Source organism: Hetaerina americana, unplaced genomic scaffold (genome assembly GCF_022747635.1).
Source record: "Hetaerina americana unplaced genomic scaffold, ioHetAmer1.1.p SCAF_5, whole genome shotgun sequence".
Lineage (NCBI taxonomy): Eukaryota > Metazoa > Arthropoda > Insecta > Odonata > Calopterygidae > Hetaerina > Hetaerina americana.
This window is the reverse complement of record NW_027287095.1, coordinates 36739930-36884108: the sequence shown is the minus strand read 5'-3', so window position 1 is coordinate 36884108 and position 144179 is coordinate 36739930. Positions and strand designations below refer to the sequence as shown.

The window sequence follows — 144179 nt, the reverse complement described above, 5'->3', positions numbered from 1 at the left end:
TTTGGTTTTCCTGTGCTTGGGGGGCGGGGGAAGCGGAAGGCTGGGAGACGAGCAGAAAGCGAAATCGCGCATGAAATGAAGGCCGCGAATGCAACCTGGACTCATTACAATAAGAGAGCGCTCAAGCGGGAGATTCTTCAGGGAAAAGGCGTTAAGGTCGCTAGGATAATGAACGAGAGTCCGCGAAACGGCGTTTTTCAGTGATGTGAAGCGTGTTTCTTGGAATGATGCCCAATGTCGCGCCGATCCAAGCTCTTAGGAGAGCATTACCTCATTGTTTAGTATTTTATATTCCTGTAATGCTAGTCGTAATGTGCAGCATTCGGCATACGCAGAATGTGCAGAGCGATTATGTCAAAGCATAGAAAATATTTAAGTCTAGCTTTAAAACTGGGATGTAGAGCGCACTGGTGAAATTATTAAAATCTTAATTCAGTTACCATTATGATATCAATATAACATACAAAGTAATTTTATCACACATATTTTCCACTGATTCTATATATTATTCACTAAGATGAAGCATCATTTATGTAGCAAGAAATAATGAGCTCCACGGCCTCTCAGTTAAATAAGAATGGGGAACAAACCCCAATGGCTGTAATAATTAGTCGCAACTCTCTCGTCAGACCAATGGTTGTGTTGGTTTAACGGGAACCACGTCAGAGACCAACCACAACCTCTCTACCAGAATACTCTCTGTGGTGGTTTACGGGAAATTCATCCGCATCAGGGACCACACACAGCCACATGCACACTATCCTGACTGAAATCCTTCACGAGGCTTTGAGACCCTGTTAAAGAATTTCAGATGGAGATGGAATCCTTCACGAGGCTGTAGAGTAGACCCCGTTAAAGATTCCAGGATATTCTCAAGCACACACTTCGTGACTGGCACAGATCAATCACACATGCAAGCACTCAAGAAACATACTCAAAAGGTCCCAACTTCTGGGAGAATCTGAACACAGGTAAAGAGCTTAACCGAGGATATGCGTCGAACACGCGTGTTTCGGCGACAAAGTGGCCCTCTTCAGCGAACCGAAGGGAAAACACCTCCAACACAAGGTTGAAAGGCTGTGTGTGGTCCCTGACGCGGATGAATTTCCCGTAAACAACCACAGAGGGTATTTTGGTAGAGAGGTTTTGGCTGGTCCCTGACGTGGTTCCCGTTAAACCAACACTACAATTGGTCTGACGAGAGAGTTGTGACTAATTAATACGGCCATTGGGGTTTTTTCCCCATTCTTATTCATCATTTATGTATCGAGAGCTGTCAGAGAGACTCTAAGGAGAGTATATAATCATCATTAGTCAGGTTAGTTATCATTAGTAAGTTCATCTCATTAGTTAGGTCACTCACTCTGTGAATGATGCTCTACTGTTTGGTCACCTTACTACAAACTCCATATTCATACAGTCGAATGTGTTCAAAGGAAATTCGAGCTCAATATTGCATTCAAATTCAATCTTCAAAAAGATCTTTATAGTTATCATCAAATGTTACCTCTACTAAATCTTCCCTCCTAGCAAAAACGTAGAAAAATTAAAAACATAACTTTTCTTTATAAATTACTGCATAACAAGATTTATTCTTTAGAACTCCTCATGGATCTTTCCGAGTACCTTCACATAACACAAGGTATGAGGTCCTCTTTGAAATTAGATATCATGCACAAAATTACACTTACTACTCGCCTATAAGCCAAATTATGAGAAATGCCAGCAGTTGTGAATATATTGACCTACTTTCTATCTCACCAGGATCCCTTAAAAAATCTTATTAAAAATATCTGAAGAATATTAGAATGTTAATTGTTGCTGTGTGGATATTTGCACATGTCAATAATTTTTTCCTAATGCCCATTAGGAAAATTTTCTTAATCGATGCCACAAGATATAGTTAATAACTACTACTAACATTTTTCATTTTGTACCATCATTTGGCCTGTAACAAATACTATATTTATAATATCCTGTTTCCATTTTTTTAAATTTGGAATATTATTTAATATTGATATTTTTTCTACATTAATTAACCTAACTAGGTATGTATGCGTACCTGTATACCATCTGAAAATGTCTTTCATGCAGTGCAAATCAAATTTCTTCTTTAATTCTAAATTATGAGTATGTTACTTTATGTAATTTGTACCATTTGTAAATGTTTTTTATAATTGCGGAACTAATATATGTCTTTGTCTTTCTTTGGGTAACAGGGTCACTCCCGTAAATAAATAGATATCATAAATTACGAACCACAGCAAAGCACTGAAGTTTGCTAAGCATCAATACGAGGAGCACTTAAATAGCAAGGACCGATTGGAAACTCATTATGGATACTTGAAAAAAATAAACATTTATTAGTTTTTCAAATACGTATATAATAATTTTACTTTTCTATGATATTAATTCATTCCTCACACTTCTGATATCGCGAAACAAGCTTCTTTCGGTTTGAAACCCTCCATATAAAATTCTGCCGCTTGAGATTTCACCCAGTTGTGAACTGAGGTTTTCAACTCTTCCGTTTCCACGAATCATTGAGACGGAAGCCAGTTCTTGAGGTACATTGATATAAGATATCCACGTATCGTCACCAGTGATTAAATGGGAAAAATATTTGCCTCCATCGCAGTTAAAATGGTGCATTAAAAAACGGTACAAAATTAGCTCACGGACTAAATTTCAATTTAGAGAGTTCATTTCGTTGAATGTGAAAAGTTCTTTAATGATTTTTAATGCCCTTAAGTCCTGAAAATAACTTTTATTGTGATGAAAATGGTTTAACAGCCAAGTATTTAACACCTGTAGGTAATCTAATATGTTGATGATAATCGCTCAAAAATAATTTACACGTACTACATGAATGTTTTCTAAATTACGAACAAAATATAATTTTCATTGAAAAATAATCCCTCGGCATTAGTTGGCATAACAAGTTTCCCACACCGAGTTCTCGGGTCCCTCTCGTTGAGATTCTTCAATCGCCTATTGGTCTTTTCCTAAGTTTCGTACAAGGAATACTTGAAAAGTACGTCATGCGACATCGGGATTCTCTTCACGCTTTCTTCTGTAGTCCTTTAAATGTGATTAGCGCGTATTATGACCTGCACCCTTACGTTTCCCACAAGGACTACTAATACCCGAGTGTACTGCGTGAAAATCACTAAACGTTGAAGAGAAATCGATCAATAAAAGACTCCTAGCGAACATTGTTCCTCTTTAAAATTTCGGTAAATATTTGGCGTTTTATGGTATTTCATGATAAAAAATGTTTTCACGAAATTTTTAACAATCTCTTCAGTTACTCCACGCCATAAAACTGCCAATTTATGCATCTTATTAGTTCATCTTGATGTGAGGTCATCCGCAAATGTATGCCAATACACTACCATGGAACTCAGATCAATTGTATTTTAAAGAGATAATAGTGTTTGTTGTGTTCTATATATACAATATATGTATAGTATGGTGTATATATATTGCCTCTTTCGCAGATGAAGTTACCTATTCATTCTATCTCTTTGCTCAAATAAGTTGTTCCGGAAATGTAGCTGTTGTTTTCTGACTCTTCATAAAGTATCTCGCGAAGCCCTTAAAACATTACGCCGATACACGCAATTGTGAGAAACCATGCTGATGATACTTCTTCCTTCTTCCAGGCGACCCGGCCATCAATGCATACATGTTTCACCATCCCAAGGCGAGTCATTCTTCAGTACGTCCTGCAAGCAAGTGCGAAACATTCATAGGCTCTTGGCTTGGGATGAGAGCAGAGGAATACATGTGGATTCTTTCGAGGCAAGTACATTGTCTACTTAGAAAAGTCGTTCCGGAAGCAAGGGGAGAAATTTTCCCGTTTCTTTTCACCGATTTCTCTCACTTTTTTACGCGTTTCCTGTAGCACCTTTGATCTCCGATTTGATACATCCTATGGGCTTTATATGAGAGGAGAGTCAATCATTAAATATATTTCTTGACATTTTCAGTGAACGCCTGAACACCTGGGTGACTACACTGGATCAATGAATTATTCCCCTAATTTCCAAGCGTAGGGCAGAGAAAGTACTGCATTTATATTCCCTATTCAAAGCCACCAATTTAATTCATGCACTCGACGAGCAGTCGAGTGCATGAATTATATATGCTGCATGCTTTATAAAATAGTTAATGATGGCGTAGGTCATAAAATAGGATAGAAAAATTACAATTTAGCCTCTAGGGAAGGAATTTATATTGTTAATGTATTCAAATCCGAGTATTATTTAAGGAAAATAATTGGGAAGAACTAACCAAGGACTTGGTCAAGGTTTTTTCTTTAAATTTAAATTCGACCTGACGCATGAATCATGTCTTAAAGGATTACTTTAAATACTGATCATGAAACGTACATACCTGCGTCGAGCAATGTTGCTATGTCCCGTGTTTGTGAGCGCGCGTATTTCGGAAAGAGCATCTCTATTTAGTTAACAGCGAAAGTATATGTAATTTTTCTGAAGTATTTTCTGTCTTTTTTCTGGCATTATAAAATCTCCAATTTTCTTTCTTACTCTCTTGCGTAGGGAGATAACTATTAGGAGTATTATTCTTTTTTTAATTGAAAACCGCCTTACCCTCAGTCTTCGTCCTCTATACGAGAAAAACTCACGTCAACGGCAATTCAATACCGTAGGAAACACTACGGCAATATATTAATGGAAAATTTCACTCGGTCAGTCATTAGCATTCCCCGAAAGTTAGGAATACTCCTATATAAACGTCAAACAGAAGCATTTAAGTCATGAAGATGAACTATTTACGAGATAACTTTCACTAGCGACGGAAGAGGATGCGATAAGTGCCCCCGACTCCCAATCAAAGGAGCGCTGGATTTTGGAAACGTGATGGAATCCCTGGAAGAGGGGGGGAGTACTAATGGAGAAAGTATGATTATTTATTCATGATAGGCTTCGTTCTCTCAACGTCAGCAGCTTAAATTGAACTCTCAGTTCATGTTTCTTTGATTATCCCCCGGGGTACGGGTCAGGTGTTCTAAGAAACATTTTGAAAATTTAAGTTCGTGATGAATCACACCTATGATTTACAAGTATATTAGTTTACCAAATGCGCCTAGCTAAAATGTGATTATTTCAGAGGATAAAGAATCACAATATTTTGGTAAAATATTATTAGAAAATATACATGCGCTTCATTAAATCAGACACCATTTCTTATCAATAACATGTGCAATATGAGAAAGTGACATCATATGAATATGCACAGTGTTTGAGGACCATTCTGCAATATCAAGAAGCGAAGCATTTATTTTAAAAATTCCCTTTAATGAGAAACGTCCATCAATATAAGAAAAAGCATTGGGCAGCATGACAGATTTTAAACGAATGGAACAGTAAGGCAAATAAAGAAAATGAAATATAGAAGATAAGTGATTTCAAATACTGAATCCATTTAATCTCAAAAAATGGCACATTAGCAGTTGATAGGTATATATACTCTCCTGGTACAAAGTCTCGATATTTTAAAAATAAAATCCCTATTTTTCTTTTCTTATTCTAATTTTCATTCATAATGCAAGGTATTTTTGTAATCCTCCCTCCTATTTGGACGAAGAAGTAAAACAAACATACGATATGTTGAGTTGACAAATATAAATTATATTAACTAACTACTGTATTACTATTATAACTAGCTTCATTCTTTTCCTACGACCACCCAAGCATACTTGTCTCTTCCTTCCATTATTGTCGCTTTATTAAAAACCTCTGCATAAGGTGAATAACTTGGCTCGGGGGCTAAAATTATCTTTTGCTTGGAGCATTCGTCTATGGATCATATTCTTCGTATGTTCGCTTCCTATTTCACTTAACTAAATGCAATTGTTAGTTCGGTAAAAAATACAAAGTGTGTTTTTCTTATACAATCATGCTCTCAACACGAGTACGTACATAGAGAACTCCTAACTACACTGTCTCGTAAAAACACATCAGTAAAAAACGTCAAATTTGTGGTTTAGTAAATCCACTTTTCGTAATCAGTAGACCAGTGTATCCGAAACGTGAAAGGATTTCCATTACATAAACGAATGATGGAGAAAGGTACCTGGTCGTGGAGGAACATTCACGTAAATCTTTCGTTTTGTTTACTGTATCACCTATCTTGAGAATTACCTTCGCATACTCTGGCAGAGCAATTGCTTTTTGACTAAATTCCAAAACCATTTAAACTGGGGTATAAACTGTAAAGTCATTTCCTCCAGAGTTTAACCAGTGAACCCAAAATGAACACAGTAAAACGGTGGCAAAGCGAGGTGCATGGGTTTACGTCGGTAATTAAGGAAACATGTCTCCTGCATTACACTCTCCTTCTCACCAAACTCATTAGGTCAACCACCACAGAGAAGAAGAAAAGCTGAAGAAATTGTAACTTTTGAATTGCTTCAATAAATATAAAAATTATTCGTAAATGAGGAGCGCTTGAATGCGATCGACAACAACAAAACTAAATATTAAACGTAACACATAAAGTATGGCGAATTCTTTAAGATTATTTCTATTGCTTTTTGATTAATCTATTTGATTTTTTATAAACTAGAAAACTTTTCAAAGGCGAGTGTTGGCAATAATGGACTTGGTATCACCTCTTTTTTCGCTTGGTAAAGAAAGAACTTGCATCAAGACTTCAAATGCATCAGTTGAAATGCTCAAATCCGATTTCAATCCTTTAAAAGAGCGAATGTGATAAATTATCTCCGAATATAACTACGATCGCACGATTTTGAGAGGGAATACCAAGACAATAGTCCTTGCTTGTGGTTATAATTTCCACAATTAACACCTTATTTCTCATCGCATCAACTAAAACCCACAATATGCCCCAGTGAAAGCGGTTGGCACCCAGAAAGATAAAATCCATTATACAGCACAAATCTAATATCTACTCGGAGTCCGATTTCTTGACTTTCACTATCATTCCCGCTCAACAAACACAAATCTCTAATTCCTCCAAGCTGGCTACCTTTTTTTTCCATGCCCCTCACCTCCAAAACCTGACTGCCCACCATTGTCGTCTGAATTTATTATGGCTGCTCGCGAGCCGGAAGGCTCAGGGAAAGGCGCGCGGAAGGAAGAAGGCGGCGGTTGAGAGATTTGACCGCAAGAAACAATAAAGAGGTACGGTTTAAAAGTCCAAGAGAAAAGGCATGGGGCAGGGAGGGAGTTACTCTTCGGATGGGAGAGGCCGCGAGGGGAGGGGGTAAAGGTTGGGGTGGGGAGGGGAGGCGCGGACAATCGAAGCATCGAGGTTTGTGTGTCACCGTCTGTGCGCCATCTCTCGATGGGGGCGTGGAAATCGACACGCGTGCCGTGGCGGAAAGAGAAAACAACAGTTGGTGCCCGATCCGACGGTGCCAGTCACCTCTCATTACGGCTAGTGGAAGGTGGCCCTCCCCGCCGACTCACGCCGACCCTCCCTCCCTCCTCCGACCACCCGCTGGTCCAATACGCGGGGCTGACCGGCGGCGGGAGTGGGAGGAAGGAAGTTGGTTGACCGAGGCGCGGTGTCGTTGGTTAGGGATCCGAGACGTCGAAAAACGACTCGGTTGTGGATCAGGAGGGAGGGGTGGACAAAGAGAGAGTGAATGAAAAGAAGGCGAGGCCCAGGCGGGGGGGTGAGATTCTTTGAAACGGCGTTTTTTGGACAATCCAAACCCCTCGCTTGAAGTTGGTTCGTGTGAGCTGAATTCTGATACTAACTCCGGATTCTTGGTAGTTATTTCAAGACGCTATTGATCACATCAGCGCACATACATGACCGAAAAATAGTCGACTCAACGATCGGAGTAGTGCTCAGCATGGTTGAGGTCAAGGGTTTTCGATTCTATTCCGATTACTTATTGAATGTCATAAGTCGAATCTCAGCTTTTTTATTGATTATATTAATCGAAACCTAACTATAAAATTATCTTAACTCCCAACAACATGCATTTTAACCACTTCTTAGGAATGCCAACAATTCGCTACCAATAGGCGTAGGCCGACTTTGGGTTTCTCTCCATCCTTCCTTTTCTCCCTTACCTAACCCAAATGTAATCCCATCTCCTTCATGAAAAAAGGTCCACGACAATCAGACGGATGGGCACTTCAACAACTCGGAAATTTTACCATTTCTAATTGATCGTATTTTTGTTTAGAATTCAATCGCTAACTATAGATCTCCATCAATGAGTTACACTTTTCAGACACCTTTCAGTTTTAACTTCTAAAACCAAAATCAATAAGACTGCATTAAATAAAGTAAATACCGACCATTATCTGTCTATATGAATTCACCAATTAATATGGCTCAAAATGCTATCATTTTATAGAGATTACTCAGCTTCCACGAGTCATTTCTTAGGTCAGAAGTTGAGTTTTTTTCGTCGTAACGAAACTTCGGGGATGCCATAGATGGCAAAGCAGTCGAAAGTGAATGAATCGGAAAGAGATTTGTACCTCATATACAACACACTTTTCATGCATGTAAATCAAATGATATTACATTGTTCAAATATTTCGTAAATGCGGGTTGACATTGGGTATTACTCGAGGATTGACCACTGGAACTACTGGAACTGAAAATACTGGAACTTCGCCTAGCAATGCGTAAATTGAATGCCATGCGATAAAATTTAACAACGCGATTAAATTTTTCATCACATCATTCTACGGATTAATGTTGGCTTCAAAGAACGCGGAATCACTTTGTTTCAGTGTTCAAGGATAATATTATCAACTTATGAATTAAAATAGACTCATTTTAATGTAAATTAATCCGGTACATCTGTAAATAGAATGATAATATATTTCTCCTTTCCTGGAGTACCTTTATTGCTTTCTTTTCTGTACTTCTCCCAGACATAAAGACAATCTCCCAAGGCAGTGTTTGCTAACGTTTATGGGCATTTCAACCGGCGAATTTAGAAATTTCTCGCTTCAACAAAAAACACCATGGCATTTTATGCTCTAACTAGAAATTCACTCAATTAATTGTGGCGCACAGTATTGCCGCAGTTAGACAGTGTCGCCCCGATCCATAGATACCGCAGGGTCTGCATAGTTTTCGTTCTATTGACTACGAAAATTATGAACAAGATATTTTCGCGAGTTTTCCATACACCAGTGACTCTAAATGAAATCTTAAATCATCTTATGATATCTTCTACAAGTTTTCACTTTTGACAGTCTCGTCTTTGTATTTTTCCTCGTTATAAATTTCCAAAATCGACAAAACAGAGCCAAACAACATTTGCGTTTTCTTTTGGTGCTTCCAATTTCTAATTTTCCTAACGGCATAATGCTGATGTACCTCATTATTTTATTTACATGTACCACAAATCAACACTGATGAATTTAGGCTGGAAGGGCAAGGCAAGGAACAGGAAGGGCAAGGAACAGCAAGATAGATTGTCAGACCTATTGATGCTTATTATTAAACATTATACGGATAATTATACGCATTTATATGCGCATACACACAGTAATAACATTTCAATGAAGTGACAAGCTAAAGCCATGATTTTGGAAGCCAACTCAATACCGATATCGTAGGCTTCCCCTGAATTGCGTACCTCCGGAAAACTGAGACCGAAGGACCAATGGAGTAATACACTAATAAACAAACAAGGAATTTACAAAGTCTGCAGTTTTTCTTTTTCTGGCAAATGATTTTTAAAAAGCTCTGCTGGTTTTTAGTACACTGATACAGAACCTCAATGCCATACAAAAACATAAATAAGCATAATAGTCGATATTTCTCCACTTTTTTTAACTGCTTTCACGCTGTCGCAATAACATGCTCGAACATTTCCATAAAAATATTTATTTCAGTAGCGTGAATATTATTCAAACAAGTATTTCATATTAATTGAATAAGATGATAGTGAAAATATAACTTTTACCTTGTGTGTTTAAATCGGCGCCTTCAAATAAGGCCTGAGCACCCACTTTTGGGATCACTGATGTGGGAAAGGGGATGACTTTCCATAGTCAATGGAGAAAAGGTGAGATGAAGGGAGAAAGCAAAATGAAACATGACGGAACAATAATCGTCTTTCCCATCACAAGATCCCAATAGTGTGGCAAATTAATACAGCAGACAGTGCGAGAGGTCATCGAACTTTCTTTCCATCCAATAGATCAGTTTGCGGTCGGCAAGGACTTCACTACTGAAACTCGATATCCGACGAAGCACTCAGGCGTTTCTTACTTCCCTTCCCTCAATTTCTTTGGAACGCGGACATATTTTTGGCTGGAAACAAATTTCATGGATTACAGCATAAGAATTACTTTTGTTTCATTTTCCTTAGTCTCGCTTTTCAACAAGTCCTCGCTGATAGCATAATTCTAAATCGAAACTAAAATAGAAGATTTTCATTCAACAGATCTGCAGCTGGGTCTGAAAACAGCGAGTGCATTTACTTGATCGATCAAATGTTCATGTATCACGTTCTTTGAAGCAAATCAATTTAAATGAATAAAAGTAAGTACTTTGGGTTGAAATTACAATTTCGGAATGTATGTTAACAATAACATTAAAATTAGTGCATTACATAAAGTTGCAAGCCATGTTTTAAGGTGACAAAGTAGTCACTCTGGTGAATCTTTGTATATGTTAATATTGAGCATTAACGTTGAATCTTACAAAATATAGCACGAAGACTTGCGACTGATACTAAAATTCTTGCACTAATTGTATTCTAATTTTTAATTTAAATTTAGACAGTTAAATTTTGTTTTATATTGAACATAGTTATCGAAATGTTAAATGTTTATATGTGGAATCATAACTGGAATTGGTTACACTCGTTTAAAACAAACTTATCAGATTAGTTAATTAATGCCACCGAGCAAAGTTAACCATTGTACATTTTGGTATTTCTAAGAGCTATGATCTTGGTTAAATAAATAATTCTAAGTTTTCTCCCTAGCCAATACATAATCTTGATGATCTTTCCTCAAATTTTCAAAACGAAGCATTTTCCGTACACATAATGGTAAAAAAACGAAACAACGGCTCCCAATTTACATGGAGAGAAAACTTTTAGTCTTTAATAGCAAAAGGTCGCGTTTCTTGAATTTACAATTATTGATCACATCCTCCGATGGTACATAAATCACTAGTTCGTAACATTTAATTGGTTCCTTATTTAAAAAATTATTTGACCATTGAACCTCGAAAAAAAGAGCAACCATTAAAGATATTACGGAAAAGTAATCATCAGAAAAGTTGTGTGTCATATTAGGGCTAATTTGGGAAGTGATCCGGGAATAATGAATGATTAAAAATTTTCCCGGTGAAATTAATATGTTTTAACATTTTGAGGAGAACTGGATTGTGACGTTTTATGGAACATTAACCACTGGATCAGCGCTATGCACTGATAATTTCGTTCATCGGCTATATCATTGTGCTCAATACCTGACTCAGCTGTTCTGAATTCATTCACTGTTCACAATCAATCTCATAATACACAAAATCATAAATACCATTTGGGATTTTCTCACATTGGCTTTGAGTCGGACACGGTGTGGGGCCACTATAAGAACAAAAGAGAAATATGCTCCTTTTGAATGCATAAATACATTGAGGACGTTTGGTATTACCAATCCAATGAAGGAATGATATACGTATTGCTCTGCATTTAACATTCAGTAGTATAAATAACTACTAAACGTTTTACTCAGCGTGAACATAGTTAGACACATTGATGTCTTTAACGTAATAAAAATACTATTGATTGCCTAATTCATGTTTAACACTAAATATAAAAGTCTCCATTGCCAGTAAGTAACACATGACATACATGGAAACAAAGGTTTTGTTTTATTTATCTAATTTTAATTAATTTTTTCAAAGATTTACACAAAATATAATCATTATCTGTCTAGGACGATCCTGGAGCATTCTTTAATGATGCTAATAACTAAAAAGTAGGCACAGGCCACGAGTGAGTTCATTTGGACCTATGAACCAATACTTTGAAGTAGCAAATACGTATAAAATTATATACACATATACATACGCACACGGTCTATGCCATATATATTTTTATCACGTTGAAACACCCGATGTATGGTATTTCATCTCTCTTCCCCCTACAGCAGGCATAATCTTCGTGAGTGAATCGTTAGCATTTTCATGCACAATTTTAAAGTTATAACTGAACAGGAAATAGCACATATAAGATGCATAAAAGTTAAAATACAAATCATCTGTAACTAATTATAAAATTTAAGAACATATTTTTTTGTAACAATTTTATTTGGCATAATAATGTTATGCAAAAATAAAGTATATTATTCCAAAAGTCAATAGAGCGACACTGAATCTGAAGCATACAGGTAAAATGAATGCTTATTTTATAACGCTGAGTTAAATATCGTATGACGAACCCCTTTCAACTGTTGATTGGGAAGTATTGCTCAAATTGCTAAAATTATGCTCACACAGTTAACACTATTTTTTGCTGATCACATTCAAGACAAGTTAAACCAAAGACTTGACCTACGGATTCGTAGATGCCTCTAGCCACCAATGAACTTATTCTGGCTCAACTCATTCTTTTAGATACTTCTCGATCTATTGACAAGTGGGATCATTTATTAGATGGCGTAAATGTAATGGTCAGTAATTAATTATTGACTGATACTTAATTTATCAATAAACATACTAATCAACTAATAATTTGCCATTAAATTCTCTCCGCATAATTCAGTACCTCCTCACTCCATTTAATTTTATAATAAACCATTAAAACAGACCAATTTAAGTCACTATAAACACATTGGCCAGCCACTCAGGAGAGGGCTGGCGGTGTCTTCAGAAATTAAAGTTAATTATAGGTGCATACTTCTTCTTCGATCATTTGTAATTACATATGGGCATGTGCTTCCAATTAACTGAACCCCTCGCATGCTGACAACCGGAAGTTCTCATTTAGCTAGCGTGTTTCATAATAAACTTAAAAAAGGGGATGGCTTCTATAAAAAATCAGGCTTACTTACATCTATTTTATGCCAGAAGCATAGTGATGCCATTACGGAGGTGAAAGCGCGGATATTTACATAAGGGATGATGCAAATAAAAAGTCTTCGTTATTGGACCATTAAATTGCCTTAATTCTTATGAAACATAGTCAATATCAAGCTTGTTACTTCCGACATTGAGCAAAGACAAGAACCGTGGTGGTAACTTTTCGTAAAAAGAAGAATTTCATTAACTTTTCTTTGCAGAGGGAATTTTTTTCAACGAAATCCGTATGAAATCACACACGCTGTCAGTATTTGCTCCGATATAGCCATTTTTCGAGAGGGATGTGTTGACAACGTTTCTTTCTACAATATATCAAGATTCCTACTTCCTATTCATTATAAAATATGGTGTTTCATTCTCTTATGAGGTCGATTTTAGATGGAGTGGTAGTCTAGTGCGTAGTGTGCTCAGCTCTTAGTCAAAGATTCGGAAGAAGTCTCTGAGCATTTCCTGATAAACCATACGTAGCGGTGAATTTTCTGGGTGCAAGAACGTGTTAGGGAAACAGTACGCGATACTGTGACACGATAAAGCCCCTATTCCATGAATGTATAAATCTCATTTGAGCTTAGTGCTTTAGGGCTCGGTACCTTTCTTGAACAAACCTATCAAATGTCCAGTCGATGCACTTTTCCAGGTATCTAAACTTCGAAATAAGCAACAGGAAGCTCAGGAAAATGATATACTCCAATCTCCTGCTCTGAATGTAAAAATTTCGTAACTAAGAGGACTTAGCCCGTGAAGACCGAGATTTGTAGGTAGAGAGTGACGCGCAATTTTCAACAATATCTGTAAAATACGGAGCCTTAAAAATGAAAGAGAGCCCAGAGAGTTTTTTTGGGAAATAGCGATGAAATTATTGACAATCCGCTTTTCGATTACCGATCTTGCGCTCTAGTGAGCTGCATTTCCACCTATCAAAATCAACATTTGTTTTAATTACTGTAGAGACTGGACTTAGTTCCAGGAGCGCTCCGCGCTAACTTAGGGTACCCAAAACTCATCTTTAGGGTGAAAATATATGGTGATGGTTTAATTTTTCAAAGTTCGAATCATTCAATATAGTGGACAACTTTTATGCTTATTTTATATTCACATATTTTTTGAAAAAGAGGTTTTAGCTCTTCGCCTTCCTTTTTACGTCACCACCTTACGGTCATCTTGCACTTTACTGTAAAGCGAGCTTGTTTATTTTATTTTGAAAACGGGCTTCATGGTTTTCATAAAATGGGTTACCATTCACGTGTGCGAGGAAGAGTCAGCTAGGCCCAGACTTAAAGAACACCCATTGAATGAATATTCATTCAAAGAATATTAACCTTTCATTTTTGTCGAAAATAACGATAATTAACAAAGAAATAACTTTTAACATACTTTTTGGTTCCAAGTGTTTTGATGATTAAATTTATTAAAATAAAGAATGAGAATAGAATTTTATTTCGAAGTCATTAGCCAAATACAGACCAAACTGTGGATTCTAAATTTATCTCTGAATTGTCTAACGCTTTAAATCTAGAATTTAACTCGTTATTACGCTTAGGAAATAACTTATCAAAATATAAAATGTTTCCTTGGAGAATTAACACAGAGTCCCTTCATATCGAACAAAACTCCGTCTTCCAGGCACTTATATTATAAATAAGTCACGCTGTTTGGTTTCAGGATTTCTTCTCCCGCAAATAAATAAACTGTTTCCAATCTCCCTGACAGATTCCCACCTGCTGTTCCTGCCACATAACCTCCGGGTCAAAACCTCAATCCCCTTTCTCGATGTCCACCTCGTACACGGCATCCACCTCCACCCGGCCCTCTCTTCACCTCCACCCGCCTCCTTCCTCTTCCTCATCCTCCGCCGGCCCCAACAGGAAGAGGCCATACGTCCACGGTGGTACCTCCCCTGCCCCTGTCTACGAGGAGGAAGAGGAGGAAGCTGTGGCGGCCGAGTCCAGCCCGCCCAAGAGGGGCATTGGCTTCAGCCTCCAACCGAACCGCGAGGGGTTCAAACCCTACCGGACGACGACCGCCGCTCCGTCCCTTGGGCCCCCGCTGCCCACCACGCCTCTCCTGCCTCGACCCCTCTCCCCTGTAGCCGTGCAGGAGACGTGGCCGTCGAAGCCGCCGCCGCACGAATCTGCGAGGTAAGTATACCACTGCGCAAGGACGCAGGAGTCGTGGACCCTAGATAAAGGAAGATGTCACGTCGCAAACTCGCAGAACGGGCGAAATCGAGAATCGATTGCGGGAACGAGAGAATTTGAAATTTAAATTAACATAACCAGTTAGCATTTGCATTGCTGTAGGATGAGTGTCGAGGGTGTCACTTTGTGAATTCGATTTCCATTGTAGTAAAAAGAATACGTGAGTTAATTTTCAAACTTAAATTAATAATCTAACCATGGTTTCAGCCTGATATATCATTTTCAAGGCAAATATTCAAGCATGACGACTAATATTTGTATTAAATAAGAATGGGGAAGGTAGGTGAAGAAGGAGGCGTTTGCTACTCGTGGACGATGGAAATGGAAGAGAGAGAAGTCCAATCCCACTGTCCATACGCTGCATCATCAGCTTCCTACCTTTCCCAATCTTGTTTATAATATACATATGACATTGACATGTTTAAATACTTCCCTAGATAATGGAAATCAGGGTAGATATCTTGCTTTATTATCCATGAATTATACTTATAATTGGTGATTGTTGTTGGGAAAGGTTACATGCAATTTTACGCTTTGGCACAGATTGCGATATAATAAGAGCGATCACGTTAGGAACACAATTATAAACCACCAAATACGGGAATGGAAACCTTGGCCCAGAACTCGGCACATGCCTGACACCCTAGTCTCATTAAACATCAGCCCAAACTAAGTTAATAATGAACGCTGTTGCATTAAAAATAAAAATTAAAAAAATAAAAGACAAAGAATATATTAAATCTTTTAATTCCCTTAGAAATAGGAAACGAACAGAGTTTCGACGAAAGACATCACCTGATGTCTTTCGTCTAAATGGTCATGAATTTAAAATATTTGAGGAATAACTTAATGTTTATTTCTCAGTGTAGTAATATGAATAAATGCCAAAAGGTTTACGAATGAAACTGCGGAATTCCTTAGGAATTGATAGTGGAAGAGGATCCCAATCTATTCAACAAATTTCAAAGAAATTGGTAGGCTGGTACCATCCCGTAAGGCCATCAAATTTATGTTTAAGACCCTTAGAAACAACGTGCCATTAATTCTCTCCGCATAAATTCCAGAACATATCGGCGATTTAATAATGTTATGTGATTAAGCAAAAAGCCCATAACCCAATTCCATTTTGCTTCGTTACTAAAATAAATTAATTATAAAAGTTCAATTTAGAATTAATTAAGTAGCTGATTCGATTTTACTCTCCCGATGCAAATTATTACTATCATCATCCCTCTAAACCACATGCAATAGTAAGCTACAGAGGACCAAGAATGAAAAATGTTGGTGAAAAAAATATTTCAATTAAATATACAAAGGAAAAATTATTTGATCAAATTTCATCTCAAAGAACAATACGCACTCGTAATGCGTCCTAAAAACGGGATCGTTCCGTACCCCGGACTGGGGCAGATCAGGGCCCACCACAGACCCAAAGGAGTGGAATGCGGCCAGTTTGAGAAAGCGAGGGATGAGATCAGCATAGGTGCAAACCGTAACTTTTTTAATGGATTCCGATTTTTTCACGCGGGCACACTATATCGTAGCGAAACTTTCACAGAATTGTTCGGGTGAGAGTGTTTGGCGCAGAGAAGGCCCGCACTTTTTCAAGCACCCTTCCATTGATTCCAATATATTACCAATCGTGACCAAGCATGGGATATATTTTTACTTTCGAATTGATGGAGTATTTATCTATGGTAGTCCCAAAATTTCAGCCGTTGAATGATTTTACTATCATATTTTTTTTCGTTTTTGACTATTGTCTTTAAAATAAGATGGTATGGGTACATATTGTTCATTGTACACTAAAATGACCCTACATTTATTCTATCCGGCTTGTCATTCAGTAAAACGACTAACCACAGCGTTCAACCCGAAGGTCAGTTGGATAGGTGAGGTAGGTAATCCAAACGGCGAATGAAATTCACACAACAGGGTAATGAACCCTGTTCCTTTCCCTGTGCCACCTATAATTTCCCAATAAGATCTGGAACCCGAAAACTCACACTTTGTATGAAGATGAGGGTGCCCGGAGGCGTGCATGAGGATTGAACACTGACCCTTCCGTTAGTAGTCCAACGCTCGACCCCATAGACTACCACGTCCCTATTCAGAACAAGTAACACCTAAAACTAATGTCAAAATTAGTCATGTTTCTCACTACCATCGTACAGAAGATATATCTAAGAAAAAATAAGCATTACATCCCGGGACTAATTTTAATTGATCGATTCTCAAACTCATTAGGAACTCGGAACCATATAATTCACTGGGGAATATTTAGTGATTGATGTAAGCGGACTATGACAGCATGCAATAAAATTTCATTTTAATTAATTTTGTTCACAGATGATAGGCGTATTTTTACATCAAGGAGAACATAGGAAATGCGAAATTACACAACAGAATCTGATAAGGTAGAAAAATACCTGATTAACACAGTAATACGTTTCCTATTATGCACATACATACGCCCGTTAAATTACCTCAATGCCGAATATTAGCCTTTAGCATTAAAAATTAAAATTAGTCACCTTGAAATCTATTTTCCATGCAACTTAAACATTTGTTATGCTTATGGTATTTCATTATTTTATTTGAACTCAAACGACGTGATGCAGGCCAAATGAATCTCGCTAGAGATCTACTTGAGTCTAACTTAGAACTCTTGGAACCCTTACATTTTTTCGGAAGGATAAACAAATCCATTCTTCTTTCAATTCTTCTTTCCTTCTGAAAGCAATTTCTCAGCTCCTCGGGCTGATACCGAAGAAAGCTTTTAAAAAAATACCTTTCTAAAGTACATAAGAAATGAACGTTTCCGACTCCATTATTTTGATCTTCGATCCAAGGGAAAACTTCTTATGCAAAAAGCCAAATGACGATGGTAGGAGACGTATACATCTAGAGGTAGAAGAGATACTATAAATGGTGTTTTTTTATTAATTATATTGACAGGAGTCAATGCCCAGACGAGCAACGAGGTCTACGCAGTTAGGAATCCTATGAGGTTTCAGCATGCGTAGCAAAATACAAAAAAACCAAAGCTTTTTCAAACTTTTTACCCTCACCTTTTCTCCTTTGATAGTAATTGCCATGTCTTCACTGGATGAACAGAAAATAATACCTTAACTTTGAAGCATATATAGATTCAGTACAAAAATAAAAAAATATGGTGCTTTTTTGTTCGCAATCAGAAGGATATGATGCATTTAATCGTGAAAGAGGAATGATTAAATATTATTAAGAACCTATGAAATAAAAACTATTGAGCCAAAAGAATGAAAGTATCTTTTCGCGCGTAGAAGTTTTAGCGAAATTTACGGAATTTTTGGTAACAGTCCAACTGCATGGAGACATCAGATTACTACATTGAAGGGATAATTAAACTCAGCTATAATCAACCTCGGTTCCCTCAATACTATAGATTACCGGTTTTCGCCATGATACTTATTAAACTTCATAAAATATGAGTATTGCTCCATTCCATCGAGAGAATACAAGTTATATTCAAGAGTTTCGGGGATTGGTTTGAGGTGGTTAGTTTCCTCTATAAATAACCCGTAAGCCCTGGGTCGAATCCTTGAGGCAGGAGAATATTTTAGAGGCATCCCGATCCCTACTACTTAACTACCATGTGGAGGGAAAGAGAGAGAGGGGGCACTTCAAGTGGAGTACGCCGTCCGTCAAATGGGGCGTTAAATTGTGTGACCCCTTGGCACATTTCGTTATTAGAGTAGGCTAATGCCGACACCCTGGATTCCTCTCCACACTTCCTCTCCCATTCCCTGATACTTTTGGCCACCAACAAGTTACCCACCTATCCCTAATGGTGCAAATGATCTCAGCTGTTGATCGTCTACCAGAGTAGCTAAGTAACCGTACGATCTACTGCTACAAGAACCGCCCATCATTTCAACAAAGAGTTTTCTTCCGTTTAAGTGCTATTTTTACAAACAATTAGCTTGGGGAAGGCGGGTAGAAGTGATTACGTAAATACTGCTTATTACATGCATTCTATTTTTCATTCCTTACACCCCCACCAGTTATTTTACTCCTCCATCCGCTTTCGCCCACACTACTCCTTCCCGATCACAAGTCGCTTACTCCTGCCTCCACCCCATCAACGTCTCGTTTCCCTCATCCCCCGCTCTCTCACTCACGCTCCCCCCTCACTTCCTCACACGTTAACTTTCCAACAGAGGAATGAATGCCGGTACCAATTCGTGTCCATCCCCATTTTTTAGAAGCATTCTGAATCGATCTGAGATCTTTAAAAAAATAAAGATAATTGTCAGGTTTCCGGAGAATTAGAAATCATCGTTGGAGAACATAGGCGATTCTACCGCGCTCAGAAAGGCAGTAAATGAGCAAATTATCTTCTTCCGCAGCTTTAAAATTTACGTCAAAACATTATTCTACGTAGTTCCACTGTAAACTGACATTAGCAGGTGGAACATTTGTGGTGAATTCTCTGAAAAATGAGGGAAAACATGCATTTCGTTCCACTTATAACATTAAAAGAGAAGTAGTATCGAGGAAATGACGTATTATTAAATCATGCTCCATTTTGTCTCAAATGCACTCTTGGGTTTCTGTCGATGACATAATATTTGAGTTATCACTTGACTTAGCAACACTGTTTACCCTGCAAAATACCGAGTCGCAGAGTTTTAGGCCCTTAGCGTCCCTTTCACATCCTATACTGATATATAAATCTTCCGGCCTTTTCATAGAAGCTTATTAGTCATTATTCATATTGAAAATCAAGCAATTTAGCAAAACAATATCTTTACAAAATTAATCAAATATTGAGTTAACATTACGTTTCAATATTTTTAAATGATAACAAACGAAAATATTACGTAACCCAGGAGGGTTGGATTCACACGATATCTATTGAATCTATAATCCCGGATTCCAGTGCATGGTTTTGATTTTCAGGGAAGCTAGATTTTTTCAATGGCATTCCTTTTTGCATGGGTGAGTCTTAAGGTAAACATACGAGGGATCTTACTTCTTGTTAATATTAATATATGTTGGCCAGTGATAATGTTTTTATAGTCATATTAACTTCCTGAGATAAACGATTATTTTTATTTTCTGATATTTTCCCCCCTCAGTCGCAATCGCGTTTTTGTAGAATCTAGATTTAGGATAAAGATAAGAATGACGTACATTTTTGAAAAGATAATCACTCATTTATTATTAGACGAAAAATACTGATATCCCTTACGACGCTTGATCCGTCATATTAAATATTGATCCACGAGAGGCAGTTTAATGAGAACATGCTTATTTCTATGACCGCCTTCTCTCAACTCTTCATCCTCTCCCGAATTCACAAATGTGGTCCTAATTACTAATCTATTTTACATGACTGAAATTTTCTCTGAAGTCAAGGGCATCTCGCGATTGAAAGTTGCAATAGTAAGTAAGAGAAAAAATCAGAAGGAAAATTTTAGAGGTTAACGGGTGCGGAAAATTAACTTCCTTTTTTGAGAGCGGTTTGCGTTTGACAAAAGGAAGTTATATTGCCGCACCCTGTATAATGTATTACTTGTTTATAGTTACGGTGATTCGATTTAGCATCATTTCAATTAATTTAGAATGTCGCTTGATTTTAGGATTTTGCTTGATATTTTAATATCACTCACTTGTAAGGAGATGTCCTCACTAATGAAGATTAGATATTCTAAACGCCGCTTTTAAGCATGATGCGATTTCGTTTCTGTTATTAATGAACTATTCCTATGGTGGTAAAATATATTATTATCTTTTCTACCTTTAAAATTGATATTTTAAGTTTATTTTAAGGAATGAGGTAGCTACATAAGAACAAAAATTGTCCAGTACTAAATTAAGAAATTTTGTTTCATCTCATGTAAAGGCCGCCGCCAGAGGCCCATCGACCTCATCGTCCCCCAACCCCGGAACGCTATCATCCCACCTCAACCGCACCACAATCAGGGAGCACAAGTGACCTCTTATCCCCGCAACGCATTAACTACAGCTACCATCCCATTTTCGACTTCTTCCGAGCGGGGAGACTGAAGGAAGTCGATCCAGACGTTGAGGACGGAGCGAGAGATGGGGCGAAGACGACGGAAGCGATCGCAGCCGAGAGATCCGACAACTTCGGAGTTCAAGGTCACCATGATCGTCCCAATTTCGGGGATGGCTGGAGCCCCATAATCCCCGCGTCGTAGAGAACCGGGCCACGAAGCTGTTAAGGTCTGTCGTACGCTCAACCAGCGCCACGAGAACCTCGTCAAAGCGCTCATAAAAACGTGGGCGAGTGCCAAGAAAGCCGCGCTTCGCGTCGAAGCTCCTTTCTTTTCTAAATTTTTTACTTCCCGCCCCCCCCCCTCTTTCCCCACCCTGCGGATCTGATCCGAGAGACATTGCAGTTCCAGCGGTCCTTTCCCTTTTCTGGTTTTCGTTTTAGAGTCTCCCCGCCCCAACTCTCCTCAAGGAGGCTTTAGTCATTACGGGTGCTTGAATTCATTCTATCCCTTTAAGAAAGGTATGCGATTGAAATTTAAGTGCGCCACGTTTTGAAACTGAGCTCTAAGGACTGGGATGGGGAGAACTCTGACCCTACTAAAGACTGGTGCGATGGGTGAAAGAGAGGGGACAATGGATTGGCGATAGGAAGAGGGTGCCCGTTTGTAAGATCGGCAAGATGTCTTTGAGTATCGTGAGCGATGGCAAGGGAGTGTAAAACCAATGGGTCCTCGGTCTCCTGATTGCCCCCGCAAAGAAATTATGGCAAATCCCCGGAAAGGCCAAAAGAAACATTTTGGACAAACGCGGTCCCCCATGATCCAATGTCCCTCCCCCTCGCCACAGTCGGGATCCAGACCTCCGGTGTGAAGATAATGTGTGAGGGTCAAAAATATGTATTCTACAAATGCCAACAGGTCTCTTGAAAAATGTTTTGGTGTAAAATCTTATTTAAAAATGTAATTTTCATTGATGAACAATGGAGGGAAAGAAAATTGTAAGTTTATAAATTTGTTGTTGTCGTCTTGTACCCTTTGTTAGTGCAAGCAATGTTAAGCTATGACATATTTTGTACACCACAGTGACGTCACAGAAGATCAATGTTCCCACGAAGTTATCCGACGACCAAATGCAACGCTATTAAGCGCGGAGTTTATTTAATTTTTATATAGTAAGTAAATTAGTAAATTATTTTGAAACTGTTGAATTCATGTTGTTGTCTAAGTATATGATTCTCAAATTGGGGATGTTGAAAAAGTCATTAGTTAATATTTTTACAAAAAGATATTATTTTGGCTGATAAATGCACTTACGGTATACAAATTAATGAATTATTTTAATGATCGGGTTTTAACTATTGTTAAAAATGTCTTCATTTCTATATTTGTGCAAAGTCTTCTTTGTTTAATGGCAGTGTAATAAAATGGCATTACATTAAACCTTACTCCCTTGCTATAATAAATTTTACCAATCTTTAATAAAATAGGAGTTGTTTAATTACATTAAGTCAATCAGTCTCCTGTGGCATTTAATGTCAGTTCATTTATAGCATTTATGTAAAAGCACCATTAAAAAGTCAACGTGACCATCACGTTCCTCAAATACATTCAAGCGCCATCATAAGTAATTACAGACAAAAGACATGAAGTTTCAATGCCACAAAAAACAATTTTTCACTAGAATTTCACACATTTTCTATGTGTTGGAAGCCCCAGGAAGAAGCTTCAATCATTCAAATCAGTTATAAATTTCAATAGCTATAAGAATGTTCCTTCCGAATGGACTACAATCTTGATGTAGGGGATGGGCGTATGTGTTCTGACGGCCAATAGTGCTGGAGGAGGACGGGAAAAGTAAAATGGTCGGTAAGGGCAACAAACGAAGAGGTAGTAGACATGGTGGGGGAGGAGGGTGGGTGGCCAAGGGAAATCAAAGAAAGCAGAAAAGGAGGCTGGAAAGCATTTTGGAAGGCGGTGATAAGTTGAAGACTGATAGAGAAAGGACGTCAGGTAACCAAATCAGGGGGAGGAAAAGAATAGGCATGATGAACGGAAAAAGGAGAGGAAGAATCTACGCGAAATTTAGGAAGGGTTTATTGCATTGTTAGCTAGGGTTGTATCTTGGGCGCGGCTAAGAAATCTAGGGGTGTCAAGTTAGTATCCATACGAAAGCCTACCTTAAACGATATATTACCATATAATATTCCTAATTTTAATGCTGTCTTTCATAATATATATTTTGGGGCGTTAAAGTCTCTCCAAGGCGTTTCATAAGAATTTTTATTTGCGTCATTTGAAAAATTGATACTCAAACGTGGTAAATGAATGCAAGCGACGCAGCGATAAACTTTTCCAGATTCTCCTTTACTCTTACTTTAGACTATCAAAATCTGAACTTTGCCAAACTCAAGGAACAGCGGCAATATTCTGCGACAGTAATTTTAACCGAGTCATCCCCCAATACGAATGAAAATGCACCATTATAAAAATCATTCGCCTTTACCGGGATTCAAAACCGGCCGAGTGCTTTAGCCAGTTAAGCTAACGAGATGCGATCTTTATGCAATATTGCGATCTTAGCTCTCCCTTTTGTTCAAAATTTTTGAAAGCTGGTTTCTGTATTAAGGTCTGTAAAATATTGTATAGTTTTAAGGTCGGTTATACAAGAGAGGGGGCTAGAAAGACGTATATAACTACACAGTTTCGAGTACATCGTCACCAGAGGACGGCTACAAGTTGCAATCGAGACTCCTGGAAAGTGTTCAAAAGCAGCTATAAAACACAGTCGGGGTTATTGAGCGGATTTTAAGAAAGGGAGTGGATTCGCATAACAAATCTCCTCTCTCAAACGACTGATAAGACATAGGCCCTTAACGATCAAGAAGTAGTATCTCCCATGGAATCCATACGCATCCCAGAAAGCATACGATTCTATAGACAGACGGCCGCCAATGAGGGGTCTGAATAATAGAGTTTTAGACGGCACCTCACGAGGACTCAATACTGAAATTCTGACAGACAAAGAGATAGAGATGATTTCCTTGGGAGCTCTATCGTAGGAGTTTAACATCAAGAAAGGTGGTCAAACAGATAGATGGACTGCCGTCGATGTTATTCATGACGGAGATACCCTTGGTCCTACAGAGATCGTAACTGAAGAAGGTCGGTTTTTTGAAAATAAGAATGATACGTAATAAATTTTCCAGCATACGCCATCAAAAATTAGTAAACAGAGAGTGATACGACAGAGAATAAACAAACAAACGTCTTTTGTAAGGTACCTGATGGTTAATGATAAAGGATGGTTTACAGATATATTCTACGGTGGCATTCCCGATCAACGTCACCAGAGTAGCTGAGAGGCAGGATCTTTTCAGTGGATTACATTTGGTATTCATAAATATATTCAACTCCGAGACAATTAATGAACTTAGGGATAACGTATATATTGCACGCCTTCCGTATGTGTTGATTACTGAACAAACTTCCAATCAATTATAACTATTAACAATTATTAATGTAATCATTAATCGCATGAATCGAATGAATGTCGCATGAATCAATGCGACGATTGTGAGAGAGCTAGTTTGTCTATTAAAATATCTCCCCTAAAATTCGCTAAAAGAAAAATATTTGAAAAAAAGAAAAGTATTCATTCAAAAATATAACAGTCCAAATACATTTATTTATTCACTCATTTAAAACAATTCAAGGCATTAGACAAACATTTTCACTTCCTAAATCGCGTGTCGTCTTCTTAAGTCACAATTCAAACATTAATATTTTTGAGCTCACTCACTGAGGTTTACAGAAAGAATCTCAACTATTTTATTAAACAGTTGGTGTTTTTTTGACAAAAATATTGGGTTCTTCAGATAGATACTCGTAAATATGGAATAGAAAAATTTAATGGTACAGCAAATATTGAGTTTTATGTTCCGCAAACAATTAAATGTAAACAAATTTATTTTATCAACAAAATTTGTTTTCACTGAAGCATAATCGCTCAATACGAGATTACTTGTTCCATTCTGGCTTCCCGAGCAAGTCGGTATTTAATGCGGAACCCCACGCGCTCGAATATCAGAAGAATCCAATGCCTCAGAAATTTCAAACTAAAAAATATACAAAACTATTGATTCATGGCGTTACGATTTATTCCTTCGTTGAATTTTTGGAAGTCAACTGATAATAATCAACATAAGAAAGTTCTTCTAGGATTCTAAAAATATATGCTGCTGGCGTCCGATTCGCTGGAGACAAATAAAACCATTTTGAATTTTCAAAGGGTAGGAAGAATATCGACTGACTGGAGCAATCGATGTCGATATCATCACGAATATAATATAATGCGAATATAATATAATGCTATTATATTATTAATATTTGGTGCTTAAGCGGATAAACTACTAAGTATCCATGGGAATCAATTACAGACAATGCCAGACCCTTTTTCCCCGGAGGTATAAGGAGACGTTAGCCTGATTACCCAAAGAGCGTATGCGTTACCTATTGAATGAACAGGACATCTTTGAATATTAAATCAATACTTCCTATTAATAACATTTCTCGCTAGGTTCATTCCTACCGAGATCTTAGGAGACTGTCGCTATACCTTCCTAGGCACTTTAAGAGATGAAATAATATACTACCTCTCAAGAAACCATGCCCCGATCCCCTAGTTACTCTTCACGAGCTATTGAGTCTCATTGAGCAAGAGTACTCTACCACGCGTTGCCACAAAGCCGTAAGGAGGCAGGGAAAAGAAGGAAATGGGCGAATTCATCTCACTCTGTGTTACGAGTACATGGGTTGCGTAAGTGATACTGGAACGTTTTCCTCGTTAAACTGAGATAGAAAAAATCTGGAAGAGCATAAACACAATACCTCTGGTCTGGTGCTTGTTTGCAGAGCCAAACGTTTTGAGTACCTACTGGCTACCTACGCCCATGACTTCCGCAAGGATCAGATTTAATTGCCTAGAACCGTGTCTGCAACAAATTAGAGGAACTCCCGGTTAGGAAACGACAACTTCTAAATCGATCACTCTCTCCGCTCCATTCGTCGCTCGGGAAGACGTTCAAGCTCTTGCCTGCTCTCGTTGGCTCTCAAAGAGTAAATAAAAAAAATACGCCGCCTTTGTGATTAATTCTCCGGCCCTTTATCTCTGCAGCGTGCTAAATCAAGCCCCTTTCCCTATAATTTCGATTCATTTCAATCAACAGAGAACCGCACTTTTTTTATCTCAAAAAAAAGAAAGCTCCGTCCGAGATGTTTCGGGGGTTTCTACGGTTAGGTTGTCTGTCGGTACGTACCGAAAATTTTCAAATAAAACTATCAACGAATACATAAATGTTGGTCTACAAAAAAGTCGAAAGTTTAAGAATGGTCTCCTCATTTAGATAGGAGTTGCATCCACTATCGGAAAAGAAACAAGAGGGTTTTTTCAATAAAATGTCGTTATTATTTTTTCCGAATTCTTTCAGAGAAATTCACAATTTCTGCGGAACTCTGGATATAATTTTTTTTCCGAAAGAATACTGGACAAGAAATACGAGCTAAAAAGCCATGAAGTTTTTTTTGCTAAAGACCTGCGGTTTACATATTACGTGATTCAGGTATAACTTTTACCTCGTCACCTTTTCCCCAGTTGTACAATCTGAATTGAAAACCAGGGTGCGAAAATAAATATTAGGAAATTATCGAATTCATTCGTACGGAATTTAGGGCAGGCAATTAATTGGGAAAGCTGTTCTTGTGCATTACCAAATTTTTTTATTCCTGTTGCTGTCGGGACATATTCATCAAGAACTAGCTAAAGTGCTCAGCTTCTCTCGATCTATTTACGATTGTCTTGTAATGTTCTGCCCTTTCTCATTCAGGTCACTTAAACCAAATTCCTTCATTAAGCCCGAACTTATTAAATTTAAGTTTTTACAAACTTCAACCGAATAGCTCTCCCTTATACAGCAATATTTTAGTTGGCCTCCTGCATTCATTTCCCAAGTGTTATCCTAACTTACTATACTCCTTTTCCTATCCGATCTAGGATCCCATCCCTTATTTACCTTTTTTCAGTTTATATGTGTGTGTGGGTATATATATATATATAGAATTACCACATCTTCCCTCACACCGACATCACTAACTCATCATTGTAAGCTCAGGCTCCTTACTTAAAATTAAAATTTTTGTGCCGTTTAACGCCACTCAAATTTTTTAACCTATCAAACGTTAATTAATCCTTCCTCTACCTGAGCCCGATGCAGTACTTTACTAATCTCCCCTTTATTTGAAAATTTCTTGATCGCAATATCATGACGAATTCGTGCGCCGATTATTTCCCTATTTCATTTGTTCCGATTCTGCAGTAATTCTTTTTCAATGACTTCTTGCAACTTAAGAATACAATGTATGTCCTGAAGGTTATATTAGTTATTTAATTGTCACGCAACTGTACGTCGGACTGGTTGGAACTGATAGCGGGGAACCCAGCTAGGCAGCGTTCTCTCGTTCAGGAAGCTCCGAGCATCCGGAGAGAGGGAACGGGCCTGTCTGCGAAAGTTGTTTTTTGATCTTGTGCAAATAAAAATGCAGCGCTCGTTAGAATAAAGATTCGCGATCAAGTTTAGCAAGAAACTTGGCAAGACCACTATGGAAACTGTTTCTATGATCAATAGTGCTTACGAAAAAGATGCCCTGTCGGATCGGCAGTGTTTCGGTGACAGAAGGTCTTTTGTGACAATGTGACGCGAGTGAGGCAACTGTTGAACTCAGACCGACGATTAAGTGTTCGTTTAATGGCCGACATGGTAAACATTCCGAAAATTCAAGTCAATGAGATCGTTACGAACCATATTGGCACACAGAAGGTGTGCGCAAAAATGGTTCCAAAAGTCCACACTGACGACTAAAAGCCACCGCACGTGGAAACGTGCCAAGAAAACCTCGACATGTGCAAACGTGATCCCAAAATTTTAGACGCCATTACAGGTGCTGAGACTTGGGTATTTGAATATTACCCAGAAACCAAAAGACAATCATCGGAGTGGCATAAGTCAGCGTCTCCTCGCCCGAAGAAAACCAGAATGAGCAAATCAAAGGTCAAGATCATGCTCATCGTGCTTTCGACATCAACGGACTGGTTCATCACGAGTTTGTAGAACCTGGAACCACTGTGAACTCCAAAATTTTTGTGGAAGTCCTCAAAAGACTAAAACGCAGGGTTAAAAGCATCGGGTCGAACATCGCAGAAAACTGGAAGTTGCATTACCATAATCCACCGACCCACAGCGCCTTCGTCGTCACCGGATACCTGGCCAAAGGAGGGGTGCCAACGATCCCCTAGCCCCCGTACACACCGGACGTGGCTCCCCCCGACTTTTTTTTGTTTCCAAGCCTTAAAGTACCCCTGAAAGGCAAGCATTTCGGGACAATGGACGGGATCAAAGCAGCTTCCACCGCGGCATTAAAGGACATTCCGAAGGAGGCCTATCGCAACGCATTCGAGAGCTGTACGTCCCGCTGGATCCGATATATGGAAGCAAAATGAGCCTATTTTGAAGATTTTTCATACTTGCAACGAAAAATTCAACTCATCCTTTGTAATAAACTTACTGACATTACTTTCATGACAAACCTCGTATATCTACATATTTTTTTCATTTAATTCCTATATTCATCCTCAGATTGGAGTTTGAGAGAGGAAATAGGGCGAGTAAGAGAGATTAATAGAGTTAGGAGAGAATGGAGTATTGCAAAATCAACATAAAAAAGTGATACCGAAGCCATATGGTATGAAAACCGTCATTATTCCTTTTATGTGCTATTGTGTGTTAGAATATCATATTCTTTTCCATCCTTTTAAACAAATATATATATTATTATTGAGATCCAAAATACCACCATTTGAAAAATATTGTGGTATTATGCCAGATGGTCCTAACAAAAAAAAGCCATTTTTGATATTTTGTATTATTATCATTATTGGTAACCTAATGTTTAAGGTAGGTTTGGATGGATCCACACTGAACGTCGCAACATACACTTCACAACGACGTCCATAAAGACACAACATGACACCACAAACTACATTAAACTGTACTTCAACTCCGAACACTTTCTATCTCTCTTCATTGCCCTGATTGTCTATCCTTTTCCTAGCCCTTCCTCGCTTGGTTAACATCTTCCCCTCTATCACGGTCTTGAACATTCCATCGCCTAATAAAATACTACATCTACTTTTCCTGCCTCCTTTTGACCTCTGCCAGCATCTCTCTCTCCTCCCCCACCATGCCTTTTACTTCGCCGGTTTTCCTTTCCATCCATTCTTCCTTTACCATCCTCCTCCCCACCCACATACTAAGAGCCTTCAATATACGTTTTCCGTCTCGCTTTAAAATCCTTGTTTACCCGCCGTACTAAACTGCGCACCAGTTTAAAGTTTTAACGAGTGTTTTCTTAACATTCTCATTCAAATGTCATCAATTCACTTTTCCTTACTCAATCCAAATCCTCTTCGTTCCACCTGGTCTAGCTTTTTCACTCTAATTGAAAATTACTACAACACATGGACAAGTTGAGACGAATGGAAATTCTTTCAGAAGCAGTTCTCAAAACTGAGACATTTTTAAGCTGCATTTTTCTGTTTCATTGTATTGATAAAAAAGTAAAGGTGGTTAAAAATCAACAAACATCAATTGGAAATTAAGGGGAAGAACTTACGAAGTCGAAAGTTAAGGCCATTAATGAATCGTCTTGAGGATGAGTTATTGCATTCATTCATATATGAGTTGGGACATGTAAATACAAGGTGTGATAAAAGAATGACCGGAATAATTTTATTCTGCACAAACCGTTCAACGGATCGAAACGAGATACGGTGCTCCATCTTGCGACACATCTAACGAATAAAACAAGAGGTGCTGCGTTTGTGTACGTTAAGTAGTTACGCAGCAGCAGCGATACCTGTCTTAACCTGCTCGTCGCCGCGTGCATCGGCAGCAATGAAGGAGCTAGAGGAACAGCGTGAGTGCATGAAATTTTGTTTCAAACTTGGAAAATGTGCCACAAAGACATTTGGAATGATTCAGCAAGCCTTTGTTAATGAAGCTATGAGTCGAAGCCAGTGTTTTGAGTGGTACAGTGGTTTTTAAGCGGGCAGAATCTCAACAGACTTCAACCATGTCAATTTGGTGAACGATTTGGTGCGGGCAAATCGCCGTCTAACTGTTAGGGAGATAGCCGAGGAAGTAAACATTAGTTTTGGATCCTGTCAGATAATTTTGACGGACATTTTGGGCATGGCGCGCGTCGCATCATAATTCGTCCCGCGGGTGCTGACTGATGACCAGAGATAAAAACGTGTGGACATTTGTCAGGAACACCTGAATCGAGCTAATGCCCACCCTGAGTTTCTTAAAACCATCGTAACCGGTGACGAAACCTGGGTTTACGGTTATGATGTTGAGACAAAGGTTCATTCGTCTCAGTGGAAAGGTCCTCATTCTCCGCGACCAAAGAAAGCTCGTGTGTCCCGGTCCAATGTGAAGGTCATGCTGGTGTGTTCCTTCAATTGGCAAGGGCTGATTCGTTACGAACACGTCTCTCAAGTTCAAACCGTCAACAAAGATTTCTACTTAAAGGTTATGAAGAGCCTCAGGGTCGCAGGGAGCCTAAAGAGGCCGGACATGTGGAGAAACAATGCATGGCGTTTCCACCACGATAACGCGCCGGCTCACACGGCGCTGATCGTGACAGATTTCTCGCCAGAACCGGAACTTCCATGATCCCGCAGCCACCCTACTCTACAGACGTGGCTCTATCAGACTTCTTTTTTTTTCAAAGTTAAAATACCCCTTGAAAGGGCGCCATTTCGACTCTATTGCGGACGTTAAAACTAATTGTACGGCGGACCTGAAGAGGATCCCTAAGACGGCTTACCAGGCACGGTTCGAGAGCTGGAAGAAACGTTGGCAAAGGTGAGTTGTCAGCCAAGGCATGTACTTTGAGGGCGGCAAGTTCGATTGAGCTGTCTCCGTTGAAATAAACAAGTTATAAAATAAGCGCTGTCTTCTTTTTATCACACCTTGTATCACCAGAAAAACTCCCCAAAAATATCACCTGCGCACCGTTTTTACCTCCTCTTTTTAAGATATTTTTTTCTTTGAGAGAAAAATTCTCCAATCGTATAGAAATGTTTACTGCCTTGCACCATACAACCTATTGCTTTAAATAGTGAGTTAAAATAATGATAATTTCAGCGCCTCATTTAAACGACCTTATTAATAAAAATCTGCGGTTATGAATGCTGATGGAGAACCTCGGGAGACAAAATGAAAGTGTTGCCCCAAATCGCGTACTATAGATTACAAGAAATAATAGAAGGTTTGAACTTGTGATAAACAGTCATTCTCAAACAATAGTTTAATAAATGCGGCCGTTAACAACTGTTTCTATGGAACAGAGTAGCTCTTCATTGAAAATTAAAAAAGAAATACCCTCTGATTGAGTATTAAAGGAGATCAACTGGCTAGCTTAGCTTGCACCATGTCAACTTAGGGATATCACTATTGATACGGAATAAATTTTAAGTGCGATTCATGAAGAGGGAGAAGTACTTCTTTTATATAGCGCCTTAATTAAATAATAATATGAAATCATTATAAATTTAGTGGTTTATAAATACTCGAAAATGTACAACTTATTTCAGCACAAATTAGACGTATATAAAACATTTTCTAAATTGCCTTCAGTTTACGATAGTTGTTCGACATTAATGGAGTGAGCAAATAAAAGGAAAATATTCTCTATTTTTGACGGTATCTTCGTATTTATAATTGAAGATCGTTAAGCCCTAGTGATAACGAAACTTAATGTTTAAAATAGTCATTAAACGCTCATTATATTGAATTATACACCATCTTCCGCGCCCCCCAGAGACTGCGAAAAATTGACTAATAAAGCCATTTAAAATTATCCCATTTTTTGAACGCCTGTTTTTTTTTTGTTCATCATACACCCTATCGAGCAACAACTAGAATTTTACTGATAAAGCCTTTGCAAACTATTCGATTTTGTAAATGACAATTGTTTTTTTGCTTGCGCGGCGTGAAGAGTGAAGCAAATGAATAATTTCATGACAGGCCACCAAGCATGAAAACGCCACTCTCTTCTCGAGTTGCACTAATCTTTAGCTGGAATTTCAAAACATCTTAGTCATTGGAATTACGTTGCGCACTTAGAAATTCTGAGGAAATTTTGACTAATTGCCGTATTGGGCCAGGCAATCATTATGAAGAAATGATTTGTTTCGACGCCAATTAACCGATCACCGTTAACTTCACTTTATTTAAGACCAGGGGATGAAATGGAATGTTGATTTTATTATGTGGAAGTCATTGATCGGTTTGGGTTCGGCAATGTTACTTCAAAACATAGCAATACTGAAAAGACCCCGGGCGTTAGAAAAATTAAAATGACAGCTCTTAGGCAACACAGAAATAATTAAATTATTGTAATCTACAGATGTACCTGAAGGAATTGATAATGCGCATCTACGTGTACTAAGTCGTGTTACTAACTACGAAGTAACTAAGAATAATATAATATTAGGGTAATCAATAACAGATCAAAGAAATCAAGTGCATGTATACCGTGGTGGTACCGAGACTGTACGGCCTGCCCAAAATTCACAAGAAGGATGTACCTCTCCGACCGATTGTGAGCCAGATTGACGCTCCGACTTACCAACTCGCCAAGTACTTGGCGCGGTCTCCGCAGGACCACGTCGGACAGACACCCAGCTTCGTAAAAAACTCGACGCATTTCATTGACGTAATAAGAAACATCACCATCCACGACAACGATCTCATGGTCAGCTTCGATGTTGAATCGCTTTTCACCAGCGTCCCTATTGAGGAATCGCTGAATATCATCAAGGAACTCACCTCCCGCGGAATCCCTAAGGACTTTCCAGGATTGGTGGAGCATTGCCTCCGCAATTCCTTCTTCCTATGGAATGGTGACCATTACGAGCAGATGGAAGGAGCTGCGATGGGCTCACCCCTCTCCCCGGTTGTGGCCAACCTCTACATGGAGAGCTTCGAAAAGAAAGCACTGGAATCCTGCGACAAGCGGCCCTCACTGTGGCTAAGATATGTCGACGAAACTTTTGTCATTTGGTCACACGGAGAGGAAGAATTAAAAAAGTTCCTGAAACATCTGAACTCACAGCATCAAGCCATCCACTTCACTATGGAGGTGGAAAAGGATCATCAACTGCCCTTCTTGGACGTCATGGTGAAGAGAAATACAGGGAATGGGAGGCTTGGACACAGAGTATACAGGAAGCCTACTCACACCGACCGCTACCTTAATGCTGCATCGCACCACCATCCCAGTCAGAAGACCTCACTGGTAGACACACTTGTCAACCGAGCATATAAAATATGTGACTCCGATTCTATTGCCAACGAGAAGAAACACTTGACAAATGCCCTGCAAAGGAATGGATACAGCGCTCATATGATCCAAAAAAGGGCCGAGAAGGAAGAAAAGAAGAGACAAACCACCGCTGTTCCTGACAGGGAGGAAGACTCCAGACCACGTCCGAAGGCTTACGTCACCATCCCCTTCATCGCAGGGACTTCGGAAAGAATCGCGAGGGCTTTAAGGAAACATGATGTGGTGACCAGATTCAACTGCGTCACCAAGATAGCTGACACCCTACCCGGACCCAAGGATGGAATTTCACCGTTAATATCAGAAGGCGTGTACCAAGTGCCATGCTCCTGTGGCAAATGGTACATCGGTGAAACGTGCAGAGCGCTGAAAACACGCATGAGTGAACACCAGAGGGCAACCAAGGCCAAACAGTTTAGAGCATCGGCCATCGCTGAGCACGCCTGGAGTGAACCTGGACACTCTATTCTCTTCGACGACGCTAAAATAATAGCGAAAGAAGGAAAATACTTCCAGAGAATAATCAGAGAGGCCATTGAAATCGTTAAAAGGCCAAAAAATTTTAACAGAGAGGATGGATATCCACTCCACAGTGCGTGGAAACGAATAATTCCGCGCAAATATGAGGACGTTCCCTGATTGGCCAAGAAATTTCCCGGTATTGGCGCCGGATTTTTCCTATATAAGACGGGACAACAAGCTTCTTTTCATCCTTGACCTGAGGACGCCAGCAGGATAGCTGGCGAAACTGTTGTACATTTAAACGACATACGCGGACGCAGCCCGAAAAATGTGGAAATCACCTAGAATATACGTACTTATATGAATGAAAAATTGGACCATAAAAACTTTCATGGATTCAAGGATAGCTCCATTTTAGCTTGGAACGACTATCAATTGCTTCTTGTAATCTTTTGATTCGCGACTAGTGTGAATTTAAGGGTTTTTCAGAGTGCAACTTTTTCGGGGTTTACGGATAGTGAAAGAGAAGAGCCCCATTTGACACAGCCTCGGAGAAATTTCGCCCCCTTTTCATCCGATAATTTCACGCGAGATGGAGCCGACAGACACCCACGCATGACCAGTCGCTCTTTTGAAGATGATCTCTACAAGAAATACTTATTCCAAGCAGAACGCCCTTCACTCTCTTCGGTGAGTTGCCCTGTTTCACTTTTCGAATCACTCCGTAACCTCGTTATTCTTAGAATCCCACCTTAATGTGTGAATAATCAATGCAATTACCACAGCATATTACCGAAAAACTATATTCCCCTCGAGACAATAACTAAATGTATTTATGTACCTCCACGAAACATTGGTCATCAAAAATTACAAACCTCATCGTTGAAGCATTCAATGAATTATCACAATTACGGTTTCCGGGAATAGGAACTAAAACTGATCCCTCAATGTCTTCCGGCCAGATTCCTTCCTCATAGATACTACGAATCAGCCCATATAGCCTCTTCCTCCCACATTTTCCTAAACCTTTCAATAGTTCCGCGGGAATGTTATCCTTCCCACGGCCTTATTTAGTTTCATATTCTTTTTCAATGTCTAACTTTGTTGGTCTAAGTTCTTTACTATACAGTTCTTCTATATATTCCTTCCATTTCTCTTGGATCTTTCCTGTGTCAACTATTATATTACCCGCCTTATCTCTAACTGTTAGCATAGATCTTCCTTTCTTACTTCCCGATAACGATTTAACTTTGCTGTACAGCGCACCAATTTCACCCTTCCTCTACAGACCTTCCATATCCCCGCACTCCGTCTTCCACCATGCTTCTTTTGCTTTATTTGTTGCCCGCCTCGATTTATTGTTTAATTCTTTGTACTTCAGTTTGCCTAACTCTGTATTTAAATTCTTTCATTTTCTCTGCTCATTCATCTTTGTAATCATCTCATCCGTGATCCATGGTTTCCTAGTCCTTTTCGCGTTAACGGTTCCAATAGTGTCGTTTGCGGCTTTCGATAACCTTTTTCCCATTTTCTTCGATGGTACTTTGCTCTTTACCATCCTCCATGATTTCCTCTACCGCCTGTTGGTACTCCTTCCTTTTCAAACCATTTAATGCTTCCACATTCTATTTTCTAACCCGCCGCCCCTACCTTATCTTTTTGAAACGGACGCTACATTTCATAAAAACTAGATTGTGGTCAGAGTCCGCATCCGCTCCCGGGAAGCTGTGCGAATTAATTACACTGTTACTAAACCTGTGTCTAACCAGGATATAATCTAGCTGATACCTTTCTGAGTCACCTGGCATTTTCCATGTATACCTGCGTCTTTTGTGGTGTCTAAACCAAGTGTTGGTGATGACTATCCCCTGCCTCCTGCAGAACTCAACTGCTTTCTCCCCGCGGTCATTCCTCGTGCCTAACCCGTAGTCCCCGACCTCTTCACCATCTCTTCCTTCGCCAACCGTCGCATTCCAATTCCCCATCACTGTCAAATGCTTCCCTGCGGGAACACACGCGATTATGTATATATATATATATATATATATATATATATATATATATATATATATATATATATATATATATATATAACGATTGTACGGAAAAACTCACACGAGCGGCACAATAATGGGCTGACACAATATAACACAAATAGAATAGAATAGCAACATTTAAAAGGACACTCACACGGTAAATTGTTCGAGCTTTCGGCCCTCTCAGAGGCCTTCTTCAAGAGAGACTGAAAATATGCTGTTGCTGTGGAGAGGGGAAAGAGGTATGGGCGGGGAGGGGAGGTGTGGAGGGAATGCTGGGAGGGAAATTAAATATGGCGGTTAAGGGTGGGAATTTTGAAAGAACGGAAAGCTAATATGTAGGCGGATTCACGAGTTCTCACCTCTATATTGGTGGATGAATCAGGTAGGGATGCTAGCTAGGATGCTGAGAGCAAAACACTGGTCGAATGAAAGGTTGTGGGAATTGGCGTGTGAAGGGATAGGAAAAGAAGAGAGTGAGGTAGAATTGCAGGAGTACCGGTGATTATTCATTCGGATGGATAAGGGGGTAATGCATTCGCCTATGTAAAAGGAAGTGCAATGTTTGCATGATAAAAGATAAATAATATTTTTTGAGAGGCAATTAACGTCGGATCGAGGTGAGGGGGCAATGAGGGGATGTAGAGAGAGGGGAGTAGGCATAATAAGAGGACAGTTTTTACATCGGGGGCGGTTGCAAGTTGGGGAAATATTGGGAAATTTGACACAGGGGGGCGCCAAAGGGTTGGTGGATCTCAGAAGGGTTTTGAGATTGGCGGGTCGTCTGTATGCGATAGATGGGCATTGGGGTAGTAAGGATGAGGTCGCGTCATTGTCATGTAAAATTGGAAACAGTTCTTTAAGGAGGGTTTTCAGTCTGTGTGATCCGGGGAAATAGGTGGTGCAAAGGTTGAGTCCTGCGTCAGATGTGGGCTTGTTATTGTGTGGTGTGTGTGGTCGGGTGGAACGGTGGATTTTATTTAGTCTTATCCGCCTTAAATTCATCTTTCACTGTTAAATTCACCTTTTCCATTTCAGACTCCACCATCACCTTTCTTGACACAGACATCTCACTTCAAAACAACAAATTCACTACTTCAGTACACATCAAAGCCACTAACCATCAGCAATACCTACACCACACTAGCTGTCATCCTCGACACACGAAACGCTCGATTCCTAACTCTCTCTCTATCCGCGGACACCGAATTTGCAACACCACAGCCACTCTCAACAAATACCTTGACAATCTACATCTTGCACTCCTCAAACGCGGTTACCCAGAAAAGTTACTACTAAATAAAATCCACCGTAGGGGGAATGATCGGTAATGAGATTTTTGAAGAATCTAATAGAGGGGAGAATGCTAAGCAAACACGGAAAGGGCAGGAACAGGATAGAGATATGTTGGATGGGATGAAGGGAGGAAGGAAGTACATATATATATATATATATATATATATATATATATATACACATATAAATATACATATATATATATATATATATATATATATATATATATATATATTATACATATATCCATATATACATATTGTGGAGATAGCACCTTTTTTGCGTTCACTAATTCTCCATGCACATATATTTAATAATAGTAAAAAAAATAAACCAAAACACATCCAGCCACCTTCATCAGGTTACAAGGAATACTTCGGTTAATATTTTTATTTTTTCTAAAAGTGTGTGTGTGTTTATATACACAATATATGTATATGAATGCAAGTGGGTCGCGGTAGTCCAGTGGGTAGAGCGCTGAACGGGGGGTCCCGGGTTCGATTCCCGGGCAAGGCAATCTGGGCACCTGCAGCTCCACCCAAGCTAAAGTGATTTTTCGGGTACCAGGTCTTCTTGGGAAACCATAACCGGCACAGGGAAAGGAACTAGCCCCCCTACCCTGATGTGTGAATTTTCACACGCCGCATAGGGCTTAGTACTGGGTGAACTCTACCATCACCTACTAAACCGACCTTCGGGTTGATTACTGTGTTTGTATTTTTATATAAATACATATATAAATATATTGTGTATATAAATACACATGCATACAACATATATTTATATATAATTAAATAAAAATAGATTACAATGCAACAATTTCAGAGTGTAAAAATCATTCGCCTTTCTCCCGCAGTTTCTTTGGAATTTGTAAAAATAGATTAGATAAACCTTATTACTAGTTAATTTAGGGAAAACGATCAACATGTTCAAAACAAAAGACGTAAATTTAGTGTTTCTTAATAAATGTGAATACTAAAATATTTCTTTATTTTTTTTAGATTATAACTAATTTCAATAGCATTGCAGGCATTTATTGGGTTTCACATGTTCCATAATTTGATTCGGTCATCTACCATGAATGATGGAATCACCCACTCAAGAAAGAAGTCATTGGATTCGATATAACGAAGGGTGTGAAATTTACCTGGCATCGGTGTTTGAGTTGCGAAAAATATTTCGCAATACATCGATCTCCATGCTTTTGCCTCATACATGTATCACAGGTAAGCGAGCTGTTCACGTTCAAACATTGATTAATAACCTTTAAAATATTAGCCATCCGAGACCAAAACGTAGGACCAGAAATCTACCGGATGCTACCTAACGAAAACATGAGCGAAACACAGAAAAGAATATTTTTGAGCCCGACGGATGCTCTCGGGTTCGTAAAAAAAACAATGGGAAAAAAGACATCCGACAGCACCTGTGCGAGGTAAACAGTCACCCGTCTCGAAGAAGACGCATCTTCCCTTTGTATTTTTCTCCGATTCCTCTCTCTCTCTGTCTATTTCACTCTTCGTCCGTGCGACGGGGCAAGTGGAGCAGGACGATCCAGAAACGGAACAAGATGAAAAAACTTGGGTGGATATAAAAAAACAACACGAGATCAAACAGCGCGAAAACCCCCTCACCACAGTCTCCTCTGCACCGAAACGTTTCCTTTCCCTCGCACAACGCCCGCCTTGTTTCCAATACTATCTCTTCCGTCGAAGAAATCCCCTCTCCCGATTTTTTTTGAATGTGTGTGAAGGAACACGAGGGTGTTTTTTCATGGGGTACGTCTACGCTACCAAAACTCACCAACCCCCCCCCCCCCGGGAGGCTGCGTCATTTCTGCGTTTCCCCGGAGGGAACGAAACTTCTTCCAACCGTAAAAGCCTTTTAAAGCTCACGCCCCGGAGGAATGCCCGGCGGAGAGAGATAGATACCTAGTATAGTGTATCCCCTTTTCCAATTCCTTCACCTTTCTCCGTTTGTCTCGTGGGGAAGGACGCGACCAGTTGAGCAAATCCGTGGCCCACTCCACTCCCACTCCTACCCCAACGGCCAGTCCCTTCCCCAAGCGTGGTACGCCTTTCCCTCTTTCTCTTCTACCCACCGCCCTTTCCCCCTCCCCCACCCACTCACTCTCGTCACCCCCAATAGCAGGATTCTGCCGCGTTCGCTCGGTTCCCCACTGAAACATATCAGCCGCCCATCGCACACCCCTCCCCACGCCCCCGAGGTTTCCAATCCTCTCACCTCATTTCCTCTAACCCCCTGGATATTCTTTGAGGCAACCGTGAGGGGGAAGGGAAGGGTATATATATATATTCGTCTGAGAGAATTCACGTCAAAATCATTTGTCCAGTCGAATCGCGAACGGTATAGTGGTGCGCGGGGCGGCTCACATGATTCTCCGGGGGTCCTTCCGGAGCTGAAGCGGAGTGTGAGGTGTTGTAGTCCAGTTGCTCCCCTAAGTGCAGTTCAAATTAACCGAGGATTATATTATTACGGTGCAGAAGGAAAAAGTGGTGAACATTTTATTGAAAAGAATACTTTGGATTTTCCTCACCCTTGTTGCTTGACACGCATTAGCCAAAGGATCTCCAACGAAAACTTCGTCCTCTCACCAGTGGAAACGGACCGGAAATTTTTGCGGAGACGCTTCCCAGTTGGATAAATTAAATAAAATAAATAATCAAGTGCTCTGAATGCAATGTGGTGAATCTCTCTGCAATGAGAATGCACGAAATGTTACTGCGACGAAAAATGGAGGTCGCGCTCAAACCTTTTGCTTATTCCCTCCTCGTTCTGATCCTCCTGATGCCTCACTCTCCGTACGCCATGTCCATCGGTGGACCGAATTTCCTCAACATCACCACCCTGTCGACGTACTCCTTTACCTCTCCGGAGGGGAACGGGGGTGCGGCATCCCCGCAGGATACGGTTGCTGCTGGCGACGCGACCGGGGTCGATCGACCGACGGTGAGGACGAACGATTCCTCGGCCCAGGCCTCCGATCACGAGGGTCGAAGCTTCCCCGTGGCGCACAAAGGGAGGCATCCCGCTAGTATACTGGGAAAACCCAGCGGCGAAGGACACTGGGCAACTCCGTCACCCCATTCAGCAATTGTCCTGCCGTTCGTGCCGTTAAAATTGTACTCGCAGGTAAGCTGTGTAATCATCATCTAAACCAGTTCATCCTGGTTTGATAATTGATGGAGTTTAATCGGTAATAATTATTAGTCCCGCAGTGTTGGTTTAAACATAATACGGTGAGCCAACTCCTAACCCTGTGTCGCTACAGGTTTCCCAGGATCAGCTTTCGCTTATCATGTTTAGCTGACAAGAGACGTCAACCAGCTTTGAACCAGGGATTTTACTGTTTGAACGGTCGAACGTTTTACCCGCTGGGCTAGTTTGTTACAGGCTTACATGAAACATTTTAATAAAGATTTTTGTTCGTACTATAATCGTTATGCACTTCCATAAATATTCATTTTCGTAGTTCTCCGTTGTACTCGCAGCTAAGCCCTTGGCTCATTCGAAATTTATCACATTTATACATTTCATAAACTGTTTCACGTCGCTCCTCCGCTAATGCTTTTCATCAAATTCCCAAGCATAAGATATTTCGTGCGAATATTTTATATTTTGTTATCTGAGACTTTTTGTTTCATTAAGCTTTCCTCCGGCCTTTAATTACCTACATGACAATTAATTTAGCACAAAAATCATTTTAGAACTTTACTTGGTAGAAAATGGGTTACTTTAAGGGAAATGAATTCTTATAGGCTCTTGCCGGTAAAAGTAGTGAGGAGGGGGCATTTTGGAAACTGCGGACTTAAAGATTAAAATTTAAAATTGAGGAGTGAAATCGTGAGAAAGCAGGCTATGAAAAAATAGTTACACTTCTTTTTAAATTTCTTGAAACAAAACAAAACTTTCCCTGTAGTACACAATGTACTTACGTTGTTTTATCACTGTCATTTGTAAATACGAAGGTTTCGACAATGTTTTGGTATCAATTATCACAAGAAGCCCAAACTAGACCTTTGTTTATCTCTCCGGAAGCTATGATAATTCTCAAAATTTATTACAACATCATTATTAGCTATTGAGAAGGCAGTAACTTAAAAATTACAGCCAATTTATGCAACGCACCGAACTATTTACCATTGTTTACTTCATATTATAAAAAGAATGAAGAGCATTGAATTGATTTCATAATTATCTCTATACATATTACATGACTGAGAGCATATATTTTATGTCTTACCAATAAAAGCATGCACAATATTATCCCGTATCCGAGATGAAATTAATAAAAAAATTTTAATGATTTTGAAATGTAAATTTATCATGCTCAATGGCTTCCGAAAATTCTCGAGAAAATTATTCGTCTGCGACTTCTTTTCATGGTAGGACTAGCATGAAAGGTATTTTCGCGTACAAGTTATAATGTGTGCATTTACCGACGAAATATATCCTTTCCTTTTCCTTGAATAAAACACCGATAAAAACATTTCCGCCCTAAAATGAAAGCAGCTAATTAGGGAAAGGATGGATAGTGGAGGAAGAGAAACCGATCGTCATAATAAGCCTGCTTGCACCTATGGACACCAAAGGCTTCATGGCACACAGAGTCGTATAACGGACGTTGAACCGCGCTTATTTTGTCTTCCTTCATATTTAAGAAGCCTTCCTCCGTATTTTAAAATGCCTCAACCAAATCCTGTTCCCGGATCTTCGGAAGTAAGGGAAAATCTTACCATAATATTTGTAAACGAGAACGTATTTGTAAGTTTCCGTTAGACGTGCGCAGAGAGGAAAAATAAGAAGTAATTAATAATTTGTAAATCATAAATATTTCAATGGTTCTTGAAGCAGTTAGCTTAACCACTGTGCAAATTAAATGTTTTAGTACTAAAATAATAGGATAATTAATAGAAAAACGGCCTAAATTATATTATATACCATATTACAATGAGTTCCACACATCGCTGGAGAAGCGAGGCTCATTATGTTCCTGGAATCCACTGAATAGACTAAGTTAAGAACTCTTACTGGATGATTAGAGCATTAACCACATTAAGAAAATTTCGAGTAATGTACCATTAATTTCTGTCGACTAATGAGATATAATTAAATCACTTATTGAGTAGTTACCTACTTATCGATCCTAAATCTAATTTTTTATCAATTCATTGCTCAGACAGACGGATGGCTAATCATTGGCCATCGATAATCCGTCTACATTGTTATATTTATTCTATTCATTCGAGGTTTCTGAAGTGAAAGCTTTGCTTTACCGACCATTTGTTGGCACTTTTGCAACCAATTATATATTATATTATATATTATATTTTATTTTATTTATATACATATATATATATATATATATATATATATATATATACAATTCGCGGGTTACGTTGCGTCCAGGGGTAGAGCATTGGACTAATGACCGGAGGGCCCGAGTGCGATTCCCGGGTAAGCCTTTCTAGGTACTTTCAGCTCCAACCAAGCTATGTGATTTTTCGGGTACCAGATCTCTTCCTGGGAAACCATATGCAAAAATGACAGTCAGTTTCTACTATTTTATACTACGCAGTTCGACCTGTGCACAGAACTGTAACTACGTTGAATTTACTTCCGATATTACACGAATTGAACAATTATGATATTTTACATTCATCTTGGAGCAAAAATATACTCACATTCGATTAAGAAACAACAAAGAGAAAAAATAAAAGTGTTTAATTAATGATACTTCCCAAGAGTAAATTTTACTTCTTGATGAAAATAATTTGAGGGAATTGCATAATTAATGAGACAATCAGTGGAGATTCTTCTCATTGACCTGATATCCGCATTCTTGATGTGAAAATGAGCAGATCAACAACTGGAACTTTTCCTCCACCATCACTTATAGTTTGATGAACCTAAATTTTACTCAGGAGCTCTCAAGATCATTCTAGGTAATTAGTGCCATGCATCACAGTTTGTTACGCCCTGTCCTTAAATCTGAACATCAAATCCTCACGGTATTTACAATAAAGAGAAAATGGGCAAGGAAAATTATACTTAAAATTATTTTTCCACTTAAACCACAAAAATAAACTTCACATTATTTAGAAAAATAGGGTAACATATGGATTTCAAGCATTTTACCCATTCAGGTAGCTCAACATAAATATTATTAAAGTAAATAAAGATAATCGAAGAGTAAAATTACCTATTTTCACCAACTGAGAGTTAAGACAATATAACAGGACCAAGTATTCCCTCAGGAAAATCAATTAGAAGATTTGGATTGTCATTTCATGAAATCGGCGATTTTATCTTTAATTTCCATTGCTGAGAAATGATATTAATTCCTCTAATTAAGATGGTACTAAGGGAAATGGTTAAAGAGAAGGCTTTGAATAAGTAAGCGAACTAAACGCGCTGGAGGTTGGTGGGTTTTCACCCTTATTCGAAGTATCAGCGGAGTATATTGCTTCCCAGTTACATATTCGGTTTTTGAAGGAGAATGTGTAAACAGAGTGGATACTTTTTCAGAAAAGTTTGGTTAACATAAGGTTCATTCAGGCATCGCATTTCTCTTTCCCATCTTTCTCTTTCTCTTCACTAATAGTGAATCCTTTCTCCGCTCATCATGCTACGGACACCGCTCCCTTAGGCGCCTGTAAATTTTCTTGGGCTGTACAACTTTTCTGAACGGAGTAATTACGCATCTCAAGATCCACGGTAATCACTATCACTCTCCGTAGTCACGGAGTGCAGACTTCAAACGTGAAACCAAAGAAAATTATAATTCTATAGATTTAGTCTGGCATTGTACGAGCTAACTTGCGAGGAACTCGATCCAGTCCGCCTCCCAGTCCCTAAAGAAATCAATTTTGAAGCGGCTGAATCACACTTGAGGTGATCGATCTTTTTTGGAGGCAAGGGAAATTGAGATCGCCTTGCCGCAAGCGATGCTTCAATTTCCATTTCGAACTCCTGAGAGATAGTCCCCGAGCAATGAGGTTGTTCGATTTCGCCGGTAACTACCGAGCGATTGGACGGAGAAAACGCATCATTTGAGACCTCAGTCGAGCGACTCGGAAATCGACGAGGGGAAACCATATTTTACGGACGAAGAGGGAGACCTAGAACTTTTTCGTCACGTTTTCTCTTCCCGACAAAGGCCCATTTCCCTCCTCTTGAAGTCGTCCCACTTATTAACGGCCAAACTGCTCCGGTAACTGTTATAGTTTTGAGCTGCAATGACTTCCTTCCTCGAGGCCGCAATTCATTGATATCCTCTGCTTTCAAGGGCGGTGGACTGGCAGAGGGGGCGAGAGAAAAAGTCACGCCGTGAATCTCCCTCGACAAAATAAGTGAAATTTGCTTGCATGAGTACACATTTCATTGTCATTAGCGATGAAAATCTTAACTTTTTTCCAACTGGTTCTAGCGGAAGAGTTCTTTGGAGATGAGCCTGATCGAAGTAATTTTCGTCGTTCAGCAGAAGAATGACCAAAGACTGCTGGTGGGTCTTGTGGAAGGTAGAAAGGTGGAGAGATATCAAGAGTGAAGAGCTTACGATTTATGAAAAATAAGAGGGAGCGTATGGTCTAAAAACCCATCATAACAGGCATGTCCTGAACTTGCACTTTTTGTCTCATGATTTAATGCTTTAGGGACCGGAAACCGACTGAAAAATTTCATTGACGCAGAAAATCAAGCCCGACTCCGTAGTTATCACGCCAAAAACCACACCATTCTGACAGCATTTCTTGTAATTCCTCGACTTTATAAGCTCAATTTGAGAATTGCATTCGTGACAATATACATATTAGGCTACATTCTGTTGAAATGATAATTTTGGTTAAATATGTCGGGGGTATCAGCAAATGTGATTCAACGAATTTCAAATACCAGCTAAAATTTACAAATGACTTCCCAACTCGGAAAAAAGCTGATACTTTAATAGAAAAAAAATGAATTACTCTTTTCAAAGGCATACCGTGAATGAAAATCGTATATATTCCGAATCAAAATGTCTGTAAATATTTTACCGAAATCAAAAGTACGAATTAGCCCCAGGATTGGCGAATGTTTTCTGGTCCTTCCTTCTCAACCCAAAAGGGAAGACGTGGAAACGCGTAATGATAATGAAAAATTTTAATGTTATTGTTAGTATAATTAAATCGAGAGAGCATTGAAAACTAAAGCGAAAGATAATGCAATTTTCCGAGCGTACGATATGAGTAAAATCCACAGGTTTTCCACTGGGCCAGGTAATACGCTGGCGACGTCTCTGTCGCCGTCTTTAGGGCGATGGCAGAGTCAGCCACCGGAACGTCGTACATGGCGGTGGAATGGAACCTGACCTCGTTAAAACCGATGAAGATATTTTTCGTAAAAAAATAAAATTGGTGGAATTCATGATTGCGATTAATTAATCGGTAGCCCAAGTCAAATTCAAAGAACTGTGGGAGATGCGGCGATAGTAATTTCCAACGGAGTAAATCGCCAATATGGATTTAAAAGCAGAAATTTCAATGGGTAAAAATCCTGGTCACGGTGAATGATTTTTACACTTGGAAATTGCTACATTTTAACCGTAGAATAAGATATCATGCCCCTGGAAAAGAGTAAACATGCCTCATCGCCGTACTATCACTGTAAAAAAACTATTTATACGAGTACACAGTGTTGAATGAACATAAACCCCCGATTGATAATCATTTGACAGCTGCGCATAGAAAGACCCAATGGTCATTGAAGTAATGTCATGTTTTTGCATCGATAAGTTCTATATATTAGTACGTAATTTATAATAGTGAATAGAGCTACATGATAAGTTAAAAAAATTTAAATACATTACGATAGAAGCCCAGCCCTAAAAAGTAACAAGAACGAATTTTATAAAAGATTGCCGTACACTTCCCCACGTCGTGAATGAGTGGCACAACTAATAGCTAAATATTTTTCAGGTGAGACACACGTACGAGGTTAACCATAAGCCGAGGAGCGACGCCATTGCCTCGGCGTCTTCGCCAGAAGAGCTGGCGGCAGCAGCGAGGCTGCGCGAGTCCATTCAAACGAAAAAGATCTCTGAAGTATATTCGGAGGAGGGATACGAAGACACCGCTTACGATCACGCTGGCTTCAAGAAGGACGCAGGTTTCAGCGAGGGACACGAAGGCCACGAAGGAGGTAATAGGCCCGAGCAAGGGTTTATGATTTATGAATCACAATAATCATGGGTAAAATTTAGTTCATTGGGAGTTGATTCATTAAGGCTGTAAATCGATTCATTTTCTTCCGCTGTCCTCAGAGATCAGATAATTTCTCACCACTAACACAATCTATTATATCAAAGTAAAAATGTCAAGTTCATTGTCACAAAATGGAATTTTTTCAATGTATCCAAGAGCGTTTCTACCCTCTCCTCCTAAGAGGTGATGAGCCTTGTTCCATAGTGGACCAGATAACCCAAAATTTGGCAAAAATTCAATGTCATGCGATTTTCATGAGATCACACGTCAGGAAAGTTTGGGTTTCCATAGTCATCTCGAATTTTATTTCAAAATGAGCTTCAAAATGGGTGAACCAACAGACATGTGACAGAAAATGAGTTAACATATTCCACGCCCTATTTCCATACCTTAAAAAACTCGCTTTCTTCACAGAATTACATTCAAGATATTCTAATAATTAAAGGTAAGTTTTTGGACGGTCCCCTGATGACTATCCCCCTTATCTATCATTTTCCCTTCTTCCATACCACTCAATATCCCACTACCGTTTAACATTTCCCTCCACCTACTTTTCTGCCATTTTCGGGTTTCCCTAGCAATTTCCTCTCTTCGCCTGCCATACTCACCATCTTTATTATTTATCTATACCTAAAATAGGTCCATCTTATTTTTTCACTCTTCTTCATACATAAATATTGAAATCCAACAGTCTAAGTTCAATATTTTGCTTGAATGAACATTTTTCAGATTCATATAGAACTACGTTTCTAATTAAAGACTACTAATCTTTTTTCACATCTTCACTTAATTCTCCTTGGGTCCAGCTCAGTACGTAATATTTTCAAGGGTTACTCTGCGAAGATTGATGGCAGGGATGTTGCGTTAGGATGTTACACAATAACTAGTTAAACTTTGCTATGGAGCGTGGTTTTGTACTGAGCATACGGAAATATGATCGCTGAAGCAAGATTATAGACGTAGGCTGGAGACTTTATAACGTGGATGTGGAGAAGGATGGAAAGGGTGAAACGGACAGAAAGGAAATAAAATGAGGAAGTGCCAAGCATGATGAGGGAGGAGTTTTTGGAGAAATGCAAAGGAGACGGGAAAGATGGAATCAAAGTTTTGATTGGCAGTGCGATGTTGAGGACTGCGATTGTATGGAGAACGTGAGGTAAGCGAGGAAGGGATAGGATAGGCATATTGGACGGAATGAATAGCGGGAGGTAGTATGCGGAATTGAAGAGGGGCTTATTGTAGTGTCGGGTGCCAGCTGCGTTTAGTTAGGAGATGCGAGGGAATGCATCGTTTTAACGTTAAGTAGTCTTTTTTCATTCAAAACCTACCTTAACCGGCAGAATACCAATAACAACATTAATAATGAGTTCGGAGTAGCTTAAGAGTACTATAGTGTTTAGTGTCAGGGTCCATCAAAAACCTACCCTAAACTGACAGACAGCTATGAATGCAAAAATGAATGATCATTGCCTCCCAATTTATACAATTTTCAATTGACAAATAAACGGAAAAAATAAATCCAAGAAATTTTGGCTCTTGGCGCCATTTAGGTTATAATTCGGTGGACCTACATCAGATAAACTAATTCCACACTCTCGATAATACTAAACAATGAACGGTAGATCGTTTTTTTGGTTAAATATACAGATAATTTTCGATGCATAATGAAATCATAAGGAGATATTAAGTTGTCAATCCCTAGAGTTATTAAAACTCAAGTGAATCCATAAAATATTCCCTTCAGTTTGAACTCATTAGCACTGGCATGACCCGCACTTTAAATCCGAATTTGGAGGTATACTCTGCCGAATGGGGTTAGAAAAACCATCAAATACTCACAAAAAATCTCTTTGATTTTTTTGATCTTTCCAAAAGTATTTTTCCATTAACTCTAATACCCATAGGCCGTCAGAAAATGTACCATTCCAATTTTCGTGCTTACTGACAAGAACAAGCACTCATTAAAATATACTTTCTGGTATGGAACAACGAAAAATCGAATCAAAGCCAAGATTCTACAGAAATTCTGAAAAATTCTATTTTTCTCTAAACTTCCAACTGGCGATTCCAGTTTGTGACAAATTTCAGATCAGTTGCATTGCCTCAAAAAATGAAGACAAGCGGACGGACATACGTGATTTACAAGTATTGCAAAAGGATTGCTCAATATGGCCTATGAGACATTTAGAAGTCTCAAATGAAATGAATTCAAAATAAGAGAAAAACATGTACTTAAAAAATAATGCTTCCCTCCTCCAGTAGTATAAATTAAATATTTTTGTATTTAGAGGAGAGAATTTTAATGTCATTGAAGTAGCACGCTTTATTATAAAACGCAACGATTCGAAGAGAACGATATTAGACGTTATGAACCTTAGGGTTAACTCTTCAGTACTTACTCAGCGTCAGTTTATTATCACAGAGAATCATAGAGATAACATTAACCGAAGCCTCTCAGAACCCCAAGAAAATTTCATATCAATAATCCTTGTTGTTAAGTTTATATCTCGTAACTTATCTATTTCAACATTAGCCATTCTTCCTCAGAGTGGATATTTTTGGCAATCCTTTCTGAATTGCGAAAAAAGGTTCTGAAATTCAAATTTTTGTGACGAACACCAAACATTTCAGAGAATGTAAAAAGTTAAAGCTCGAGGTACCATGGAAAAATTACCTCTAATTATATTTGCAAAACAATACAATAAAATTGACAAGTTTCAATGCAAAATATTGCATCACGTACACGCTATATGCATAGCCCAGCCACGGTCACTTGCGAAAAAAACAGCTCCTAAAAGTGCTCTCACATTCTTTTATTTTTTGATCAGACCCTCCATACAAGTACCAACTACTACCTTTACACTAACAAATGCCTTCAGAACTGAAACAGTCATAGGTTTGTGGAATATGAGATAGCCTCAGCCACCATGAAATAGAATAAAATTTGAACAAGTATAATGAAATGCTTGATACTTACCTTCAAGGTGCACGCCCATTCCTCGTAAAACACTTTCATCCGGCTACATTAATTTCCCCTGCAGTGAAGGAAAGACAAAAATAAGTAAAATGTATTAGAATATACAGCACAACATGTCCATCTAAGTCATAATTCGTCAACCAATTGGTTCTACCATTTTTGCTCCATTTCATTATCGTTCAGAATATCATTCCCCTCTTCCCAAATTACGTAGCGTAGCTCATAAGTAAATGCAAATAACATGTATCGTCTATATGTATTTGAATATGTGACGCTCAATAAGCTTCACTTAACGTCGCATAATACATTAAAAATAAACTAGATTTGTACACATAGTAGATTATCTCCAGAACAGAATATTTTGCCGAGTAAAGGTTCCGATCCACCCCCCCGAAACATTAAGATTCCCCCGTGTTGAGTTTCCCGGGTCTAAAATAGGTTTGGACTCTGAATAAAGCTGCAACAATATTCAATCACGGCATGAAATCTCACCCCTTTTTTTCAATTATTTAAGGTCAAATAGAAAGAAAAATCTTAGATTCTAATGCTTGAGGCACAAAATCATGAATTAAAGTAAGAAATTAAATCAATGATTATCGACGATTTTCATGATACATGTTTCATAATACTATTTCCAATTATAAAACCAGCAACACTCGCTGACAAATATTGTACAGATACCGAGGTCAAATAAAAATATGTTAATTCTTTCATTGAAGGATCTTTCAGACGAGTAGATCAGGCTGAATAGTGGAACGAAATCGGAACCTCATGGGTGTTACAAGATAACACTCTTTGAGTATCTGTAGCCTTCAGGAAAAACTCATGCACACACGCCAGAATCTATTCACAAATAAAAATCATCAATCTGTGAGTTCACGAGAGAGTAAGCAATTGACGTTGGAAATAACACATTCGAGCTAAATGACTGCCTTTTCCTTAGCCGCCAAAAGATTCCCTAAGTGTTTCATTTTTGGAACGAGTTTACAGCACTGCTCGGATGGAGACACCCGCAAACGGTGAAGGCATATAATACTTGGATACAATGGCTGATTGAAAAGAAATATACAGTCAGTGCTACAAATAAGGAAACGTAAAATGTACCTTATGTCATTCCAGCCGCTTGTAAGTCCCTTACAAACTTTAATACCATAATAAGATAAATGTTACGGACTATTTTTCTAAGTTAATGACTACGTATTCTGGCAACCAAATAAATATTTTGCCAATGTTAGTTGTAAGAGATGTCATGAAGTAATCCGATACAGATGCTAACAGAGTCTTAATAAGAATGCTACGGGTATTTTGGTCGTCCACGAAATGGAACGTGGTGGTGGTTTGGGTTGGTACAAAATTCTTGCTTACTATGGTTTTGACTGTGGGTTAAGAGTTCAACAATCCCAGTTCAACATACCCCTGCTCTTTTTCTTACTCACTAACGAAAAATAAACGAAATTTTAGTAATATCTTCCAATATTTACCATGCACCATTTCCCTGGAGTTTCTCCTCTCCATGCGACAACTCACGCACTCAACTCACCACCATTGACTATGCATTCAATGAAATTACGTACTCGTAATATGATCACAGGGATCGTAATATGATCACAGGGATCGTAATATGATCACAGGGGTCGTAATATGATCCCTGATCGCTACTACGTTCACTAAATTTGAAGTGACTAAGTAAATGTGTCTCTTTGAAACAGGAAAGAAAAGGTCAGGCAATGGAGGTGGAGGCGGAGGAGGATACGGAGGAATATCCGAAGCAGCATCCACCTCCGAGGACCAGAAATACCCTTTCCACAAAATAGTCCCCTCTGATGCCGTGCCCCGCCTTTCGCCGCTTAGATACGCGCTGAACCCAGCATCGGGGGCCATCCCTACCAAAACCGCCGGGGGGACCGAGTTCTACGACTCGACGCAGGACGTCGAATGCCCGACCGTTGTCGAGCTTCCTTCTATACCTGGCCGGGCTTTTAGGAGACCACCGGAAGAACAAGAAGGTGGCGAAAAGGAGGACGAGGATGCAGATGGAGAGGAATCCCGCGAGCCTAAGCTAGCACCGACGCCCCCACCCCCGCCTACCCCGCGTCTAAAGGGATTAGGCGACAAGATAGACTGCCTGAGAACGAAGTTCTTCGGGGGTGAAGAGCCCCTGGACAATCCTTTCTTCAAAGAGCAAGTCGTCAACGTCGCCAAGAACGAGATCAGGAAGGCAAAGGCAGAGCAGAGTAGAATCGAAGAGTCGATTAAAGACGACAACGCCAAAGGTGAAGAGACCAAGAGAAACGAGAAGGTCGAGTCGAAAGGACAGGAGAGGTTGCAGCCTCAAGAAAGGGAGAAAAGTCTGAAAGGCTACGCGGCAGGATTCGAGAGTTACAATCCCACGGCTGCAGCGAACAAGGTCGATAAGCAAAACACGTCTGCAACGACTGTGCTCGAGCCAGTAGGTGAGGACCGAATGGGTGAGGAAATAGAGGATTCAGCCACTGGTGGAGTAGGAGCAGCCGTGGAAGGCCTGCCATCAGCTGCGGCCAGCGACTCGGACATGCAGGGCTTTTATGCAGACATCATGGGGCACATTCAATCGGCAACAGGCAACATCGTGCGCCAGGCTTACTCCGGCAGGGATGGTGCAAATTCCGGTAGCGGGACCAGGAGGATACGACCACCAAAAGCTCCAAGGCCTCCGATAATAGGTTTCTTGGATGAGAGGGAACCTTTTCCTGCGTCTCAATATCCATCTGTCCTCCCTGCACCCGACAATTACGAAGAAAGCGATAACAGATATGCTGTGGCAGAAGATGTAGAGGAGGGCGAGGAATACGCTGGAAGTGAGAGGGATGAGGAACAGGAGGATGCGGACGATGAGAGAGAACACCACCATCACTCACATCCCAGTTTCCCGGCAGGAGCACATAAGATAATATTAAGGCCAATTAATCCTCAACCCCAGAGGTATACTTCTGGAGGCACTGCAGGAGGTAGCATTGGTACCGAGGCACCATTTCGTCCTTCCCCTCTCTTGTATGTGCAGACCCGCCCAGCACCTCAGAGAGTTGTTTTGCCAGCTCACACCCATTCATCACATCAATCAAGTGCAGATTCACACATGCATCACCACCATCACCACCCCTATTCTGGTGATTCTCATTCCCATCACCATCATTCCCCCACAGGAATAAGGACCTTCCTTGTTCCAGCAGGTAAAAGGCCAGTTCCTTTGTCTCCTCCTCCACCAGGACACCACTATCATATCAACACCATTAATGGATTAAGGGGAAGTGGTACTCTCCTTATTCCTACTTCCACTCGCCATGCCTCAACAACTCCCAACTACCCCAGCATAACTTTGTACCCTTCCAGAAGTCCTTTCACCTCACTCAAGAGACAATCACCCGTTGGTCAAGAGTTTGATGGGCTGCTCACTGCCACTACGCAATCAGTTGCCACTCTGGCAGCTCCACCAAGTAACTTTGGAAAATATTACAGTCAACAGCCATTAAGAGATATGGTTGCCTCATCATCTTCAGTGAGCAAGGCTTTCTTGCCCCCAAGAAACATAGAATACTTCACTCTTAAAGACTCTATTCCTAACAACAAGAACCCTGCAATGGCTTCTAAATTGCTACCACCAGAATCCGAAACTTTGATACCACAAATAACTTTCACAACAACCGAAAAATATCTAAATCTTGAACAGCATTACCCCAGTCAATCAAATGTTGCTGCTCCATTACCTCCTGTGAAGAAAAATCTAGACAGTCTTGAAGTATCCAAAACTTATGATCCAACAAATGTTGATAGTGCCACAAAAGAATATCAACGTGGTGAATCAGAGATGACAGAAGATGCTTTAACTCATAAGGAAAACCCTTTGGCCAAAATTGATTCTACATTAGAAACAGTTGTATTAAGCACGGCAGCGACCAAACTTGTGACAGAGGAGGTTGCCAGAGGAGTAGTAATGGGGGCTATTGCAGAGGGGGCCAAGAAAAGGAGAAAAAACTTGAGAACCACCAGAGTAAATGACTCCATAACAGCTGAAATCATGGCAGCTTCCACCCAAAGACCAAGAAATAAAAGGAGGAGGAAAAATAGAACAGGGTTACGAACTACAAATGGGGAACGGGAGCTGACAAATGCGGAAACAAATGTAGATGGTGATACCAAAAGATGGGATAAAAAAAACCAAACAGAAAGTACTTCTGAGGGCACTAATAGAGCAGTATCAAGGACAATCAATGTCCATGGGAATAGGATGAGGAAGGGTGAAAGGGGGTCATCAAGAATCAAAGTTGGACTGACCGAAATAAATGGTAGAAACCATGGAAACAGAGGGCATAAACGAGGAGAACCAGGATATAATACACCCTCTGATGAAGACACAGATAATGCTGCTAAAATAAATATTACTGACACTTCAGAAGGAAAAACAAAACCTGAAAGAATACGACGATCGACTGCAAATATACAACAACGAACAGAAAGACGAAGGGGAACCATCCCAAAAGAAATTTTAACTTCACAAGAGTCTTCCGAGGTATCTACTGAAGGTGTGGCAAGTGCAACATTTTTACAGGAATCAACCAGAGATCAAAGTGGTTTACAAGCTATACAACCACAAGAGGGTACCATACCTTCCTTCTCAGTAAATACTGAAAATGCTCCAAATCAAAATCCATCTGAACACATTGAAGAACCCAGAAAAATGTTTATAGAACCTAGGATTAGAGGAGATCGCAGAAAAGTACAAATACCTCGGAAAGAAGTGATAAGATCCCGCAGCCAGCACAGAATAAGAGTAACTACAGATATCAATGATGATATCAGGACTACAGGAGCAAATGCTCCAGGAGGTAGACCACAAAAGATTGAATCAGAGTCAACTGACCCAGCAGCCAAAAGATGGGATGTTAGTAAGAGAAGAACATTAACATCACTGGATGGAGTGGAGGAGAGGACAGGAGGAGAGGACAAATATAGAGGACGTCAGAGAGAATCCCTAAGAGAATCACCTGTCACTGGATCTATTTCTAACAGATCTACCACTAGTAGAGTGGATAATAGAAACAGTCCAAACAATCAGAGGGTTGTGCGTCACAGAGAAGTTAAAGAAACATTAACATCAGTTTATGCTCCAGAAGAATAAATAATATACATTTACACATTTATTTTTTAGAATTTTTATCAAACATTTGTGTGACTTGGCAATATGTATGTATATAATTTAATCACTAGATGAGAGCAAACATGCATGCTTATTTCTGTTATGAGCTGCCAAATATCTTAAGGACACATTTGAACATCTATTTTAAAGGCACAAGTTAATTCATATAACCATCTTCCCCTAATAAAATGAACTCGACTCATTTCTACTTGGTGGAAAACATAATTTTCAAGTGGAATATTCATTCCAATAATACTAATTAAATATTATTGCAATATTTAACAAGATTTGCCTATGATTATACATTCATCTTTGTCATGGCAGGTAAAATAATCTAGCAAATGGTATTATTTCATATAAAACTTTCAAAGAATGATTTGTTCATAAAAATGAATCGACGACTTCTGATTAATGTGTACACATGTGCAATGTTCACACACACTTGATGCCCACAAAAACATTTGCCCAAAAAAGTTTTATTGGAAGAGACTTTATTATTAACCCTAGCCATTGTATGAGTAATACCATAAGTTCATTAACCAGTTAATTAAACAACTGATGATCTTAAGGATTGCATTTACATCATAAAAATAATTTTTCAGTGACGATTTACATCATCTAATGTCACTGGTTATACAGTACACATCAATATCACTGAGAAATTCAAATTTCTGCCAGATGAAACGAAGATGGATGTAAATGCAATAACTGCCATTTTACATATACATGTATCCACATTCACTGCCATATGACAAACCATAGCATGCGCTGAAGCAATAAGCTTTCACTCACTCCTAAATTTTTATCATAATTAGGAAGCATATTTGGTTTTAGATAAATGAACTCGTGTATATTCAAAATTTAATCAAATGAATTGTCTAACAGCAATGAAATCCTGTGAGATGTAACCTACAGAAGATCTAATTGCAACAGCAATATGGTTACATGGGCCTAGTGCTCAGGTCAAATCACACCATTGACTCATCACGATAAAATCTGTTACCGAATCAAACAGCGCCAATGCTCACATAAGTAAATCGTTTCAATCCAAGTACAGAACTATTGAGAATTTCCTAGTTCACCAAAGACGAGAGTATTTAAATCATTAAGTAATATATATCCCAATCAAATTCTATGAATGGGCATATTAAGTAATTACAAATTTTTTGCTGTGTACACTCCCTTTAGAGGTAAAAAAATTGTCATTGCCAGGGCAGGACTCATTTACACCTTCTCAATATAATAAGAGCAATTATACAAATGGAAAATATTTTGTCCTAATTCAAAATATCACTTACAATTTTATGATGAGCTAAAAAAGAATGTAGTATAAAACGACCCCTAAAGTTGTAATTATCACCATTCGACATTCTACAGACCAAAACGTATCACTAATAGATACCTATGATTATTATTATAGCTTTCTATGAATAATATACTATTTACTGCATTCTCTTCACTGCCTTGTAAACACTAGAATTCAATCAGTCTTCCAAAGATGACTCCCCAGATTCCTTCATAATTAATATAAGCAGTATAATTTTCAAATATCTTTGCAACTCCAATGCCCACCTTCACCGATGAGTGCAACGGAGGTAAGGGGGCAGGAGTCATGAGGCATTGGAGGGACAAGCAGTAGAGGCCAATAAACTCCAGAGATCATCATAAAGTGAATAACACATTTTAAACAACCTTACCAGCAACCTTAACAGTGTAACATGTCAATTGATATGACAATCTTTTACAATAAGACACAATGATATTTCCTTGAAAATTTCATTACACCATACACTTCATGCTGAGCTAATTCGAATGCAAATAGCATAACAAGTTACATACTCTAGATGCTAAAATATGTAATACTCATGATTAGTACTTTCGAAAAAATTACTTAAAATTAGGTGAGTAGCCTTTAATGACATTTAACATGTGAATAAATCACATTATTCATTTTCAAAAATTATAATATTTACCTAAGGCAATATACACTAGCTTTTTTCAAAACCAGTCATTCCAATGGAACAATATCCACATTCAACAAATAATTTTCTTATGACAGTTGAAAAACTGGATTGTTTTAATTTCTGTGAACTATAACATAAGCTTCAAATATTTAGACATTCAGAAGAGTGAAGCCGGAAAAGAAGAAGTCAGGAAAATGTTTTTGGGAAGTGGAATATAGGTTTTACTTGGTCCAGATGGTAGCACATTACAATTCTAGAAGAAATGCTAATGAATTAGGTATAATGGAGAAGTTTTTGTTAACCATGACTAAGTTTTATGAGCATATAAAAATATTTTGACCATAAAAGTCCAGAATAGATTACAGACCATGTCATTGGCTGAAAAAAACCTTGTAAATAAATGTTAACCAGAAGAAGTTTTGCTTCCATAAGTGTAAATAAGATGATTCAGCAGCTCGTTGAATACCATGAAATTTACATTAAATACTTTGACTATGAATGAGATTTAAGTGCAAATGTAATTTTTTTCTAAAAATAAAGTTTTCTAAAAACAAATTTCACATCATATTACTGTTAATCCCCATAAGGAATTATATCAAGGGTACTGGAAGTGAGGAGACCAGAAATGTCACCCTTCCAAGAAAATATGTACACTCAACTAAGTTCTTCCTGGAAGGTAATGCGTAAAGATTGGAAGGCAAGACTTGAAAATAGCCCTAAGGCATTCCATTCCATAACATATTCCATTAAATAACAGAGAAATAACAAGATACTGAAATTACTAACCAATATTATTCATATTCCTCTCATGCAAAATCTTGAGCATATAATTGTGAACAATATCATTTCCTCCTATGATGGTCAGTTATTTCACTAAGTGTTTCCAAAGGAAGAGATTTTTTGAAGCACAATTTGGTTATTCATTTTTACAACCTAGAATCAGAGGAATCAAGAAAACAAGTAGACACTAACTCTTAAGATTTCAGAAAAGTATTCAATTACTTCACAATGAGCATACATACCTGTAAAAACAATGATTAAGTAAAATTAAAAACATAGTAAAACACTGGGTTTAGGACTGTCTTCAAGTGCAAACAAAAAGTTATTGCTGATAGAATTCTGACATTGTACACATTGCAATATGAATTTTAGATAGTAACAACAAAATCTTCATTACCATAGGATCTTTTACTCGAAATTATCGTGGGGTTAAGCACCAAAAACTGTGAATAATAAGTATACTCTAGATCTTTCTAGGTATCTTAACAAAATTTATGATTGGTATCAGGAGCGTGGTCTCCAAATTAGATCTGAAAAATGCATATTAAAGACTTTTAAGGAAAATAAATCCATTGTTATTATTAATTTGCTACACTGACAGTTTCCCAGGTGGTAGCATACATTCATAAAAATTCAATAATTAATGCAATTACCTGAGAAATGTTTTGCATCTCTTCTCAAAAATATTAACTGTTTGGAAAGGGTTCAAATATTTCTGCATCCTAATCAACAACTGTTCTGTTGAAAAACGAATTATTTTTATAAAAAAGTCCTTGGTGCCCAAAAATTCACGTTGTACTAATCGTCATTTCTCCCAAAAAGTTTGGTTTTCCCACACCTTCCTCAGTGCCCCCAAGCTTTCTACCCTTCAAGTATGTGGAACATTCCATAGAGCCTTGGGTATTTTTCTCTTACTTTTTAAATACTCCCAGCCCAGTATTTCTGTCACATTATCCATTGATGCATGTTTTTCAAATACATTACTGGGTGCCTTCTTTGGTACCTTCTCCAGTTATGTAATATGCCCTTCTTTATGCTTGCCCCATGCTAGTGACAAGTACTCTTAAATTAGTCTTTCTAGTGTATGCCATTTATCCTTACTTGTACAGACTCATCTGAGTAGATGGGCATAAGTCAATTAAAATATTTGGGAGTCACACCAATATTCGGGATCATATTTAACCTTGGGTAATCACAATAGAACATCTGTGGAGCTACATTAAGTAAAATTGGTACCATCATACAAATATTGGGATATATTAGAGTGAAAATGTTGAGGATAATGTTATTTTGTCCTAATTAAACCTTGACTTAAATAAACAAGAGCATTGGGAACCCTGCAGAGGAAGGAGCTAATTTCAAAATTAAATAGGATACAGAGAGATGGTGCTTGTTCATAAAAAAGGCAATGAGCAAACAGAAAGCATCACAGTATTATTTAGAAACCTTGGGCTCAGTTCCAGAGGAGGCATCAAGATTAAATGCATTATGCATATACATTGGGAGTGAAATTTCATTTATCACTCGCACAGAGGAAATAATTGTAGCCCCACACTACATGGAAAATGAGAAAATTAGGTGTTCAGAGAAAGTGATTACCATATGGACTGAATTAAAGAATACTTTCACCATCACAAAATTCGTTACCACATCAGTAGAAAACACCTTGCGCAATAATTTGAACTGCATGGAAATAAAACATAAAAATCACCAATAACCCATTTACTGTTGTCCTAATACCAGCTACCACATGCTCTTGGAGCATAAAATGCAAATAGTTAAGCATGGTTGTATGCAAAAATTATGTTTCATGTAAATACATTAAAAAGGAAAGTTAAGATGAATAGTTTTATGAGGACAAGAAAGATTTCTTTGCAAGCTGCTTCTTTTCAAGATCTTAAATTTGGCATTAAGGTGAAATTAAACCAAAAATAATATTTGTAAAAATGTATTTACAGTTCTTTTAGACTTCATTTAACCAAGCCATAAACCCAAAGAATTTTTTTTAGCATCAAATAGAGATCTGACATATTGCCAACCTTTAAAGTCCAGTTACATCAAAATATTGATGCATGCATTTATTCTCATTTTTTGACATCAATCATGATACCACAAAATGTGATATAGGACACTTCCAGGTCTATGGGTATGACTGGTCATTTGGATGTAAAAGTTAGATATTTTCGTGGAAAATACAAGGATGAAACTAATGTCATTCCTTATATCTTTCAGAATAGTAGAATTCAAGGACTGCAGATTCAAACAAACAATAGGAATATTTTAAGGCTTAAATGTTTTCTCACCTCACTTTTGAATCTTCTATTGCACAGTACACTTCATGGTGGTATTCCATTAGCCATGCTTTTCAAAACATTCCAGATGGACTTGCAATCTGAAATTTGACATGTTGATGAGCTCCAATGTGAAATTCAAGGGCAAATTTGAACTTCAACCAAACAAAAAGGTTAATCTTTGTGTAATCAAAATGCAACATAAAGAATCACACAAGGAGAATATTAAATATACTTTTTAAAATACTTAGTCTCCCGATATCAGTCACTCTAAAATAATGGAAATAATATAAATTCATTAGAGGAATGAAGTTAATCGGCTACAAGGTGATTACTGCACAGCATTTACAGTATCATACGTTTGCTTGTCACACATTTTTAGGTAATTTAAATAATTAAAAATGCATCTTCTAATAGTAACATTAAAAAATGTATATATTATGATCCTTTATAAAGCTTCCAACAAATAAATCGAAATACTGAGAAGAAATAATCCATTAGCCAGCAAGTCAATATTTGCCCATATGATAGTGAGGTCCAACTAATAAAAATATTTTTTACAAAAGGACAGGCAATATTTTGTTCTCCTTACATTATTAAATTATTGACCAGGGCTGATAAATATACTGAATGTACGGAAAATTTAAATATATATATATATATCATTGTTGAAATTGCGACACGAAATCTCCTCCACATTGAAAATAAGGTTAGAGGCAATTTCCCCTTCATCTTAGGTATACTGCTCATGTCATAAGTTTTATAATAGTTTGCTGCAAAAATTAGTTCACAATATACATAGAAGTATACATCTATAGCAGTTTAGAAAAATATATACATCCAATCTTAATGTAATGAAATTATTAACTTCATGAAATCAATGTACCTTCGCGATGTAAAAAACAATAGTAGTATCTTTATGAAAACTACCTACACTCCATTGATCACCCACTCTGCACGTGTTCTATGCATGATTCTGTGTACCAGATAAATGTGCACATCAGATACTATGAATTGCTATAAATTTTTCTGTTTCCAAAATTACCTCAATGGCATCAGCACACTATTTATGACTTAGCTCTACATGGGGAAATATGAAGTAAACCAAATATTATAAATATTCTCAAAGATGGGGGATCATTTTTTCTGTTAGATATTTCTGAAAAATTACTGAAATTTTCAAAGAGGCCATCACTAAATTATTAATTCAAGTTCTCCCCTGTCTATAACCACTACACACATAAAATACAACATGTAATATGAAATAGTTTTCTTTTATTAAACATTACTCCTTGTATGAAGATCTTCATAGAAGGATTTAAAAATTGTATATTAATTTCTATTTGTATATACATTATGTTATAACAGCCATCAAAACAATACCAGGCCACTGCAATCAAGGGTGTGCGTTCCACAAGTACAAGTCACTCCACCAAACTTTTCAAGAAGCTAATTCAATTTCATTATCTTCATTTGTACAGAAAAAACATCACAACATTTAAGGGAGTTAAATTATACCATGTATTAATACTTAAAATATTCTTAGTTTTCACATATAAAAGTTCCAATATTACACAGAGTACATGGCAATTTGTAAAGAAATATAAGAAACAATATGCACACATATACACAAAATGTACAGGTTAACCACTCAGTAATTCTATTTACAAATATCGTTTCTAAATCATGGATAACGAATTTCCACAACATTGATTGGCAGTCTGAAAGTTACTATCATGAATGTTAGAGTTAAAAATAAATTTAAAATGGAACCACCAGCATGCCACCCCTCTTGGCCTGAGCCATATTGCTTAGTCTTTGGAATAATCACCATTAATTTCACAGAGTACACAAACAGGATATTTGATCCATATGACTGATTGTTAAAAATAATGAACATACTGCACCAACTCAGAAGAAATTCAAATGGCACCTTAATTTCCATGACAAACATAAATTACCTGATCACTTTCATCAAGAATGGGATAAAAAAATAGAGCTCTTTTACAATAATTAAATTTATAACGTATACTGAAGAAGGAACTTATACCTTCAGTAAAAATGCATAGAAATGAGGAATTTATTTAAAAATTTTATTTCCCTAGAGAAGGTACCTTGAACACAGATGCATGTGGTGCAACTACAGTCACTTGGTTGTCTTGGAGTGGCTAATAAAATGTGTGAAAATAACAAAAACTTATAACTCCATCTTTTGTACTAATATTCCACATTATATATTCATTATTAACGACCAGATATTTAAGTCACATGAACAAAGAAACTTCAGTGTATAACACAGAGAAAAAGTTCACTACTTTCGAGGTAGTCAATGAACTTCTGCAATTCCAAGTGATGAAAAATCAAATGCAAAGATAAATTAATAAATAGATTTCACAGTTCAAGTTTTTTTTGAGGAAAGATCCAACTCTTTGAATTAAACCCCAAACAATATATAATTCTACTGTAACTCCAATATATTAAAACTTTTACAAAACTTTGAGCAATTAAAGCATAACAGCACTTTTAGAGAGAATAAATCCCATCTTTCACAAGCATAACACAGTAAAAACCCTGGTTATTATCATACCATGGAAGACAGACAGATCCCAAGCACATTGAATCAGCTAACATAGGCCCAATAATTTAATTAATTTACCTCCCAAAAATGTATCTCTGGAAAATTTAAGAAATCAGTATTTAAGGTCTTAAATTTAAAGTTTAAATTTGCCCTAAGAGATCAACATAATACAAGGGTGAATTATCCATTTGAAATGTTGGATACGAGATATGCCCAAAGGTTTATAAAGGAAGAAAACATTAACACTTACAATAGTCAGATACATGAATGCGATTTTTCACAATAGCATTAAATGAAACATTACAGACAATTTTGATCTTTTTCATTTGGTGAAACACGGAAAGTTTAAATCATTCCCAAATCAATAATCACCCTGTAAAGCTAGGAACTGGATGCTGATTCCTTTTGCTGGTTCGAAGATACAGAAGAATTTACATTCTTTGAGAATGATGGTCCAGGTGAAGGTACAATATTGCCACTGGAAGAAGAATCCTGATCACCCACATATGCAGCGGGGGGCACGGTGGCAAAATCAGTTATACTAAAGACAAACTGAAGGCATCCAAATTTAATGTAAGAGCCATGGTTAAGTAAAGCTGTGCCTTCCCACCCAGCTCCATTACCACCTATTAATAATGAACTGCTGGTCCGACATCCACACTTCTGATATTCCTGCAACAGAACAAAATCAGAATCTCAAAATCACCAAAACCAAGTGTACTTAAAATTATGTTAATGACACAATATTTAATTTTTCAAGCTGCTTCTAATGTTGTCAGCTTGAGGGTATGATTAAATTGCAATTTTCTGCCATTATGGTTATTTTATTGAAGTCACAAACAGAAATAATCCCATGCATTCATATTAATTCACATTTAGTAAAATTTGAAATTATTCTACATACCAACGTACTGGAATATATACTATGCTTAGGACAGAGAAGAGGGTGATGGGTACAGTTGGGGGGTGAGGAAGGGTCGGATGATGGAGGTTGGGTGGAGTCATTTGGGTACAGGAAGAAGCTTACCCTAAACTCTCCTTTCTCCAAAAAATTTCAATATTGAACCCAAGAAAATTATTAGCATAGCCACCAACAACAACCCTAACCTAGTTGAAAAAATTCTTCGGAAAAAGCAAAATACAATGGCTATAAATAGAATTTCTTCCTCTGAAGTCCGCAAAATCAAAAGAATTCAAGTGGTGCTCGATCGCATTCCAGGGAGATATCTTCTATAATATCTCCCATCACCTCCCTACCTCACTCACAGAAGCCTTCTACCCACAGCCAATGGCAATTTATACCCATTGCTAGTACCAAACTCATAGCTAATGGCAACAGGAAACAATTTTCAAACAGGCATTTATAAACTGAAATAAAATGCATGGTAAATTATGAAAGTAATGCGCATGATTTTTTTGTAATGCGACTAGCCTAGGCAGCGCAGTAAAACCGGTCGGGAAATGTGGTGGGGGGTCTGCCCTTCTAACGCAGCCAGTTGCCAGTTTCTCCGAGCTGCCTGAACAGAAAGACGTGCCTCCGCACGAAGTGTGTTTTTCGATGCCACATGTACTTCATTTTTACCAGCTTCCTGGCCCATATCACTACCCCCATGGTCCCCCAGCCCCTTTACAGTCCTGACAGCCCTGGTCGGGAAATGTGGTGGGGGGTCTGCCCTTCTAACGCAGCCAGTTGCCAGTTTTCTCCGAGCTGCCTGAACAGAAAGACGTGCCTCCGCACGAAGTGTGTTTTTCGATGCCACATGTACTTCATTTTTACCAGCTTCCTGGCCCATATCACTACCCCCATGGTCCCCCAGCCCCTTTACAGTCCTGACTTGGCTCTGTGCAACCTTTTTTTGTTCCCCTGACTGAAGAGAGAGCGGAAAGGAAAGCTTTGGGAGACCATGGAAACATCCAAATGCATTTTTCAATGTTCCTGAGAGAAATTCCTGTCATGGGGTTTCAGAGTGCCTTCCAGGCATGGCAGACACGTCTTCACAAGTGCATTGATGTAGGAGGATAGAATTATGAAGAATTTTAAGCATTTGTACAAGTACAATCAATAAATCTATTTTTCCCAGAGAATGCAAATTACTTTTATAGTGGACCCTGTACATCTCTAATATCAGTCAGACAGGAAGAAATTTTGAGATACGAGCCAAAGAACATGCTAGGTGCCACAAAAATCAGAATTTCAATTTGCTTTTTGCAAAACACTGCATTCAATTCAGTCACAATAATAATTTTTTTTCAGAACTGCTGTATAATCTCCCTTAAGTATTATAAATGGATGCTCTCAAGCAAATCGAAATAAGAAGCCAATAGGCAGAACCCAAAATGATTCTTTGTAATGAGCAATTGTACCCACAACCTTTCCCACTTCTTTCCGAGAAACTAGCTTCACCAAATTCAACCCTTCAATGCACCTGATCACCCCCACCCTACACCACATCATAGCCATGGCACCACTGCCTTTTCTCTAACCCATATAACTCCACCCCCACCTTCAACATCCCACCCTTCCTCACCTCCGAACCGTAGCCACTACCCTCCCTTCTGTGCTAAGCATATATATTCCAGTGTAGCATGCAAATGAAATTTGTACTTGATAATGCAGTAAACCAGTGAAATGCATTGTATCTTAAAATTAAGCCAGCGGAAAAGTACAAATTCTTTTATTATGGATATCAAATCTTCCACAATGTGAAGCCCAAAACCGCAAAGTAGAATAGCATATTAATCCGAAGTAAATTTATAGCTGGAATTCTTATAACCACAGACCATTAGTAAATTCCCTTACAACAGCATTACATGAATACTTCAAATGTGTGAAACATACACTCATTGCCAGAGTAGGATAAAAACCCTCTCTCCCCATGGCTTTTCTAAATGTGATGAATGTAACTCGGTGATGAATAGATATGGTGACCAATGGATTGAAGGTTTTACATTTTTTCATTCAATCAGACAAGTTGTCTCGTATTTAACTGAATGCATAACTCAATTTTTTTAAACAGTCAAATGAAACAGTGAAAAACATTTTGGGTTAATCACATAGATCTGTTTAAATGGAAAGCACCATATATCCTGAAGCATTCTCATGAAGGCCAGTGATTAAGCATAAAATGGTGAATGAATCCAGAAAAACGATCATGGTTGCCACTTAACACAAGAATCAAACCTTTACATTCTTTTTTTTGAGTGTGCCTAGGCACAACCGATAAACAAAGAGAACTATATTAAACTGCTAAGATATAAAATGCAGAGTTATCACCTCACAAGGAAAGCATGGTGGCTCATATAGCCCATTTGCAAAAAACAGGACAACACTCAGTATTCTCTCTTCACTCATAGGTGGGATTAGACCATCTCAGAAAACAGGAGAGGTAATTCTTATTCTTTAAAGTGCAATACACAAACAGTTGTTTGGAGTGGAAAGCATATAATGAAGAGGAGGGCAAGAGAAAAAAACTTGAGCGGCCTAGCTTACTTCCACTGATGCCCCATCAAGGTGATACTTGCATAATCAGTTGCCAGAACACCAGATAAGATTAAGCAATGAACAAAAATAAATTAATTGTTACCTTGCCAGCTCTAGCGCTCATACACTCCATGGCAGTTTTGGTTGTTAAATCAGTCTCATTTATAATCTTGTGCTTCCCCTCATCTTCACCAGGACTACAATTATCTAGTTCTTCATTCTTCACAGTAATTGTATATTTCACTGGAACTCGAACAACTTGTTTTATGTTGGCACTAGAGCCTCTAGTAGCTGCACCAGTACTGGTATTAGAGGCTTCCTTTTCAGGACTTGAGAATTTAAATGATTTTAATTTCCTCTTGTATAAATTTCTGCTATTGTTCACTGCTTCACGTCCTTTACAGATTAGGGTTTTAGGTGGCTTTTCACTAGACACTGGAGTTTTTTCAGAAAAATCACAGGAATAAAGTACATTATCCACAGTTGTTCCATGCTCACTGTAATTGATTAGCTCATAATGTTTTGTAATCTGAAAAAGAATAATCAGTACATAGTTATATTTTGCAAGTACACATGTCCACAAGTGGAGAGGTAAAAAGGTATTTTTACATAAAAGGTAAGTAAACTCTGAAGCTTAAAATCCCAGTCAACCCAAATACAGCTAAAAAGAAAACTGTGTCAGAGTTAACTAATTTCGTAAACTGTAGTATCAAACAAAAAATTGAAGTTTTCAAATTTTATAATTGAATAATCGAGATACAAAAAAATACTTAAGGATAAAGACATTAAATAATATATACCTCATCGTAAAATATAGATGCATGTTTAGCAGACACAAAATTGCAGAGACCATAGTCGCTAAGACAGACATCCATATCAGCACCTGAAGAGAAACAAGCATCCATTAGTGTATTCTTACATTTAATATGATGAGCAATTACAAATAAAACCTTCATTACAGCATATTTAAATAAAAAAAGTTTTGCTCTTATTGCACTTCCCCTATCTTCTCATTATCCCAAGGTGTTTCTTTTTAAAAAAATGATGAAAACCTAAACAATTGAAAATAGTACTGGTATATCTGATAATACTTTTTCAAAGTAACAGTTGAACATGAAGTGGGACGGTAGAAATGGAAAACACTAATTACCTATTCCTGGGCCTCAGAAGCTATTGGAGATATTTCTTTCCATTGTTCCATTCTTCCCCTCTTTGCCCAGAATTTTCTTCTTACAGAAGCAAAATAGCTGATTTTGAAACACTATTAGTTAAAGGATCGTTTGCTATTTCTTTGTTACAATTGACACAACATTTGCCACTATTATATTTATTTATCAACGCTACATTTAATATCCACCAGAATAAATAAAAGGATGCCCTTAAAAGAATAACATACACCAATGAATACAAGGTTTTAATATCACGTAAACAATATACTATCTCTTGACTACCAAACTAATATATTTTTATTAAATCTCTAGCAAGTAACATTAGAGATAATATAATGTTCTAACACTCCGCAAAATCATTTGACTCACTTTAAAAATATTTATAGACTATATTTTGCCATGGCATTTTCTTGAGGGTGGATAGTCTTCCTTTACATTGCATCATGATGTGGACTTTCATTGTATTACTCTTTACATGGCTATACCAGCTACCACCCTTTGAAGAGGACAAATTTATAAATTTGAAGCTACCTGGAAAATGGTATTCTAAATCGATAAATTTTGAGTTTCAACGAAAATTCAAGCAGGTAACACATGAACAGAGAAGAGAGACATAATCAGTACATTTCCTTTACATTTACATAAGGTACCGCTACTATACTGCTATTACTTCTCACCTTCATGACCATAGTACAGGTTTTAGGTGCATCAACTATAAGTAAGATGTGATCCGATTCATAGATTTTGATGAAAGTCTTAACATATAATATGATAATTCACAAATTCATCCTATCAATACACATAAGACATAATGATTTAAATAAAGCCATAACTTTACTCCGGAATGACTTTTCACAACCAGGTGACTTGCAGTATACTAAAGGCAGAAATATATCCAAACAAAATTTGATTTTTTATTATGAACAACTGTATTTTGGATACACCCCTAACTTTAAGCAAGTTAGGTCTAATTGTCCTATGTATCTGAGCCTCAAATGTAGAAATACAACTTCTGTACAAGAAAAAATGAAAAATCGCATCTAAATGAAAATGATCACAGTCATGATAGTAACACTCAGATCAAATACTGTCACCTGTCATGCTGAGACTGCCCTATCTGCTCAGAGCATCCTTTTGGAAGAGTACTAGGAGACTGAAAGAGAACTCCAAGGCATGTACAAAATATATTTACTTAAGAATACTCATGGTAAACACCAACTTTCCTTCTAATTCCCAATTTGGCTAAGTCCCTACAGAGGCATGGATTATTTGAAACTCCTTTCAGATTCCAGTTTGACACCATGAACGAAACTATTCTCTAACTCATAAAATTGAGGACTGATCCACCAGTCCAAACAAAGATTTTGTAAAAAAAGATGACTACACTGCACACCAGTTAAACATAGGTTTAACTGGTGTGCAGTACAGCGTTTCTGATGCAGCTGGTACAGCGTTTTCTGATGCACACTCAGGGAGAATGTAACATTAATTTAGGACTAGAAAAATGAAGTCATAATAATTATTGCTTTCATAATAAATTATTAGCATTTATTATGCATGTATACTAAATTACGATTAGAATTACCATAAATACAGTAATCAACCAGAAGGGCCGGTTTGGTAGGTGTCGGTCGAGTTTACCCAATACTAAGCCCAATGGCATGGGAAATTCACATATCAGGGTAGGGAGGCTGAATCCTTTCCCTGTACTGCCTATGGTTTCCCTTGGTTGGAGCCAAATGTGCCCAGAGGGTCTTGTTTGGGAATTGAATCTGTGCCCTCTTGCCATGGGGCTAACACTCTGCCCCTGGACTACCACATCTCTTAGAATTACCAAATCAGATATAATTCTTAAAATTTGTCAATAAATAGTCCCCTTTTTTGGAAAATATTAGTATGACTATGAGAAACATTTTGACAAAAATAAGACTTTTTAAGATTTTTCAATGACAAATGAGGATTCAGAAATATGGAAGGAACTGGATTAGGCAAATTCTTTAACTAGAATATCATTAAAAATTGCATAAATATGCATGTTTTGACAAAACAGCATCACTTATAATGTTCACAATATCCTCATAACAAAGTGTAATTGTTAAGACCATGTGTTAGCTTTAAATCTACTGAAAGGACTGAGATAGATATTCAACAGTTGAGTATCTCTTTTGAGAGAGTGTAGGAAAAATAAATTTGATTGGCAAGCAATTAGAATGTTCAAGTTCCAAACCTGTTCCAATGTGAAGAGTACGGTATGGCATGGCAGTTACTGGACTCCCTCCCACCAGGGGACAGATCACAGCTCGAGCCCACACAGGAGCTGAGGGAGGTAAGGGGGGGACGGAAGATTCAGGAGGAGAATCCTGAGAAACTTGAGAACTGGTCAGTTTAGACAGCATGGCCTGCATGCTGTCATTAATCCTATCTTCTGCATCTGAGGTGACACTTTGAGGCAATAGCTGCGAAAGTCTCTGATATGCAAGCAGATGAACAAGCTTTTGATCCAATGAGCTTAAATCGACCTCTGAAAGAACAAAGTAATGAAATTAGAAATTGCACACATCTCTCTAAATTTAGCAAATATTGTAATTTTGGTTTGACCACCACTGTTTAAAATATGATAACAACACATGCACAAGCCTAAGTGTAGATTGCAATCTGAATGTTCTTCTGTCATAAGGACTGGAAAAACTAGCACTATTAAAAAGAATTTTCCAAGAAGTACAACAGATCATTCAGAGAGCTATTGTGTTGTTGCTATTCAAAGATAAAAGGCAGACTCATGACATGAAGAATGTTATTCTGGGTTGTTCTTTGACTGTCAGAGAATTACCTAACCAAACAGCCATTATATATGCTGGGATAAATAAAATCATCTTTTTAGCTTAAAGTATTCCACTCTTAACCTGTTAGGACATGAAATAAGGATTCGATGTCATGATTATACATGATTTAAATGAGACACTACAGTCTACAATTATGCACAAAATAATAGATGCATAAATGTCTTTATTCAGGCAAAATTAAGACCATAAGGATAATCAAGATGCTTTCTCATTTCTTGGACAGTTTATTTTTGAATGATTATATTATTGTGAATACAATTGTCAGCTATTTAGAGCAATATACTCAACACTTGTTTATATTCATATGAAGCACACGTCTTAACACATAATCTAAGAAAATAAAAACATTAAATAAATAGTTTAAAGGCAGAAATGTTTGTATTACCACACACAGTAGCCAATAAATAAATTTAAAACCCTGCTACCCATCCTCTGAATCTGAGGGGCAATTTCAGTACTTAAGTTTCCTCATATCCTCACCAGAAATAATGACAGCAAAGGAAAACAGGAAAAAGGCTATAATGATCATCAGAGTAGTACAGAACTTAAAAAAAGCTACTACCAGTCTCTTAAAACCCAAACACAAAACATTCATATTATATTCAATATTAAGGACTGAACCTACATACCTGAGTTTCCAGAAACCATAAGTCGAAGTTGCTCTGAGAGAGAGCTTAGATGAGGAAGAGTTTTTTTGGGTAGACAGCAAGACACAGAGGAATTGGACTGGACCTTTAAAGGATCTTTTCCTGCAATTAATAATACATTACAAAATGAAAATTGAAAATTTCAAAATTAGCTCAACAGCAGTACAGGAAATGGAGGAGTGGCAAATCCACAAAAACACATTTAAAACATATATTTCTCTAAATAGACAAACAATACGTTAAGCATATAATTCTAAATTTGGCACCACTAGCATCAACTTCATTGGAATTAGTTTATTGGGGAAACATGCTACAAACATGTAATTTATGGGTATAATATATTAAGGGTTCGCTTTCACTTAGCATATCTAACTATATTTAAAATAAGTTTCCTTGGATCTCAAGAGACAACAGAAGTAATTAAAACAATTGGGGCAAGAGAAGAATTCAGTCTCATTCAATCGATTCAGAACATAAATGCACCAAGTGAGACAGCATTGAGATTGAAGTTTGTTCTTCACAAAATTCCAAGTATAGGTCACCCAGAAGGAAGTAAACTCTGAAGTGGAAGCATGCAATATTGGTAGATCCCACATTTTTGATATACTGTTCTATAAGTAATACCTTAATTGAGTCTGATTTTTAAGTGCCTTCCTAAATAATACTCGACATTGGCAAATAGGATTGTGGCATTTGGCATTGATTTTTACCATTTGCCCTTGTCTATTTCCTTATAATGGGTCCAGAATGACCATATTCACATAATTTCATTAAATTTTTTGGCCTGTTGATTCTGTTAATTTGTTTTTGTTCAGAATAATTTAAGGTAAATTCCAAGAAACTGCAGGAGATGCCACAAAAGTAACTTTTAACAGTCATCTGCTACAGGGTTTTAAGAGGATGCCTCCATAGCTCTGGCTAAAGCACTCGGCCGGACATTGAGGGATCCAGGTTCAAATCCCAGTCAAGACAAACGATTTTAACACTCTGAAATGGTTACATATCTAAGGTAGTTAATGGTAATCCAATCACACAGCACTGTAGCATCCACTTAGAAGCTTTAGGGGTAACAAAAAACATCAAATCTGATATGAAATGCTTATTTTTATTGATGAAGCTTTTAAATTATTGGTCCCATGCCAACAACAATACTGTACGTTCCTTAGTACATGCTAATTTTTTTCTTTGCGATTCATTATGAAAAAACAATTCAGAAAGTGAATTCAAGTTTAAGAAAGGCACTTGGATACTGATGATAATGATTTACCACTAATTCTCATGTATCCTGGGTAAAAATGCAATGCATACTGTATTCTAGGTTTCCAGGGTATGCCTGGAATGCTTCATTACACAATCTTGAAAAATAACCTTTTTCAAAAATGTAGCTCTTTTAGGGGATTTCAATTGGGCAGATACAGTATTTCTTACATTTGATTATTCTAGAGTGAAACTGAACAAAAGTGATGGATAAAACAAAATGTTAACTGCTGCATTACAAAGTTGGGCTAATTTATTTTAGCCAGCATGCTAACAGCCTATTGAACAAAAATATATCCATTAAAATATTCTAATTGGTATAGATAGGAGACATTTTTATTTTAACCCTCTTAGTGCGGCGGGGATTTCAGGGGTACTAGTGAGAAGTGCGAAGGGTAATTTAAGAAAATGTATCACCTTAGAAAAAAAAACATTATGAAGTTATTTGTTTAGATATCCATATGCAGTTTTTTTATTTTAAAATATAATATTGTAGTTAATAATGATGTAATACATTTACATCATCTGAAATATAAATGTAATTACTAGAGTATCATAAATTTGAAGAATATTTTTTTAGCAATTATATTTCGATTTTTAGACACAAAACTAATATTTTTTTAAAAACATTTTTCAATTAAACTACGATATTTAAATATAATAAAGAATCAAAAAGACATGCCAAAAATATTATAAATAAATAAAGAAAATCCAGTGAATTGCAAATTTTTTTGTCAGCCTCTGCATAGTTCGATTTTGTTGAAAAGGCTGATATCACTGTGTCAAATTGGGACTTTTCCCCTTTCCTTGAGACTGCGGCAATGTGCTTACAATCTAAAGGCAGAAAAAAACCAGGTTCTAACTCACAGAGAACTGCTGACAATGTAATCCATTACACAGGGCGCAATTGATTAGATAGGATGGACGGCAAGAGAAACCAAAATGATTACAAAGCAGTGTACCAAAATGATTACAAAGCAGTGTTCTCATTTCCATCGGCTCAACAAAGTCTGAATAAGCAGCTATATATCAACACCATGACACCACAACACATTCAAGAGATTACAGATGAAAACAGATAAGTAGTCTTTCAGTGGCTTTTCATAGTGGAAAGACCACTCTGAAAAAAAACGAGCAAACAATTAGGCTGAGCTTCCCGACCTGTACAAAACTGAACGAAAAATTATAGTAAGATTAATACTTTTTGAAAAGCATTTAAAATTGCTAATAAAAAATTAAAAAATTACTTATGTAATTCTATGGAATTCAACCTATCGATAGCACAAAAACCATAAATTATTAATGAAAAAACCATAAGTTACAGCGATTTAAACAATAGCCTACGCAAGAGCCGATATATCGGCCCGCCGCACTTTTCGCCAGGGATACGAAAGCCGATATATCGGCCCGCCGCACTAAGAGGGTTAATGATACATACATGCTTAGCTCATTTTTCAGATGGAAGACAAAACTAATACAAATGGTTTTTCTCTATTCATGCACATTCATATTTAAATATTCTAAAATTATTGCAGTAAATCTTTTTATAAGGGTGTTTTCCTATTGAAGAAAACTTTCATTATGAAACAGAATTTTGACCAAGTAGACCAGAAGCTGTGCATAGAAATTTTTCAAGGTTGATTTTTACACGATGTACAATTGGTTATACGATAATGTTATTTTCATTAATTTATTATTTTAATCACCAGTATATTTGACATAAAAACTTCACAAAGCAGTTTTGGTCCTAAGAAGAAACAGTAATTTGCTTTAAAAAAATTAGGCGACAGTACTTAGGGAAATATCATCAGGTACAGCGAATTTACTCAAATATCCTATGGGAAATTCATAAAGGGTAAGTTTCAAAAATCACTGGGACTTACAACATTCCATTCATTTTAAAATTACAAAATATATACAGGAGATATATCCTTACACTTTTTCAAATTAAAAAAAAATTTCCCATTATATTATATTCAAGTAGATCAACACATAGATCTGAAGCTGTATACCTCCCCACACCATTAAGGTATTTTTTGGCCAATTACTTATTTTTACATGCCAAATTAAACTTATGAAGTTATAAGAATTAAGAAAACAATTACCTAATGTAGAGATGATTGGTGTAGTTTTAGATGAAGATAACTGCTGGATTAATCCAGATTTTCCTCCTTGCTGAGGTTTTACCACCGAGGTCACTGGGCATCCTAGTCTTGGCTTGAGTATCTTGTTTGACACCCTAAATTAATATTAAGGTTTAAATAAATTTCAAGGATGACTGAAAAATTTAATATGAATTAATAACTATTTATTAACTAATTTAATATATTTAACTCATTATATGATCTGTCATGCAATAACATTTTAAATATGAAGTTTCTATTTCATTGAAACCATATATACAAATGTATAATCATCTTAAAAGTCTCATGAAAGTTGTTCTCAAAACTGCTCTAAATTTTAACCCAATTTTTCAAACTAATCTGAGCAAAGTCATGCAAATCATAATGTTGCAACTAGACAATTCTAGGAATGGAAAGATCAAATCACAAGGGCTTGATCTTAAAAACTTCATTTTAACAGTTAATGGGAAAATTAAAACTATGGAATCACTTTCACAACCAATGCTCCACAATAGGTGTTAAAAGTAAAATAAAATAATAGTACATTGATAAAGAAAAAAGTGATGAGCACAATGAATAAAATGGAATGAATTTAAAACATGAATAACTTACATAACCACAAAATACCTTAAGATAATACTCTTAATGGCTGACATTGCAGGTGAATACTTGAGTACTAACACCGTGAAGGTAAAAGTAAGCATAAAAGTCAGGAACCAATGAAATGAAGAGCTTTGTATAATCTCAATTGAATTAATTCACATCGTGCCCTAAACAGTAGTGATTTTTTTGCAGTAATAAATAAACTATCCCACTTCATGAACATTGTGATAAAAAGACTTTCCTAAAACAGATGGCTGAAATAAAGTCAATGCATCCTTCAACAACAAGTTATCTGAAGGAGATTTACAAACAAGACCTTAATTTTATTTTACCTCAATTCCTCCGATCCAATGATCAGACCAAATGAAATAGATTAAATGTGTTTTCTGAGAAATATCTCAATACAACTGCTAATGTTCCCACAAAGAAAATTCACTTAAAACCAAAATGTCAAAAGATCATACGTATTAGAACAATTAAAAATATTACCGAATAGAATAGATAGGATATTTACAACATAATGTTGCATTCACCAATTATTAGCTTCTGCTAAGTTTAGGGCTTCAAAACCTTTCCTGATGCCTACACCTAACCCATTTTATAATAGTACTTATTTCAAATAAAAATGATCCCCAATATTTGCATAATTCTCTAATTACTGTCCAAACTCGCATTGCTCCAGATATTGAATGATATGAGGCACATCCATGCGTGCTGTAAGGATAAATTACGACTGGAAAATTACAAGTTTAGTTTTATATATGGGAAAGGGAAGGCTAAAAATCAAGCAATCCACAAATTATTTTGTTAACTCATCTAAGCAATTGCAGGTAAGCACACAATGGACCAAGGTTATTTCTTTAATGAAAAAGCAAGGTTGCAAGTTCTTAAAATGCCACCTTTTACTTAATAACTTGGTTAACAAATGGTTTGACACCCAAGACGAAGGATCACAAGGGCATTTTTCATTATCTACTTAAATTTGATATCCTGACACTAAATTTCAACAAGGTTTTTCAATTACTTTTGATAATCAGCATAAGGAAACATTTTAATGCAACAATTCGGAATTTGTCATAAGGAAACATTTTCATGAAGATGATATACACTGCCTATATTCACTTTATCACAAGTACCATAAAATGATTTGGCAGATTAAAATAAAATAAGATATTAAAATAAAGATTGAATAAAACATTCAACCATCAAATTTGAGATTTTTATCCATAATAAGGAATTACTGCCTTGTTTTTAATGTAGACAAAAAATTACTCCACCCTATGTCATAATACCAAAAGGTGTTTTGTAAACTAATTTCCTGCTTCATGGACCGCAAGTTAACCTAATAAAAATTAATACCCCAGTATATGAATTATGGGTAGTGTGTGAAATGTCAACAATTGTAGAGGAAGAAAAAAATCAATTGGGGTTCGAGAAAAGAGCAGCAAGAGCTTGGCCAACAGCCAGTTACAAAGGCCCTGAAAGAAATTGCAGGGTTCAATTTTAAAATTGCAAGGACTGCCCTTCGAATACCAGATTTCTCAGGCATAGTGCTAAAATAATCTGTAAAACGATGAAGAACTTTACTAGGCCATCAAACTGCCAAAAATAAAGGACTAATTACATAAAACAAATAAACTACGAGGGTCATCCGGAAAGTAGTACCCGTTCGTGCCGCATGAAGTGCTGACGACGCGAGTAGCCGCTGGACGAGGTCAGATAGCTTCAGTGGCTTGTCTGCCTTCTCTGAGCCAAGTTGCGTGACGCTAGCATTGCCTGTGTTGTTTCTGTGATTGTTTACAATGTTTAAAAAAATTGAGAACGCCGCCAGTTGTGAAGTGAGGGCAGTGATTAAATTCCTCAATGCAAGAAACGTTCGCCCATGTGATATTCATCGCCAATTAAAGGAGGTGTATGGAGACAATGTAATGGACGAGTCGTCTGTTCGGCGGTGGTGTCGCAACTTCAACATGGGGAGGGGGAACACACACGACGATGAGCGTTCGGGGAGACCGTCTGTCATTACAGACCAACTGGTGAGCTCAGTTGACGAATTCGTGAGGAACGATCGGCGCGTCACAATTGATGACATCTGTGAGCATTTTCCCAATGTTTCTCGAACAATTGTTCATGAAATTGTTAAACACCATCTGCATTATGCAAAAATTTGTGCAAGATGGGTCCCTCGCGTATCTCAATGAGCTGGCGGCGAAGGACTATGCAGCAGGAATACAGAAACTTGTCACACGTTATGACAAATGCCTTAATTTGCTTGGAGATTATGTTGAGAAGTAGTTTAAAGTATCCTCTTTCAAATAAAATTTTTTATGTTTGTTAATATTTACTTTTGTCTCTTTATTTCACGAACGGGTACTACTTTCCGGATGACCCTCGTATGTACCCACACAATTTGTGTATCCATAGTGCAAGGACAGAGTTTGCACTTTCTTCCATTTATTACTACATGAAGTAGGTGGAGTTTAGGCTCTCAAAAATTCAGTCACTCACATACTTCTGTTAAATTTGTCATCCTGCATGCCAAGCAAAAGCCGAGTTGCCTTCATTTACTTAATTTTTGCCCTGATTCCATGCTAGCCAGGAGCTTATGTTCGTCAGCTAGCCAGGTAATTATGTTAGTCACATGCTTGCTTTATGGTGTCCACACAATCATTTAACTCTAAGGAAAATGACAGCGGCAATTATGTATAAACAATTTTTATCATAAAAAAGTTATAAATACATTTTTTTTTAATGTGAGCCCATGAATCATTGCGGTAACTTCCCTAGACAATAATCATACAAGGCCAATGAAGACTCAAGCTAATGGCCAAGATAAGCCCCTATTATGAAAAGAATGGCCACCAAGATACCACACAGTTTATTATGTGACTATGGCATTAGCATGGGGGTCGCAAGCAATTAACTCTCCAACAAGGTTTTTTCCTCACGAGATATCCATGGAATGCTACAAAAACATAAATGAGAGTCAGCCTCTGCCACTAGGTTCATTCTATATATGGTTTGTCTATCTAGTTTTATAACTGCCACTCCTGGGGTTTCACTACCTGTAACGGGCTGCCCGATTAATTCCAAAAACATGTGAATCGCAAGGTCTCAAGATTTCTGACAATGGCAATAGTAATGCCACATCTGTAATACACCGGTTCCTCACTGGCTTTACTTGCAATTCTTGTAAGGGAATATCTTGGATTGGACACAACAAACACACATCCACTTAACTATTCGATTGAACTTCAAGCTCTGTGAGAAAAAATATTCTTTCTTAAAAGTGAATGATCCTTTAGAATTTAGCCTTATCTGGAATTCAAAAGCAGGCCACAACCATCTAAATTGAATGTGTCCCGCTAAACCAATGCAGAAATATTTAATGGTGTCTTTGAAAATGTATTCAAATGCTTTAGTCTACACAAACAAAAGATTGTAGTAGAATTCAATGATTAACTCTCCATCTTTCCTTATTTGTTTCTTTAACTACCTTTGTTTTTCTTTAAAATATGTTTCATTACTAATCACAATATATTCTGCTAAATGTGGCAGAGGCTATTTTTAATTCCAAGGCTTGCTTTTCAGCTACTCTCCAAATGTGCACAGAGGACTCAGATTAGCATGTTTATGAAGGGACCCGGAATGCTGAGTGAACAAGGGGTGACCTACGGCAAGTAGCAAAACTCAAGAATATCAACATTATCACGACCTAACTTATTGCTATTCATTCCTTAACTTGTTAGTGACAACCATTTTTTTGTCAACACTATGATATCTATATAATGCATTTTGTGTAAATTCTACCTCAGTGTCTATACATGGATGACACTAATAAATAAAATACATTTCACAACTTCGCAACATGTTCCGTGTACACATTATTTCCAACTTTTTGTCAAGTCATACACTATATGTAATTGACTGTATCACGAAGAGGTTTACACTCGTAAAAATTAAATTTTAATCTTAAATAAGTCCACAACATGTCTCCCGTACCATAAACACATTTGTTTATAAGTGCCATGAACAAAATAAACATGGGCGTACAAACACAATAGCTTAGCAAAATGTAATCAGTATGCAATAAATCAAAATAATAAGAAACTACTTCAGAATTGGCAGATGTGCTGAAAACTTGGTAGATTAAATTTTGCGGCAGACATTGGGCATTCACAGGACCTTCTAAGGAGTAACGGAAATTCACGCAAGTATTTGTGAATTTGTATTTAAAATAAACATTAAAAAATATAAAACGCAAACACTTAAAATAATACAGTCACAAAAGCCTAATACCTCTAACTATACATTTCAAATGACAATTATCGTTCCCGAAGAACAATTTTCTTAAGTCTGAATTTCCCTCTAACAAACATTTATCCTTGGATGATGATAGCACTTTTCTCGGTAATATAATACTAAATTCTTGTGCTCAGCCTGTCATGTTAATATGGCCACAAACAATTCAAAACAAGCATGAATATAAAGGCATGTAGATTTTTTCTCAGTAAAAATAAAAAAAGGTTTCTCCTATGATTGCGATTATTCCTTTTTATCCACATTCTACAACCATTTGCTTACAATTTTCCACAATTAACTGTAGTTTGGCATATGCTGATCGATTTATAAAAGAAAGCATCCTTTTGCAAACGTTTCCAGATATTTCGCCTATTAACTTTCCACTTCCAACCATTTACTTTTTATCTTCCGTCGACTGTTCCATCAAGGTAACCAAAATGTGTTTACTGGAATTATTTACAACAGCTGCCAAGGGAACTGAAGTGCTGACAAGGACATGTTATGAAGGTATTACAGAGTCCACTGTATTCTATTCCTTGACAACCTTTTCATTTCTTTGTCCTTTATACAGGCGTCTTCTACGACCAATTTCTCTTAATTTATCCTCGGCCTTCCTCAGTTATTCTTCCATACTCTTCTCTCTTTAACCACTACTTAGACATAGGAATTTGATCTATCACTCCATCCATTTTACTAATATCATTCTTCTGCCGGATCACATTTTCGTTGCTTCTCTTATGTTACTACAGTGCAGATATCCCCACCATAAAAAGTGAACTACATGTGTATTTTTGTGCATGTGTCCAAACTGTTGTTTATTTTCCACTAGTCCAACTAGTTGTTTATTTTCATTGACCGCTGCCTTTGCTGTCCTATTCTGCTAACTACAACCTTCTCACTCCTTCAATCACTTACAATCTTGTTCACTAAATTGCAAGACTCTCCCAAATGTTCAAGGATCTCTTACAAGTCTTATGATAATATTGTCTGCCCAATTGAAAACACACTATTTATTCACTGTTTTATTTTTATCTTGAGGTTGCACTCTTCTCCATACAGGCTGGTAAACTTGTCCAGTCTGCTTTTCTTTGTTAGTAGTTGTATCATCTGCAAATCTTAACATGTTTATGTATTCCTCCTTGTTTGCATTCATTCAACCATTTATATTCTCCTTCATCTAGTCCATAGTCTTCTCAATACCTTAAAGATCATGGGTGGTAATGAGCAATCCTACCATATTTCTGTACTTATTTTAGCCTATCTGTTTTCATCATATCTAATCACTTCTTGAGGGTCTAAATAGGAGCTTCAGCAATTTTCTGACAATTTAAATAATTCCAATTATTTTTACCACAGAGAATATTAATTACCAGTCCATATAGTCAGATATTTTCCCAAGATTCAAGAATGTAATCACGATCAGTTGATCCATTTTTGTTCCTTCTGTACAATGCTTGAGAGTGCAAGAAGAGCTGGCTATTATCTCTCACAATATGAACTATCTTGTTCCATCTGGAACCTCTGTTGATTTGTATCTCAAGAAACCTGGCAATCCTTAATATTCCTACTACTCTCGACTAATCATCAGGGTTTACATGGACACATTCATCATACTGAACCCAACACCAATGCCTAACATAGAATCAAACATATGACTTTGACGTTCACAGGCGATATTTATCTGATGAACCCATTACCTGGTACCTCTCCATAAAATAATTATATTGAATTAAATGATTATTATCATCGATACTACAGCTCAACTTGGAAATAATAGCTTGATATTTGCCAGCAACCAAATAAATAAAAGGTACACTATACATGATAATTAAATTTAAAAATAGGGCACCTACCCATCATGCTTCAGATCATTCACAGTCTTGCTAATGAAAGGAGATCCTTTCACTGCTTCCTTCAAATGAGAGAGTAGAGATGCTTCATATTTACATATGTGTGAAACATAATCAGCATTATCTTCTCCTTTACACTGATGCACTTCTTCAGACTCAAATTCTTCCTTATATCTTTTTAACTCTAGTTCACTATCACTATTCACCTCCAAAGAGCCATTTGGAATATGCAAACACTTAGCCGGCAAGTCTCGGGAAAATGATACAGGGACACTGGGTATACACTTAAGTGGAATAGTTCTATCATCTACCTCTCCATTCAAAACTGTATGCACAACTGTTTCTTCTACTAAGGAATTACCGTTAAACGTCACTGGAGGTAATGGAGGTGATAAGGGGCATGACATAGGGGAAGGAATCGGTGAAGACGAAAGTGGAGAAGAAGGTGAGAGAGGCTGCATTGGTGAAGGACAACTTGAAGAAGAGCATGAGGTTGACTCAGAGTAGACATGGGTATCAATTTCCCCATCCTCCTGTTTCCTTTGGGCCAAATGGCAAGCTATACTTGTTTGTAGAGCCATAATTCCAGTCAGCCACTGAAAAGGATTATATTAATTATTTCAAAAAGTTCCAGCTTTATCACATGGATGTATACACTCCGTTATAAAATTTAATGAGCACAAAAAATGTAGGATTATATCATTCTACCATTTTAAGACCCTAACATTAGCACAAATTAGTTCCTGTAAATATTCAGTTACCTTTTTTGAAAAATAAGTGAAATGAAAATGAGCAAAATGGCATAGTAAATTTTCACATAATACTCGAGAGTTAGCATTCAGTTTAATCATCCACATTTTAACTAAACAATGCAGATTTTTAGTAACAACACATAAACACACTACTGGGAGAGGCATCCTGCCAAGGAAAGATATAAACTAACATACAAAGACACATCCTCTGGGAGCAGATAAAAATATACTACTCCCTCAAACCCGGTAAATATGTCAGGCTGTGCTGGTATTTTCCGAAACACCTCACTATTTTGAACATCCCTCACCATTAATCACTAGAGTCAGCTAATATAGGTATAAAATAATTTAGATCAACGAGTGTAAAACTGGAAAGGCCTTTGTTTCTGTCATTATACAATGGGGTCATCATATCAAACCTGAACCTAAATAGTCAAGTTTACAATTTTAAAATAAATAATTGCATTTATCTTTCATCACAGTCAAATCAAGCTCACTTGGTTTTACTAGTTTTTGGAAGGTTAGTACAGCCTTCTCTTGAACCTTCACTTATTTTTCACTAATAAGTAAACTGTATTTTACTAACACTCTCCATAGCCATAAGGTCATATGATTTCCACCATTATAACACACATTTTTCTTAGTGTTTTTCATTAAAGTGAGAAGTTAATTAAGTTTATTTAGAGTCATGCATGTTCTATTTCTGGGTTGATCACGGGATGCCATGTGCATGATGAAATAGAGGGAACAGATGTAAAATGGCTGGTGACCTACCCACCCCTGCCACATGCCCTTGTGACAGCTTGCAGGGTACTGTGTAGATGCAGATGTACTGTTATATATTGGAGACTTTTTGAATACTCTCTTCTACTAAATTATTGCTTCCTTGGCCTTTAACATTTTTTAAACAATTGACAGGTAAAATTGAAAATAAATAAACTTCAAAACAAGTGTAAGTATATAACTTTAAACAACTAATGCAGAGTGAAATTATTTTTCAATTATTTCCAGAAAAAGGTAGTTTCCGAAAATTTACTTTAAAGTGTAATTCCCTCCTCTTCCCTATTCTGGTTGAAATAAAAAAATTCTTTCAGAGGCTGATATTTTAATTGCCAATGAATGATAACATCTTTCAATATTCTGATCGTATAAATGAAAAAAACACCTACATGACACTTCACTTAGCAAATAAGGAATAAAAATTACATGAATGTGGACTTAAAATCCAACTTACTTCCTCCTGTTCTTCAGCACTAGCTCCTTCTGCATTGCACCCAACTGATTGAGGCTGTAACCTCTCAGATGCCAAAATTTGTAACCTTAGGTCTCTTTCCAAGGGAAGGAGAGGTGGAGGGCATTTATAATGGTCTTTAACAGACTGAGGAACCTATACGTAAAAGAAAAATCAATGATTTTAGAAAGTACCAACCCAAATACTTTGGTGTCAACTATTTTACAAGAGATAAAATATTGATTCAAGAATTTATACGGCATTAACAATAAGAATTCCTTGGTTCCAGTTCCACTTGAAACCTATTTCCACAAGTTTAGGTGATATGGCAGCCAGTAGGAATGCCTAAAAACTGTTTTCGTGTTAACTAAAGGTATATTGCTCAGTTATGATTGCATGCTTACAGCTCTACAGGGCATGAGCACACCGTGGGCTGACTCTATTAGGTGGAAATACCCCTTTAAACAGTAAAGCATGGATGACTCCAAGGTCCAAAGGACTAAAGAACAAGTTCAAGAAAAATGAAATCATGTAAAATTGAAATAAATACAGACAACCTTTTAAAACAATTTTCACGGATTCTATACTTTAGCATTGTTTGTTGTGACATTTTCTTCAGGTTATTTAATTAATAATCAGTAAATTTGCTTTAATTAATGAGTTAAATGGTGCCTATATTTTCATTGCGGCCCTGAAAAAGCATTCACTAATTTGAACAGATGATACCGTAGCTCCCTCAGGATGAACTCTTCTTACCATGCAAAACCTTTTTCCACACTCTTGTTTCATGACATATATTGAATATGATTTTATCCAGACTCTGGGACATGAATAAAATACAAAATAATTGAAAAGAACAATTTTAACAAAACATAATTAATGGGGCATGGCAATACAAGTCAGCTATCACTGAAATGACATAATAACCACATGGTGCATCTTCCCCAAATAGAGTTCACAATAACCATTAATACAAATGACAATCCCAAGTAGGGTATTCATGAGAGCTCATCAGAAGTCCAGTAGGAATTCTGGGAACCTTGAGAAACAACAATTGTCACATTAAAACCGTGACATGAAAAATTATGATTAGCAGAGAACTATAGACTTTTAGTTAATGATGGAGATACCATGGAAAATTTCATTTCAGAAACCTAAAGATATACTGGTCATAAGAGTTAACTAGTAATATACAATGCTGCCTCAGGTTTTAATACGTTGGGTTTTCATGTATTCAAAGGAATTGTAGTAAAAAAGAAACTCTGCAATTCCACAATTCTTTATAGCTCTAAACCACAGTTTTGCTGCTGCAGAGCATCATCCACCTAATGATGTTGCATGGCAGCAAAATTGCAGAAATTCCTTTTTTCTACCATTTCTTGGATGACTATTAGGCTAAAACTGAAGAAGATACATGCAGTATTATTTTATGGTTATTAATATTTTGACCAATAACTTTCATATTACCTAAACAGTTCCAAATTCAAATTTGTGGAATTCCTTCATTATGAGGGCAAAAAAGAAACTTTACACTTCCACAATAAAACTTTAATTTTTTTAAATTAACAATTTTATTGTAGAAGTGTAAAGTTTATTTCTTTACCCTCATAATCCATATTACCTAATCTTAATTGTAAAAAATTAGATAATTTAATTACTAGAAGAACATTTCTACAACTATAGATACATACAAATGCTTATATTGAATCATTTTTCTCTTGATAACTGTACTGCAACTACACACATCAATCATCACATGAAATGCAATTCCTTCACTTTTATAAATCAACACAGCAGGCAAGCCAGAGGCAAAATCTGAACATGAACTTTTTCGGTTAACTGGAATACATTAAGTATTAATTGACCTGCACTTATGATCATACACTTCGCTCCAAATAAAATGTTTACCTCTCAAACTTACCAAAAAAATTAAATCATCTAGAAGTACCCACCTTGACTCTTCCCTGCTGTCCTAGTCGTACTTTAATTCGATATGGAGGATTTTTGCGGTGAGCTCTCCGAAAAAAATCAAGCTTGATAGTATCTTGATCTAATGGTCCTGAGTATTTATCCCACAACTTCACTCTTTCTGTAACACTGCATGAAGTCAACAGCTTTTGATCCTGAAAAACCAAAGCAATATAAATTGACATAATTGTATGATTATCACCAGGTTTCATAAATTCAATGCATCAAAATATTTTTCTGTAAAGTGAAAAGGAGGCTTAATTAAACATTAAAGGTGAAAATCATAGACTTGAACAGGTGGTATCTTACTGATTTAGGAAATTTTTTAGACAAAAAAAGGACAGAGTAGAAAGAATATTAGAAGAGTAGTTGCATTAGGTGAAACTTTCAGGGAAAAAGGGAATTGATGACAGGAACCTTAAGTCAAAATGTAAAGAAAAGAAACATCTCATTTAGCAAATATTAAATGAGTGACCCAAGAACTATCAGTGAGTAATTAGTGGTGCAATCTGCTATGATCAGTTATATGAGTAAATAGCACAAATCTTTGAAAATGGACAGAAATGGTACAAATGAATGATATTCAATTCAAAGTATGAGTTTAAGGGGGAACACCTCTGACATGTAGCATTTCAGAATTAGGCAGGAGGACAAAAATTATTACTGACAAAGAGTCATACACTTGTATTAAGTACAAAAACCTTACTTTTTAATTCAGTTGCAGTAAGCATCTCTTAAACAAATATGGGCTCCTAAAATAAGTCCTTTGTTCATATGAGAAACAGTATTTTAAGTACAAATGCTTTAAAGTACCACAAATTCTTATTTCTTATCTGTTAGGGCAAATAATTTTTCTTTCATGCTCAAAATAATACTTAATTTGAAATATTCTTATTTTATTAAAGATGATTTCTGTTACATGATATCAAGTATTGATGATGAGTAACAAAATCAGAAAATAATGAAGCACACTAAGATATTTTTTCCAATTGTTTTCCCTGCAGAAATACATAAGATCTAATACTGTAAGTTATAGCAATGAATAAACAAAATAGCTTAATGTGTAACATAATTAAAGGGTAAAAAATTATAATAAATTAAAATGCTACCTTTACAAGATGCCCACGAGCAAGAACAATGAATAAATAAATATACAATATATCTAATATGTGTGTATTATATTGACCAATGCAGAAAAGCTAACACCTTTTCTGAAGTCATTTACTTGTTGAGGTGTGTTTAGGCCAGAATAAAAGCTCATTGATTGTTGGAAGCCACAATTATCAGAAGATCTCATGGCAGCCAAAAATATCTGCGTCAACAGCTGAGTGTATGTCTACATGCTAACTATATACTTTTATTGACCTTAATGTTGGTCTGCAACAGGTAATTTAGCTGTAGATTAATATTCATTATCTTTACTATTTTATGCCATGCTTCCATCAATGATGTTTCTTCAAAGCTTTTATGAAACATGATACCACTATGAATAAAACATGAACAATAGCTGAGTTATACAAAGTATTCCCAAGGCAGTTATCTGCTCTGATGCATTCTGTGATTTATTTTTCTTCATAACCCTTATTAAGTCTATGATTGCCATATGAAGATGATATACTCCAAGAATGATCAGTAAACATTATTATTGAAGACATACTACCTTGATCAAAAAGTTCCCGGAATAACCACCGTGTGGCGCTCCCATCGTTCCGATTTGAGTTCTGTTTTTTTGTTAAATTGGTACATCTGTTAATGATATTCCCTTTAAATCTTAGTGTCATAACTTGACATTTGCAAAAGTTACGTAGCCAAGAGTACATCTATCTCTGTGTGTGTTGGCGATTTTTTACAATTGCAGAAATGGATTTAAATTTGCAATAACGAACTTGTATTAAATTTTGTGTAAAAAACGGATTTAGTGGCGCACGGACGTTGGAAATGTTGGAAAAAGTGTTTCGGCAACGATTCTCTAAAAAAAACGGTCGTTTACCAGTGGCACGAGCGGTTCAGAAGTGGTCGTGAGTCAATCGAAGATGATGAACGCAGTGGCAGACCATCGACATCGAAAGTCGGTGAAAAAATTGATAAAGTAAAAGAAATGTTGGTCAATAACCGCAAATTAACCATCAGAGAAATAGCGGAGGACTTGAACATTGCCTATGGATCCGCCCAAGACATTGTGGTTAATGATTTGGGTTTCCGTCGTGTAGCAGCCAAGTTGGTGCCAAAAGACCTCAATTTCATGCAAAAAAGAGACCGTGTTGACGTCGCAAAAAACATGATTTCCGAGGCTGAATCCGATCCCACATTCATCAAAAGGATCATTACTGGAGACGAGACGTGGGTTTATGAGTACGACACGCAATCCAGACATCAGGCAAGTGAATGGCGTTCACCAAATGAGCCGAGACCAAAAAAACCACGTCGTTTTCAGTCAAAAAAGAAGGCAATGCTGACGGTTTTCATGGATTACAACGGTGTAGTGCATCATGAATTTTTGCCAGAAGGCCAGACAGTAAACAAAGAGTATTATTTGGGCGTTATGAGACGTTTGCGTGAAGCAATTCGCCGAAAGAGACCAGAAATGTGGGCAGAAAACTCGTGGATTTTGCACCATGATAACGCACCGTCGCACAGTGCTATCATTATTCGTAATTTTTTGACGAAAAATGCAACAAATACCATCCAACAGCCACCGAATTCACCTGATTTGGCTCCCTGTGACTTCTTTCTGTTCAATCGAGTTAAAAAACCACTACGGGGAACGCGTTTTAGCAGCCGAGAGGAAGTAATGGAAAAATCGCAGGAAGCACTGATGGACATACCGAAAACCGAATATAAAAAATGTTTCGAGGATTGGATCAAGCGCTGGCATAAGTGTGTTGCAGTCGATGGGGATTACTTTGAAGGGGACAATATAGATTTAGATGAATAAACTTGTATTTTTAATTTTCTGAATAAATTCCGGGAAATTTTTGATCAAGGTAGTATACAAAAGCAAATATCATTCATACTTTTTTACAATATGTTAAGGCTGTCATTACGTGGAGTTTGAATAATTAGGCAGACTATTTTAAGCCTGAACACCATATTCATTAGAAGAAAATATTTTCATTAAAGTTATTAAAATTAAAAGATAATCTCATAATACATGTTTGATTATAAAACAGATATGATTGTTTTCAAGGCTACATTAAAGTTAAATAATTTCTCATAGTTAAACAATTAGCTCACAACCTAATCCAGAAATTGAAGGAAGATCATGGGCTAAATTAGGACTTCTTTAATTGAGGTTTGTCATCACGCATACTTAATTTTTTAAGCCATCATTTTCCCTAGGGATTATGTGGCATTGACAAACACAAAAATTTGGAATGCCAAAATGATAAGTGGATATTCACTGCCAGCAATTAAAGGCCTATAGAAGAAACTCACAAAAACCTCCAAAGACCTCTTGTTATGAGTTTGATTTATGGAATTTATACGAGGATGTTCTCAATAACAGAAGGTAGAAAGTTAATCAGTGGATCTGACCTGAATTGTGCCCTGAAATATTTCTAATGAGAGAGATCCAAATGAAACCTATTTCAATGGTGAAAGAAGTTGACAGCAGTATTTATGTAAGTGAGTTTTCACACAGTAGGAGATGAGAACAATGGTTTTTAATAAGGACTTCAAATAGACTCAGCAAAAGCATAGGTATCCCCCACAGCAGTCAATAAGAATGAATCATACTCAAATAAGATGACAACATTATGGTTTAATTAATACCTGATCAGAAGAAAACATTGCTTTGTGATAGTAAACCAATTCAATACCACTCAGGTCATTGTTTTTACAATTTTAAAGAACAGCTTTCAACAAGCAATAATAATGAGGGAAACGTTAAAAGGAAGGAGAGAAGAGGAGATAGTAAAACATTATCGCAACCTGATTATATTTTATTTTTATGGATGTGTTGGAAAGTAATGTTACCTTCTAGGAAACTTACAGGCAGAGATTTTTGTTCTATCCAGCTACACTGTAACTATTTCAGCATTAGCCTTTACAGCCAAAAACTATGCATAGGTAAAACATTCATGCAAGCATTATTTCCTATCATTCATTTCCCCTAGAATGTAATTAGTCTAGAGTAAAATGAAGGTGCCATATTATGGTTATGAATATAATTTAGTTCAGGTTAATGCTGGTGCTTTCCATAAGTTCCTGGGTGTGTTGCGTAGTTAAAAACCATCACTACCCAAAACCATTATTAGTACTTCAATTAACTAAATATGACCTTGTTTAATACTGATTAAGAATAATTTATTTATGCAGAATCATGGAGTATCTTAAACCATCAATTAAAAATGTCAGATGTCAGTGACCACACTTAAATGAATTAAAACTAGTACTTGATTAGTGGTGAACAAACAGTCACAAAAGCAACGACTTGGATAAAAATCTCAGACACCATTTAACTCAACGTCAAGAACAATTTTAAAAATGCTATCACAATTAAAAGCAAATACAGTGCAGTAAATAGTAACTGAAAAATATCATTGATGATAATACAAATTTAGAATAATGATTCTCCTAGGGTCTAGTTATTTCATGCAGTATTCATCTTGGCTCTGAATTATTCCAATCTGGCATAAAACATAGTATCTAATTGAGAAGGAATGACAAAAAACTGACCAGAAAATGCTCGGCATGATTTGGACACATCCATTTTCCAGTTGGTAATGCTGTAAGTGGAGGATCTAAGCAATCCTGATGAAAAAGTAGAGGGCAGTAATCACAAGCCACAAGTGGGGCTTTACGGCAGCTCCTGTAAAGTGAACGCACACATATTTAGTAAAAATGTTGATGATCAGAAAATAGAATTAGAAACACAAGGATCAGTCACTTTGTTCTTAACCATTACATAAACAGTGGCACAATAATGCAACACCTTAAGATGTTACTACTATTAATCAAAAATATAAACGCACTAATTGAACTAACATCTAACCTAAGTATTGAATGTGGATACATATTAGTTACATATTAATCTTGCAAGAGTCCATACCATTTCTGTCATAATTTTGAAACTAAATTCCACAAAAGCATACATAAAGTGAGAGAGGAAATGTGTTTCACAAAGTTGTCATTATGGTGCCACAATTTCAGAGTGTAAAAATCATTCGCCTTGGTCATGGGGAATGATTTTTACACTCTGAAATTGAAATGCACATTAGCGGATGACTCCGTTGAAAGTTACTGTTGCGGCATCTTCCGCAGATTCTTTAAAAATTGTCATTAAGTGATTTTTTTTAAGCTGATAGCAAAGACTATTTCTGCAAAAGTAGGCAGGCAAATTTTGAGGAATCTCATTGACAAAAATTTTTACCTAGGATAGTTATATAAAAAATTACAATCTATAGCACACACAAAATTAAGCCATCTTCCGCCTAATAAGAAATGCTAATTACATCCGTTTCTTACCAAAGTGCCCTCAACTGATTTCAATCAAAAACACAAACATGACTGATTATCTAATGCATGCAGGGAAGACAAATTACTATTTAAAAAATTAGTACTAAATGATGCTTTTTCAATTCATGTAACAAACTCCCATAATAGAGTGATACTATAATCAATTTCAGGCCGTAAGGAATGACACTTCCAAGCTCCCATAATTTGCACCAAAAATGAAAACTTCCCACAACATGTCTCATCATCTTATTAATAGCATGTCATGGATCTCACAGATAGAAGATTATACCAGGACATACCTGTAGTTATGATTCAATGGACGTAAATATTTTCAATAGAATTAAATAAAGCACTAACCAAAAAAGTTTCACACTTGAATATCAAAGGCCATTTCGTAAGCACATTTACATGGAAAACCCACTTTTAAAGTATAAAATGTCATACAAGGTTATCTCCGGACCAAATAATACTTCATTTCATACAGTTACATTGAAAAAAATCGAAAATGCATCAGGTGTAAGAAAATGAACGACCACAGTAATATTTACAACATTTGAAAAGCATTTTGAATTAGGAATATTTATTAATAATTAAAAAAATAATAATTTCTTAAAATTTGAGAGTAAAATATCGTCTAGACTTTAACTAAACATTACAAATTCACTAAGCAACAAGGTTATCTAGTATCTTCACACAATAATCCTCCAAGATTTTAAACATATTTGGTGCCAAAGTTAAATTAATGGATACTTAAAATAAAAATAACAGAGTAGTTGAAGTCCCAACACCAATTACTTCAGCTGACTCATTTGATTATTAATAATAGGACTGATTACTTACTTCCTGCACTCATAACACACTCGCACTGGAAGAGGGACTAATCCATTATCCAATTCATATGGTTTCTTTTTTAAGACTGAACTTCTCCGACCTGTTATTTTACCAGTCACTAGAAAACAAGAGAAGTTTATATATTGTATAGAAGAGTCAAGGCACATTATTGCAAATATTGAAAAAAATTTATTTCCACTCAATTACCGACTTAAAACGTGGTTCATTGTAGTTGGTATAACTACCAAATGATAGTCATTAAATTTCATTCCATTTAACTTTGGATTATACTTGCAGTGAGCTAGCATAATATCTGATTAGAACTCTTTGCTATTACATAAAATAATTCTAGCCATTTTTCTTATAAAAATATACAACCAGAAATTCCTTTAAGGATTAAGCTTAATCTTAACGATTTATAAGATGTTCGATGTAGTCTATTTTACAAGATAAGCATTACCTTTATCCGTTCCTGGGAAAGGTACATTGATCATCATGTCTCTTGGCAATTCAAACTGCTTCGGGTTCATCATTGATGCCGCTTTAGCTAATAACTGAAGAGGATGACATTTCCCGGCATCATCGCTAGGACCATTACTAATAGCATTGGCGACCTTGTCTGAAGAGACAGTTTTCCGTCTGGAACTGCGGCCATCATCACCTCTTTCTTGATTTTCGGAATCATCCAAAGGAATTTCTTTTCTCCTTACTCCTTTGGTTTTATTATCAGGTGCATCCTCGCCTGTAAATGTGGAATGATTTTGATAAAATGCACGCAAGATTACAAAGATATTGAATGACGACTGTTTATCAGTGCCAATCAACTTATAAGATTCCCAAAATAATCTCGATTTTTTTAAATAAAGTTTTCTTTCTCTGTGATAAACAAACAATGGCACTTTGCGTTTCACCTCAGAGTTTTTGTTTCATTACTACAAATATATTTCCCATAGTACCTTTTTCATCTGGACTGCTTTCACTTGCCTGAAAAAACGAAAATTGACATTAGCAACACTATGAGTAAAAAACTGTACAAAAACATTAGATAATGCAGGTAAAATCGTACCCGAGTAATTCTACAGCAGTGACATAACCATTCACCGGCAGGAATGTCTTTCTTCTCTAACGGAGGATCACTGTAACAAAAGGTTCAAATTACAAGGGTAGCATATTTAACTCTTGAAGTCTATAAACGTAAAAGAGTATTTTCATTGCGCTTGCAATCACGCACCATAGTCTTATTTAGTGTTTACATGCCCTCTAATAACAGCATGCATTGACAAGAAAATTGCTTCAATTCAACTACAAAGTTAACGAAACATGGAAGCAAAAAAAACCCGCAAGAATGGTGGAATTATAAGACCAACTTACTGGCATTGTAAATGAAAAGAGGCAGGGCATCTGTCACAACATAAAAGATCTCCTCCCTCGCTGCAAGCATCACATGAATCGTGATTATGCCCCTTTCCAGGTCGTTTGTAGTAAGGATGCAATTCCTTGCCTTCCTTCTTCTTCGTCTTCAAACTTTCTTCATTAACTGGGGGAGCGATGAGGGCTTGAATTTGCTGCAAAAACATCAGAGCTAACAATTACACACAGCTTCGCCTAAAAATGATTAATATATGACCCTTAATCCGCATTCATGCGAGATTTCGCTAGGTATGTTGAAAAACAAGGCGCCATTTTGCTACAAAGATGGCTACACCGAATTAGGTATACTTACAGGCATCAAGCCTCCTGATGTGTCCAAATCATATTCTACCGTCGTCATTGTGTCCTTAATGTAAAGGACTTATGCCGCCCTAATATCCAGTCAACCATAAAACCGCTCTTTAGCTGTACTATTAATATTATGTCCCTCAAACAGAGGCAACAAACCTGGACATCATCTTATAGCACTGCTTTTAACTCCCAAAATCCACTGCACCGATATGCATTCACTACCCACGTCTTGCCCATTCTTTCGGCATGCATCACACTTCACAAAGGGTGAAATAGTAGAGAACAAACACACTCATATCTACACACTTTCGAGATCGGCTCTCGACACACACCACAAATAACTTTAAAGTATATCCCTGGCTCACCCTATTGGTGCAATTCGTGCAAATAAAGTCAGTCAATTGAACGCATGCGCAATGAATTTATGACGTCTCGCGACAAAAGAGCAACAATAAACATTATATTAACAGCGGTAATTTCAAAATATATGAAAGTATGACATTCATGTGTGACAGTTTAATGTATCGTCTGTAATTTATTATGAAAAATAGTGTTTATAATTTTTCATCTAAATGAATTCTCCGAATGAACTTTACTTTTTGCGACAAACGAACGAGTTCAGCTTCTTTGCCAACATCTATGAGCATAAAAGGAGGAGGATTCAACCTTTCTTCTTCTATACCAGAGCTATCAGCTGCATATAAAACTTTCCAATTTTTTTTAGGAAGGGTGCATTCTGCAAGAGTTAATTATAACAATATATCTTCCACCTTAACTAATGTCAATATGTAACAGGTTGGTAAAATACATTGCGTCATGGCAATGATTATTTTCGCATCAATAGTAGGAAAGAAAAATTCCTTTTTTCAATTATATCCACACAGAAAATTGTCTAAATAAGGATTTCTATTCAGCCCCTCTACATTAACTCTATAAAACTTCCTCTATCATTCAAGTTCATCTCACAAACTACAGCAACACATTGTTTATAGCTTTTGTATTTTTCTCGCTATTATTCTGAAAAAACTAAAATATTACAATTATGAAACCTACTGTAGCCTTTTCCATGCACATTATGCCAATTTAATAACCAGGATTGCGATATTTATGTCCTGTGTTACTGCAAAATAGGAGCCTTACAATGGCAATTGAACAATATTAATGATTAAATTAATTAGGCTTGTATGCAGTATCATATTTGGTATACATGTACTGGCTCCTCACCTTGAGTACCCTGGTTCAAAACCCGAAGGTGGCAGAAATTTTTCAGTGTTATCCAAGCCCTACTTGGAGCAAACTACAAGTGAAATACACCATCCGTTGAATGTGACTTTAAACTGTAGACCACTTGGTACCTATAATTAAGAGCAGGTGAATGTTGAGTTTCTCACCACCCTTACCTGAACATCTTACACCTACCAAATTAGGTACCAACCTATTCTTGTTTTAGAGCAAACAACCTTAGCCATTGGTAATCTCCCCAAATAACTACAACTGCCACTACAGGCACCACTTTAAAGAATGGCAAAAGGATATTTGTAAAATCTGGGCATTACTGCCATTATAAGAGAACATTCAACCAAAATTTTCTAGTATTTTGAATGAAAATATTCTGATAGGTTCTGCCTAAATGTTTTTATCAACTAACCTAAGTAATTTCCTCTTTTAATCACTATTAAGATGGTGATGTATGGGATTACAAGCCTTTATTAAGAAGTATAGCAGTTGGGCAATGAGCTAATGGTTCAAAATTTGACAAAAGGGTAAAAAGGAATAACAATGGGATGGGGGATTATCATAAGTTTAAATGAAATGGAGTTGGCTGAAAGATGGAGGGGGAGGAACATGGTCAAGGTAGTATAAATGTCAGAAAATGTAGAAAGTCGGCCTTGAGGGAGGTCATGGGAAAGAAACAAAGAGGGAGGAAAAAAATGATCATTCAGGAGTGTTACATTGTTTTTCTTGGCAAGTATGAAGCACTGCTGGTCTAAAAGCACTGGAATGTTTCCCTTCCATGTCCTTAGCAGAAGTTACATATGCCTTCAGCCCTGATCCAACCTTGTTCGTGTTCACCCACACAAGTAATTAATGGATTACTAATATATTGGACATTGCATTCAAGGTTGTTACAGCATATTTACTTAAGTGCTAATCAGTACAATACACTTCATCAAAACTAAATTAGGCTCTGAACATACAGCCACTCCCAATAAACTTGGGGGATTGATAATAGTGTTTCTAAATCTAACCATAAAGTAACCAAATTAATATAATATTTTCCAGTTTTAACTAAATACATTTACTGCAGAGTTTATCCCAGGTATTAGTTATAAGTTATTCTCCTGCAAAGCTTTTCTCCCCATGGACATTGCTTATTTCCAAACCAAATTCCCCACGTTTCCTTATAACTTGTTATTCAATATCACATCTAACACCACTTGCTCCCTGCTGAATGATACTCTTCATTACTGCTCAATAAATCCCCACCACCTTTCCATCTTACAACCCCAAAATTTCCTCTCCCTTCCTTCTGCTCGATGTTTTCTCAATTCAATTCTGAACATCACTCTAAAATTCCAAGTCTTTTATCCAACAGTTGCGAACCTCTTCTTTTCTGCTATGAAAGGATTTTAAATGACATTGACAGCAGAAGTCCTGCCTACCCTGCTGATGAAAACCACACTGACCCCTGTGGGCAGAGATCCATAGTTGCCAGGACTCTCAAATTTGTGCATCATTAGTTTTGGGGGACAAATAGCCGAGGTGACTTGAGTTGTCTTCTTCAATTTTGTTTCATATAGGACCATCACTTTGACGGCTTCCCAATACTGGTCAGTAGTCCTGGTAACCTAACTGGTGAATAGATACTGTGTGGTCTATCTATCATTGGGTTCCCACCCCTCAACATATCTGGTACAGGTTACCCTATTAGGGGCAATTATCAGTGCTCCCACCTCCACAGCAATAGAAATCAACAGAACACAAACTCTCCCGCCACATTAAGGTTGAGGGACTAAAACAAAGGGATCCCATAAAATAATTTGACTATTTAGAAAAAAGAAGTAAAAAGCCATTATTCAACTTTTAATTTTATAGGTGGAACTCTATCCCACAACAAGTCAAGTCATGTTAATGATCTCACAATCGTAATTTTTTTAAATAAATTAACACTTACCAAAAAATACATCAGTAAAACAAAGCAATGATTTTAATATAGAGGAGGAAAAAGGACTTAAAAGGGACATTTCCAAGTTAATGAAGAGGTAATAGTTCAAATTAAAAACCACTAAATATATATTACAAAACATTACCAACTTAAGCATGCACATGCTTGACCACACAAAGTTAAGCCCAATATGAAAAGAATCAGAATAAAACTACGAAGACAAGGCAAATAGAGATGTATGAATTCAAACTACTATTGAAAGAAAAAGTAAATGTTCAAATAAAATAATTGTTAACAAATTAATTGAGAGACAAATTAACTGCCAGTCAGTTATAGGATTTTTTATCCGTTAAGCAGCAATGACTACTGAAGGTAGTAGTAAACCCGTCATTCATTGATTTTGATGGGAACAAGAATTGAGATCGTGATGGTGCTGTGGCTAACGCACTGCCTTCCCAGTGAGAGGACCCGGGTTCGATTCCCAGGTGCGACAGATATTTTTCAGGGGCACAATCCTCCTTGAGGGGCTTATTGGAGAGCACTTTGAGTGTATGCACTGTCTGTTGGTGGGATGTTTAACTGCAGACCCCTTTTGTTAAGAGTACGTAAATCCTGATGCCAGGTTTCTCTCCACCCTTCATTTCTCATCCATCCCTTATACTGCAAATGACCTAATCAGTCGGCCGCCTCCTGCCCAAAACTATTACGAGAATTAAAATTTAATCAAGTCCAAATCAATCAATGGTCGGGTTGCTTTGGGTAACTTTTGGAGAATTTTGTTTTAAAATTATTTATGTAATATATGTATAACAAGTATGTAGTATTGTGAGTACTGAGTAATATAACATTAAAAATTACTCAATCAACCACCATAAATTACAAACTCTAGCAAAGGCATTTTTTTTGTTGTCATTATTTTATCACTCCCAATATCTGGTATTTGAATCTTTTCAGTTTATGATTATCAGTCATAATACATCATGCAAGCTTGAGGTCAAATGCATAATTGTCTTATTAGAAGTTATAATAAAAAACTTGAATACATGAACTCAACAAATGCAAATGTTACAAAGTGGACTTAGACATGAGACCTAACGCTGGCAGAGGTAGTTTTGATTACATTGAAGCATATTCTACCAGAGCAGAGACATTCATCTAGGATACTCATTCAAGGCCTGAACATGTGAAAACAATGAGATGACATTTCTGAAATGTGCCTCCTTCAAGAAACTGAAAAATGAACCTTCACATCTGCAATACTAAACTTCACATCTAAATACTATAGGTTACCAAAGGTCCTCTTTTTTATAATTTCATAAAATAAAAATTGGTAACAATTGCAAAACAAATGTTGGGAAAGATAATAAAAACAGAGGAACTTCAGAGAATACAATTATCTACTTGGCACAAGCGCAATGTTCACCTAAAAAGTCTGAATAACTCCATTAACTGATTGCCCATAAATCTTATCCTATACAAATTCATTCAACATAAGATTAAGAATTTTTAAATTGGAGTGCGGCGTCCAATGATAAGCTGATTTTTAATAATTATCAAAACAATGTTGCATTAATTCTACTTTTAAAATGTTTTTGCTTACAAAAAGTGGTTACTAACTTTTTGATTTTATTGCAAGCATTTGCAAAAATAAAACAAGTAGCATAAAACCCATATTTCAATGCTTCAACATCATTGACCAATGATGCAAAGGCATTTAAACCTGGGTTGTGATTTATTGATATGGTATTGTTAAAGTTTGTAATCAAATAACTACTTGTTTTTTCTTGATGCCAAATTTGTCAATGCAATAAATGTCAAAGATGAAACCATAACTATGACATGTAACTGTATCTATTTACCATCTCTTTGCGATATTACCTTTCAGAATACATTGTGCCACTAATAATTTAAAACTATTTGACCCAAAATATCCATGTTAAGTAAATGAATTACACTTTAATATTTATGTTTTTGTCAAACTTTCATGCTGATATGAATTTTTGCCCATAGAATAACAAATTGGAGAAAATAAATGAAATTCACTTTAAAAAGTTAAATCAACTCAACATGTGCATTTGTTATAGAGAAATCAATTTTATTTGTCCACACGGTATGAACTCTAGCTCCAGCTTAGACTGTATGCTGAGGTTTAAGATGATTGCATCTTGAGGTTTCAGAGTTTTTCCACTCTGACATTATTGTTTGTAACATAATGCTTGCAGAATGCGAGCACCAAATTAGTCAAAGAGCGTAAAAATTAATCAATGTATACATTATGCATGTTTAACAAAATCTCAAACATTTAGCAGTAATCAGTTCTTTAAGAAGTAAAGAGCAGGTAATACGTTTCAATGAGGAATCAGTTGTAAAATCACGGCAGGAATTCTTTATCAAGCAAGCAATATGAAACTCAGATATATATCACAATTTGAAAATCATTTGACATCACTAATCACATAACCCACCAGATTAAACCATGCTACCGAAAAAATTCACCTCCAGTTATTTATAGTTACTACAGCAGGAATTCATTTAATGTACATATGCTTTTGCAAGCACAATAAGTAATATAAATGTACAAGAGTAGATCTTACATTAGGACAATCATCCATAAATTTCATAGGATGGCCTATCACCTGAGCTCTTGTTAAAATTAATAAGAAAACAAAGGTAAACAGGGAGACATTCTTTTTATGGCTGTCTGATCCATCTACTGATGATGCTGTACAAAATAATTTATCAAATTTATCTGACGAGGAATCTTTCACATTTAAAAGAAAACTCATTGAAATCAACTACCCTGTTGTACAAGGTTGAATTATAGAATTAGAAGAATGAATTATTACATAACAGTCAATATATACTAAAGGAAATTACAGTTATTTGCATTCCTTTGACTGGAAGTAGTTGTGGAGTAACAAATCAATTTGATTGTAAGCAAGTTTTGTTACAAAACCATACATATCAAGTAGTTTCACACTCTGGTAATCAAAGTCATTTCTGAAATTGTACAGGTTGGGTCTGATATTATTGCTTCCCAACACTTAACATTCATGTCGCAGTTTCAAAATTAATTGTGTCATTTATGGTAAGGAGTAACTCTTCCTGAGGAATCTGGCCGAAATTATTTAGAAGTCAATTAGCTTTGCCATTTCCATGCTGACTCTTGTAAGTTTAACAGAAAGGGCAACAGACTTAAGAGAAACATTTCACAATAAAATGGGTGGTCAGTAGTCTCACCTTAGTCAAGCATCTTTTGGTAAATGCTGACTTTCTGCTTGCAAAAAGAGTTCAAACAAACATTTACAGTGATACACTCACATTCATTTATGTAATTGTAGATAAAAATACTTCGGCCACTGACTTTATATAAATTGAAGAAAATATCAAGTTAATTATAGTCCAGAAGAGTATGATACAGCATAATGTACAGGAGGAACAATAACAAAGACACTTCTTTATTAAAAAATTAAAGACTTTCAAAGATCACTGATCATCTGGTCATTTTATCAACAATTCACAATTTTTGAAAGGTCATTAACGGCAATCAGAGTTTCAAATTGCCCTATGTAGCTCACAATCAAACATGTAAGCTTTCAATATTTTTTGCCTTTTTAGACAGCAACTGACGAATTTCTCGAGATGATGCTAAATAGCTATCTATAAGCTTCTGAAGAACTTTAAGCTGAGATGCATCCCAATAAACAGCTGCACACTTCTGCTCATTTTCTGTCGTGCAATCATTGAGTCGAAGGTCTTTTAAAAGTGCACTCAAACTGCAATCAGCGTTTGAGTTTCCTTTTACAGAAGTAACAACTACAGATGACGGAGATGAAACATCTTGCTCCCACATTTCCATTGCCTTCTTCATATCTTCTAATGATTGCTTTAATCTGCTCACCATATTATTGTAGATATCCAATGTTTTTGGCTGATCAGGAACATTTGGAAATTTAGAAAAAGACAATAAGAGTGCTATTACAATGCATATTGAAAGTAAATCAAAAAGAAACTTAGGATCATTTTGTACAATACATTAATTACATAAATTATTGCATCATGAAAAAAACTCAGCCATTGGGGGCAAATGTTCAGCATTTGTCAAAAATGAATTGCCAAATCGATAATGAAGAACATGTCAGTTTTCCCAATATGGCCTTCTCAAGGTATTTAGAAAAACATGAAAAAACCTATCATATTGTCTGAAAATGTATTTGAAAAATTAATTGAATCAGGCTAAGCACAACAAATAACAAACAACAGTCGATCACTAATATTTCCTTAATTGCTCAGTTTAATTGATTCCAGTGACAGTTTGAGATATTCGGGGACAGAATGGAACGGATACAAATCCTTTTCAATTCATGGCAATAGGTAAAATTAATTGGGCAAGAGAAGGAATTACCATTATTTTGTTTGAAGTTCTTTCATTAATATACACTTTTTTTGGAGAAGATCAGTAAAATATTTTATTTAAAAGCAGTGTTTATACCTAAATAGAATCTTTTTACATTTAAAGAGGCTGAAGAGTAACAAATGGAGCCACTAAACCCCTATGAAATGCATTACTAAAATATTCAGAAAAAAGTTACCTAAAATTGTAAAACCACATTTTGTTTGATGGAGTTATAAATTTGGTCAAAATTGCAGTCCCATCAACATGAATTTATTTACCTAACAAATTTACTATAAAATCCACTTTCAGTGAAGATTTACAAGCTACTGATTGTATAGATAGTAGAAACAGTAATTTCATAATTATTCCACAGTTAATAGTTGATCCTCAATCAATCCACAATTAATCGTGGTATTGTTACTAATTACTGAAATTAGCTATAATCTATACCTGTTGTGTATTGATGTTTTCTTTTTTCTTCTTCCATTTTTTGACTAGAGGAGCATTTTTCATAGGTTTTAAAATACTATGGCAAACACCACAAACAAGGATGGTGACTTCAATCATCTGAAACAATTTTCTTTGTTAGACAATTCATACAAGTTACAACATGCATTCTTGAGCAAATTAATGCAGATATTACAAAATATTCTCAAGCTAAGGTTAGACATACATAACAAGATCAAATACTGATTAATAATGTCAACAGGATGTCTAGAGAATGGCAATGAAAACTTTCCCATTCTATGCAACAATTTCAGAGTGTAAAAATCATTTGCCTTGACTGGGATTCGAACCCAGATCCCTCAATATCCGGTCGAGTGCTTTAGCCACTTAAGCTACCGAGGCATCCTCTTAAACTCTGAAATTTTGGGGCTTTTAAAGGAACAAGATGTTGTGACATTGTGTGTACGGTATTTTGTCATAGGAAATTGCTTTTCATGAGTTTGTGTACTCTACTTTTATTAAGATTTGGTCATGATAAAAATTGAAACACCATAAAAAATTGGGTGTTTCGAAGTGAAATAATGAATGAGGTCATAATAAAGAAAATATAGTAACACTTTTCCACCAGATAAGTTTAATAGCACAACCCGGTTTCGATGTACTGCATCATCTTCAGGTGACCAATGGTCGACTTCCCCCCCTAGCTTTCTGACGCCATTCTTACTGCGCCAGAAAGGATTGGTGATTCACCCATATGGACTTTTGAGACTTTGTGTACTCTTAGTTCAATATGTTTCAAACTTTGTATTTTGCAACCTATTGGTTAGTTGACCAACCTTCTGCTCTTCTGTCCCTCCTTTCCTTCCACATCCACCTCTCTCCCCTCCCTCGGATGCAAAAATGTACATAAGACAGCACTTGAATTCATTTTTGCACCCGAAGATGATGCAGTACATTGAAACCGGGTTGTGCTATTAAACTTATCTATTGAAAAATGGTTACTATCTTTTCATTATTAAGTTAGAATTCCACCACATCACGCCTGAAACTACTCAATTTGTGACTGAGGTCTGCTGCACAACAAGGTCTACGGTTGACGTAGAAAATCAATGATATAATAACATAACAGCCATGTCTGAGGCACCATTTGAACCATAAATTCTTAAAAATAGCCAGAAAGCCCAATATCCACCGAACTGTCTACATATTGATAACATTTTTGTAATATTTTGAGGATTTTAAATTAAATTTTAATGGTAGCTCTACCTCACTTTTCTAATTCTCAAAAAAAGTGTTAATCATGAAAATGCATATATTTGACAAAAATAGAAATGTTTTTCCTTTAATGGGTAAAGGAGTCTCATTCAGAGGTGCCAATATTTTGACACGTGATGTCCTTGCCTAGGAATAAAGGTAGATAATATAACAATAATAAAAAACAGCACTCTTAATGCTACAGATTCTAAATTCAGTCCATTACTTCACCTCCTTAAAACCCTATTTATCACCAAGTGCCACACTTTATATCCAGAATATGTCCTACAATTTTGATTAAGGGCTTCACAGAACAAACCTCCACGAAAAATAGCCCCAGGCAAAAGACTCCTACAATTGCAACAAAAAAAACAATACTGAATGACATACCTCAACAACTATTACGGCATGCTCCAAAAATGACTTCCGATTAGTGAGATCAGATGATTCACGGCACATTAAAACCTCTTCTTTAATTTCTTTTACAGAACACTCAAGCATATCCGCAGCATCAGACATATTACTCCAAAGCTGGATTTCCTTACTCTCTGGACTAGCATTACAAGATGGCTGTTTTTGATCATCACGGGTAAGGCTAACACCAATCAATATGTCCACCATCACTTGGAGGTGCTTGCACCAGGATCCATGGCGTACCAAAGGAAATATTCTTGATGGCAATGGAGCAGCAATCACATTTAGCAATGACTGAAATATCAACGATATATCAATACATAAAATAAATGATTTGACAATTTCATCATTCCATCACACCATGGACATACAGAAAAAGTTTTCACAAATTACAATTCAAGTAACTTCTAGATACCTCCAACCCCCCAATTTCAACTATTTCAAATGGTAAAATTAAAAATAAGTCCTTATTGGCAAATCCATCCTTCTAAACTAAAATTTTATCTATTCATTTTTTTCACATTTCCACTTTTTCATTTTTAAAATTTGAAAAAAAAAAATAATGTAAACATGCAAAATTCATACATGCATTGGGGGGGGGGACAGTTTACCCTCAGGAGGGAAACATCAACCAGTCAACTAACCAATTATAAAACTAAATCTCAATGAGTAGAGAAAAAGTACCTTTTCAGGCATAAAGCATACCTTTTTCTTATGAATTTCTAAGGGATACTGAGCACATAATGAACTAAAATGATGGTCTAATTCATCAATAAGCCCTTGGAGAACTAATGTGAGATCCCCTTCACAACCGATTTCTGAACCATTAGTTTCATCAACTTTTAGTGATTTACTACCAGCTGGAACATTTTCTGTCATCATGATTGCAGCTCCCATGATGCGAAGAACTAAGCTTCTTAGTCTAAGAAGGTCTACGCCCAAATCAAATGTTTCCTTCGTTGTTTCAGGGGACATTTGCCTATAAAAATCAGAGATAGCAAATTAAAAAAATAAACACTCCAAGGAGAAATAGATGCTAATACATTATAAATAAAACCGGAGACAAATTTCAACAGAATTATGCTTAATAACACAAAATCAATACACAGTATGAACGAAAAGTGAGTTGCACTTAAGATGAATCAACACGGTAGGCAAAATTGAGCCATAACTGAAAGAAATCTTTCTTGCTCCAAATGACTTACTGTGACAGCTTTATATTAATGAGTGCTATATATCATCCCATCATTATTATTAGTATAGTAAACTTATTAAACATTTATCCTCTTCTCAATCCAAATTCATCAGTTACATCATGGGACCCCATTCACTGGGACAATTTGGTTTCAGGTCATCATTCAAAGATTGTCAATTATCCAAAAAAATATATTTTTTAAATCAATTATTCCTCTTCAGTCCAAAAGAATGGGCCAGTCAACACCAAACTAGGAGAAGTATTGGACATCCATTTACTTTCAGTCGTATACATGTTTCAATTAAAAGGATTTATATATCATCTTTTAACATACACAAGAAGAGCATTAACAGGAAAAGGGAGTGCAAACTCACTATATGGCTACTAGAGGGCTTGCTGATGTAGCACTAACATTTTTGACCCAAAAAATGTTGGGTGACTGTAGTCAGGGCTGGTGTTTTATTTTGCAGAGCCCAGGGTAAGGAATCTGCATGGAGCTCTTCTGCTTTATTTCCATCTTTTCCTAGTAAAATCCTGTTAAACTTATATATTAGAAAAAATTTCTGAAAGTTCTCAGATGAACTAGCATTTTCAATTAAGCAGTAGTCTTCTCAAAAATGATGCCTGTGCAAGGACAGGCTTCATAGAACTAAATAACAATTGATGACTTCAAGTTTACAAAGAAAAACATGATGGGACTGCTTGAATGAGCAAAGTGTCAGTAACACTGAGTTAAAGAAAATTTGAATTTAAATTCAGGAGAATGCATACTGACTGAACCCAAATGGTATCCATAGGATTCTTATTCTCAAAACCAAGGAGTTTCTTCAGACATTTCAGTTAAGAATTTTCAAGGAGGTTTTGATGTAGTACTTGTATGGTCATTCACTGAACAAAATTTTTTTCTACTTACTTACTGGCCTCCCCAAAAACCCTGGATATGATCTGCTGTTCAATTCAAAAGTATGAAGTGGATTTATTTTTAAATGAAGAAATTAACACTTGGAACCCTCCAGTTAAGCGAATTTTAAGTACCAATTTATAATAGCACTCTTGGTTTGGCACTATACCAACTGCTACCAAATAGGATACATGCTGAATGGCAGGAAAATTTTGAGGAGGTATTTCATCTAACAAATTGCTGAGGGGCTTTGATGTGAGCATGAATGGAAATGAAATTATGGACATAGTTTGAGAGAAATAGGGTTAAAGATATGGACCATGTAAATTGCAAATAAAGTAATTAAAAGTCACAGATAGCAATATAATCACAATAATTTTATCTTTTATGTTAATATGTGAAAAATTTCATCAGGATGGAATTTGCTAAAAGGGAAAAGTTACCACAGCATAAGAGCATTATCCTCACTAATGTTTTCCAACACTGAATCCTCACCCCAAAAAACTACTCTAAATTACGAAAGGTTTGGAAAATGAAACAGGAAATACAGAGGAATTACCAAAAGAAATTTTTTTTAAAGTTACCACAGATCTCGTAATGAATAATGTCTTTTTCTTCAACAATGTCGTCATAGATCACCTGTTTTTGTAAATATTGTGGCGACACCAGAGAAATTTAACAAATTTAAATGGTAGCACACCCCCTCTCTTTCCATGATTTGAACAATACACAAATTTTCAAACAAGCAAGAACACTCAAGAAAGAATTTTCATCCAATAAAATCCCATGAATCTGGCTAAAAATCATAGGAATTTCCACATTATTCCTGGTTATATGAATTTTTTATGCTGCAAGGATTGCTTACCACAGGTTTAAGCTAAAGTTAAAAAAAAACCCTGGGGCATTTTATGCTGAGTCACATAATAACTACATTAAAAAATAAAATTTAAGTTAATAACAGAATTAACGTAACAATGTGTCATTGTGGAATGCCTGCAGCAAAACAAATGTTTCACTACCCTGAGTACAAAAATATTTCCTTGACCGGGACTTGAACCATGTATCTTTTGACTCACCAGGCCAATGCTCCATATGCTGTATATACTATATACACTCACACAAACAAACATACATATATTTATCTCTCTCTCAACTACTTACCTATCTGGAGGGTCCCACGCAATCATTACTTTAAGATCACGGTTATCTTGCAATTTGGGCCAGTCCACTTTATCTTTTTCAGGATTGATATCCATTTGTGCCATAGTCTGCCAAAATAATATATTTAATTAGAGAAATACCATAAGAAATGCAGTTGAATCTTAATTTGATAACTCATAATACATATTATTTCTAATATCACATACCACAGGCCAAAATTTGCTATATACACATTTTGTCCATGCAAGTTACTTGATATGCACTGTAAAATCTCAATCAGGATTCACATCTTTATTTTACATATTTGTGCGGCAAAATAGCCAAACAAAGAAGTAAGAAAATCTGAAATCTTCATTTTTTACAGGTTTATTTCAGAAGACAGTATCAGAAATTATTGGAAAGAAGAAGTGTTCATCTAAATATAAATACAATAATATGTTGCCAGAGTAAAAAAGAATCAGGAATGGTAAGAAGATAACCTGTGAAGGTGTGAACATTTCAATCAAGGTGGATAGGAATGGATGACTCGTTTAATGTTTCACAGAAATTGACGTTGCTATAACGCAGTGAGAAGTCTTTATATTTTGTGTTTCAAGTGCGATTCAATTATTTCGTACACTGAAAATGGACATTTTTCAGGGAAGTTGATTCCATATATCGTTCATTTGGTAAGATTTTATAAACAAACTTGAAATAATATAGGAGAAGAAAATAGAAGTTTTTCTTTTTCTTCAGCAATACATGGACTTCTACAAGGAGCTAGACTAAAAAATGCTGAGCTTCAATATCTCTTGAACTAAAAAATTGAAGAATAATTTATTCCACAGAGTTGCCTTTATTATTACAAGAGCGTATCCCATTTTTCTGTTCAATAGTGATCAAAAACATTTATTTTAAAGTAAAATAGGAGGGTAGGTTGAAAAGTCCATGCAAAATGAGAAAGATGGTGGGTATCAAAGATGTTTTCAGTTAGTAGCATAAGTTGAAAGAAAACACAGCCATGCTTCACCTACATCCATCTATTACTCTATGTTTGGTATTCTTTTGGATCAAACAAGTTGTAAAATTTACAAAAAATGGATAAAAGAATTTTGTGCACTTATCAAACATCATGAATTGTCAGGAGACGAAAGGGAAATTTGGTATACATTATTATGCACCAGCACCTTCAGTTAGCATGGTTTATAAGAGGTTTCAAACTTTAAGGAGCCAAGTGTGCACATGTAATAGGGACGTTTGGATGTTATGTTGAGTTCACTACTCTAGAAATTATTGATAAAATTCATGATAATGTGATAGATGACAAAATAATGAAAGTTTGTGAGATTAATAATACTATAGACATCTTGAGTGAATGGGTACATCACATTTTGAATCAAAATTTGGGCATGAGAAAGCTATCCACAAGAAGGGTACTATGATTGTCCAGAGTCAACCAAAAAAGAAATCACGGACACATTTCAAGGCCAGTTTACAGCTGTTTCAGTGAAATACACAGGATTTAAAGCATTTATTTGCCAGATCCGATGAAACATGTACATTCCAGTACATGACTGTGACCATGGAACCGCAAATGCTATGCATTTCCAGCTGGATACCTGCACCAAAGAAGAAGATGGCTATTTCTTCAGCTGAGAAGATTATGGAGACTGTTTTTTGGAATTCACAACGAGTAATCTTGTTGACTTTTTAAAAAAAAGGATCAAATTGTGAAAGCTGCATGGAGTGCAAAATTATAGGTTGTTTGAAAATTGATCTGCAGGATAAACATCCACTATTGGCCCACAATAGTCTTTTTAGACATTGAAATTGGAACAGCTCACTCCTCTACAATTGCGACAACAAAATTGATGTGAGTTTCAATTCCCACACATTTCCTATCCTTCCTATTCTTCAGAGTTGTCTTCCTTGGCTAATACTTCTTTTCCAAAATAAAAATATGGTTGGCAGGAAGAAGATTTACTCATATTTACTCATATTTTAACTCATATTCGGTGACTGTCAAAACAAATGTGTATTTCATACTTTTGGAACAATCACATTATTTTTTATGGATCAACAAATTGGAGCAATGCTGGACCAAATGTACACGCCCAAATACGAGACTTATGTTGAAAAATAAGAATGATTTACCCCAAAAAATTAGGCGTTTATCATTTTTGCATTAACCTTTCCAACCATCCTGGTTTCCAATAATTTTCTTTAACATGTATTCCTTTAAAAGTATAAGAAAGCTTGCTTTATCATGTCTGACAAACTATCACACACATCACACAGTGCAAATAAGAGCTGATCCCCTACAGAGATTAATTCGTGTATTTCACTGTACATATTTTCAAAACCATTGAATACAAGAAGTAACCGATTGCAACATGTAAATAAAAATTTCAAAAAAATAAAAGAGCAACAAAATTAAGAATAAAAATTTGAGAACAATGACAAGCAATTGTAGATAAGTATAAAACATGAAGAATCCTAGCGAAAAAAAATTTCAGGAGAATTTCAGATTTCAGGCATTAACCCATGCAACATATACCATGAGAATTCAAAAATAATGGTCATAATAAGGAATCTAAATTTTAAAATACTGCATACAAAAATTTAGAATGCATTTGCATTATGTAACAGTACAGTTATGCCATTGGCACAAATATCTTATCAAGTCAATAGTATTTCCAATAAATAGGAGGGATAAAATATTGACAATAAAAGGAATCAAGAATATATCCAGGGTGTACACACAAACAGAGAAAGAAAATGAATTTCAAACTTACCTGTAACCTTTGCACTTGATTATTAGCTCGCAAAATTTCAAGCAGCATATTTTCTACAGTGGTTGATGTATAATGAAGAGAGTTGTCAAGCCGCTCCCTAAACTCAACAAACTCCTCTATGGTCAAAAATGAACCAAATTTATAGGAGAATGTTAAGTGATCTACACTCTGAAATTGAATTAATCAAAATAAAATTAATGACAATACAAATATAAAATATATAGAGCTGGAAAAATGCTGGCACCAAATTTTACACTACAAATAAGGAGCAATGGAATACATACATCTTTGTAGTTGGCAGTGAAAAACTTGAGGGTAGTTTCATAAATATTAGCGGCATGAGAATAGAGGCCAGAAGAATATATATGGCAACAGTGTAAATGACCAAGCGAGTCCAGTTGCATATGTTTCAAATCTAGGAGCTCATAAATACCTTGGGCTGCACCACCAGCGCCTTTAATGAGAGAACCAGACGTTTATCACATGTCAAATCATACATAACACACACCACAAGCAGTAGAGGAATAGAGAAAAGTTTACTTACCTACAAGAGAATATAATTTTAAAAGCAAAAGTTTGGCATGATAATTTGATGGGCTCAGTGACAGAACAAGCTCAAGTATAATCATTGCTTTTGCAAGACTTGTAGAAGGGATGTCACTCATTTGTTCATCCAACCATGCCTCATACAAAAGATGGCAAGCGATTATTGCATACATATCATTCATACTGAAAGAGGAAGAAAAAAGCCAAATTTACAATAAGGCAAATTATTATAAAAATTCCTCTCTTTTCTTTTCAAAACAGTGGTGGAGTGTTTATATAAGATTCGTAGGACCAATTTAATAATAAAAAATTAGTTATTTTCCAGTAGATCATTATACACACAATTTTTTAGATATAATCTCAAGGATTATTGCACAACCATTGCTAATCACATGTCTTGGAGTCTTTGTACTCATTTTTTGATGATTTAAAATTTGGGAAACATTGCTACCTTAATCTTTTTAGATTGTGCTTACCATAGCAAATGATATATATATGTGAGGACGAGCTGGGATAAGTTCCATGCACAAGAACAAGAAACTTCAACTTGACCTTGCAGCAAAATTAGTTAAAAATTAATAGGAAATTAAGAGTAACCAAAAGGTTTCTCAGTGTAACCAAAATGTCTCAGTTTTGGGCTTGGAATTACTAAAGAATAGAATATGAAACTATAGCTCAGAATTATGAAACCAATTCAGACAGAAATTATTCATCCATAAAATGTAATAAAATAGAAGAAGTACCCCTTTTTAAGATGGTGCGCATCTGTTTTGTATACAATCAGAAAAATTCTAGAATTTGATTGGTAATGACACTTTTCCTCCAATACATCCAATCCCATAAAATTTTCTCAAAAATAAAAGGTTGCCCAATCGGGCACAATGTAAGCATTTCTAGTCTATATCAATAGTGCAAGTACATCATTATTGGTAGCCTAAATCTCATTTTAAAATTTGAAATTAAATAGAAATACATAATGAAATAGGAAAATTTGATGGCAAATCTAATTGATTCATGGAATCCTTTCCTTCAGAAACAACAAAACCGATTTCCATTAGTGCATGCAGTCCTTAATATACACCATTAACTGCCTTTAATAATACAGGGTACATTCCAAAGGTAAGGGAATTAAATTTTCTGCACTGCTCCTATTTGTCGGAGAGGGATCTAACCACATGGAGTAAGTGAGGGGCCACAAATCTTTCCCGCAACACCGGTCTCAGTGCTCTCCAAGCCGTGGAAGCGGCAACACGTCAGTTATTATAAACCTCTGTGCGCTGACCGTGCCACAAAAGACCAATCCAGTGAAAATTTCAAGTGAACCTTTGCACAGTATTGAAAATAAACCTGATTATTTGGGCAACGTCACCATTGGTGATGAAACCTGGGTTTCTGAATACGAGCCAGAAACAAAACGCAAAAGCTCTGAGTGGCCCACCAACCAGGCTCCAAGCCCAAAAAGGCAAGAATGAGCAAATCAAAAGTGAAAACAATGCTTCTTGACTTTTTCAACGGTTAAGGAGTGGTCCATAAGGAGTTTGTTCCTCAAGGACTGACAGTTCACACTGCCTCCTACGTGGATGTCCTGGAAAGACTCCATCAGGAAGAGAAAAGACTTCTCCACTACCTGGCAACTCCATCACAACAACGTGCCTTGCCACAACGTGCCACGAGTCCGCAAGTTCCTGGCCAAAGACCAGGGGCCAATGCTGCCTCACACCCCCTATATTCCTAACGTCGCCCCGGGAGACTTCTTTTTGTTCCCTCAGATTAAGGCAGCCCTGAAAGGAACCCATTTTTCATCCATACAAGGGATCTAATCAGCCGTGATAAAGACCTTGTGAGAGGTCTAATTAATTAATTAATTTATTTAACGACTTTATTGGGGCAAGATTGAGACTTCATAGTACCTTTTGCCACCTAACCCCTAAACATTACATTGGAGAAAATTACATACATCCATGCCCCAGGTGGAAGAAAACCCATCTAGGTAGGAATCGAACCGGTGACTTCTGAATTCGCAGACGAGGACGTTACCCTACCTTCACCAAGGCAGGCATCAGGGCCCATAATTTCACATGAAGTAAATATAACAATGCATTGCTGCTCTCGGGTTATTTAGCCCAAATAATAATATATTTTGACCAATTACTCAATGTTTATTTTTAGAATTGGGATACAATTAGTGTGAATGTTGTAAATATTAATTCTTGGGCTCATCTTTATCTTTGTAGGGTTGACAGTGTATGGTCTAAGATTCAGTTGTTCCTGGGTGTCTGAGAATGTGTCAATACCTTTTCCAGCACTTCCAGACATAGTGCGCCAAAAAAAACATGTGTGACTCCCAGATCTGAGCAATATCCTTCTGCATCAATCCCACCCTCCATAATTAATAGCTGAGAAAATAACGTGCCAACCATATCAGATTTCTTTACATACCAAACACAATTTTTTGCGTAGAGGATGACTTTTGATAAATTACTTATTTTTTTATAAAATCTTAGGCATATTTTTACAAGTTGCAGACAAATCCTAATTAACCTATAAAAAAACCATAAAAACAGTAATCAACCCAAAGGTCAGTTTGGTAGGTGATGGTAGAGTTCACCCAGTACTAAGTCTGACGGCGTGTGAAATTCTCACAACAGGGTAGAGGGGCCAGTGACTTTCCCAGTGCGGGTTACGGTTTCCCAGGAAGATCTGGTACCCGAAAAATCACATAGCTTGGGTTGAGCTGCAGGTGCCTGGAGACTTGCCCGGAAATCGAATGTAAAACTAATTTCCAATTAGCATAAACCCACTTGGAAAAATTACAAAATTTAAAAAAAACCCAACCAAGAATATGCATTGGCAGATTGCTGGTGAATAGCACCTACATTTGGTCTGTCTTTATCCTTCCAAATATGGCAAAGCTAAAATGAAAATTTAGGATACATATACAGCTGAGCAGCAGATTGTGATAAAATTATATTTGTTACTGAGAAATTACAATTGTTCACCAAGTAACATGAACTCTGGTCGTAAACCAGGGAAATACTTGCCTCTTTAATGCTTAAAAATAATTTTCACCCAGTTGTCTTTTCCCTTATTCATAATAATATTTAACCATAACCAGACTGTCTCTGATTAACACCACTCATATCCCAGCATATATGTAAATATTATTTTAATCATATATGATTGCCAGGATTTCTCAGCACAACTAACAGGCATGGAGAAGTTTACAATTAAATATTTGCCAATTATAAACTACCAAAGTCAAATACAAAAGATGGAAATAAACCCTAATAACTCCAAGTTAGCAGGCTAATTAGTTATTGAAATAGAAATATTACACTTCAAAGATGTAAAATTTTGTCTACACTTACGAGAAATCAGTTTGCAAAGGTGATGCAAAGCATATTCCATGAGCATAATGGGAAATTAAACTGGTGGCAAGCTCTATTTTGTCATCCCTTGACAAGCTTTGGTGAAGACCAATTCTCCTGCTAAGTTCTATAAGGTTAATATGTTGTTGCATTTGCTGTGCCTGAAATAATAATTATGATTGAATTTCTGATGCTATACGACATTCTTATATTGACAGAAAAGTTGAAACATTATTATCAATAGCATTGAACTTAGTCTTGTCAAAACATATATTTAGCAAATTCTTGAACCTTTCTCAATTCAACAAGTAAATTTACACATGCTAAAAAATGAATATTAGATATAAACAACATTCTAAAACATAAAAAGTCAAAAATAGACTTGTTAAGTACTGGAATAATTTAACTATAAACAGGAAGAGAATTTCTACATTAGTGCACTGAAAGCCCTTTAAACTTGACTTATACCTTTGAGAAATAGGTCCCAGGTTATTGATGGTGGATAACCATCACTTAGCTGAGAAAAAATGTTCTTAGAGAATAAACAGTTGTATTAATAAGTAGTTCATATCATACAAGGACATAATGCTCTTTCAATGACTAAGGTTACCTAAATATTGAGATTAAAAAATTATGATGATGGGATCGTGAATTGGTGGAGAGTTGTTGCCAAACAAGATGTAACTAATAATTCAAAGAAGGGGCAGCAATTCAATAGATGTTGCCCTCTGCCACCTGAAGAGAGTTGACTCTCATAGGCAATCAGTGGATCCAAATCAAATTTCAGGGTGAGATGAATGAAAATTAAATTTCATTAGACCAATACTTTTAGATAAGTGACCATTTGGTCACAGTCTCATGGATATGAAATAGAAAATAGATTTAAAAGTCATAAATGATGCAATCCACATGACATTTATATGTAGTCTTTCTTATTTATGCATCTGCAATGTCGACTCTTGAGATAATTGGTCTGGGAATATTTCACAGTAAAATATATAGTTCAAACATTTGTTTAAAATTTCTCCAAGCCTTTTCTTCACTGAATACATCATGCATTTACATCATAAGGGCATGAAATTCCAGGTAGCTTATCACTTTGTCTGACCTAGTTTAAAAAAATAGATATCTCATAATTGCACTTGAATTCTGGTTATAATATCTGAAGATGTACACTTATATACACTATCTATAGGTTAATGCTTCTGTTAGAAGTGCATAGGTTGTAACATACTATAGCTAACTGGTTTCCTTGGTTTTGAAATAAAATTATACCAAAAACTATGGCTATCATGCATATTTCCCCAACAATATAGATCACATAACTTTTAAGTTATCTGACATTAATTGAAGTTTTGTACAGATACTTCGTCAAATACAAGATAGAATAATTGTCCGGCATGTCTCATTTGTCAAGTACATTCTCTTTATGTTACAGCTTCATTCTATGAACACGGGTAGACCTACCATCCACAATAAAGTGGATGCACTAAATGGCAATAAAAGGAGCCACAAGCACAATAATCTAAATGTATTCTAATGATGCCTTTCAATAAGAAATTTTCCTATCAAAATGATGAGATCTTGGAAATATTAAGCTGGATATCTCTACTCAGATTTTATACAGACTTTTCATGTCACTATCTTTGTATTCAAAGATGATACTCCAGGATATATATTTGTCAACTGCTTTATTTCCTAGGTACAAAGTTAACACACAATGTAATAATACCACAGTTATATCAACAAAAGAAAACGCAAAATTAGATGATTAAGGGAAAATTTACTTAAAATATAGATGGTAATAATTTTTTTATTGTCACCAATCAACTTACTGTGTCAGGAAACTGCCCCTTTGGTAGAGAAACAATGTCTTCCACCTTTGTTATGAATTCTTGTTTTCTGTTTTCAGGTAAGAGACTCAGAAATATTTTCAGGTCAGGAAAACAGCAGGGCTTATCTCCAAAGTTCTGGAAGTACAACAGGAGCAGTTCCACGATGTCCCCTATTCATAAAATGCAAATTAACATTAATACAGAAAGTGAAGGTCTTCAGGATCCATTTTTTATTTAAATTTGATAGATGTTATAGGAGCTCATCTTCTTCTGCATATGAAAACATTAGGGAGTCATTTCCTTTCTCGCCACATATGGAATAGAATTACAACTACGAGGGTCATCCGGAAAGTAGTACCCGTTCGTGAAATAAAGACACAAAAGTAAATATTAACAAACATAAAAAATTTTATTTGAAAGAGGATACTTTAAACTACTTCTCAACATAATCTCCAAGCAAATTAAGGCATTTGTCATAACGTGTGACAAGTTTCTGTATTCCTGCTGCATAGTCCTTCGCCGCCAGCTCATTGAGATACGCGAGGGACCCATCTTGCACAAATTTTTGCATAATGCAGATGGTGTTTAACAATTTCATGAACAATTGTTCGAGAAACATTGGGAAAATGCTCACAGATGTCATCAATTGTGACGCGCCGATCGTTCCTCACGAATTCGTCAACTGAGCTCACCAGTTGGTCTGTAATGACAGACGGTCTCCCCGAACGCTCATCGTCGTGTGTGTTCCCCCTCCCCATGTTGAAGTTGCGACACCACCGCCGAACAGACGACTCGTCCATTACATTGTCTCCATACACCTCCTTTAATTGGCGATGAATATCACATGGGCGAACGTTTCTTGCATTGAGGAATTTAATCACTGCCCTCACTTCACAACTGGCGGCGTTCTCAATTTTTTTAAACATTGTAAACAATCACAGAAACAACACAGGCAATGCTAGCGTCACGCAACTTGGCTCAGAGAAGGCAGACAAGCCACTGAAGCTATCTGACCTCGTCCAGCGGCTACTCGCGTCGTCAGCACTTCATGCGGCACGAACGGGTACTACTTTCCGGATGACCCTCGTAAATAATGAGCACACACAGAAATACTTGATATGGTTACTCAATACATGAATATATGAACTTCAGATATTTTCATAAGGAAAATAGCAAAAAACTCATCTTAGTATTATTTTTAATATACTGTTAACCAAGTGGATTCCTTAATGGCTTGAAAGAATTCTGCAGAAAGGTTTATTATAACTCATTTATGTCTAAGAAATTAGATATGAGATACTTTTCAAGAACTTTCTGCAAAAATTGGAATTTAGATATTTACTTAATTGATGTTAGGTGTACCTAATTGTGATGAAAAACATTTTTTTAACAGTAACACATATTAGTCACGATTTCATACTAAATAATTAATAGCTGCTGATGGGAATCTTCAATTTTAATCCTGAATATACAGGGTGCGGCGGTTATCTTGGGACAAATTTCAATTTCCCACCATATTGTAGTTCCACTGGAGGTCACAATTGGCATTTGTGAAAGCTATTGGCTGTAAACAGTCATCTAGAAAACAGTCATAACCTCAAAATGGCCGAGATGTTATGTGCAAGTGCAGAGTACAATTGATGAGCCGCTATTATCAAAAGTGTTTGCACTGGGCGTGAAATAGTTCGATTCTTTGGGTACCCCAGATCAACTGTTTATGATATTGTGGCTAAGTATAATGCTTCAGAGAAATCTGTGTAAGGTTTTGCTAACCCAGCGAGGAAACCTCATTCAAGGAAAAGCTAAGGAGCTGATTTCAGAGAAATTTTGCCAATTTTTGCAAATTTGCAAAATTTGAAAAATGTTGTGCAACCGGGGATGGTAACGGTGGCCTTGGGAAGACAGTATGTCTTTCAATAAGAGTCATTTAGTCCAATGCCTGCTCTCAGATAACATTGACGTTTTCCAATCAAAGGAGTTCTGGCTCCCCGAATAGCCTGGACTTGAACCCCCATGACTATTATGTTTGCAACGTGGTCGAAAGAGTTACCAATAAGATGAGGCACCCTAATGTCGCATCTCTATGCACTGCTATCGCAGCAGCATTCACAAATATGGACAGTGCTGTTTTAAAGAGTGCATGCAATTGATACAGGACAAGATTTGAGGCGGTCATTACAGCTGATGAGGGGTTACATCGAGTAATGTTACTCTTGTCAGATACCACTACTTGTATGCAAAAGGATTTTCATTTTCATTTGTATTTTTTTAATAAATTGGCTTTTAAACAAAAGTTTAATTTGTCCGGATTTAACTGCCGTACACTGTATTTAGTAATTGCAAGGCATTTGGTGAGGTGAGCCCACATATTTACAATCTATGACTGCTGATGTAAATCAACTTTACTAGGCTTTTCAGGTAAAATTAACAAGTTTCAGACAACTTGTTTTTTAGCCCAAAACTTACCAGCTATCTCATTAGGATTCTCCTTCCCTCTGCCCAATAGCCTTTGGTATAGTTCCAGGTAAGCCAAGTATGGTCCACGGAATTTTCTACTTAATTTTTCATTTTTCTCAGAAATAATGGCAAGGAAATGCCTTATGTCCTCTGGAGTGGTATCTGCTTTTGACCACATGACTTCTTCACTGATGCCTCCACTGCACTTTTCTAAACTCACAGCCTCACCACCACCCTGAACAACTTCAGAACCAGAGCCTAGTGACACACCCTTTACAGAACTTTTACACTGTTGGTCTACACTTTTCCCTAAGGTCCCTTCACATTTTTCTAATTGAGCATTTTCAGAATCCAAATTAATATTTTCACCAACATTGAGCACATTTACATTACTATCCCCCATAGGTCCTTTTTTGTCTGTATCATTTTCCTGGGAAGAACTTTCATCAAACAGGTGAAAGGATGTCGTGAAGTAATCTTGGTAAAAGGACCACCTATCTATGCTGTAGTAAAAGAAAGTTAAAAGTTTATATTAAAATTTTGTCATTATATTTATATTTCATGCAAGCATTCCAGTTATTCCTTTAGACATATAAACAGCCTTCATTAAAATACTTGTGAAAATACTCACAAGGATGTCTAATTCAGTGGTTTGGCGTCAAGGTCAATTATACACTATGCATGGTTCAAGAAAAAAACTCAGGAATATTGGAGGTAGTCCAGGCCTGAGCAGTGTATTATAAGAAATTGGCTGATGGAGATTAAGAGAAGTCTTAATTCTAATACAAGAGCTAGCATATTATAATTATCTTTGGCCTCTTTCCCAGGAAATTGATATATTTAACCATTGTAAAATAACAAGATGAAATAATAAATAAATACGTTGATTATCTGTAGTCCTAGTACTGGAAAATAAACACCATCTTCACATTCCAGTTTTTTGCTTCCTTTTACGGACAATTGAAATGAAAAATCATAGTAACAATTTCAGTGGATAATATACAAATTTTTATTTAATTAATTTCTCTCATTTTTGGCAGAGAAAAAACTCTTTAAAACACACAGCTTAGTGAAAATCAAGTGAACAATTGACCAATTAGGACAGAAGAACTTAATTAATCACTTTCATAGAACTTAATCACAATGGGAAGATATGAAAAATACATGATTTCCCATTGATGCCTGTTTTTCCACTAGATATCTATTTTTGGTGACACACTCTCAGGATTTCCACTATCTGTCTACAAATTCCTTTGAATTCCTTGAAAATTATGTTTCGCAAGTGATTCCATGTCTACAAACACGTTTCTTTAAGTCTTGGCAAGGAGGCAATAATTATAGCTGCCATGTCAAAAATAAAAAAGTGATCTCATTGTAATATTGGGTGTGTCAGATAAACTTCTGCGTGGTGGAGATATTTGTGAATATGCAACGAATATCAAGTAAATACACCATCCAAGGCAGAATTTCTCTCACAATTACAAGTTATCAACAGCAAATGCTCCCTTTGAGGAACATGATTTAGCTGGAAAAGGAAATAAACACTCTGAAAAAAAGTGATGCAATGTTTCACTAAAATGGGACATCTCAAAAAGAATGCCTAATAGCAAGGACAGTACAATTTCAGGTGAATTCATCAATTATCATTTTCATTGATTAAAATTAAAAGGAAAGTTGCCTATCTCTCTTTTGTTCTTTCTACAGGAAAGAACTTTCCTACATAAAATGCATCTAATGCCAGGATTTTTCAAGCACATCAGCCAAATCCCATAACTTTTCCCCAAAAGTTTTGCTGGTTGACAGCTTCATTGATTAATTTGGTAATTATATCAATAATAGTTTATAGGAATTTTTAGCATAAAAATTTGACAACTTTGTCCAAATTCCACAGACTTCAAATTTTAATTTCTACCAATCTCAGTAATACTTTTGAAAGACAGTTTAAAATTATACAAGCCAACGAATAAGTTTATCTCCATCTCAAAATTATTACCACTATTATAGGTAATCTGCAGGTTAGGATAGGTTTTGGGTGGACACTAGCTACCAAATAATTCTCTTGTCTCTCCTAACAAAACACATCCCAACATCTTACTCTTTAACAGGTTCCTCTTCACCTCTGTGTACTGCCTCCCTCCCTTCATCCAATATTACTACCCTATTCCCGCCCCTTCCTTGTTTGCCTAACATTCTCCTCTCTATTACAGTCTTCAACACCTCACTTCCAATCAATATGCTTTGTATCCCTTTTCCCCTTCTCTTCACGATTCCTCCCAACAATCCCTTCTCCTCTCTCACCATACCTAGCACTTCCCCACTTGTCTTCCTTTCTGTTTACTTCACCTTCTCCAAACCTTCATTTCAAAAGCCTCCAATCAAAGCCTATCATCCTGCTTCAATTACAATATTTCTGTTCCATATATAACTACTCCCCATATAAAATATTTAAAGAGCCATTTCTTAAGGTCCTTTCTCAAAGTCCCTCTCATAAATTCTCTCCTCCCCACGAATGATTCTTTGCCCATTGTAATTCTTCTCTGTATCTCCTTACTACTTTGACCATTTTGGTCCAAAACATTTCCATGATAGGTAAACTGCTCCATCTACTATAGTTTTTACCCTTCTATTTTAACATTTAACTTTGCCCTTCTTTCTCTGAAAAACACATAACCTTTGTTTGATCATTTCAAAAATAGCATGAGAATAAAAAAAAACTCGACCCCAAAAATAACACATTTGCCAAAGGGTTTACATAATTTTCATTGTATTATATAAAAATTAATTACTTAAACACTACTATGTATATTGCTTTAATGTTCCTTTGTGATAAATTATTTACTGATTATGTTAATTCAAGGTGCTGGATTATGCTAATAAGGTGTGAAGCTGAAAAAATATGCCAAACTTAAGATAAAAATGTGCTATAATACAGTGAGAAAATTGCAAATCAGTTAGCTCAACTTCATACAAATTGACACATAAATCAAAGAATCCACATATTTATTTTGGGAAATTAAATTGAAGTTTATGTGTGCACAAAAAATGAAAAAGCATTTAACATTATTTAAGAGAATACAAAAATGGCAAAATCAAAATTTCAAATATTTGCCTTAAGTTTACCTTGCCCTGCTTTCAACATTACAACACTATACATATTTTTATATGCTAATGCCCACTCTTCAGCCAGAAATTGACAACAAAAACAAACAATAAAGATTCAACAGCTCCAGTTATCGATGAAGTAGAATAAAAAACTAGCGTCCCAAAATTTTAATGAACCTTGAATTACAATATTTATCATTTATTTTATAATCTTTCTAAAAATAGTCCTTTCCGACTAATTACATACAGGGAATAACAGTCAAGCTTTTAAAATTTTGAACATCATGAGTGATCCCATAGATGCAATATTTTATAATTAACTTTAAAGAGGAATTTTAGAATTGATTGGAAATATTAAAAAAATGAGGCAAAAAACATCGCAAGCAAAATATTATGACTATTTGCAACTTTTGGAAGATGCATTCCAACATGTCTATCAAAAGACAATGCTATTAGAAGATTTGTATAATTCATATGCTAAGTATGCTTTTTCTTAATACTGTCATCACTTTCACTTAGCACATTTCATATTGACAAAAATTCACATTTGAGAGGGGCACATTCAGCATTTTGATTCATCTCCCAAACGTAAAAAAGTTCCCCAGGTGAATTTACGACAACTCAACTTTATCACTTGTGGTGCTAAATAATAAATAATTGTGAAAGCTTAAATTCTTCATACCCAAAAAGTATTCTCATACAATGGAAGAATTACACAATACTGACAACTTGTATTCTGTAACATGCCAGTTACAATTTTGAACTACTTTCATGCGATCACCCCTGAAATCTAATCATTTGTTTAATAGGTAATAAGTGTACATGCAGAATTAAGAGTAAGGTGTGACATAAATTTATGAACTTACTCATCCCTTAGGAGCAATTTATATGAAAGATTGGTGTCACTCCATCTCTTCATCTTCATTAAAAGCCCTGCTCGACGGATAGGTACTGGATTCAGACATGACACAAGTTTAGCACCAAGAGGACCGGATAGAACTTCTAAGGCTTCCGAGTATTTTTGCTGCATCTCCAGGATCATCAAGTACAACTGAACTTCTTGTTCAGCCTCAACCTTGCCCTCTTCAACAAACTTCTTAACCATTCTTTCAGCTAGAGGTAGGACGACTCCTTTGGATAGTTTGTCATCTGCATTGTAGGCCTATAAGTATGGAAATACTCACATGCATATATATTCAGCTCATTGCCATACTGAATTTCATATTCTACAAATTCACCTAAGGTCAAAAAATTAGAAAGCAATCTTGCTTTGTGATTATATATCCTCAGTACATTTGCCACTGCACTATTCTGACATAAATGACAAAAGTCATCCTTGAAAGAATATTTTTCTCATGCGGAGTCAATTGTAAGCAGCCAAAATTGTTAAATTTCTAGTGACTAATGGAATTACATGGAAATGACATTTAACCACCAGAACTGTACATGAATAAGCATAATGTGGTGACTGAGATATGTATTACCATAGAGTACTTCAACTTAAATTAATTTAATGGGATGATTTCAATGGCCGTGAAATTCCCATGGTACATTAATTATTAACCTTGTAGTTTCTGAGGGCACTGAACTAAAATAATTTTTTAACTCAAATCACTATCCATACACACGTGGTGAATTATTCATGTTTCCACAGTTACAGGCACTTCCAGAAAATTAGATTTTAGGGATATAGTAAGCCAATGAAACAATTATGGATATTTCCATTTTATTCTGCACAAAAGCCAACTAGCATAACAACTAAGACTTTGTCTTTCTGAACGTTTAATTCAAAAGTAAAATAAAATGTGGTTGTGAAATGGCTGTTCTGCTTCAGACACTTAAGCCCTTTCTTTTATAATAAAAGAGGCAACTAAATTCACGAAAGCTACAATATTAATCCAAGCATAGCCATTCCAACAGGCACTTGAATGACTATTACTAGTGATTCCTTATCTAGCTACTATCTTTTAAATTACAGCCTAATTAGCTTTAATCAACTCTTACCTAACCCAATTAATGCAAATGATATTTTACCAAATGTAATTTGGCACATTTCTCTTTCTTCCATAAATAAAGGTAAGGTCAAAACACTGAACCACTATAAAGACATCCAGCTTTTCATTAAAAGTATCATTACAGCCATGTTACTACTTTGAAAATACAATACAAACCTTTCAGAAGAAGTGGACAAACAAAAACACATCATACAGTTTGTAAACTACTCTCCAAAATTATCAATGGCCAGAGGCAATGCTGCTTGAAATCCTAGCAACATGTCATATTAAAAAATTACACAAGGCCTGCCCTATTTATAGTATTTTTATAAAATAAAAAGTAGTAATTTTTAATACAAACCATTGAACTTATATTTTTAAAAATTTAAATACAAACCATGTTGTAAATTTTAACAAACTAACTGGGTTATATCTGTTAAATGATAACTGGGTAAAGTGACAACTGGGTATATTTATTAAAAATTCATAAACTGGCTCAGAATTTGTAACAGAGTCTTTAGAATTTCAAATAACCAACACTTTCAGCAAGGACATTTTCAAAAACTTGTAATTTATTGGGAACAAAAGAAGACAAATCAATTGCAGGTGGGAAACTATGGTTACAAATGTCAGTGTAATGATAAAGGTCACTAATTTAAGTGCTCTTACTTCCCAATATTTGTAGAGCATAGCTTCCTATTAATTATGGTCAATGGAACTGAAAAAAAAATTTCTGAGTGTCACATATTTATTACAGAAATACAAAATAGCTGGAAGGGAGAATATACAGTGGTGCCACAAAAGAAACAAATTAAGCTACGAGTTAAAACTAATTTTCAGCTAAGCAAAGATAAGCAAAAGGAGCCCCCAAATATTAGACATCACAACACTCTCTCTCAATGATTTGGTTCCATGCTCAGACCTCTCAAACACACTAGGTGCTTTGACACACTAAGTCACTTCATCCACACATCAGCAGGCAAAAACCTTATTGAGAGATACGTTAGTCTTATCTCCTCACATTGGACAAGATCTCTCAAGGCATTGTGTCTATGTGCCTGTTTCTCCCCTGGAATGCAGGATTACTTGCTAGCTTTTAAGTGCCCGGGTTGTCATTATATCACGCAATAGACTTCTTTGTACCAAGCAACTCAGGCATAAGACTCTGAGAAACAGTCTCTTTGGCAGCTACTTATCATGCCATATATTCAGCCTCGGTACTTGGTATGGCAAAAAGCTGCTGTTTCCTGGATTTCCAAAACACAGTCGCCCAGTTAGTTTAAAAATGAAACCTGTCGACCTGTCTATGAATCATTTTAGCAGTTGGTAATAACAATTCACTCATTATCCATTCCACTCCTAATAACCATACACACAGTAATCCACCTGAAGGTCAGTTTGGTAGGTGATGCTAGAGTTCACCCAGTTCTTAGCCCAACGGCATGTGAAATTCACACCAGGGTAGGGGAAATTCTGACTAAAGGTCAATATAAATCTCTAAATAACTCCCGTCTCTGGAAATCCATAGTCCTACACATGTATGGCTTCACCAAAGTCTCTTAACTTAAAACTTAGTCATCACTTCAGCCTAAGTCTCGCTTTCTCAATCTAAACACTGGAGAAGGTAATAATGCCATCAACATACACCAAAACTATGGCCACACCTGTATCTGAAATTTTACTATGCACAAGAGGCTTGAAAATTGATCCTTTATCACCAATCTCAAGCAGTGCATTAGGCAACTTCTAGTTCCAAACTCCAGATGCTTTCTTGGCCCATAAATTGCCTAATCAGGCAAGCACACTATTTTGATCAAAACCCTCAGAATTCTACAAAGATTTGTTCCTCCAAGACAGAATTAAAAATGTAATCACCACACCTGCATGATCAATATCTAAATCTACTTCAGCATATACGACTATTTGAGTCCTCAGAGTTGAATGTCTAAGCATTGGGCATCATACCATCATCGTCAATCCCATCCTCCAGGGTGAAACATTAAGCAACAGGTCTCGCTTTGAGTTGACATACTTCATCATTAGCACCCTATATAACTTTTTTCACAACTTTCTTATCCCTAGGTAGACCAAGACCCAATCATCATTCTCTATAAGAGAATCGTATTCTTCCTGCATGGCTTGTATTCATCTGTCTCTCTCATTACTTGAAAAGGCAACCTTGACATGTTTCTGCTAATCAATAATGTCACCGAAGAGTGTAAACGTTCACATGTTTGCTAATTCCTTTGGATGTTCTCCTCTGAGGGGATATCTACTCTCAGTCATGAGTGCCTGATGACATTTCCTGGACTGCACCCTCCCTGATCCCTTTTGGTGAAGAAATCATGACTAGTTCTCCACCTTGTAAGTCATGACTTTCCATAGCTCACGACAAACAACAGACTTTCTCAGCAACTATTTCCACTACAGTGAACAACTAATTTTCAGGTTCACAAAATGCTGCTTCTGGAAGATAGGCTCCTGCAACTACAATATGGTTTTCAACTAACACAGCACCTCTAGTTTTTCACACAAGTGACTCTCGAGGCCAATGAGCCTACAACCTTTGGTATTTTACACCAAAAACATTATTCCTCAACTATTAGGATCTAAGTTATTTTTACACTTTGATCCCTATGGTCATGCATGAAAGCCTTAAATTTCCAATACCCATCTTTCAACCTGTCCTAACTTCCCCATGAGTACCATCTACTAAAGCCTAGGCCGAAGGTACCCAAATATTAAACATTCCAACACTCTCAAATTGGTAATATCAATTAAAATAGAAATATAGTTTTAATAATTACGTACCTGCATCACTAAGCTCATCACAGCCCAAAAATAGTAGGGGTTCTTAGGCTTGAGTTTATATAGTGCCATAGCTGTCTGCTGTTGTTTACGGTAATCATTTACTCTCACATGAGCCATAAACAACTGGGTGAGCAACTCCTCATTTGCTGGATCTTTCTTTGTAGCGCCTTCATAAATTTCACAAATTTTTTCGGCTTAAAAACGAAAATAAGTCATCGTCAGGATTACCTCCACCAAGGAGTTATATGCAAGCTCGGAGAGCAAACTTAAAATTATTGTACAACATTGAACATTATATCGAAGAGTGTCTGAATGAGTGATAAAGTATTCAGTTTGAGAAATGAAATAGATACTTTAGAAAATATCCCGCAAAGAAAATAATATAAAATATATTAAGATAATTAATTTCAAAACATATGCATTGAAACTTAAATATTTACCCTGTTCGGTCAAAGTTAACATTGGATATTTTCTAAAACAGATGATGAAGTTTTATGAGGATTCAATGCTTCCATATTACACACTGTTTGGGTGTTTCAGCCATCATCAATAGCTGGTGATTTCATGATAATAATAATTAGATGCAGCCCATTCCATTGCCAATATCATTTGAACCGCAAGTGCCAACTTAGATTGAACGCAGTAAATTTTAGTTTTGCTGTACTTTCCATACCATCACATGCAAAGAAAAACAGCATGCTAACATACGTTTATGTATCTCACGATAGCAGAGAGTCATTGCTTGTAGCGTTGAATCTTCACACGGGACCTCCTGTCGCACGGATTCCAATATTTGTTCGCACTCGTCATCTTTTCCCAGCCGTAGTAGCGCCAAAGCTTTCAAGACCTAATTCACAATTACACGGACAATCAATAAGTTGGTGTTACAGAATATACATATTTTATTAAGATTCCATGATAAAATGATGGCATAATTATACAACTGCAACAAACCTTAGCACATTGAAAGGAAGGCTGTTTCTTAAGAACTTTATCAGCCTCCTGCAGGGCCTTCTTGTTATTCCCAACATCTAGCCAGTCTATAAGAAAAAATTTAAATTCATTAACTATTAATCATAAAGTTAAGTTACACTCGCGAACGTAAATCCAGTACTAGATAAGTCACGTTAACTACATTTGCAGCAGAGGCCATTGGTTTTTACAGATATCCTGTATGAAAACCAGCGTTAATCTTGCACACAATGATTCTAGAGTGAAAGAATATGCACAATATCACCAATTTAATTATTAACAACCCATAAAAACTGAAACAAAATTATAACTGAACAAGGGCTGCTTGAGTCTGATGTAGTTATGGTAAACACACGAGTTGTCGGGTCCACTTCCGTTGGAAATTGATAAGTGCATAAACATACGCTTATAATCTGTAATAATGGCATATTAGTCGAAACATTTTGATCATTACCATAAATTGGACGAAGTCGCCGCTCACTAACACTTATATCCACATGTGTTTTCGCAGCCATATTGACCGAAACACTACTTATTTGTTTACCTGTAGATGGAAGTAGTGCAGCTAATACAATTCAAATCCCTTTTGTCCCATATACGTGCTAGGTTGTATACGAAACATATCCATAAGTTTTTCAGCGTATTTAAAAGCTTATCAAATCGCAATAACTTCTTTCACGAAAAAATCCTTATATTATTTAAATAATAAGTTGTTATAAGTTAAATATTTTAGAAAAGGCTCTTCTTTAACGAAACAACTCCATATCTTATTCCATCATTAGTTAAATATTGTTTTAGATGAAGAGCAGCAAAACTCTACGAGCAAAGATGCAATTTTGGCAGTGAAAGATATTACCAGGCTCTTTTCTCAAACCTAAGAGTCCGTTCGCAAGCCTCTGTAATTTTTACACACGGCGTTTTCAGATTGTATTAAATAATGCAACACTTTTTACAATCATATATTACTAATCGCACGAATTTTATAGGTTTGTTTTCAGAGAATTTTAAATCTTAGAGTGACTTTGAAAAATAGGCCCCAGGGGTCCCGTAGGACAAGTATCCTAGGCGTTTCCTACGTGTTTCTTGGCACTTGAATCCTAACACTCGGTATTCATATGTTTTACTGGTATCGGTACAACTCCTGAATAAAATATGTCATTGTTTTAGAGATGAGCAATCAACATGAGGGCATTTAAGGGAAATAACTGTAGGATCTTTCTTCCTTGCAGTACAAATATCTGGCCTAATTTGTTCATCATTTCATTCTAAGATTTTTTACTGTAGAGCATTATTATTTCTATTGTTACGGAGTTGTAGCATTAAGCCATGGTGCAGAACGTCGGATCATGGTATTGGAGGAGAAGGTGATCGTTTGAAATAATAAGTTAGAGAAGTATTTACGAGGGCAATTCGAAAAGTAAGGTATCCTATTTTTTCATGAAAAATGAAATTTATTCTCAACTTTGAGTGCATCGTAGGAAAGGTTGAGCATTTAACTATTTTTCTACATATATGCCTTGACGATCAATCACTTTTTGCATCCCTGTAAGCAGCTTCTTAATACCAGCGTCGTACCTTTCTCACACCGCGCCACGAAGCCAACTGACGACTGCTTCTTGCCCTTTCTCGTCTGACTTGAATTTCTGTCCTCCAAGGTGTTTTTTGATAGCAGGAAACAAGTGGTAGTCGCTGGGGGTATCGTCCGGGCTGTAAGAAGGGTGGTCGATGGTATCCCAGCCGAATTTATTGACTAGGGTGGTCGTTTGATGTGACACATGTGGATGTGCATTGTCATGATGCAAACACACTCTTTTGGTGGGACACCTTGTTGTAACCGAGGACCTCCGACACTATATTCTGCACGGAGAAGTAGCCACTCTCTTCATTAAGGCCTTCCTTTATCTCATGAAGGTCAATTCTCCAGTTATTGCGCACCATCTCGTCAATTGGATCTACCGTTGATTCCGGCAAACTCGGCCACACCTTGGAGGACAGAAATTCAAGTCAGACGAGGAAGGGCAAGAAGCAGTCGTCAGTTGGCTTCGTGACGCGGTGGGAGAAAGGTACGACGCTGGTATTAAAAAGCTGCTTACAGGAATGCAACAAGTGATTCATCGCCAAGGCGACTATGTAGAAAAATAGCTAAATGCACAACCTTTCCAACGATGTACGCAAAGTTGATAATAAATTTGATTTTTCATGAAAAAAATAGGGGACCTTACTTTTCGAATCGCCCTTGTACTATGTTACGAGTCGCCGTATTTTGAAGACGCAGCACGCTTTAAATGTTTTCAAACCAGAAGTGTCAAATAATTAACTATGGAAGGCTGCCACGAGAAATAATTTATTTTGCTCTATAGCAATAAATTCTTTGTTATATGTCATTTAAAAGCTTGGCCAAGATCTTATAAAATATGTTTTCCTAAAAACGATATTATTTTCCATTGTAGACAGCGGTGTATCTAAAAAAAGGCAACGGCGACGGTGGTGGGGACAACATTCCTGCCTAGGAGAAAACCTGCGTCCGCTTAGGGCAATCTGACATATTTTAATATTTACCAGCATAATTCAAATAAATCACTCAAGATAAAATGCATGGAACTATACGTTTACATAAAGCCAAGTGGGGGTAATCATAGTAACTGTTAAGGCATAAGCACTGGTTAATATGATGTGGTAAATATGATCTTTATGCTTCCATACATAGATAATAAATAAACATACTAACATAATCTTAGGCACAATATGTATGGGAGCTTGGGGTACATTTAACTGGCAAATAAATATGCAATTTAGTAAATGGAGAAAGAGTAATAAAATAAAATGGCGACACTACCATACGAACTGCCGTCATTGAAGGGGAAACGGTGGGATGTTGGAAGGAATGTACGCGTAGATTCTAAAAATAATTTTAAGTACCCAAGAACTTTAACATATGTCGTAGTTGAGTTATTAAAGCTCTGAGAACCTTTAATTTTGTCCGCAGTAGAAACGTAAACTCGTTAAGTGTTAAAACTATGCTATTTTCAAGGGGGTACATAAGGCAGGATTTAAAGTCAGTCACTGAACGTGGTGAAATAGACATGTAAACCTATTTATCTCTAAAATTGGAGTTATTAGCCATTTCTATGGTTATACTGGTCACTACTAATTGCAATTACTTTATTTCCACGCAGCCTTTGTCGCAGTCAGTAAGTCTTTTCAAAAAAGTGCAGTTTTGTTCCTTAACTCATCTGAACGTAGCAACCGAAGTGAAATAATTTACAAGTGATTTCATTGAAAATAAATTAAATGTGCTTTACTTTGGTCGAAAGATTGGATTTTGGGCTAGTCTGACTGTAAGAATATTTCACTCGTAATCCAAATTTATACGAATAATTGGAAAAGAGAGGACCAAAGCTATTCAGAAAAAAAGGCTAAATTTTCTTATTTGCGGAGAATCAATTAGCAATGCCATTTGTATACATTTTCAAAACTAACTATAAATCTGCATTTTTTGAATAATTCCAAGTAAGTCTTATTTTTACTGATGATCATTAAGTTCATATTTTATAACTCTGGATCGACCCGGAAAGTATTTTATAAGACTGGAGGGCCCGGATTCGATTCCCGGGAAAGCTTCTCTGGACACCTGCAGCTCCACCCAAGCTATGTGATTTTTCGGGTACCAGATCTTCCTGGGAAACCATAACCGGCTCAGGGAAAGGAACTGGCTCCCCCTACCCTGATGTGTGAATTTCACACGGCGTAGGGCTTAGTACTGGGTGAACTCTACCATCACCTACCAAACCGGACCTTCGGGTTGATTATTGTGTTTTTTTAAATATACTGCTAACGGGCCATCGGATACTCGAATTCAATTTTTTCTGGTATTCGATCAATCGGTAAAAATGCACAATAGTGAAAAAAAGAATATCTCAAAGAAAGTTAGCTTCAGTACTACTGTTCATTCAAAAAACGACCGCTTTGACAACCGTACGTGTCTTGAACTCCATGTGCCTTTTTATGATAAATAAATATTTCTGCGATAAAAAATGCATTTTCAAAGTAGAATCATATCTGGTGCCTTGAAACTCGACGAGTAGATAGATTTTCGGCCGCTAAGCTGCCAAAGCACTGCTCTTCTTCCTGGGCAATCCATGATTCGAGAATCGAGGTTAAGGCGTTCTCTCCCATGGGGCCAAGACGAGTTTATTAATCAATTTCTCAAGGGTAACAATATTTTCTTAGGATCCAGCAAGCCACCGCTGGGTGTGTGTGGCAGGGGGTGAATGCACATCAGACTAATTTGGACCCGAATATTTTTACCCATATCGCGGTCGGGCAAAGTTATTCTGATCCCTCATCACTCGTGGAATAAATCACACCTTAAATCAATCTGTTCTACAATGAATATCTCAAATGTTACTTACATGATCTCGCCTATCGTAGCATTAATGGAGTAATACTACAATTTCAACATCTTCCCACCATAGCTCCTCTAATATTTTGTATACGCTACTAAGTTTATCATGACAATGTTTTAAAAATCTAGCTCCTCTACGCTGCCGGCGATCCGATTCGGCAATCAATCCAACTTCGTGAGCATCCCATATACTAGTACCATATTCTACAGGAAGCCTATCCAGCGAAAGATAATAATTCTCTTTGCCCTTTTCATTACATTTACCCAGTACTCTTCTAATAAATCCTAATTTTTTGTTAGCTTGTCCACATGTTTCCCGTATGTGTTTCACCCAGGAGAGATCGTGAGTGAGGGTAACGCCTAGGTATTTAATTGAGCATTCCCTTTCGGTGTTCCCAATGCAGTAGGCATTCGGGAGGGAATTGCTCTTTTTCTAAAAATTCATGACTACGAATAAAAAAAATTCTAATTGCAAAGTGTCGCACTAGCGTTGTACAGCATTAAGGTCATCTGAAAAAACCGCTGTGTGCTAAGGATCACGGATATCACGGTAAACCACTGCATCGTCGGCAAATAAATATATCTTACTAGTGACTACGGAATCAATGTCGTTAACTTAAAGTAGGAATAAAAGAGGTCCGATAACACTTCCCTGGGGAACACCTGAAGCAACTTCTGCTGCATTTGAGCTAACTCCATCTATGACTACTCTTTGTACCCAACCATTCAAAAAGTCTTAAATCCAACCCCGCTTATTTTTATCAATGCCATATGCTTCTAGCTTTGTGAGTAGTTTACTATGAGTTACTTTGTAGAAGTCTTTCTTAAAATCTGGAAAAATCGCGTCTACTGGAAAATTGCTCTCGCCAGAGGTGAAAATATCAATAGATAGAGATGGTCAAGAAAATCATTGAAACTGGGAAGGAAAAAAGATAAATACATCGCCCGTCCTCGGAAGTTCGTTCAATCAAGGCAGATATGGCAGGGGAGATAAGAGTGGCAGCTAACCTTCTGCACTCGAAACTTCTGGCCGCCTGCACTACTATTTAAAGGTATCCTAGCCGAAGACTTAGCCGTGCTATGTAATCGTACGAGTGGAGCAATGTACTCATACTTCATTTCGTGGGTGCGGATTTGCAGATGGACTGAACTCAATGCTTGAGGTCTCAACTGCACTCAAACCACCTTAAGACGAAGAAATCCTTGATTCAACGATACTATTCGGTTTTCAAATCACGTTATACATACAACCTATCACCTTGGTTGCGACCGCAATCAAGTTGTGCGTATAACACAGGGTACTCTTATTAAGCAATAAAGGAATTATTTGCAGCCAAGGTATCATAAAGTCACACGACTCGAAACTGCCAACCTCCCAGAATAACAGAAAAGTAATAAAAATGGGAGCTCAAAAAATCGGATGTTTTCTTGATATGAAATAAAAATAATTTTTTACTGTTAGGATTAATAGGCTTAAGCCATCGCACTAGATTCTACTCATTAAAATTACCTCCTTCGCGCGCAATATGATTTTTTAGCCACCCGTCCACGAACGGAAATTTGTGTTAACCGAAAGCAGCAGAACGAATCATAAACATGAAAATTCACTCGTTAGTGCCTTTATAGAATTCACCAATATTTATACTGGGGCTTTTAGATATTAAATCGAGTATTATTGTCTCACATCGTTATAAAAACCAGAAGAAAATATTTTATTCCAGAGTTCTTGAAGAATTTATGCATTACCGACTTTCCCGAGACATTTGAAATTTCCCAACTTTATTAACAATTTCTCTGACTTACAATTAGTGGCCACCTGTGAGCTGTTTAATTCGCAGAGGAAAATGAATCAACATACTAGATATTGCCCGCGCCGAGCCCCAATTTAATCCTACAGTTGCAGAATGAAAGGAAAATATTGCATGATATAACATATTTTCTGGGCCTCCTTAAAGGCGATCAACATAAAATAGAATCGTATGGGAAATTCACCGCTTCTGATAAGTTATAAAATTCCTGTGAACTGGAGTATGGGCAATCCGATTGATGCTTGGCAGTTATGAGACATAATATAGTTTCTTAAATGAAAGCTCAGGAATTTGACAATGGTACAACAGAAAGAATAATTTTTCATTAAGAAAATGATTGCATGCGGCATCGGATGTCATTCTCTTCTCATCGGATATCACTCTTTTCAACGCTTCTAGATTTCAACCTCCACCGAGGACTCTTCGACATTGCAGTGCATCGAATACGATCTCGAGCCTCCAAGCAATGTGATACCACGTAATGCGACGAAAATACGCTGCTGCATTGCCCATATGAATTGGACGAAATACTGTTATCAAAATTGGTTCCAGAAATAATTCCCATGACATTTTTCTCAAGACAGAGAGCCTTAACAATGCTGGTGCTATATGAATCTCTACGTTGTACATCGACAGAACGAATTGTTGTTAATCATCGACAGGACTACGATGGTCAATTTATATTACGCGGCTCCAGTACCATTGCCAGGGGCAATTAATTCGTGATGAAATTATTATATTAAACCCATTGACGATCAATTTCACTTACTTTATTAGGATGAGGAAGGGGATGGCTATTCAATAATCCGATGGGTTTTCTTTCCTCTCCTTGAGGTCTTCAATTTATCATATTCTCTGATTTCAATGCAAACCAAAATACCTGCTCTCTATCATTACTCTCTTCGGTTTATAGTTTTTACTGGCGCAATAATGATACCAGTAAAATTAGATTTAATCCATAAAATTATAAGCCAATATTGTCAGATTAATATAAAATTTACTCGTAGTGGTGCCTACATTTTTCGGCTGGAAAATGAAATTGCTAGTTTCAGCACTAGTTCCTTCAGTCCTTGTTTTGAGAAGTTGACGTTTTAGCCACTGAATCTTTCAATCTTGCTTTTAGAAATATTTTTGTTTCCAGAGTTTCCGTAACATCTGTCTCAATAAGGTCGCAAATTAGGAGTATTAGGGGAAAATATGAAATCCTCGAAGATTATTACATAGCTGTCGAAATTCTGACATTAGCGATAGTATTTTAGGCTTCTATCTCAGTATTTTTGGCATTTTATGTGATTTCGCGATTGTGATTCTCCAGCTAGCAATTGAAATCCAGTTGAAGATTTAAAAATATTCCGGTTTTCATTGATAGCTGCGCCACCAGATTTTATTGCGTACTCCTTGGATTATTTTTTTGTCAATTGTTGTCCATACTGGGGCTGAATGGGTAAACAACTAAGTAAGTACAAGAAAGACCGAATAAATGCAAAGTAAGCTTCCGCCAACTCGATGCTCCAAGCGATTGATCGTGGCAAGAAGTTTCTCTGTCAGCAAAAGATCGCAAGTTTCCCTTTAATCGATGGCGAACCCAATTTAAGTGCACCGTTATTTTGCAGGGAATTTTCCAAGATAATCCCTATTCCAATGCAACAATTTCAGAGTGTAAAAATCATTCGCCTTGACTGCATGGCGAATGATTTTTACACTCTGAAATTGTCGCATTGAAATGCACATTAGCGGATGACTCCGTTAAAAGTTACTGTTGCGGCATCTCCCGCAGTTTCTTTGGAATAATCCCTATTCTTCTCCCCTCACTGTGTCGTAATCAGGGTACGAATTCAGGTTACTACTTAAGTAATATGATTTACATTTGTGCGGCGAACTACATCGTCAAGCTCTCTCCTGAATTGACAATACTTATTGACCATTTAATTCGTATATTTTATGTATTGTTCAAGAAGAGAATAGATGTGATGAGTAGGGTACTCAAACAGAAAAGTATCAGATTGAGTAATTGAAAGCTGATTTGAAAGTCATGTGCTAGTTTTGAAATACCCTTCAATCCCAGCCGTACTCCTAGAAAAAATAACGGAAAAATTACGGTAACTGAGAGAAAAAACGCACGGTTCAAGAATATTTGTCCCAATTAATAATCTTTCCTTTCATGAAACTACCAAATGGCCTTTGTCGTAGCACCTCATTGACCATAAACTGTTAAATTCCATGTTCATGAGACCGATGCCCCGTAATTTGATGATTGGTATGTAGGATTGAAACGGCGCTTAGCGGAAAAATTCCTACCTACCTACTCCGCAATGTAGGACGTTTGGACTTTTGATGATTGCAGGAATTGGAAATTTTAGTTCACAGTTATAAAACGTGGGCATAATCCAATGAAAATGGCAGAAATTCATGAAAAAAGTTTTTACATTCTTCTCATGACGGAAAAATAACGGGTTTTCACATTTTCGGAAGTGGACCTTCCGTCGAAAAAGAAAAAATTACATGTCTAATGGAATAATTCCAATAAATACAGGCATTTTATAATTTGCAATACCCGAAATGACAGTCGATTAATAAAAGCGAGACATATGCCATTCTTAAAACCAAAATTTAATATATTTTTCACAAATACTACAGAAAATTTTCAATGACATAATGTCATATTCAACATGATAACAAAACTGTCAAAGAACAGAATGACAACATTAAGCATCAACAAGAGAAATGTTATCTTTCGCTGGTTAGGCCTCGTTTAGAATATGCTGCTAGTATATGGGATCCTCATGAAGTTGGATTGATCGTCGCATTGGTTCGCGTGCAACGTAGAGGAGCTAGATTTTTAATACTTGGTTATGATAAACTTAGTAGCGTATCCAAAATATTAGAGAAGCTAGGATGGGAATCACTCACAGAGCGAAAGTTAAATTACCGATTAAATCTCTTGCAAAAATTGGAGGGATGTCTCTTTAGCAACGATGCTGAAAATGTAGAATTACTCCCTTCATACTATGGTAGGCGAGATCATGCCAATAAAATTAGAGAGATTATGTAGAACAGATTGACTTAAGATGTAATATATTCCACAAGTAATGAGGGACCAGAATAACATTGTCCGACCGTGGTATCGGTAAAAATATTCGTGTCAAAATTATTCTGGTGTGTATTCACCCCCTGCCATACACTCAAGCGGAGGCTTTCAGGGTACTAAAAATAAATGAAAATATGCATTCAAACGAACTAGGTCTTGATGAAAAATCATATTAATTTTGCGCTAAATGTCATCATCGGGTGTGTCAATTCTCTACCAATTGAATTTATAGTTTCGTAATCGGGGATAGATAGAAATGTATTGTGCAGAGTGCTCATACGAACAATTATTTCATTACTATATGACTTGAAGCTCGTAATGAATGCCAACTATAAGTTTTTGCGCAGACACGGAGAATTCCCTCAGAAATTCTATTCATTATTCAACAGAATCGTTGCTCAGGAGCTTCAAATTAGGGCAGCCTCGAGAGTTTTCGTATTTCTGCCTGAATCCATTGAGTAATACGCTGAATGGGAAAAGGAAAGAAATGGAGGTATTTAGAGAACCAATCTTCGGATTGATAACTACCCAGGGTAATGTCCCGCTGGTCGAAGGAATTTGTTAAGTAGAGGATACATTGGGCCTAAATATTTAGTGTTCTCTTCCACATGTCCGATTTCGTCCGAAACGGAGGTTTTCCAGACCAGGTAAGAAATTTAACTGTCAAGAAGACGATGAAAAAAATTATTCGAAGAGAATGAGAAGATATAGTTTAATATGAGTACACAGAGGCATTCATTCGGCACATATTTACTTGCACTGTGAATTCTGTGGCCTGTTTATGAGAATATAACGGAATTGACAAATTGTCCCTTTCCCGTTTCAGTTCTGCAACCAATCGTAAGACTTTCACTCTTCCTCTCCGAGTGGTGCAACAATGCCGGAGGCGAAACGCGAGGATCAATACACCACAAAAACACCACGTCCATCAACGAATTGTTCATAAAAATAAGACTCGTTTGGGGAGACTTTGATGCATATGCTTTTCCTCTGAACGCCACTTGTAAAGCACCAACCCAAGGGTATTTCTATTCATATTATCATAAATGGAGTTAGAATTGGTCTTCGCCTTCTCAAGTGGATTACATATAATGAATTTAAGAGAATGCATCATACTTTTACTGGCCCGTTTTGAGGCGAGACTTAAAGGGAAACGAAGTATCTTCACGATATACGAACATAGTCATTGAGCGACACAGCGATTACGAGTCATGACATTTACGCTTTCCATATCTATCACGTATCGGCCGGTTCTAACGTAATTCAAATTTCCTTTTTCGTGTTAAATAAAATGTAGGGGTTGTAATGCAAGATTCTCTATGAAAAAGGCATAAAGATCTCACACGCGAATCTCCACGGCAACATCCATTATTCATTTAAACACTGACAAGTAGTAAACAAGAAGAGTTGAAGAGAAAATCAGACGTGTTATAAGCTAAAAATAGTATAAAAATATATTCTGAATCTTTTTGAGTTTTAACGAAACTTGTTCTCATTTCACTACGTTAATTTCCGTTTATTTCTTCAGGAAGTTCTCTCGGGTTTCCCACCGGGTCAGCGTGGTGTGCACCGACGTTTCGACGGCTAACTCTGCCATCGTCTTCAGGGTGAAGTGCAGAGCAATGAATTCGCCAAGTATTTATACCCTGTCGTAGGGTCAGGTGTCCTCCGATTGGTCCGATGTGTTCCCAAGTGCCGAGCCGCCCCGGTGACGTCTCGTACTTTCAATTTTTCTCAGCACAGGTCTCCACGTGCTGCTGATCTGGAAGCCAGTGTCCCTGTTGAAGGTATTCTGTCCTTCCAGTCGGATTTCCACGGCTTCCTTCGCCACTCGGTCCCAGTAGCCGTTCGTGTGACAAAGTCTTTTGGTGCTCCCCCAGTCAATCCGATGACCATGCGTGATGCTGTGTTCGGCGACTGCAGACTTCTCAGGGTAATGGAGTCTGATGCATCGCTCATGCTCCGTTAGTCGCTTTTCAATTGTGCGGCCAGTCTCCCCGATGTATACCTGGCCGCACTCACACGGGATCCGGTATACCCCCGGCGCCTTCAAACCCCGTTCGTCTTTTGCCGTGCCAAAGAAGTTCTTCAATTTTCCTTGTGGCTTGTGGATGGTTTCCACTTTATGTTTCCTTAGTATCCTGGAGATCTTATGGGATACCGTGGAAACAAAGGGGATGCTGACCCTGGCAACGGGTTTTTCTCTTTCCTCTCTCTGACGGTCGTTTCTGGTGAAGGCCCTTTTAAGGGCCAAATTGACCTCCCGGCTTGTGTATCCATTCTGAAGGAAAGTATTTTTCAGGTGATGAACTTCTGCCTCCAAACCTTCCTGGTCTGACACGCATTTTGCCCGGTGGATGAGCGTTGACATAACCCCTCGTTTTTGGGCAGGGTGATGGTGGCTTTTCCCGTTCAAATAGAGATTGGTGTGGGTAGGCTTCCTATACACCTTGTGGCCTAAGCTCCCGTCCGCTTTCCTTTCAATTAGGATATCCAGGAAGGGCAGCCGACCGTTGCTCTCAATCTCCATGGTGAACTGGATGCTGGGATGAATGCTATTCATGTGGCCGTTCCGTTTATTTTTCTGTTTTTTTATTAAATTTAAATGCGTCAAACTAAATAGGATACTCGTACGTAATGTATTTCACCAAAACTGACATAATTAAGATTTTTGACTGTCCAAAAACATACTAAAGGTTTAGGAATAAACACCTATGTTGGAGCAACGTTCTTAGACGAGGGCATTCTCTCGTCGCTGCAGTGGGGGCAATCACATTGAGATCAATACAAACAAATAAAGGACCTCAGGGGGAAATACAATGTTTATTAGATGGGTCGGTTTCTTTACACGATTGTTGAATGTAAAACCAAATCATGAACTGCAGTAGTACCAAGTACTTGTGTAGTCTGGGGTCCTAAAACCAATTCCGATGCTAATGATTTATATTCTGTCAAATGGTCAAATATCAAATCCCAGTAACCTCTATTTCATGAGGATATAGTTTTTACATGAGGACGGGTGGGTTTGGCAAACAAAATTGACGATATCCTACAGTGAGGCGGTAGTTTTAAAGAAAGTGCTCAGCTATCCCTTTTCTCTCCCTATTACGCTAATGCTGGGTCACATGAGTCTTTAATCATGAATGGAGAATACGACGATTATTCGCGAATTAAATCTTTTAAATTAAGCGAATTACTAATATCTAAAATCATCACCACAGATAAGTAGCCCAAAAATTGGATTTTTAGCAAGCCTCTAGGATTTTTGTTTTTATATAATTTCTACTTTCAGAAGTTCTAACACTGATGGCTTCCGTAACTTAATCCACATAATATCCACCTGCGGCACTCCTCTGCTGTTCTTCCATCCAGTAATGGTCCCTTCCATTATGATCAAGTCATTCTATAATTCCTATGATATCCCGAGTTTAACAAACTAACCGATAATCTAATTGCTTCAGCCTAAGGCATACACATTTCAAACACATACAACTGGTTTACTCCCTCTTTAGAGTATTTAGGAGGAATCAAGATCCCTATGTTGGCATTCTGTCTCAACCTCATCAAATCTTCATTTGGAGGTTCCGCGTCACCATAAAAACCAATATAAGTGCATGCATTCTTAATTACTTCACCGATTCGGTGTAGAAACAGTGGAAATAACTTCAGGCATTTTCGTGGGATCATTGAATATATTTGATTTATTTAAAATTTACGTACATCACGAACCTTCCTCATATGCAACCCCTTAGCTAATCGATAGACGTCACACCACCATTCAACATATTTAATGGTCAACCTTTTGCGTCTACAAAGATGAAACAGATCAAAGGACTTATATTTTAGTAATGATAATACCGTCTTTTGTGTCTGGCGTAATGAAAGCCGTAAGAAACTTTCTTAAATGTCATTATTTGTTCTAGAAAATACGCGTACGAAAGCTGGACTCGAAATATCGCCCGTTGGGCTCGAAGATGATCGCATTTATCACCAGGTTAATGTGGAAAAAGAAATCCATGTTTATCAAAGTGTGTGACTACGACGATAGTCCAAGTTCTGCATTCTCTATGAACCGCAGGCAATGGGCAGTTGCCGCAACCTCGGAAAAATATTTTTGCAAGCAAATTTGGGGGAATACCTACAAGGAATTCGGGGAAGATACATTTTTACTGTGACGATAAACTTCACTGAGTCCAGGACTGGGTCAAATTTTTTGAGGGCAGGGACCCCCAACGTTGTGACATCACGCAAGTCGACGTCTTTGGGAAGCACGGGTGAAATGGAAAAGCACCCTCACGGAAACTTCGGATGTCGAAAAGCACAGCTGTAACTCACGATTTCGGGAACCTCCCCCTCCTTTCCCCTTCCTCCCATTCGCCCCTTCTCCCGCCGGCCTACCTCACAGCTGGCGGTCCCCTTTCCCGCGTGTCGAAGGGGCGAAGAGGGGGGGAGGAGGAAGGCCAAATCCATCCCCTCGGCCCTCCTCGGAGCTCATTCAGCCAGTTCGAGAGAGACCGGAGACGGTGCTGGGTTAACGAACGCGAGTCGAGAGTGAGACGAGGCTTTCCAACGGGTGCCCTCGATATAGCATTCATTCCGCCGCCGAGCCACGCGCGAGGGAACTTTTAACGCCGCACTGCGTTCGAACCATAAGGAATGGGGGCTTGATATACCGTTAACTCCCTTCTTCTCCACGAAAGAGGTTCCAGAGGAACCAGCGAGGAAACTACTACACGTTTCTCCCAGTGCTTTTCGTCGGGGCACCTTTCCCCGCTTCAAGCCCACGTCCAGCCGACAAGAGAGGTTGCTGCGATAGGCGATTCAGGTAAGTCACATTAAATTAGGAAAACTATATCAACTGGCATTGAGTAGCAAGGAATGTACCTAAGTTTCGGATGCCCGGTCATCAAGGTCGTGGGCGGTGCACAAACTCTAGTGGGTGTTCTTATACACTGCGCACACGCCCACCAAAACATCGCGGACGGTTTTGACAGGGGTCCTGTTTTGGTTTGTTCACATCATCTTAGAACGAACTTGATATGATACCTTGAATTATGATCCAAGAATATACGGTCACGTCATTGAGTGCACGGAAATGGCATAACATTTTAGTACTTTCGAGAGGTAATTGGGGTGATTTTGTGGAACTATTTATCCCCGCCCCGTTTAGTCTATTCATTATTCGAACAGGATTAATATCCCAAATGTACGGTCGGAGATGTTTCTATGCCCCCTAAATAGAACTTGGGAAAATTAGCCGACCGGAAATAAACCCAGATCCAAATGCGGGTCGCGTCAAATGATTTAAATGATGCCGCTATTGCGGAACACATCACAATATTATTTCTATATACACGTATTCGTTAAATTTCAGGACATTTAAATTGTTATAAAAATTTCTGATGACGAAATATATTAATCCAAGTATAGGACTCAAATGTTTTTAAAAATGAAATAGGATCATGATTGGATTTAGAAAATGTATTTTAGTTAAACACAACCGATTTTTGAGTTTAGGATTAAGATTTTACGTGATGAAATGAGTTTATTGCTTGTACTATCTTAAATAAAAAGAATCGGGAATTAAAACACAAATAAAAACTTAATGAAATTCAGAAATAAATTACTATTTTAGCCTATATTGAAGATACTGAAGGATTGGAGCGTAGTTATTTGTGAAGGAGCCGAAAAATAAGGCCAGCTTGTTATTAAGAATAAGCGTACAATCGAGAGAGCGTCGAATTTCAGGGAATGTGTAATGGAGGGTAACCTGGAGTCAGACTCTTGCACCTAGAGGTTCACAGTATCGATGTCCAATCCGTATTTAGAGTTTGGAATGGTTATCATCGGTTAATGCAAACAAGAAAGTGTTTTATATCGTAATATAGTATGTTATACTAAATATAAATATTCTTCTCACCCTTGCTCCGCCTATAGCTTGAAAAGTATAATCGCAATAGGGTAATGGGAGATTCGCGATTTCATTCTCTGGAACCAGCTGAGAATCGCGGTGTTTTCCATTCTCGATATTTCGGCTGTCCTGCATCAGTTTACATCTCTGCGAGCGATAGAATCGCGATTGATCGAAGATGATATGATTCAAATATATTAATTCCATATAACTGTACTTCTAACTGAATTTAAGTAATATGAATTCAAACAAATAAAATAGTCCGAATGCGTTGAAATTTTATCTTTTAGTGCCTGTGTCATGCATTTATATTTAATCCGAGTTTTAGAGAAAATCTTAACAAATTACAAACGATAGGTCAATGAAAATTATTTTGAAGCACGTTAGCTCTCTGACATAAAAAGAACTTTTAAAACTATTTTGAAAATATTTACACAAAAATGAAATTGTAAATGATTTTGCTGCAAATAAAACGTCATTTCTTGGCAATGGTGGTGTGGAATGGATCACTTAGGAGTATTTCTAATAAGGATAACCTAAAACCGGAAAAAGGAGTTCGTGTTTAAAAAAAATAAAATTGAAAAAGACAGATTTCCTTGAAAAATTCAACACAAAACGATATTTTTAATGGATAACCAATACGAATAACATTTTCAGGGCTGTAGAAAATCTTTACAAAGGAGTTGCGAAGAATTTACCTTTGATTTTGATGTTCATTTAGAGTGCACTGCCTCGGAACGAAATTTTTGAGATTAAATTAGAGAAGAACCAAAATCCCTAACCCACATTGATTTTTCGGATCTGTCACACTGAAAAAAGAGAATAAACATTCTTTACTTGTACAAAGATAACATTTTTCGAATGGCCGAAGTAATGTGTTAACATTTGTTAAATTTTTTCGAGTCGAATATCACTCTTCCGAATCAACGCATCAGAGCTCCATATCTCGATGCCATCTAGATCCCTTGAAACCGTTTCTGTGGCAAGTATTATTAAAATTCTTAATGCGGAAAAATATGATGAATGTGAGTATAATTTCCGAGCTATTTCAATTTAGCAATCATGATCCTATTTGATGTGGTTTCATTACACTTTGTGATACATTAATTAAGGTTTGGGGGAGCAGTAGTGTGTAATACCGGTGGCCATCAAAAACCTACCCTAGAACGGTAGACTACTTCTAGTAATAATCAAATTCAAAATTGGACTCCACAAACTGGCCGAACCTCAAAATCACCAGCAGCTAATACATTAACGCCCGTGCCCATGAGTAAGAAAAGATCATGTTCTCCTTCTAAATTGTATTCAATTATGTGCAAGAGATGGGTGGAGAAGGGAATAGGTAGCAAGTGATGTAAATTACATTTCCCAGTGCTTTACGATTGTGCAGCTCATGATTTCGTCAGTAGAAGGCTGCAGAAAAGTTCGCAAGAAGCAAAATAGCACATTACAACTAGAAATTCATTGCAGTAACACATTAACCTACGACGCGACGATGGCTGGATCGGTAGGTAAGCCATCCCACACTTTAATGACTCTGAAATTAAGTACGACTGGGGGAAATTATTAAAAATTCATTATTTTGAGAAGTTGAGAAAACAAAAATACTCGACTCACGAACGAAGATAGCTCTCGCATGTCAACTCCTATCTTATTTTTAATACATTCTCATTTCGCGGTTTATGAAAATGCCCTTTAAAAGGATGACGGAAATATCCCTCTAACATAAAAAACTGAAGGTTAATGTATGTATGCATCAGTAATTCACCGTATATTCCAATAGCCTTGGCAGATGATTTTATTCAGTCCGAGTTCTAGGATAATAAGTCTCGAAAAGGACTAGCAATAGTAGACGAGAATTTTGAAAACGTAAAAAGTGAGATTAATCACCGGAACAGCATACATTTATTCAAGATACAGATGGAGGGTATAGTATACTCATTCAATATTCTGGATATACTCGATAATTGCTTCAGCTGACACATTGGTACCTAGTGAACTGAAATCAAAAACTGCGTAGCACTATCTCGAGTTGCTTCGAAATTTTTACCCGAAGAAAAATCATGATAATAGGAAAAGTACATATATAATATGCCTCCAGCAGGTAAGAACTTCTTTATTATGCCAATACATATTCACGGGGTTTGGACGCATAAATTTTTCAGAGGCTCCCTTCCGGTTTTGTGGGCGTCAAAGTTTTTATCTCAAAGCTTCTTGCAGACAATGACTTATAATGGCCTTAGGAATCAGGATTGTTTGACTCCGAGGATATCGGTCAGCCCATGGTTTATCAAGATGATGAAGGCATAGCGTGGCCGGCCATGCTCTTAGAAGAATACAAATCGGTGGCCTTAAAAGACACCTATTTCCTATCTCATAAAAAGGTCAAACTTGACGCTCGTTGTATTCCCTTATCTCCTTGGAATTCCTTAACAGCCAACTTTTACATTAAATTTTTACATATTAGTAACGTTTCGTATCTCAGGTACAATAGTGCTGCATCGTGGGAAAGTGCGTACCACTATTAGAATTAGAAAGCAATTCCACGGTGTCTTAGAATACTGTGCACTTAAATTCATATTATTAAGCAAAAATAATAAAATTTAGAGCAATATTATATCATTCCTGAAAATTATAAATTTTAATTATAAAAATGAAAATTGAAAAATAATTTGTTTAAACTTGAAGAAAAGAGCATTTCCACATAAGCAGAGCAAAAGGAATCTATATATTTTCTATTTATTTTCAAAAACTGAGATGCACACGAACGGGCAAAGAACAGGCACACGAAAGGAACTGTAAGATTCTTAATTAGTGCAATGCGTTTTAAACAGAATTGAAAAGGCTTTCGCATACGGCGATTCAAGGAATACTGGAGGATAGTAAAATAATCAAGTTAGAAGAAACAACCACCCTTTATTCATAAGAGTATACTTAATATCATTTTAAATTTAAAAAGCGCGCCTTCATCTGGATCCAAGGTTACAAGTCCATATATGCCAGCGGTGTCTGCGGAGACTGTTATGATCAAATCGCTGCGGAGGCGTTTAGGTCGCTGAACCGTTGCTGCTCTTGTGACTGCATCGGAAAGAAGAGCCGAACCGAGGAAGACTAATAAACTCGATAAATAAATAAAAGCAAAGGCTTTCGAGAGCACTTGCCGTCCATGATTTTTGAACGTTTTGATTCCATCATAATCTGCACGATGTGTCAAAATCCGAACGAAAAAGAAATAGGCCATTCATTGTCCGTGTTGAAAACGTGAGAAAACGGAAGAAATGGATTTCGATGGACGTTCTAAAACTTTCGCCAGATTTCGGCGATGAATTTCATCCTTGGAACTAGTTTACTTGATTCAAAACTGACAGACAAATTTTAAGCGCGA

At 36.8% G+C, this 144179-nt stretch overlaps 2 protein-coding genes across 2 annotated transcripts; both read right to left on the bottom strand.

Annotated features, from left to right (window-relative positions):
- Positions 1-61129: 61129 nt before the first annotated feature.
- LOC139694278 (PHD finger protein 12) lies at positions 61130-93132 on the bottom strand. Its single transcript, XM_071592745.1, has 16 exons — positions 92791-93132; positions 92439-92632; positions 92134-92203; positions 92024-92051; positions 91528-91809; positions 91077-91185; positions 89457-89589; positions 84764-84934; positions 82815-82967; positions 80832-81424; positions 74056-74189; positions 70676-70795; positions 69431-69724; positions 66835-66917; positions 66138-66563; positions 61130-63225 (listed from the first exon to the last, which is right to left on the bottom strand). Exons 1-16 carry the CDS (start codon positions 92836-92838, stop codon positions 62935-62937), a joined length of 3129 nt encoding a protein of 1042 aa, XP_071448846.1. The 5' UTR covers positions 92839-93132; the 3' UTR covers positions 61130-62934.
- Positions 93133-97876: 4744 nt separating this feature from the next.
- Positions 97877-126097, bottom strand: psidin (phagocyte signaling impaired). The gene is made up of 16 exons (XM_071592481.1): positions 126037-126097; positions 125565-125650; positions 125319-125457; positions 124611-124804; positions 120672-120967; positions 116713-117206; positions 114247-114416; positions 112412-112572; positions 109042-109226; positions 108782-108951; positions 108498-108665; positions 105724-105830; positions 103172-103445; positions 102443-102760; positions 100802-100918; positions 97877-99886 (listed from the first exon to the last, which is right to left on the bottom strand). Exons 1-16 carry the CDS (start codon positions 126095-126097, stop codon positions 99536-99538), a joined length of 3291 nt encoding a protein of 1096 aa, XP_071448582.1. The 3' UTR covers positions 97877-99535.
- Positions 126098-144179: the final 18082 nt, after the last annotated feature.

What these genes read in the sequence shown, in the direction of transcription:
- LOC139694278 (XM_071592745.1), bottom strand. Translation starts at nt 92,838, where the DNA reads ATGACGACGGTAGAATATGATTTGGACACATCAGGAGGCTTGATGCCT. An exon ending in ACTGCTGTAGAATTACTCGG is followed by an intron (nt 92,052 to 92,133) that starts GTACGATTTTAC and finishes TCGTTTTTTCAG; the next exon opens with GCAAGTGAAAGCAGTCCAGA. An exon ending in TACTCTTCACATTGGAACAG is followed by an intron (nt 66,918 to 69,430) that starts GTTTGGAACTTG and finishes GTTTCTCTTCAG; the next exon opens with GTGCTGATATGGATGTCTGT.
- psidin (XM_071592481.1), bottom strand. Translation starts at nt 126,097, where the DNA reads ATGGCTGCGAAAACACATGTGGATATAAGTGTTAGTGAGCGGCGACTT. An exon ending in CTATCGTGAGATACATAAAC is followed by an intron (nt 124,805 to 125,318) that starts GTATGTTAGCAT and finishes TTCGTTTTTAAG; the next exon opens with CCGAAAAAATTTGTGAAATT. An exon ending in TCACTGCCAACTACAAAGAT is followed by an intron (nt 108,666 to 108,781) that starts GTATGTATTCCA and finishes ATTCAATTTCAG; the next exon opens with AGTGTAGATCACTTAACATT.